The sequence below is a fragment of the Mustela lutreola genome, chromosome 12, assembly GCF_030435805.1.
Source record: "Mustela lutreola isolate mMusLut2 chromosome 12, mMusLut2.pri, whole genome shotgun sequence".
Lineage (NCBI taxonomy): Eukaryota > Metazoa > Chordata > Mammalia > Carnivora > Mustelidae > Mustela > Mustela lutreola.
Genome location: NC_081301.1, coordinates 12,005,629 through 12,149,807, shown reverse-complemented (window position 1 = coordinate 12,149,807; position 144,179 = coordinate 12,005,629). Strand labels below are relative to the sequence as shown.

Sequence of the window (144,179 nt, the reverse complement as noted above, 5' to 3'; positions counted from 1 at the left end):
GTGGTTTGCTCAAGGTCACCAAAGAAGTGAGTAGCAATCAGGATTTGAACCCCATGCTGAATCACTCTGAGGCACATGCTCTTAACCCTTAGGCTACACCTGCTCATGTCTGTGTGTCTACATTTTGGGTCACAATCATATACAGACACTGTTTGCCTCATGGTGGTCATTTCCCACGTGACTGTACCTTCTATCCCCCTTAACTGACAAGTTTTCTTCTTCCATATTCAGAATCTCTCCTTGCAGTGGCTAGGGAGGTGCCCATCTTTCTGTGTTATGCAGCTGGAGGATTTGAAGTTTTGAACATCCATGATTATCTGGCCTAAACCAGCTGGAAAAAAAATTGGCCATGCATGGCTGGGGTATGTCTGTCATGTGGAATTGTGGTCAGTGCTGGGCAGTGTTCTGGATGGGGTTTGATTTGCCCTCTGTCACTTTTTCTTAAGCTGATTTCTGATGTTTTATGAATAGCGGGTGAGATACCATGTCTGCAAAAACAATTTGTCAAACACAGATCAATATTACACAAGGAGCCATTTTTGAAAGGGCTGCCTGTGGAAATCAGAAATTAGTGGAAATTTGGGTTAATTAATGAGGTTGGGTAATCCAGGTCATAGATGTGAGGATCACCTATTCTGATGACTAGGAAAAAGGAAGGTTTTTCCAATCTGAGAATCAGGAAGAAGATTCAGGAAGAATCAAAGCACAAGGTGAGTGGGTGAGGCTGGAAATACACAGCTTTTTTTTCTTTCCCTTTCCTATTTTCTTTCTTTCCTTTCATCCTTCCTTCTTCCCTTCTTTTCTTTTCTTTCTTTCTTTCTTTCTTTCTTTCTTCTTTCTCTCTTTCCCTTTCTTTCTTTCTTTTTCTTTCTTTCTCTCCCTCCTTCTTCTTCTCTTTCTTTCTTTCTTTCTTTCTTTCTTTCTTTCTTTCTTTCTTTCTTTCTCTCTCTCTTTCTCTCCTCTTCTCTCTTCTCCTTTCCTTTCCTTTCCTGATGGTGTTTTCCTTCCACGAAAGCCCACAGTGTAAACTGCCTAAGAGGTCAAAATGGATGGACTGAAAACTAAAAGCCAGATGGAGGTTTCAGTTGGACCCTATGACTGCTTCACCCATGAAATATTTGAAGCTATCAGGAAGGAAAGTCTAGGTGCCAGAGGCTGGGGTAGCCACGCAGGTGGTTAGGTTACTGAAGCTCACCTCCACATCCAGATGCTGTTCTTTCCTTCCCAGTGTTTCCAGAAGCTGGTCTGCACCACACCTGCTAGTCAGCTGCCAGTCTGCTTCTCAGCCAAGCACAGCCACCTCATGTGTCTCCCATGACATTCTGAGCTGGTGAACAAGGAGAGGAATAGGAAAGGCAGGCAAATGGATATGTTACTTGGGAAGGATAACATGTTTCCCTTCACTGGCCTCCAACACGTCATGTCTGGTCCCCAGCATGCTGCTGCTTTCCCAGCTCCCCATCTCAGAAAGCAGAGAAGTCCTGACTCAAGGGACAAGGACCCTCTTGATTGTGAAAGCCCAGGCAGCATCTCCTGAGTCCGAGCTCTGCTCCTGCTGGCCTCCAGAGTCCTTGTTAGGCTGAAGAAGTTGTGGTGCGATAGATCTCTCAAGGGAGCTGCTCCTGTGATTGTTCAAAGCAGAGTAAGCAGACTGGGAATCACACCTAGCAGGGCTGACTCTGGGGGAAAGAGGAACCCTGAGGCTTCCTGTCTCTGTGTGGGAACTCATCCCAGAGCTTCTTAACCTCAGTGCAACATCTCAAGGGTGTGTTTCATTTCCCCGACTCTGGGTTATCAAGAGTGAACAAGTATTTATGTGGGTGAATATTATTATGTTTATGGAGTCAGGTATGGACGTGGTATATTCTAGGACTGGGGAGGTTGCAGTATTCAGGGGATACAGGGAGGGCAGATCAGTGGTGTTTGGTGTGTTCCAGTATGTTGGCATGCATGTGGATTCAAACTTTTTCTATGTGGGATTTCTATATAAACTAGTGTCAGTTTATATATGTTTAAAGTACAGAATAGAGCAACAGTTATTGTCATATTTAGCAAAAGGACTTTGGAAAAATATTTACGTGTTTTCAGAGTTTAGGCTCAGTGTGGTCTTTTAAGGTTATGGTTGAAGAAAGAAGATATTCAATAGAATTCCTATCTTACCAGTAAGTTAGTTGTTTTTAGCATGTTACTTATCGTCTGTTAGTCTGAATTTCTTCATCTGAAAAATGAGGATAGCAACTACTCTTGGCAATGATATCAAAGAACATTTCCTTTTAGGTTTTATGTAGAGAATATTGTGTATCATGAAAAGAATAATCTATAACAATGTATAGGAAATAAAACATATTCTATTATTGCCCTCAGTAAATCACTGTCTCACATAATATATTAGTCTTTTTCCTTAGCTTTTAGATGAATATTTATATTTTAATCTACATTTTAAGAGCAACCGACAACATAATAAAAAGTCACACACACACAAAAATACATGTGTCACCTGGGAGGACAAATATAGATTAGGTTACCCTTAAAAAACAAAAAAGAGTAAATAATACAGAGACAGAAAGTTTTGTGTTAGAGTTCTGCCTATTCATGTGACTAGCTTCTTAAAAAATTTTTATTTTATTATGTTATGATAGACACCATACAGTAACATCATTAGTTTTTGATGTAGTGTCCCATGATTCATAGTTTGAGTATAACATCCAGTGCTCCATGCAATACATGCCCTCCTTAATACCCATTACTTAGTTAATACATCCCTCCATCCCTCCCCCCTCTGAAACCCTCTGTTTACCGGAGTCCATAGTCTCTTATGGTTCATCTCTCTCCTCCGATTCCCCCCCTTTCATTTTCCCCTTCCTTCTCATAGTGTCCTCCATGCTGTTCTTTATGTTCCACAAATAAGTGAAACCATATAATAATTGTTTTTCTCTGCTTGACTTATTTCACTTAGCATAATCCCCTCCAGTTCCACCCATGTCGATGCAAATGGTGGGTATTCAACCCTTCTGATGGCTGAATAATATTCCATTGTATATATGGACCACATCTTCTTTATCCATTTGTTTATCTTGGCTCTTTCCACAGTTTGGTTTTTGTGGACATTGCTGCTATGAACATTGGGGTGCATGTGGCCCTTCTTTTCACTATATCTGTATCTTTGGGGTAAATACCCGGTAGTGCAATTGCAGGATCATAGGGTAGCTCTATTTTTAACTTTTTGAGGAACATTCACACTGTTTTCCAGAGTGGCTGCACCAACCTGCATTCCCACCAACAGTATAAGAGGGTTCCTCTTTCTCCACAACCTTTCCAACATTTGTTGTTTCTTGCCTTTTCAATTTTTGCCATTCTAACTGGTGTAAAGTGTTTTTTTTTTTAAACTTTTTTTTAAATTAATTTCTTTTCAGCGTAACAGAATTCATTGTTTATGCACCACACCCAGTGCTCCAATGTTATCTCAATGTGGTTTTGATTTGAATTTCCCTGATGGCTAAGGATGTTGTTGAACATTTATTCATGTGTCTGTTACCCATTCATATGTCTTCTTTGGAGAAGTGTCTGTTCATGTCCTTTGGCCATTTTTTTGACTTGATTATCTGTTTTTTGGGTGTTGGATTTGAGGAGTTCTTTATAGATCTTGAATATCAACCCTTTGTCTGTAGTGTCTTTTGTAAATATTTTCTCCCGTTCCATGGGTTGCCTCTTTGTTTTGTTGACTCTTTCCTTTGCTGTGCAGAAGCTTTTATCTTGATGAAGTCCTAAAAGTTCATCTTCACTTTTGTTTCCCTTGCCTCTGGAGATGTGTCTTGAAAGAGGTTGCTGTGGCTGATGTCGAAGAGATTATTGCCCATGTTTTCCTCTAGGATTTTGATGGATTCCTATCTCACATTGAAGTTTCATCCATTTAGAGTTTACTTCTGTGCTTTCTATTCATTCATTCAACTTCCTAACTTCCTTCCTTCCTTCCTTCCTCCCATTTTGTTTTTTTTTAGCTTTATTGAGGTATAACCGACACAGAATATTGTATAAGTTTAAAGTGTAGAGTGCAATAATTTTATGTATGTACAGATTACAAAATTATCACAATCATATTAATTGCAACATCCATGACCTCACAAGTTATAACATATTTTGTGCAGTTAGAACTTTTAAAATCTACTCTCTTAGCAACTTTCAAATACACAATACAATCTTATTATCTATAGTCATCGTGCTGTAAATTATATCCCCAGAAATTATTCATCTTATAGCTGGAAGTTTGTACTCTTTGAGTGCTTTCATCCATTTCTCCCACCCTCTCTCCTCACTCCTGGAAACCATCCACCTAGTCTGTGTTTCTCTGAGTTCTGTTTTTGTTTATTTGTTTTTAGATTACACATATAAGTGAGACCACATCGTATTTGTCTTTCTCTAACTGCACTTAGCATAATGTCCTCAAGGTCCATCCATGTTGCAAATGGCAAGATTTCCTTCTTTTTTATGGCTGAATAATATTCCCTTATATTTCCAATTTTCATTGTCCACTCATCCATTGATAAATATTTAGGTGTTTTTTTCCATATCTTGACTGTTTAAATACAGCTGTAATGAACATAGATATGCAGACAGCTCTTCAAGATAGTGATTTTATTTCTTTTGGATGTATATACCCAGCATGGGATTGCTGGATCATATGATAGTTCTATTTTTAATTTTTTAAAAGATTTTATTTATTTATTTGACATAGAGAGAGAGATCACAAGTAGGCAGAGAGGCAGGCATAGAGAGAGGGGGAAGCAGGCTCCCTGCTGAGCAGAGAGCCCGATGTAGGACTTGATCCCAAGACCCTGAGATCATGACCCAAGCCGAAGGCAGAGGCTCAACACATTGAGCCACTCAGGCACCCTATTTTTAATTTTTTGAGGAACCTCCAAGATATTTTCCATAATGACTGCACTGTTTTCCATAGTGACTGCAACAACACTGCACAAAGGTCCCTTTTGTCTATATCTGCTTCAGCATTTGTTGTCTCTTGCTTTCTCGAAAATAACCATCATCACAGATGTGAGGTGATAACTCATTGTGGTTTTAAAATTTTTTTAATTTTTAAATTTTTTCAAGTTTTTAATCTAAATTCCAGTTAGTTAACATGCAATGTATTATTAGTTTCAGGTATAGAATTTAGTGATTCAACACTTACCTAGAATACCCAGTCCTCACCACAACAAGTGCACTCCTTAATACCCATCACCCATTTAACACCCCCCCCACCATCTCCTCCCCTTCAGTAACCCTCTTAACTGTATAGTTAAGAGTCTGTTTCCTGGTTTGTCTCTCTTCCCACCCCATGTTCATCTATTTGTCTCTTAAATTGCACATGTGAGTGAAATCATATGGTTTTTGTCTTTCTCTGACTTATTTTGCTTAGAGACTTAACATTCTCTAGCTCCATCCATGCCTTTGCAAATGGCAAGATTTCATTCTTTTTGATTACTGAGTAATATTTTTCACACACACACACACACACACACACACACACACACTCCATTCATCAGTTGATGGACATTTGGGCTCTTTCTATAATTTGGCTATTTAGGATAATGTTGCTATAAACATCAGAATGCATGTATCCCTTCGAGTCAATACTTTTGTATCTTTTGGGTAAATATCTAGTAGTTCAGTTGCCAGATTGTAGTGCCGTTCTATTTTTAATTTTTTGAAGAAACTTCATATTGTTTTCCAAAGTGGCTGTACCAGTCTGCATTCCCACTAACAGTCTATGAGGGTTCCCCTTTGTATATATCTTTGTCAACAACTTTTGTTTCCTGTGTTGTTAATTTTAGTAATTCTGACCAGTGTGAGGTGGTATCTCTTTGTCGTTTTGATTTTTATTTCCCTGATGATGAGTGATGTGGAGCATCTTTTAATGTGTCTGGCCATCTGTATGTCTTCTTTGGAAAATGTCTATTCATCTCTTCTGCACATTTTTTTGAACTTGATTATTTTGGGGGGAGTGTTGAGTTTTTAAGTTTTTTAAAATGTATTTTGGAGGAAACAGTGAACAAAATCAAAAGACAACTGACAGAATGGGAGAAGATATTTGCAAATGACATATCAGATAAAGGACTAGTGTCCAGAATCTATAAAGAATTTAGCAAACTCAACACCCAAAGAACAAATAATCCAATCAAGAAATGGGCAGAGGACATGAACAGACATTTCTGCAAAGAAGACATCCAGATGGCCAACAGACACGTGAAAAAGTGCTCCATATCACTCAGCATCAGGGAAATATAAATCAAAACCACAATGAGATATCACCTCACACCATTCAGAATGGCTAAAATAAACAAGTCAGGAAATGACAGATGCTGGCGAGGATGCGGAGAAAGGGGAACCCTCCTACACTGTTGGTGGGAATGCAAGCTGGTGCAGCTACTCTGGAAAACAGCATGGAGGTTCCTTAAAATGTTGAAAATAGAACTGCCCTATGACCCAGCAATTGCACTATTGGGTATTTACCCTAAAGATACAAACGTAGTGATCCAAAGGGGCACGTGCACCCGAATGTTTATAGCAGCAATGTCCACAATAGCCAAACTATGGAAAGAACCTAGATGTCCATCAACAGATGAATGGATCAAGAAGATGTGGTATATATACACAATGGAATACTATGCAGCCATCAAAAGAAATGAAATCTTGCCATTTGCAACAACATGGATGGAACTAGAGCGTATCATGCTTAGCGAAATAAGTCAAGCAGAGAAAGAAAACTATCATATGATCTCCCTGATATGAGGAAGTGGTGATGCAACATGGGGGCTTAAGTGGGTAGGAGAAGAATCAATGAAACAAGATGGGATTGGGAGGGAGACAAACCATAAGTGACTCTTAATCTCACAAAACAAACTGAGGGTTGCTGGGGGGAGGGGTTTTGGGAGAAAGGGGTGGGATTATGGACATTGGGGAGGGTATGTGCTTTGGTGAGTGCTGTGAAGTGTGTAAACCTGGTGATTCACAGACCTGTACCCCTGGGGATAAAAATATATGTTTATAAAAAATAAAAAATTTAAAAAAATATATATAAAAATGTATTTTGGATACTAACCCTTTATCAGAATGTCATTTGCAAATATCTTTTCCTCTTAGTTTTGTTGATTGTTTCCTTCACTGGGTAGAAGCTTTTTATTTTGATGAAGTCCCAATAGTTTATTTTTGTTTTTGTTTCCCTTGCCTCAGGAGATGTATCTAGTAGAAGTTGCTCTGGCCATTGTCAAAGAGGTTTCTGCCAATGTACTCCTTTAGGATTTTGATGGTTTCCTGTCTTACATTTGGGTCTTTCTTTCATTTTGAATTTATTCTTTTGTATGGTGTCAGAAAGAGGTCTAGTTTCATTCTTTGGCATGTTGCTGTCCACTTTCCCAACACCATTTGTTGAAGAGACTGTCTTTTTCCCAGTGGATATTCTTTCCTGCTTTGTTGGAGAATAACTGACCATATTGTTGTGGGTTCATTTCTTGGTTTTCTTCATTGTGGTTTTGACTTACATTTCCCTGGTGGTTAGAAATGTTTAGCATCTATTCATGTGCCTTTTGGCCATTTGCATTATTTCCTTGAAAAAATGTATTTTCAGGTACTTTGCCTGTTTTTTAGTTTTGCTATTGAGTTGTATGAGTTCCATGTGTATTTTGGATATTAACCTTTCATCAGATATGTGGTTTGCAAAAACTTTGTCCCATTCTGTAGGTTATCTTCTCATTTTTTAAATTGTTCCTTTGGGGTACAGAAGTATTTTAGTTTTATGTAGTTCCAGTTGTTAACTTTTCTATTTTTTATTGTGCCTTATTTATTTATTTTATTTAAATTCAATTAGCCAATATATAGTAGTACATCATTAGTCTTTGATGTAATGTTCAATGATTCATTAGTTGCATATAACATCCAGTGCTCATCACATCACATGCCCTCTTTAATGCCCATCACCCAGTTACCCCATCTGCCACCCACCTCCCTTTTTGCAAAACTAAGTATATTTCCATTTGACTGTGTCTTCAATTTTTTAAAAATCAATATCTGATGGTTTTCAGCACAGAGTTATTTTACCTCTTTGGTTAAGTTTATTCCTATTTTATTGTCTAGTTATTGTAAGTGGTATTATTTTCTTTATTTCTTTATCAGATAATTTGTTGTTAGTGTATGGAAACACAACAGATTTTTCTGTGTTGATTTTGTCCCTGGCAGCTTTACTGTATTCAGATTTATTATTATAGTTGTTGGTAGAGTTTCAGGATGTTCTAAATATATGATCATATCATCTCTAATACAGACACTTTTACTTCTACCTTTTTAATTCTGATATGTTTTATTTCTTTTTCTTGCCCAATTGCTCTGGATAGGATTTCTGTACAATGCTGAATAGGAGTAATGAGAGAGGGCTTCTTTGTCTTGATCCCAATCTTAGAAGAAAAGCTTTCAACCTCTGACCACTGAGTATGATGTTAGCTTCAGGCTTGTCAAATAGCCTTTATTATGTTGAGAGATGTTCACTCTCTACACAATTTATTGAGGTTTTTATCACAACGGAGTTTGCATTTAATCAATTGATTTTTCTGCACCTACTGAGAGAATCAAATTATTTTTATCTTTTAGTCTATGAATCTGGTGAATCACATATGGATTTACATATGTTGAACTACTCTTGCAGCCCAGGGATAAACCCTACCTTCTCATGGTGGTTCACTAAACCTTAAGAGGATTATTCTGAAATATTTGTCAAACAGTTTATTATGTTATTTCTTTTGGTTAGTTATTAGAGCTTTATTAGTTTCCTTTGGAAGTGTTGGTTTTACCTGATTCTTCATGATCTTAATTCCTTGCCTTGGTATCTGTATATTTGAATAAGCAGGCTCTTCTTCTACACTTCACAGATTTTATTTGGCAAGGACAGTCTTTCACCAGTCAGTTCAGCTTGGGTCTGTGGACAGATCAGTTGGTAGCATACTTGAGCAGGTGAGACTTGCTATTATGGTCTCTGTTGGATGAGGCCACTGCCCACATTGAGGTCCGTGGGCTACAGTGGCTGGATAATGTTTTTTTGGTGTTCTTTTTAATGTGTCTACTGTATTTATGGAAAATTCTAGAAGTGAACAATTCAGACAAAAATATTTTCCTTGCACCCAAAACCATGGCAGAAGCGGCTGTCTGGGCAGCTCCAGACTGCCAGAGAGGTTCCAAGCAGTGATTGCACACTGAGATTTTCCCGCTGGCCCTGGCTGGGAGTGCCTGGTCTTTCCAGGTCTGAGAGCACCGGGCTGGTGCCTGTGTGCCCCTCTCTCAGTGGAGGGCGCAGGGCGCGTCTCAGACTCTGATAGCACGGCAGGGCACTTGCGTGGGGACTGCAAAAAGGTTGTGCTTCTGTTGGCTGGCGAGGCTCCCAGCCCCTCATGGGAGCCAGGTCCCACGCCCTCTCAGGCGCGCTGGTGGCTCAGGGACCAAGACCTGTTTTCTCTGCCACACTCTCTCTGGCTCTGTGCCAGAGGTGGCTGTCCTGGGTCTGGGGACTTAAGCCCCTGTCCCTAATGTCCTGATTCCCACAATTACCCCCCACCCCCCATGATCCTTTGCTCTTTTTGAGTGCTTTCTACCAGACTCCCAAGTTAATGCTGGTCCCCAGACGCAGGGCACTCTCATATTGGGATATTACTTTCCAATGGGTCGTCTCTGCTGGCTCCCTCCCCCTTTTGTTTATCTTCCGATATCAGTCCAACTTTCCCACTCCGCTTTACCTGCCAACATGTGTTGGAGAGGATGTGGAGAAAGGGGAACCCTCCTACACTGTTGGTGGGAATGCAAGTTGGTGCAGCCTCTTTGGAGAAGAGTGTGGAGATTCCTCAAGAAATTAAAAACAGAACTTCCCTATGACCCTGCCATTGCACTACTGGGTATTTACCCCAAAGATAGATGTAGTGAAAAGAAGGGCCATCTGTACCCCAATGTTTATAGCAGCAATGGCCACGGTCACCAAACTGTGGAAAGAACCAAGATGCCCTTCAATGGATGAATGGATAAGGAAGATGTGGTCCATATACACTATGGAGTATTATGCCTCCATCAGAAAGGATGAATACCCAACTTTTGTAGCAACATGGACGGGACTGGAAGAGATTATGCTGAGTGAAATCAGTCAAGCAGAGAGAGTCAATTATCATATGGTTTCACTTATTTTTGGAGCATAACAAATAGCATGGAGGACAAGGGGAGATGGAGAGGAGAAGGGAGTTGAGGGAAATTGGAAGGGGAGGTGAACCATGAGAGACTATGGACTCTGAAAAACAATCTGAGGGTTTTGAAGGGGTGGGGGGTGGGAAGGCACGTATTGCATGGAGCACTGGGTGTGGTGCAAAAACAATGAATACTGTTAAGCTGGAAAAAATAAATTAATTAAAAAAATATTTTCCTTTTGTGGAGCTTATATTCTAGTGGGGAGACAGTGAAAATATACTTAATATGTAAGTAAGTTTCATGGTTTTTAAGTGACATAAAAGGTAGTTTGCAGAGAAATCAGGAATACAGGGTAGAGGCTGTAACTTTAAGTGGTGTTATGATGAATGGTAATAATGGCTGGTCTCACCCAGAAGGTGGTATTTGAACAAAGAATTGAAGGCAGCAGGGAACAGAGCCACTGGGATATTTGCAGGAAAAGTATTTCAGGGAACAGATTTAGCAACTGCAACATTATGAAATTTGACAATGCCAGCTATGTCCAAGCAACAAAAAGATTCTTCCCTGAAGGGCAGTGAGCATGCAGAAGAGCAGGAGGAGATATATTTACATATGTGTGCGGGTTTTTTTTTTTTTAATTTATTTTTGTATTGAGGGGATCATTTTTTTTTTTTTTTTTTTTTTTTTTTTACAAAGTCAATAGGGCCTAGGTCCTTTAGGCTTTGTGATTTGATTTTTACTGTGAATTATTTGTGTAGCCCTTGGAAGTTTTTCACCAAAAGAGTAACATGATTCAGCTTTAAAAAGGATCATTCTGGCTAGAGAAGAGGGCTGTGTGGAAGCAGGGGGACCACCTAGGAGCTACCGCAACAGTGCAGTTAAGAAGTAATAAGCTACCCCAACCTCCCCCCCCCACTTCAAACCCTCAGATTGTTTTTCAGAGTCCATAGTCTCTCATGATTCACCTCCCCTTCCAATTTACCCCAACTCCCTTCTCCTCTCTAACACCCCTTGTCCTCCATGATATTTGTTATTATAGAGGGCACGGATTGCATGGATCACTGGGTGTGGTGAAAAAATAATGAATACTGTTTTTCTGAAAATAAATAAATCAATTTAATAATTAAAAAAAAGTACTTGAATTATAGTTAACCCTATATTTATATACCACTAAGAGAAAGGGGGAAAAACACTTTTTTGGTCTTTTTTTTAATGTTACAGAAAAAAAATACAATCTGGAAGAAGTTAAATTATATATATATATATATATATATATATATATTTATACATTTACATATAAATGTATAAATATTTAAGTCTATTAAATGTGTAAGAATCAAGTCAAAAAAAAAAAAAAAAAAGAAGTAATAAGCTAGGGGGCGCCTGGGTGGCTCAGTGGGTTAAAGCCTCTGCTTTCAGGTCAAGATCTCAGGGTCCTGGGATCTAGCCCTGCATGCCATCAGGCTCTCTGCCCAGCAGGGAGCCTGCTTTCCTTCCTCTCTCTGCCTACCTCTCTGCCTACTTGTGATCTCTCTCTCTCTGTCAAATAAATAAATAAAATATTAAAAAAAAAAGAAGTAATAAGCTAGGATGGTAGCAGGGAAAGTAGTAAAAAATTGGTGAATACTGTTTTTTGTTGTAATTTGGAGCCGGCAAGAGTTGCTGATGAATTGAGAGTGTGAGAGAAAGGTAGGAGTCATCAGCTGTAAAGTGTGGACAAAAATATATTGTCTGCAGAAGTTTTTCTTGAAAACTTACATTAAAAAAAGTTTTTATCTAAATTCCAGTTAGTTCAAATACAGTGTAATATTAGTTTCAGGTGTACAATATAGCGATTCAATGTATCCATACAACATCTGGTTCTCATCACAACAAAGGTGCTCCTTAATCCCCATCACCTACTGAACCTGTCCCCCAACCCAGCTCTCCTCTGATGGCTAACAGGTTCCTACATTTTGGTTTGAACAACATGGAGTTATCAGTAACTAAGATGTTAATGAAAAAAATATGTGTACATATGAGCAGCTGTAGGTAATGAGTTTGTAAACCATGGCAACAAAATAGTCAAAGTTTGTTCAGGACTTACAAAATGCCAGACAATGTTCTAAGTTCACCATGTGTTTTAACTCATTTAATCTTTTAGGGCAGGAATAAACTCTTACTATTAGATTGGAAGAATTAATTAATTAGTTAATTCAATTATTCATTTAATGGCAATCCCGTGGCAATAACAGTGATTCTAGATATCATTTTCTGTTTTGGGAAGATACAAAGATAATGATCACAAGGACTGATATCTGTTGTGCATTTATTATGTGTTTTAGCATGAAACATCTAATTTAATTTCAAGAAAAACTTCTGCAGACAATATATTTTTGTCCACACTTTACAGTTGATGTAACAGATCTTAGGGGATTACCTTTTGTGCTCAGGGCCAAAATTAATGTGTGGTATAGACCAGACTCAATTCTTCTGAGAGCTGAGCCAAAGACTCAATCTTCCCCCTCTACACTCTCTTGGAACAGGCGAACTTCCATGCCCTGAAGTCTCTCCCTAGGGAGAGAGGGGACCGGCAAGATGTGAAGTTAAAGCTAGATTTGAGTGCTCATGGTAGCAAGTGGTGTGGGAGTTCGCAGGAGCCAGACTTACTCTTCTTGGACCATAATGTGCTGTCAGGAGAGGCTGACCCAGTGCACTGGCAACTCTGGTGATGGAGGCTGAATAAGACTTTCCCACTTCCCCTCTGGAACTATGTATGAGCAAGGAGGAGCCAAGAGTGTCCCTGAGATCTGGGTCACCCTCTCAGGTGACTCTAGCAGCTCAGTCCCTCTAGCCCCTAAACATGTTCCTCCCCAAGGTCTGATAGGAATTTGTGGCCATTAGTCTGCTTTGACTCTTTCCTTAACCAGGAGCTTAGGGACTTCCCATGAGTCCTCTCTGAGGTTTGTAAAATGGTTATCTCCTGCCTGTTGCCCTGGAGCTCAAGGACAGTCTCAGAGAGCTCATGAGGTTATGGGCTCACAAAGGCTTTCTTCTTACTTTTTGTTCCTGGTGTTCTAAACAGAAGCTGAGGACTCAAGAAACTGTATTAGAAGGTACCTTAGCTCACTAAGAAGTGGCACAGGTCAGAGAGAGCTGGGAATTCTAGGTGGGCAAAGTATGTCTCTGTGTCTAGAGTTCTACATATGTATGGGTCTGTGTGGTGTTTCCTTGATTGTACAATGCAGATATAGGTATGTTTTGTTCATGAATTGTGTGTGTGTGTGTGTGTGTGTGTGTGTGTGTGTGTGATTGACTGCTGGTCTTATCCTTTTCTTCTCTTAGACAAGGGCATAGAAGTCTAAATAAGTGTTGCCCCTTTAAACAAGTGCAGGGAATCTGTGTCTGTGATCTTGGGTCTCCTCAGTCCCTTTGAGATCAAGTGTTTGCCCCCTCTCTTTTTATAACTCCCATATTTTCATCCTTGGACAGACATCATAGTTAAGTGAGATTGTGTAGTCTGAAGAGAAACGCATGTGCTCCCCAAACTGGGGGGAGAAGTTTCATGAATTTACTCATGACTAGCAATAGGTGAGAGGTCTTAAAATGTCACCTCAGTGTTTGATTATGTGTAATGCCGCATTTTGTTTATAAGTCACATTTTATATGGTTCCAAATGTTTAGAGTATGTTGTTATTGTATGTTTCATGTACTTATCTTAGGTTCCTCTGGTTCTTTTCTTTGAACTCAACTACTTTTTAAACTATGTTTCAACAGTGGTCATATGTATACTACTGCATTAAGTGTGTGGGTTCACATGCATTTCTAGTCCTGGACATGTGTTATATACCAATGGGTATAAGCTCAGTGTCTGCAGTATAGTAGCCTGAGGCCCAAACTTCAGTCTGGCTCTTACATATTTTGTGATCTTAGGAAGTGACTTTATCTTTCTGAGCCTCAGATTCTTCACTGGCAAGGGAAAGGTAACTATTCTTACTTCATTATGCTATTTTAAGGATAAATGAGGCAATGCACACAAATCAGTCAGCACCATGCCTGTAGCATAATAGGCAGAATGGAAGGAATTTTTATTAGCTTTCCCTGAATCTGATGTTTGTGTCACGAAGGTTCCTATTTCACCATTGTCTAGAGTAGGACAGGTAGAATTCTGAGAAAACAGATCCATTTAAAGGTTCCCTCTCATACTTCAAGGTCACAGTCTGACCTCCTTTCCATCGCTATAGGCCCAGCTGTCTCCATCTAAAGGTCCTGCCTGAATCAAAGTTCATGGTTGGTCCTAGCCCTCTTGTTTTCTTCTGATTTCTCAGTAAGGACTGACACAGGTTATGGCAGGGAACAGGCATGCCTCCACATAAAAGTCAAGTCACTTTCCTTCTTGGTAGCCCGAACCAAGATACCTGTGTCCCTGAGCAAGGTTGTGGTCCTTAAGGAGGACTCACTGTCTTGTTCCTACACTTGAGTGAGAATGTCAGTCTTGATTCTTTCTTTGGGGCTATGTGTTTTATCCTAACCTTTAGTCTAATGTCCAAATACATAATAAATCTAGAATCTACCACCAGAGTAGAGTCAAGGTGGGTAAGTCAGTAATCTTTTTGTTTCAGTTGTTATATCTATAAATTGAGGACATGAAGTTTGCCTTGTGTACTAAACAGTCCCTAAATATACACTTGTTGTTTTCAGAGAAGTCAAAGCATATGAAAATCCTTTGTAAATTGTATAAACATGAGTGCTAAATTTTTCTTAGAGGGAGTTAAGGACATTTTGGACAAAGGTAGTTGACACATAACTTCTCTGGACATTCTAATGAGAGTATGATTTCCATGCAGAGTGGTTAAAAGTATGCACTCTGTCAGACATATGTTGTGATTCTATTGCACTTAATTGTGTGTACCTTTGCACATTTAAATAATGTACATATTTGTTGTCTCATAGTTAAAAATGACTATAATGACACCATTTGTAAGGACTATGGTGAGGTTCTGTTTGAAGGTATATGTAAAACACTTGAAATAGTGCTCGGTGCTGTTCTTAATGTTGCTTTGGAAAAACTGGATGGACATTTTTGGTAATAGGGAATTTAAAATAACTTAAAACAGGCAGAGCCCAGCCAATTGTACTGAAAGACTATGATAAAACTTCAGTAATTCTGTTCCAACTTAGGGATCTTTGCATCTGGTTTTTTTTTTTTTTAACTATTTTAATTTTATTATTTTTTAATTTCTTTTCAGTGTACCAGAATTCATTGTCTATGTACCACACCATGCTCCATGCAATGCATGCCCTCCATAATACCCACCAACCTCCCACCCCCCACCCCTTCAAAATCCTCAGTTTGTTTCTCAGAGTCCACATTCTCTCATGGTTCATCTCCCCCTCCAATTTCTCCCAACTCCCTTCTCCTCTCTATCTCCCCATGTCCTCTGTGCTATTTCTTTTGCTCCACAAAAAAGTGAAATCATATGATAATTGACTCTCTCTGCTTAACTTATTTCACTCAGCATAATTTTTTCCAGTCCCATCCATGTTGCTACAAAAGTTGGGTATTCATCCTTTCTGATGGAGGCATAATAATCTGTAGTGTATATGGACCCCATCTTCCTTATCCATTCGTCCATTGAAGTGCATCTTGGTTCTTTCCACAGTTTGGCGACTGTGGCCATTGCTCTTCACATCCTTTTTTTTTTTTTTGTTTCTTTTCAGCGTAGCAGTATTCATTGTTTTTGCACCACACCCAGTGCTCCATGCAATCTGTGCCCTCTCTAATACCCACCACCTGGTTCCCCACCTCCCCACCTCCCTTCCCTTCAAAACTCTCAGATTATTTTTCAGAGTCCATAGTCTCTCATCGTTCGCCTCCCCTTCCAATTTCCCTCAACTCCCTTCTCCTCTTCACATCCCTTTTAAAAGGAAATGACACATACCTGTCTCCTGGTGCCCATTTCACTTTTTTTTTTAATTTTTTATTTTTTATAAACATATATTTTTATCCCCACATTTGATCTTAGTAAATTATTGGGGTTTGAACCTGGCTTGATATAAAGATATAGACTTCTTGAACATAGAGATTTCCTATTTCTTGTTCACTACTGTGTACTCAATATGGGACAAAGATTTTTTTCAATAAATATTTGTTGAGTAAAGAATAGTTGTCCTTTAGCTGTTTTCCGAAAAAAACTGGTAAATGTGCAGTTTCATGTATCATTAGAGCTAGAGATGGACAAATTATCTCATGCACCAACAGTTGTGAAAAATAAACAGAAAGGTAGTTAAAATTAAGAATTTTCATAGAAAGGAACTTACTAAAACGTTATGACATGTTGACTGACGTTCCCTATTTTCCCCACTTGCCAGAAGAGATAAGAACAGCATGAGGAGGGAGAACAAGAGCAGCGTGTCTGAGTTCCTCCTACTGGGGTTCCCCATCCAGCCAGAGCAGCAGGGAGTGTTCTTCACCCTGTTCCTGGGCATGTACCTGACTACAGTGCTGGGGAACCTGCTCATCATCCTGCTCATCAGGCTGGACTCCCGCCTCCACACCCCCATGTACTTCTTCCTCAGCCAGTTGGCCCTCTCTGATATTTCCCTTTCATCTATTATAGTTCCAAAGATGCTCATGAACATGCAGACTCAGCAACAATCCATTCACTATGTGGGGTGCATTTCTCAGATGTATTTTTTCATACTTTTTGGTTGTCTTGACAGCTTCCTTCTTGCAGTGATGGCATACGACAGATATGTGGCCATCTGTCAGCCACTCCACTACACCACTGTCATGAGGCAGGAACTGTGTATCTCATTAATAGCTGGATCCTGGTTCTTCTCTTGCATTCATGCCCTGTTGCACACCCTGCTCTTGGTCCAATTATCTTTCTGTGCTGATAATACCATCCCTCACTTCTTCTGCGACATCACTGTGCTCCTGAAGATGAGCTGCTCAGACATCTCTCTCAATGAGCTGGTCATCTTTACTGAAGGAGGAGTGCTTTTCATCCTGCCCTTGAGTAGTATCTTGGGCTCATATGTCCACATAGGGACAACTGTTCTCAGGATCCCCTCTACCAACGGACTCTTTAAAGCCTTTTCTACCTGTAGCTCCCATCTTTTTGTGGTGTCTTTATATTATGGGACACTTGCAGGTGTTTACTTTTTCTCCACATCATGGGACTTCAGTGACAAAGATATAATTGCTTCAGTCATGTATACAGTAGTTACCCCTATGCTGAACCCCTTTATCTATAGCCTGAGGAACAAAGATATAAAACAGGCCCTAGAAATCTTTGTCAAGAGGGCTAACTTTTAAGTGACAATCACTAAATCTGGTTACTGCAGTCATGCAATGGAGATATATCTCCTCAAACTATAATATGATTGGCAACTCTATGTAACTTAAAACAAATATACATTCTGCTGTCATAGTGTTGTTAATATGTCCACCACGTCAAGTTTGTTACTTGGTTTGTTAAATATCCTTTATACTTGATTTTTTCCTCCTTGTTCATCATCTCTTATATGTGCAAAATCTTATGTGAAACTTGCTGCACAATTGTAATTGTGGACTTATTTTTCCCCTTTTAGATATGCCCTGTTATTGCTTGTGTATTTTATAAGCTGTCATTAGGACATGCAGATTTAACATCATGATCTGCTTCTATGCAGATCTTTAATGCAGTGGTGTGCTGAAGCTGGCTTGCATTGGCTTCAAGCTGAATGTGAACATCTCTTTCAACTCCACATTTAATGACATCACTTTGGTAGATTGAAATCAGCCATACTGGAAATAATTACACTATGGTAATTGTCAAATGCTACAAAGCAAGGCTCCTCTGAGAACTATTTTTATTCATTTAACATCACACTACTGCATTTATAAATAGGAGGGAGATATTTCTCTTTATCTCTAGCAGCAGCTCCTGGCTTAACATCTCATCTACTTCTTCTGATTATCAGTATAGATGTGTCAGCTTTCTTTTGGTTAGCATTTACATGGTATGTCTTTTTCTTATTATGTTCAGTTAGCCATCATATAGTACATCATTAGGTTTTTTTTTTTTTACATCATTAGTTTTTGATATAGTGTTCTACAATTCATTAGTTGTGTATAATACCAAGTGCTCACCACAACATGGCTACTACCTATGTGGTATTTCTTTTCCATCAATTTCCTTTAAACTGTTCTATGTCCTTTTATTTATTTAATTTTTTAAAAAATTATTTATTTATTTTCAGCATAACAGTATTCATTATTTTTTCACCACACCCAGTGCTCCATGCACTCCATGCCCTCTATAATACCCACCACCTGGTAGCCCAACCTCCCACCCCCCGCCACTTCAAACCCCTCAGATTGTTTTTCAGATGTCCTTATATCTATGAGACATTCCTTGTTAGCACTGTGAAGTTTGGTTTCATTTCATTTCATTTCATTTCATTTCATTTCATTTTCTCAGTGTTCCAAGATTCATTGTTTACGCACCACACCCAGTGCTCCATGCAATACATGCCCTCCTTAATACCCACCACCGGACTCACCTAATGCCACACCTCTCCCCTCCAAAACCTTCAGTTTGTTTCTCAGACTCCACAGTAGATCATGGTTCATCTCCCCCTCTGATTTCCCCCAATTCACTTTTCCTTTCCTTCTCCTAATGTCCTCCATGTTATTCCTTATGATCCACAAGTAAGTGAAACCATATGATAATTGACTTTCTCTGCTTGACTTATTGCACTCAGCACAATCTCCTGTAGTCCCATCCATGTTGATACAAAAGTTGGGTATTCATCCTTTCAGATGGAGGCATAATATTCCATTGAATATATGGACCTTATCTTCTTTATCCAGTCATCTGTTGAAGGGCATCTTGGCTCATCTTGGCAATTGTGGCCATTGTGGCTATAAACATTGAGGTACATATGGCCCTTCTTTTCACTACATCTGTATCTTTGGGATAAATACCCAGTAGTGCAATTGCAATTGCAGGGTCATAGGGTAGGTCTTTTATTCATTTTGAGTTCTTTGCCCACTCTCACCACTCTTGTTCAACATAGTATTAGAAGTCCTAGCAACAGCATTCAGACAACAAAGATAAATAAAAGGTATCCAAATTGGCAATGAAGAAGTCAAACTCTCTCTCTTCGCAGATGACATGATCTTTATATGGAAAACCCAAGAGACTCCACCCCCAAACTACTAGAACTCATACAGCAATTCAGTAACGTGGCAGGATACAAAGTCAATGTACAGAAATCAGTAGCTTTCTTATACACTAACAATGAAAATACAGAAAGGGAAATTAGAGAATTGATTCCATTTACTATACCACCAAGAACCATAAGATACCTGGGGATAAACCTAACCAAAGAGGTAAAGGAACTGTACTCGAGGAACTACAGAACACTCATGAAAGAAATTGAAGAAGACACAAAAAGATGGAAGACCATTCCCTGCTCTCGGATTGGAAGAATAAACATTGTTAAAATGTCTATATTGCCTAGAGCAATCTATACTTTTAATGCCATTCTGATCAAAATTCCACCAGTATTCTTCAAAGAGCTGGAGCAAATAATCCAAAAATTTGTATGGAACCAAAAGAGACCCCCGAATCGCTAAGGAAATGTTGAAAAACAAAAATAAAACTGGGGCATCACGTTACTGGGTTTCAAGCTTTATTATAAAGCTGTGATCACCAAGACAGCATGGTACTGGCATAAAAACAGACGCATAAACCAGTGGAACAGAGTAGAGAGCACAGATATGGACCCTCAATTCTATGGGCAAATAATCTTTGACAAAACAGGAAAAAATATACGGTGGAAAAAAGACAGTCTCCTCAATAAATGGTGCTGGGAAAACTGGGCAGCTATATGTAGAAGAATGAAACTCAACCATTCTCTTACACCATAACCAAATATAAGCTCAAAATGGATAAAAGACCTCAACGTAAGACAGGAATCCATCAGAATCCTAGAGGAGAATGTAAACAGTAACCTCTTCGATATCAGCCACAGCAATTTCTTTCAAGATATGTCTCCAAAGGCAAAGGACACAAAAGTGAAGATGAACTTTTGGGACTTCATCAAGATCAAAAGCTTCTGCACAGTAAAAGAAACAGTCAAGAAAACAAAGAGGCCCAGGTGGAGGGTATTAGAGAGGGCATGGATTTCATGGAGCACTGGGTGTGATGCAAAAATAATGAATACTATTATACAGAAAATAAATAAAAAGTAAATTTAAAAAATTTTAAGGTATTAAAAAAGAACAAAGAGGCAACCCATGGATCGGGAGAAGATATTTGCATATGACAGTACAGACAAAAGGTTGATATCCAGGATCTATAAAGAACTCCTCAAACTCAACACACACAAAACAGACAATCATATCAAAAAATGGGCAGAAGATGTGAACAGACACTTTTCCAATGAAGACATACAAATGGCTATCAGACACATGAAAACATCTTCATCGGGGAGATTCAATTAAAACCACATTGAGATACCACCTTACACCAGTTAGAATGGCCAAAATTAGCAAGACAGGAAACAACATGTGTGGGAGGGGATGTGGAGAAAGGGGAACCCTCTTCCACTGTTGGTGGCAATGCAAGTTGGTGCAGCCTCTTTGAAGAACAGTGTGGAGATTCCTTGAGAAATTAAAAATAGAACTTCCCTATGACTCTGCAATTGCACTCCTGGGTATTTACCCCAAAGATACAGATGTAGTGAAAATAAGGGCCATCTGTACCCCAATGTTTATAGCAGCAATGGCCACAGTCGCCAAATTGTGGAAAGAACCAAGATGCCCTTCAATGGATCAATGGATGAGGAAGATGTGGTCCATATACACTATGGAGTATTGTGCTTCCATCAGAAAGGACGAATACCCAACTTTTTTAGCAACATGGACGGGACTGGAAGAGATTATGCTGAGTGAAATAAGTCAAGCAGAGAGAGTCAATTATCATATGGTTTCATTTATTTGTGGAGCATAACAAATAGCATGGAGGACATGGGGAGTTAGAGAGGAGAAGGGAGTTGTGGGAAATTGGAAGAGGAGGTGAACCTTGGGAAGCTATGGACTCTGAAAAACAATCTGAGGGTTTTGAAGGGGCGGGGGTTGGGAGGTTGGGGGAACCAGGTGGTGGGTATTATAGAGGGCATGGATTGCATGGAGCACTGGGTGTGGTGCAAAAACAATGAATACTGTTAAGCTGAAAAGAAATAAAAAATTTAAACAAAAAGAAAGATAAAGAAGAGGTCATACACACACACACACACAGAGAGAGAGAGAGAGAGAGAGAGAGAGAGAAAGAGAGAGAGAGAGAGAGGAATATTATTTAGCCATAAAAAGAATGAAATCTTGCCATTTGCAGTGTCATGGGTGGAGCTAAAAAGTATAATGCTAAGGAAATAAATCAGAGAAAGACAAATACTGTAAGATTTCACTCATATGTGGAATTTAAGAAACAAAATAAATGAGTAGAGAGAGATTGAAACCAAGAAAAAGAATCCTAACTATAGAGAACAAACTGATGGTTATCATAGGGGAGGTGGGTGGGGAATGTGTGAGATGAGGATTAAGGAGCACACTTGTTGTGATGAGCAAAGGTTGATGTATAGAATTGCTGAATCACTATACTGTACACCTGAAACTACTATAATACTGTATTTAACAACACTGAAATTAAAATAAAAAATAAGGACAATACCTTGATGAGCAAAGATGCAAAAATCCTGAACAAAATACTAGCAGACCAAATTCAATAGCTCATTAAAAGGATCATACACCATGACCAAGTAGGATTTATCCCTGGGATGCAAAGATGGTTCAATATATGCAAATCAATTAATGCAATATATCACATTAACAGAATAGAGAAGAAAAACCACAAATTATTTCAATTTTTTAAAAGATGTTATTTATTTATTTGACAGACAGATCACTAGTAGGCAGAGGAGAGGGGGAAGCCGGCTCCCTGCTGAGCAGAAAGCCTGATGTGGGGCTCTATCCTAGGACCCTGGGATCATGACCTGAGCTGAAGGTAGAGGCTTTAACCCACTGAGCCACCCAGGTGCCCCTCAATTTTTTTTTAAATTATGTTACATTAATCACCATACAGTACATCATTAGTTTTTGATGTAGTGTTCCATGATTCATTGCATATAACTCCCAGTGCTTCATGCAATCTGTGCCCTCCTTAATACCCATCACCAGGCTCACCCATCCCCCCATACTCCTCCCTTCTAAAACCCTCAGTTTGTTTCCAAGAGTCCATAGTCCCTCATGATTCATCTGTAATTCTGATTCCACCCCCCCCCTTCATTTTTCCAGGAAAAGGATTTGACAAAATTCAACATCTTTTATGATACAAACTCTCAACAAACTAGGAATAGAAGGAATTCAGTTCAACATAATTGTATGTTGGCTAATTGAACATAAAAAAATTAATTTAATTAAAAAAATGAAGTTTTAAAACATTTAATTAATACATTTATTTGAGAGAGAGAGAGGGAATGAGTTGGGGGGATAGGGGCAGATGGAGAGGGAGAAGCAGACTCCCTGCTGAGCAGGTAGCCCAACATGGGGCTCAATCTCAGGACCCTGGGATCAGGACCCGAGTGGAATGCAGACACTTAACCAACTGAGCCACGCAGGTGCCCCTCAACATAATAAAATTTATATATAAGCCCACAACTAGTGTCATACTTAACAGTGAAAAGCTGAAAGATTTTCTTTTAAGACCAGTAACTAGAGAGCAATGCCCATTCTTGCCACTGCTATTTAACATAATACTGGAATATCTAGTCAGAGCAATTAGAGGTGGTGTTTGTAACTACAGAGGTGTGTTAGGTAACTGAAAGGAGAACAAAGTTGGAGGTATTTCACGCCCTGATTTAAAAACTTACAGTAAAGCTATAATCATCAAGAAAGTGTAGCATTGGCATAATGATAGACATATAGAACAATGCAACAGAATTGAGGGACCAGATAAACCTCATAAGGAACAAACCTTACTTTTGTGATCAACTGGTTTTTGACATAGGTGTGAATGCAGTTCAAGGCAATTCAGTGGGGGAGAGACAATCTTTTCAACAAACGGTGCTAGAGAAATCAGATATTCTAATCCAAAACCTTCAACTTAGACCTTTACTTCATACTATACATTAAGTTAACTAATAAATGGGCCATATACCAAAATATTAAGAGCTATAAGGCATTTTATTTATTTATTTATTTTTATTTTTATTTTTTTTAAGATTCCTCCAATTTTTTTTAATTAAATTTATTCCTGAATGAAATAAGTCAAGCAGAGAGAGTCAATTATCATATGGTTTCACTTACTTGTGGAGCATAACAAATATTTATTTATTTATTTATTTTTTTTAGAGCCTGACCATGGGTAGAAGAATATTTATTTTTAATTTATTAAATTTATTTATTTTTGAGAGAGAGCATGAGGGAGAAAGAGAGCAGGAGAAGGGGGAGGATCAGAGGGAGAAGAAAACTCTCCATTGATCAGGGAGCCTGTGATGCAGGACTCGATCCTGGGACTCTAGGATCATAACCTGAGCTGAAGGCAGAGGCTTAACCCACTGAGCCACCCAGGTGCCCCTTTTTTGTCTCCAAAGGCAAAGGAAACAAAAGCGACTTCATTAAGATCAAAAGCTTCTGCAAAACAAAGGAAACAGTCAAGAAAACAAAGAGGCAACCCACAGAATGGGAGAAGATATTTGCAAATGTCAGTACAGACAAAGGGCTGATATCCAAGATCTATAAAGAACTCCTCAAACACAACACACACAAAACAGATAATCATATTAAAAAAATGGCCAGGTGGTGGGTATTATGGAGGGCATGTATTTCATGGAGCACTGGGCGTGGTGCATAAACAATGAATTCTGTTACACTGAAAATAAATAAATAAATAAATAGATAAATAAATAAATAAATAAAATGGGCAGAGACATGAACAGACACTTCTCAAATGAAGACATACAAATGGCTAACAGACACATGAAAAATGTTCAACATCACTAGGAGAAAGTATTTGAAAATTATTTGTATTTTTTAAAGGGTCTAGTCTCCACTTGGAATAGATAGAAAACTTCATACACAAATATCCTATGCTCTAAGTGCATGTGCTGTCAAGGCAGGGAGAAGAGCAGTGCACACACAGAGAGACTTGCCATCAGATAACAGGTTGTGAGTAAATAAAGAGTTCACATAGCTTCCATTCTTTACTGGGTACCAGACAACTCTAGGCCAACTTCTCCCCTACCTTTTCCTCAAACTCACCCTTCTGTTTGACCCTGGCATCCTGGTACTGTTTGCACTCGGAAACCAGGTCATTCATGCTGCTCTTGGCCTTGGTGAGCTCCATTTCATCCATGCCCTTGCCTGTGTACCAGTGCAGGAAAGCCTTGCACTTGAACATGGCCATGAACTGCTCTGAAACATGCACTTGAACAGCTCTTGGATGGTGCTTCTGCTGCCCATGAAGGTTGCAGACATTTTTGGCTCCTGGTGCTGAATGTCACAGACATCTATTTTCACATTTTTGGGATTCATATTCATTCTGTTGCATATGGATATCCTATTTCTCAACACCATTTACTGAAGACTATCCTTTACTCTTTGTGTATACACTTGGTTCCCTTGTCAAGGCTTAGTTGATGGCCTATGCATGGTTTTATCTCTGGGCTTTGTATTCTGTTCCATGGTCTATATGTTTTCATGCTAATAACATATTGTGTTGATTACTATAGGTCTGTATTATAGTTTGAAGTCAAAAGTGTGATGCCTCAGGGCACCTGGGTGGCTCATTCAGTTAACTGTCTGCCTTCAGCTCAGGTCATGATCTTAGTCCTGAGATAAAGCCCCCTCTTGGGCTCCCTACTGACAGGGAACCTGCTTCTCCCTCTCCTCTCTGCTCATGCTCTTTCTTTCTGTCTCTCTCTCTCAAATAAATAAGTAAATAAATAAAAATCTTTCTTAGAAAAGGTGTGATGCCTCTAACTTTGTTCAATTTTCTCAAGATTACTTTGGCTTTTGTGGATCTGTGGTTCTCTAAGAATGGAAAGAATGGTGGTGGTGTATGTGCTCTAATACATTTGGGGGGTGGAATCAGTGGTGTGGGAGTCTATAAGGGCAGTACTACTCTGTCTGGGCCTTTCTATGATGTATGGAGAGACAGAGTCCATTGCTGTATTCTTCAAGTCAAGGGTGTTCATGGCCTCTCCACCTTCTCATGACCAGGCAGAGGGGAGGCTAATATGTCACTGACATTAGGGACACTTTTCTCCTGGGACTCTTGTGGTTCACCCCCTTTTGGTCCCTGCACAGGATCCATCTCAAGAGGGAGGCAAGAAATTGGGCAATTATTTCTGTTGGCTTCTTCTCTAACCAGAAGCTTGGGGTTGTGTTCCCCTGGGTCTTTGTCTTATTGGTAAATGTGAATCTTCTTGCTCATTGTTCTAGTGCTTGTGAACAGGTATGAAAGGTGCTAAAGACCCTCAGCCCAGGGAGGCATAAGAGAGAAGTATTCAGGTAGCAGCCTGGACCAGCAAGAATTGGCATAGTTTGGAACAAGGTAGGGAAACATCACTAGACCTAGATATGTGCATTTGAGGACTAAGAGACAATGTATTTACATTGCTTGTGTTTTTATTTTTTTTTATTTTTTATTTTTTTTTTTATTTTTTTTTAAAGATTTTATTTATTTATTTGTCAGAGAGAGGAGCGAGAGTGAGCACAAGCAGACAGAAAGGTAGGCAGAGGCAGAGGGAGAAGCAGGCTCCTGGCTGAGCAAGGAGCCTGATGTGGGACTCGATCCCAGGACGCTAGGATCATGACCTGAGCCGAAGGCAGCCGCTTAACCAGCTGAGCCACCCAGGCGTCCCTTGCTTGTGTTTTTAGAGGCTGACTTCCACACTGACCTCTATGATGCTATTAGCCACATGTGGCCATAAAATTAAAATTAACTGAAATTAATTGAAATCAAAATTTTGTTCCTCAGTTGTAGTAGCTCTATTTCAAGTCCTCAGTAGTCACAGGGGGCCAGTGCTGCTATAGTGGACAACATAGATATAGAGCATTTCCATCACTGGAGACTATCCTATTGAATAGTGCTGATAATAGATCATGGAAAGCTGAAAATCTCCTGGCAATGCATGTATGTGTGTTTGTGTGTGCTTGTGTGGTTGTGTATATGTTGTTTTTTTTTTAGGTTAATTGTATGTTGTGTTAGACTACAAGTGATTCTTATTGTATGTAGTGAGGTTCTGTGTATTGTATGTGTGTGGTTTGTGAGTTGCCTGGATGACTGGATGTGCATGATTTTTTAAACATTTCTAGTGAGGTGCAATTGTTAGAAAAACTACAAAATTAACATACACAATTTAATGAGTTTGGACATATGCATATATATTTGAAGCTATCACCACAATCAAGTAACAGACATATCCATCACCTCCAAAAATTTCCTTGCATCCCTGTTTTTTCTGGATTAAAAAAATTTAAAATGAGATCTACTTTTTAAATGAATTTTTAGGTGCGCAATAAAGTACTGTGGACTACAGGCATCATGCCATAGAGCGGGCCTCTAGAACTAATTCTTTCAGGTACTGAAACTTGATATCATTTGAATAACAGCTATACCTTTTCCCCCTCCTCCCCTTAGTAACTACTATTTATTCTGTTTCTATGAGTTTGACTCTTTTAGATACCTCATAAAAGTGAAATCATAGAGTATTTGTCCTTATAGAACTGGCTTATTTCACTTAGCATAATGTCCTCTGGGTTCGTCCATGTTATCACAAATGGAAGGATTTCCTTCTTCTCTAAGGTGGAATAATATGCCATTGTATGTTTATACTACATTTTCTTTACCCACTCTTCTGTTGATGGACATTTGGGTTGTTTCCATAACTTCACTGTTGTGAATAGTACTGCAATGAGCATGGAAGTGCTTTTGAAATTGCTTTGAGATCTTGATTTCAATCCTTTCTAAAGGTATATACCTAGAAGTGGGATGCAAGATCATGTGGTAGTTCTATTTTCAATGTTTTGGGGAAACACCATACTGTCTTCCATGGCAGCTGACCATTTTACATCCCCACCAACAGCATTAGCACGGTTGCCAAACTGTGGAAAGAACCAAGATGCCCTTCAACGGATGAATGGATAAGGAAGATGTGGTCCATATACACTATGGAGTATTATGCCTCCATCAGAAAGGATGAATACCCAACTTTTGTAGCAACATGGATGGGACTGGAAGAGATTATGCTGAGTGAAATAAGTCAAGCAGAGAGAGTCAATTGTCATATGGTTTCACTTATTTGTGGAGCATAACAAATAGCATGGAGGACATGGGGAGTTAGAGAGGAGAAGGGAGTTGGGGTAAATTGGAAGGGGATGTGAATCATGAGAGACTATGGACTCTGAAAAACAATCTGAGGGGTTTGAAGTGGCGGGGGCGTGGGAGGTCGGGGTACCAGGTGGTGGGTATTAGAGAGGGCACGGATTGCATTGGAGCACTGGGTGTGGTGAAAAAATAATGAATACTGTTATGCTGAAAATAAGTTAATTAATTAAAAAAAAGAAGAAGGGTTCCTTCTGTTTTTTTTTTAAGTTTTGTGTGACAAAATGTTTCATTTTAAAAATGAAAATAAGAAAAAAAATGAATATAAGTTCTATACTTTCAACTGGAGATGAGTATAGGTCAGAGACGGCCAAAGCACAGCACCCTGGGTTTATTTCTGTGTTACTCTACGTGTCTGTTTTGTGTGTGTGATGTGTGTGCACTTGGCCTGGGGAAATGGCTCTACAGCCTGACTCCTCTCTTGTCTCAGCTCTAGACACAATGGGAACCTCCAAGGAAATTCCTCTTTAGGCAAAGTTGATGGAAATTTGTCCATGTGGTTTGAAGGCTACTGTGAAATTCTCCAGCGCCCCCCCCCCCAAATTTCTTCATTGACCTTCAGTGATTTCCATATTTCCACTTTGGGTAACATGGTGTAGTTAATACTGGAACCTTGTCTAGTTACTCAGATGACTATGAATTCTGGTATAGCTCCTTACGCCAATGACATCCATAATATATTCTCTGGGGCCACTGGGCAGATTCTCATGTCACTTACATTGCATGTATACTCAGAGCTTAGCCATTATGAAGTGCAGGCATGAAGGGGAGAGAAAGAATGGCAGATATGAAGGAAGTTATTTATTGGCAAATTTGTTAAAAATGTGGTGAGTTAAGTGCTGTGGATGTTCTAATTACCAGGGATCATGGTCTGTGCCTTCACTATTTCCCTGGATATGGGAAAGATCACAGAAGTAAAGACATGTTATCAGGAAGCTGCTTGATCTTCCCTGATGGCCTATATATACCTCTGTTTTCTTTAATTCCTGACCTATGATCTTGGTCATTCATGCTGCCAAAACAGTAAGTTAGTTTATTTATTTATTTATTTATTTATTTATTGTTGTTGTTTTATTTAAATTCAATTAGCAAAGGTATAGTGCAACATTAATTTGTTTGTTTGTTTTTTTAAATAAATTACATGGCCTTTTTACACATTTAAATTGAGGACTTTTGAACATTTATTTATTTTTTTCTTCTGTTTATCTTACACTTCTTTTTAAACTTTTTAATTTTAATTTTTATTTCTTTTTTTTTTAATTTTTAAAATTTATTTTCAGCATAATAGTATTCATTGTTTTTGTACCACACCCAGTGCTCCATGCAATCCATGCCTTCTATAATACCCACCTTTTCAGCATAACAGAATTCATTGTTTTTGCACCACACCTGGTGCTCCATGCAATGCATACCCTCCATAATACCCACCACCTGGCTCCCCCAATCTCCTACCTCCAGCCCTTTTTGATATAATATTCTATGATTCATTAGTTGAATATAACACTCAGTACTCCTCACATCATGTGCCCTATTTAGTCATCTTCCTTTTGAATGTGCCCTTTACTCATTTATTTTTTTAAAGAATTTTTTAGGAGTGCTGAGGTGACTCAGTCATTTAAGCAACTGCCTTTGGCTCAGGTCATGATTCCAGTGTCCTGGGATCCAGTCCTGCATCAGGTTCCCTGCTCAGCGGGAAGCTGGCTTCTCCCTCTCCCTCTGCCTGCCACTCCCACTGCTTGTGTTCTATTTTTCTTTGTGTCAAATAAATAAAAGAAGATATACAAATGGCTAAGAGACACATGAAAAAAATATTCATCATCATTAGCCATCAGTGAAATTAAAATCTAAACCACATTGAGATACCACCTTACAGCAGTTAGAATGGTAAAAACTGACAAAGCAAGAAACAACAAATGTTGGAGAGGATGTGGGGAAAGGTGAACCATCTTCCACAGTTGGTGGGAATGCAAGCTGGTACAGCCACTTTGAAAAACAGTGTGGAGGTTCCTTAAAAAATTAAAACTTGATCTACCCTATGACTCAGCAATTGCACTACTTGGTATTTACCCTGAAGATACAGATGTAGTGAAAAGAAGGGCCATATGCACCCAATGTTCATTGCAGTAAAGGCCACAGTAGCCAAACTGTGGAAAGTGCCAAGATACCCTTTAATGGATGAATGGATAAAGATGCGGTCCATATATACAATGGAATATTACTCAGACATCAGAAAGGATGAATACTCAACATTTGCATCAACATGGATGGGACTGGAGGAGATTATGTTGAGTGAAATAAGTCAAGCAGAGAAAGTCAATTATCATATGGTTTCACTTGTTTGTGGAACATAAGGAATAGCATAGAGGATGTTAGGAGAAGGAAGGGAAAAATGAAGGGGGTGGGGAATCAAAGGGGGAGATGAACTATGAGAAACTACGGACTCTGAGAAACAAATGGAGGGTTTTAGAGGGGAGGAGGTGGGGGAATTGGTTAGCCCAGTGATGGGTTTTAATGAGGGCAAGTATTGCATGGAGCACTGGGTGTTATTATGCAAACAATGAATCATAAAACACTACATCAAAAACTAATGATGCACTGTATGGTGACTAACATAACACAATTTTTAAAAGCAAGAATAAAATTTTAAAAATTTTATTAGGACTTTGAAAAAGATTTATTTATTTATTTTGGAGAGACGGGTGCGGGGGGTGGAGAATACAAGCTGGGAGAAAGACAGAGGGAGAGGGAGAGAGGGAATCCCAAGCATACTCCTTACTGAGCTCAGAGCCTGAATCAGGGCTCTGTCCCAGGACCCTGAGATGATGACTTGAGCTGAAACCAAGAGTCAGATGCTTAACTGAGTGTGCCACCCAGATGCTCCAAAAGATTTTATTTTTAAGTGATGTCTATACCCAGCATAGGGTTTGACTGAGATCAAGAGAGGCATGTTCCACCAACGGAGCCAGCCAGATACCCCTAGAGTCAATAATTTATTAATTCTTATTTATATATCTTCTAACTTAAAACATTTTTATTGTGGTGAAATATATAACATTAAAAATTGCCATTTAAATCATTTTTAAGTATACAGTTCTGTGCCATTAAGTACATTCACACCATCACCACCATCTACTTCCAGAACTTTTATTATTTTCCCAAGCTGAAACTGTATACATTGAACAATAACTTCTCACTTCCCTTCCCTGGGAAGGGAACTGCTGGTCACTGCCATTCTACTTTTTGTCTCTATGAATTTGTCTCTCTTTTTGTCTCTAGGATCTCATGTGTGTGGAGTCATACAGTATTTATAATTTGGTAACTGGCGTATTGTACTCAGCATGTCTTCAAGGTTCATCTACATTGAGGCATGTGCCAGGACTTCCTTCTTTCCATTCCACTGGGTGTATATACCACATTGTGTTTATCCATTCATTTGTCAATGGACACAGGTTGTTTCCATCTTTTGGTTGTTATGAATAATGCTGCTTTGAACATGGGTGTTAACATATCTGTTTAAGAACTGATATCAAGGGCGCCTGGGTGGCTCAGTGGGTTAAGCCTCTGCCTTCGGCTCAGGTCATGATCTCAGGCTCCTGGGATCGAGTCCCATATCGGGCTCTCTCTCTGCTCGGCAGGGAGCCTGCTTCCCTCTCTTTCTCTGCCTGCCTCTCCATCTGCTTGTGATTTCTCTCTGTCAAATAAATAAATAAAATCTTTAAAAAAAAAAAGAACTGATTTCAATTATGCTGGATATATACCCAGAAGTGGAACTTCTGGGTTATATGGTAATTCTATTTTTAATTTTTTTTTTTTTTTAATTTTTTTTTTTTTTTTTTTATTTTTTATAAACATATATTTTTTATATACATATATTTTTATCCCCAGGTCTGTGAATCACCAGGTTTACACACTTCACAGCACTCACCAAATCACATACCCTCCCCAATGTCCATAATCCCACCCCCTTCTCCCCAACCCCCTCCCCCCGGCAACCCTCAGTTTGTTTTGTGAGATTAAGAGTCACTTATGGTTTGTCTCCCTCCCAATCCCATCTTGTTTCATTTATTCTTCTACCCACTTAAGCCTCCATGTTGCATCACCACTTCCTCATATCAGGGAGATCATATGATAGTTGTCTTTCTCTGCTTGACTTATTTCGCTAAGCATGATACGCTCTAGTTCCATCCATGTTGTTGCAAATGGCAAGATTTCATTTCTTTTGATGGCTGCATAGTATTCCATTGTGTATATATACCACATCTTCTTGATCCATTCATCTGTTGATGGACATCTAGGTTCTTTCCATAGTTTGGCTATTGTGGACATTGCTGCTATAAACATTCGGGTGCATGTGTCCCTTTGGATCACTACATTTGTATCTTTAGGGTAAATACCCAATAGTGCAATTGCTGGGTCATAGGGCAGTTCTATTTTCAACATTTTGAGGAACCTCCATGCTGTTTTCCAGAGTGGCTGCACCAGCTTGCATTCCCACCAACAGTGTAGGAGGGTTCCCCTTTCTCCGCATCCTCGCCAGCATCTGTCATTTCCTGACTTGTTGATTTTAGCCATTCTGACTGGTGTGAGGTGATATCTCATTGTGGTTTTGATTTGTATTTCCCTGATGCCGAGTGATATGGAGCACTTTTTCATGTGTCTGTTGGCCATCTGGATGTCTTCTTTGCAGAAATGTCTGTTCATGTCTTCTGCCCATTTCTTGATTGGATTATTTGTTCTTTGGGTGTTGAGTTTGCTAAGTTCTTTATAGATTCTGGACACTAGTCCTTTATCTGATATGTCGTTTGCAAATATCTTCTCCCATTCTGTCAGTTGTCTTTTGATTTTGTTAACTGTTTCCTTTGCTGTGCAAAAGCTTTTGATCTTGATGAAATCCCAGTAGTTCATTTTTTCCCTTGCTTCCCTTGCCTTTTGCGTTGTTCCTAGGAAGATGTTGCAGCGGCAGAGGTCGAAGAGGTTGCTGCCCGTGTTCTCCTCAAGGATTTTGATGGATTCCTTTCGTACATTGAGGTCCTTCATCCATTTTGAGTCTATTTTTGTGTGTGGTGTAAGGAAATGGTCCAATTTCATTTTTCTGCATGTGGCTGTCCAATTTTCCCAGCACCATTTATTGAAAAGGCTGTCTTTTTTCCATTGGACATTCTTTCCTGCTTTGTCGAAGATTAGTTGACCATAGAGTTGAGGGTCTATTTCTGGGCTCTCTATTCTGTTCCATTGATCTATGTGTCTGTTTTTGTGCCAGTACCATGCTGTCTTGATGATGACAGCTTTGTAATAGAGCTTGAAGTCCGGAATTGTGATGCCACCAACGTTGGCTTTCTTTTTCAATATCCCTTTGGCTATTCGAGGTCTTTTCTGGTTCCATATAAATTTTAGAATTATTTGTTCCATTTCTTTGAAAAAGATGGATGGTACTTTGATAGGAATTGCATTAAATGTGTAGATTGCTTTAGGTAGCATAGACATTTTCACAATATTTATTCTTCCAATCCAGGAGCATGGAACATTTTTCCATTTCTTTGTGTCTTCCTCAATTTCTTTCATGAGTACTTTATAGTTTTCTGAGTATAGATTCTGTGTCTCTTTGGTTAGGTTTATTCCTAGGTATCTTATGGTTTTGGATGCAATTGTAAATGGGATTGACTCCTTAATATCTCTTTCTTCTGTCTTGCTGTTGGTGTAGAGAAATGCAACTGATTTCTGTGCATTGATTTTATATCCTGACACTTTACTGAATTCCTGTATAAGTTCTAGCAGTTTTGGAGTGGAGTCTTTTGGGTTTTCCACATATAGTATCATATCATCTGCGAAGAGTGATAATTTGACTTCTTCTTTGCCGATTTGGATGCCTTTAATTTCCTTTTGTTGTCTGATTGCTGAGGCTAGGACCTCTAGTACGATGTTGAATAGCAGTGGTGATAATGGACATCCCTGCCGTGTTCCTGACCTTAGCGGAAAAGCTTTCAGTTTTTCTCCATTGAGAATGATATTTGCGGTGGGTTTTTCATAGATGGCTTTGATGATATTGAGGTATGTGCCCTCTATCCCTACACTTTGAAGAGTTTTGATCAGGAAGGGATGTTGTACTTTGTCAAATGCTTTTTCAGCATCTATTGAGAGTATCATATGGTTCTTGTTCTTACTTTTATTGATGTGTTGTATCACATTGACTGATTTGCGGATGTTGAACCAACCTTGCAGCCCTGGAATAAATCCCACTTGGTCGTGGTGAATAATCTTTTTAATGTACTGTTGAATCCGATTGGCTAGTATTTTGTTGAGTATTTTCGCATCTGTGTTCATCAAGGATATCGGTCTATAGCTCTCTTTTTTGGTGGGATCCTTGTCTGGTTTTGGGATCAAGGTGATGCTGGCCTCATAAAATGAGTTTGGAAGTTTTCCTTCCATTTCTATTTTTTGGAACAGTTTCAGGAGAATAGGAATTAGTTCTTCTTTAAATGTTTGGTAGAATTCCCCCGGGAAGCCGTCTGGCCCTGGGCTTTTGTTTGTTTGGAGATTTTTAATGACTGTTTCAATCTCCTTACTGGTTATGGGTCTGTTCAGGCTTTCTATTTCTTCATGGTTCAGTTGTGGTAGTTTATATGTTTCTAGGAATGCATCCATTTCTTCCAGATTGTCAAATTTATTGCCGTAGAGTTGCTCATAGTATGTTCTTATAATAGTTTGTATTTCCTTGGTGTTAGTTGTGATCTCTCCTCTTTCATTCATGATTTTATTTATTTGGGTCCTTTCTCTTTTCTTTTTGATAAGTCGGGCCAGGGGTTTATCAATTTTATTAATTCTTTCAAAGAACCAGCTCCTAGTTTCGTTGATTTGTTCTATTGTTTTTTTGGTTTCTATTTCATTGATTTCTGCTCTGATCTTTATGATTTCTCTTCTCCTGCTGGGCTTAGGGTTTCTTTCTTGTTCCTTCTCCAGCTCCTTTAGGTGTAGGGTTAGGTTGTGTACCTGAGACCTTTCTTGTTTCTTGAGAAAGGCTTGTACCGCTATATATTTTCCTCTCAGGACTGCCTTTGTTGTGTCCCACAGATTTTGAACCGTTGTATTTTCATTATCATTTGTTTCCATGATTTTTTTCAATTCTTCTTTAATTTCCCGGTTGACCCATTCATTCTTTAGAAGGATACTGTTTAGTCTCCATGTATTTGGGTTCTTTCCAAACTTCCTTTTGTGGTTGAGTTCTAGCTTTAGAGCATTGTGGTCTGAAAATATGCAGGGAATGATCCCAATCTTTTGATACCGGTTGAGTCCTGATTTAGGACCGAGGATGTGATCTATTCTGGAGAATGTACCATGTGCACTAGAGAAGAATGTGTATTCTGTTGCTTTGGGATGAAATATTCTGAATATATCTGTGATGTCCATCTGGTCCAGTGTGTCATTTAAGGCCTTTATTTCCTTGCTGATCTTTTGCTTGGATGACCTGTCCATTTCAGTGAGGGGAATATTAAAGTCCCCTACTATTATTGTATTGTTGTTTATGTGTTTCTTTGATTTTGTTATTAATTGGTTTATATAGTTGGCTGCTCCCACGTTGGGGGCATAGATATTTAAAATTGTTAAATCTTCTTGTTGGACAGACCCTTTGAGTATGATATAGTGTCCTTCCTCATCTCTTATTACAGTCTTTGGCTTAAAATCTAATTGATCTGATATAAGGATTGCCACTCCTGCTTTCTTCTGATGTCCATTAGCATGGTAAATTCTTTTCCACCCCCTCACTTTAAATCTGGAGGTGTCTTCGGGCTTAAAATGTGTTTCTTGGAGGCAACATATAGATGGGTTTTGTTTTTTTATCCATTCTGATACCCTGTGTCTTTTGACAGGGGCATTTAGCCCATTCACATTCAGGGTAACTATTGAGAGATATGAATTTAGTGCCATTGTATTGCCTGTAAGGTGACTGTTACTGTATATGGTCTCTGTTCCTTTCTGATCTACCACTTGTAGGCTCTCTCTTTGCTTAGAGGACCCCTTTCAATATTTCCTGTAGAGCTGGTTTGGTATTTGCAAATTCTTTCAGTTGTTGTTTGTCCTGGAAGATTTTAATCTCTCCTTCTATTTTCAATGATAGCCTAGCTGGATATAGTATTCTTGGCTGCATGTTTTTCTCGTTTAGTGCTCTGAAAATATCATGCCAGCTCTTTCTGGCCTGCCAGGTCTCTGTGGATAAGTCAGCTGCCAATCTAATATTTTTACCATTGTATGTTACAGACTTCTTTTCCCGGGCTGCTTTCAGGATTTTCTCTTTGTCATTGAGACTTGTAAATTTTACTATTATGTGACGGGGTGTGGGCCTATTCTTATTTATTTTGAGGGGCATTCTCTGAACCTCCTGAATTTTGATGCTTGTTCCCTTTGCCATATTGGGGAAATTCTCCCCAATAATTCTCTCCAGTATACCTTCTGCTCCCCTCTCACTTTCTTCTTCTTCTGGAATCCCAATTATTCTAATGTTGTTTCGTCTTATGGTGTCACTTATTTCTCGAATTCTCCCCTCGTGGTCCAGTAGCTGTTTGTCCCTCTTTTGATCAGCTTCTTTATTCTCTGTCATTTGGTCTTCTATATCACTAATTCTTTCTTCTGCCTCATTTATCCTAGCAGTGAGAGCCTCCATTTTTGATTGCACCTCATTAATAGCTTTTTTGATTTCAACTTGGTTAGATTTTAGTTCTTTTATTTCTCCAGAAAGGGCTTTTATATCTCTCGAGAGGGTTTCTCTAATATCTTCCATGCCTTTTTCGAGCCCGGCTAGAACCTTGAGAATTGTCATTCTGAACTCTAGATCTGACATATTACCGATGTCTGTATTGATTAGGTCCCTAGCCTTCGGTACTGCCTCTTGTTCTTTTTTTTGTGGTGAATTTTTACGTCTTGTCATTTTGTCCAGATAAGAGTAAATGAAGGGGCAAGTAAAATACTAAAAGGGTGGCAACAACCCCAGGAAAATATGCTTTAGCCAAATTAGAAGAGATCCAAAATCGTGAGTGGGGAGAAAGGGGATAAAAAGAGGTTCAAAAAGGAAGAAAGAAAAAAGAAAAAAAAAGAAAAAAAAAAAAAAAAAAAGAAAAGAATTTTTTTTTAAAAAAGAAAACACCTAAGAAAAATGTAAAAAAATATATATATATATTAGATAAACTAGTAAAAAATCGTTAAAAAAGAAAAAGGTAACAGTTAAAAAAAAAAAAAATTTTACCCGAAGGCGAGAAAAAAAAAAAATGAAAAAGAAAAAATTAAATTAACTGCAAGACTAAAAAAAATCACAGGAAAAAAGCCATGAGTTCCGTGCTTGGCTTTCTCCTCCTCTGGAATTCTGCTGCTCTCCTTGGTATTGAAACCGCACTCCTTGGTAGGTGAGCTTGGTCTCGGCTGGATTTCTTGTTGATCTTCTGGGGGAGGGGCCTGTTGTAGTGATTTTCAAGTGTCTTTGCCCCAGGCGGAATTACACCGCCCTTACCCGGGGCCGGGGTGAGTAATCCGCTCGGGTTTGCTTTCAGGAGCTTTTGTTCCCTGAGCGCTTTCCGTAGAGTTCCAGAGGACGGGAATACAAATGGCGGCCTCCTGGTCTCCGGCCCGGAGGAGCCGAGAGCCCAGGGCCCCACTCCTCAGTGCGCCCTCAGAGAACAGCGCCCAGTTACTCCCGTCTGCCTGACCTCCGGCTGCGCTCCGAGCTCACCGAGCCTGCGACCGGTTCAAGGTAACACGGAGCTGCGAGCTTACTGTCGGCTCTGTCTCTGTAGCCGGCTTTCCCGTTCCAATACCCGCAAGCTCTGCGACACTCAGACACCCCCGATCCTTCTGTGACCCTGCGGGACCTGAGGCCACGCTGACCCCGCGTGGGCTTCGCTCCGGTTTAGCCTCTGGAGCGATGTCCCTCCGCGTAACAGACTTTTAAAAGTCCTGATTTTGTGCACGGTTGCTCCGCCGCTTGCCGGGAGCCGGCCCCTCCCCCCGGGGTCTATCTTCCCGTCGCTTTGGATTCACTTCTCCGCCGGTCCTACCTTTCAGAAAGTGGTTGTTTTTCTGTTTCCAGAATTGCTGTTCTTCTTCTCTTCGATCTGCCGATGGATTTTCAGGTGTTTGCAATCTTTAGATAAGCTATCTAGCTGATCTCCGGCTAGCTGAAGCAGTCTCAGCTTGCTACTTCTCCGCCATCTTGACTCCTCTCCTATTTTTAATTTTTTAAGGAACTGCCATAGTGTTTTTCATTGTGACTGCACCATTTTACATTCCCACCAGCAAGTGTTCCAATTTCTTCACATCCTCATCAACACTTGTTTTCTTCCTTCCTTCCCACTTTCCCTCCCCTTTCCTCTCCTTTCCTATCCTTTTCTTTTTTCTTTTTCTTTATTTTTTTTGATAATAATTATCCTAATGGTGTGAAGTGAGTTTATGTATTGAAGACTTATTTTGTACATGTAACATTTCTTTAATCTTCTCAGTGCTGTAAGTAGCAAGCATGCATATGTGTGAGAGAAAGACAGACAGATGGATCCGGTGAGCAGCAATCAGGAGAAGCAAGAACAAGACACAAGCTCACAAGCAGTCTGGCTGCAGAGCCAGGCTCTTCATCAGGGCTGTGAGGCTGTCCCTGGAATGTGGACTCCCCAGAGGGAGGGACTGTGTCTTACCTATGACTCTCCCTGGTGTCTACCACAGTGTCTCTATGTGTGTAAAAAAACAACAGCAAAAAAGAATGATCTGCTTATACCCATTGAAGAGTCTGATGTTGCATTCTTTCCCCAAGTGATTATGTCAGGATACAGACAAATCTCTTTGTATCCCTCCCTCCAGACTGGATGAGTGTGAGGCGATACTTGTCTGAACGCTGACAGTCACTTGGAGAAATGTGACCACACAGTAATTGCTATGCTTAGTATTTCTAAGTGCCTGACATTTCCCATTTCTTTTTATTCCCCCAGGAGAGAAAAGCAGCATGAGTAGGGAGAACCAGAGCAGCGTGTCCGAGTTCCTCCTCCTGGGACTCCCCATCCGGCCAGAGCAGCAGGAAGTGTTCTTTGCCCTGTTCCTGGGCATGTACCTGACCACGGTGCTGGGGAACCTGCTCATCATCCTGCTCATCAGGCTGGACTCTCACCTCCACACCCCCATGTACTTCTTCCTCAGCAACTTGGCTTTCACTGACATCTCTTTCTCATCTGTCACTGTCCCAAAGATGCTGAGAAATATGCAGACTCAGCACTTGTCCATTTCCTATCCTGGATGTATTTCACAGATGTATTTTTATCTACTCTTTGGTTGTGTTGATAATATCCTTCTTGCAGTGATGGCATATGACAGGTATGTGGCCATTTGTCACCCTCTACACTACACCACCATCATGAAGGAGGACCTGTGTGTGCTGCTGGTGGCTGGCTCCTGGATTCTCTCCTGTGGCAGTGCCCTCTTGCACACCCTCCTCCTGACTCAGGTGTCTTTCTGTGCTGACAACATCATTCCCCACTTTTTCTGTAGCCTCCGCATCCTACTCAAGTTGTCCTGCTCCAACACCTCTCTTAATGAGCTGGCCATATTTACTGCAGGGGCTGTGGTTGTCATTTTTCCATTGAGTGGTATCTTGGTCTCTTATGGCCACATTGGGGCCTCTATTCTGAAGGTCCCCTCTACCAAAGGTATCTGCAAAGCCTTGTCCACCTGTGGCTCCCACCTCTCTGTGGTATCTCTATTCTATGGAACAATTATGGCACTATACTTTTCCACCTCATCAGGTAGCTCTAATGACAAAGACATGATTGCCTCACTGATGTATACAGTGGTCACTCCCATGTTGAATCCCTTCATCTACAGCCTAAGGAACAAAGACATGAAATTGGCTCTGGGGATTCTTTTCAGAAACAAAATCCTTTTCACCTAGTGAGAATCACCTAATTGTGTTATTTCACCCACTGACCTTGTCAGAGATCTTGAAAAATTGTGTGTTGACTATCCATGTCTCCTGTATTCTCCCAACTGCCCTTTAAATTAGCAGTTATGTTATAGGACCCAACCCATTTCAGTTTCGTCATGTTTAGCTTTTAATTATAACCCACAGTTTCTATCTACTGAAGTAAATGAGATATAAATCAGCTCCTTATTTCCTGTTTCTTGTCTATTATTTTCCAAAACTACAAATACTCCATAAAGTTTCTAATGTTTAGTATTGGAAAGTCCAGAATGCCTACCTTCTTAATGCAGTAGCTAGAATAAAGTGTTTTTGATGGTTTGCTAAAGCTTAAATAAACTTACATTTGATTTTGCCTATGACAAGAAATTAATAGGGGAGCCCAGTGGAGACCATCAAGTTACCTCATTTCTCCATTCTAGGAAGATTTTAATTTTCCACTGTAAGTTGGATTTTTGTGGAGAGAATAGCCACAATCTGCCTGATTAGTTTTAATTTGGGAAAATGAGTGTTGTCTTGTTCCTAAACTGAAAGCTTCCACTTCTAAGAAGGAAAAAGATAAATACATGAATTCATATCTCATGCTCACAAAATTATTTACCATGACTACTATAAGCTAGGTAATTTTCTAAGCTCTGTGCATGCAACTTAAAAAAGGAAAAGACCCCCAAGTTTATCCCCAGGTAGTCATGGGGATGATTAACTTTTTAAAAAGATGATTTATTTAATTTTTTGAGAGAGAGGAGAGAGAAAGAGCGTGTGAGTAGTGTGGAGGGGCAAAGTGAGAGGGAGAGGAACGATCAGACTCCCTGCTGAGCAGGGAGCCCTAGGCAGGGCTCAATCCTAAGACCCTGAAATCAGGATCTGAAGGCAGACACTTAAACTGACTGAGTCACCCAGGTGCCCCACATTCTGGCATTCCTGACCCCACTCCTCACGCTCCTTTTTTTATAGCAGTTTTCTTTCTTTCTTTTTTTCTTTTTTCTTTCTTTCTTTCTTTCTTTCTTTTTTTGGTTGCTGATGTCACCACTCTGTCTCTAGAGCATATATCAGAGTCTTCCTTTTTTAAGAGCCTTAATGATTTATTTGTTAAGCGATTGAGTGAATGAGTAAATGAAGTCATTCAGCAGTTACCAATTACCTATTGTGTGCTGTGGCTGATCTCTAGTGATACAAGGACAGTGACAATAAACCCTAACATTTATTAAGCTTCCACAATGTGCTCTTTTAACTATCCCTCAAACTCACACAAAAAGTACTATTATTATTTCCACTTTGAAGAACCTGAGTCACAGATATTTTTGGTAATTTGCTCAGGTATGCCCTATTAGTAAGAAAAAGAGCCCAGAATCTTTTTTTTTTTCCCCCTGAATACATAGACTCAATCCCCCTACTCTTGAACGAGGGACAGACCTTACCCTGGACAGACCCTACCCTACAGAAACTCACAGAGCGGTGGGGAGACCTGTACGTTTTAAGAGCCTTTGTGCTCTAATAGAGGCCTCTGTAGGTGCTGTGGAGCCTGCAGAAGCCTGCTGAGATCCCAATACTGCCTGGGCCATGTACTACTGTCCAGAGAATCTGAACTCATGAGGCACAGGCCATGGACAACTGAGGAAGCTTGTGCCTCCCATCTGGAGACCTGCTCTGCCCCAAATATCACTGACATTACGGAGACTTTCTCCTGTGACTTCACTTGTATGTATCTCAGCCCCCTGGAACCTATATGTGCTCCTTCCCAAGGGGCCAGGAGGAAGTTGAACAATTAGTCCAAGATGATGGCTTCTCTAGTCAGGAAGTTGGGCCTGTTTCCTCGGGGTTCCTTTGTTTTCTTTTCTTCTTTCTTTCTTCTTTTTTTAACTTTCTGATGTATAAAAGGAGATCTTCTTGCACATCATTTTGAGGCTGGTAAACAGATACGAATGCCTGTAAAAGTCTGTGGGCCACCAAGGTTTGCTGTTTTTCCTTGGATCCTGGGTCTTTAGGACAGAAAGTAAGGATTCAGGTTAACAGTACAAAGCAGAGAGTATCTGAACTCATAGCACTGGCATAGATCAGAAGGGGCCCCGAAATCTCCACAGTTCTCTGTGTGTGTATTGTATGACTTTATGTGTGTATAACTGACTTTCACAGGAATGTCTTCACCTAGGATATATATAAGTCAGAGAATGCGGGAAATTTACTCTTAGCCACATGAATGCCTATTTTATTTGCATTTATGTTACTTGTATGTAAGACCTTGTATATTGCTTATAATTTGAATATATGTGACTGCTTGTGACTACAACGGGTGGGCTATTGGGTGCTTGATAGTCCTGTGTGTGCAGTTGTTCATACATGTAAGGGTGTATTTTGTTTGTGAATTGTGCATAGATGTGTATGGAGCTGACTCACACCCTGACTGTATTTACCTAGTTTGAGTATAAGCTGGAAAAGGCTATAAATCTCCCTTCGGCAAGTATGTGTCTGTGATAGTGTGTGAGTGCTTTTGTGTACAACACACTCACCCCATAACTTCCTTTACATAGAAGATGTGTAGAATAGCGACTTAAAACCAAGATACAAACATTTATGTGTCTGTGTTTAACATTCTCATATTCTGACTCTTCACTTGCCTGCGGCCAGAACCAACCTAGGAAACCCACTTTGAATAACTGGTAGGGGCCAGTTATTTCCATACAGTAGGATTTCCATAGAGTAGGTGGGCCCCTGCAAGTGCAATATTTTTGACACTCTTCTTCAATTTTGGTAACACAGTTCAGAAACTAAATGCTCATTTCTGGTATCACAAAAATTCACACCCAAATCTTTGTCTTTTTCCCACTTAATAGTTTTGTGGTCTTGGGTGTGGCCTCTCTGATGCTGTCAAATGGGAATGATGTTCATTGCTGTAAGGTACTGTCTGTAAGCTGCTCAACAAGTACTAGGCACATCATAAACACTTAGTAAATTATAGGCTCATGGGGGCTGAGACACCTGACTCTGTACTTCCTGACTGTTCAGGAGACACCATGTGGTAAGAAGACAGGAAAGTTACGCCCTCTCCCAAGGCTCTCTCCCAAGTTCCAGGCAGAAGCTTCCCCTCTTCAATACTGAGCATTTCCCATCCACCTCTTTCATGCATTGTGCTGATTAAGCCAAAGCACCTCATCTTATCCTATCTTATCTGTTCCCTTCTTCCCTATCTTATCTGTTCCCTTCCCTTCCAATTGTAGCTCTGTGGTTTCTTTAGATGCGCTGGGTCTCCTGCAGGAGAGGTTTGAGATCCTGGGTTAAGTCTGACCTGGAAGCTTTCAGTGAGAAGCCAGACCTCGGTAGAAGGGTGAAGTTCCTGTCCCCTCCTCATAGCCCCTGAACCAGGCCAGCCAGGGGCACCCAGCAACTTCCTGGTCTGGAACAAGCATTTACTGTCAGACATACAACAATGTGAATGTTAAGTTCCTCTACCAACCATATGGGTATTTTAACATTTGACTGTGGTTTCACTCCTGTTTTGTACCAGTTTCAGCCTATCAATACCCAAATGTTGTGGTTGGACTGGCCCTTGTGGGTTTTGTTTTGCTTGAAAGATGGTTTTTAGCAGGAACCATCAGGAATATTTTGAAAATTGGGCTTTATTATTTACAAGACCTGGAAATTGCACAGCACATGTGAGGCTACACAGTGAGGTCATAGTAGAGAGAAAGAGCGCAGGCCTGGGGTTCTACTTTTATTGTGGCTGAGAGTGGGGGTCTAGAGTTTTGACGGCCTGTGCGTTATTGGTGAATTTAAAGCACAAGAGTGTAACAAACTATAGAAATGATCTCTGAAAGTATGGGAGATTGAGGTACCAGGTGGTGGGTATTATAGAGGGCACGGATTGCATGGAGCACTGGGTGTAGTGAAAAAAAATAATGAATACTGTTATGCTGAAAGTAAATAAATTTAATTAAAAAAAAATTACCCTGAGATATAGGGCTGGAGTCCTGCTGACAGCTAAGGCTCGGGTTTACAAATGTAAATTGACTTCAAAAGATGCATGATGATATCAATGACGATGACAACAACAGCATGATTTTCTAATAAAGCAGATAATTGATTAAGTAAAAAAAAATTAAATATAAGGGCACTTGGGTGGCTCAGTTGGTTAAACGTTTGCCTTCAGCTCAGGTCATGAGCCCAGGGTCCTGGGATCAAGACCTGTATCAGGCACCCTGCTCCACAGAGAGCATGCTTTTTTCTCTTCCTCTGCTGTTCCCCTTGCTTATGTACTGTCTTTAGCAAATAAATAAATAAAATATTTTTAAAAGAATTAAATACAAAAAAAAATAAAAAATAAGAGGGTAAATATGAAGTACAGGGAAGAGAAGAGACAAGTTGTCCAAATGGTCCATTATAGAAATCAAGCAAGATGTTGAAATCAAAGAAACCTCCGTGGGGAGAAGTGGCTTAGCTATTTATCTGATCATGTATTGGCCAAGTACTTATTCAAGGTAGCCTATGCCTCTGAGATGGATGCTTCAACAAAGCTTAAGCCAGGCACTTGTGTTACAACAAACAAAACACAGAAAACAAACAACTGCCAGGGCTTATATTTCAGCCCCTCCAGTAAATTCTCTCTCTAGCAAAAAGATTTTGTGAAAATCTACTCTTAAGAGCAGTCTTTACTATGGAATATCTATGTGACATTGTGCAAGCGATTTCTCTACTCCTGTTAATAAAATGAAAGGGAAAAAACCCTCACTGTCTTCTCTATTTCTTAGACACAAAATAAACACTGATGGATTGAGAGAAATTGAAGAAACATGAAAGTATTTTACAAACTAATGGGCTTTTGGAATCATTGGCCACAGTTATCTGAGCAGGACTCCTTCAAATCCTGAAGTAATATTTTTTAAGATCTTGACTCTTTTGTCTAATTAAAGAGAGAAAGGAAGAGTATGGTTATAGGAACAGAGATTCCAATAAATTTTTAAAAAACACATGAGAGAGAATTGTGACTATAGCAGTTACTATGTGATCATGCTGGTTTCTCACTCCTCCTGAGTATGTGTGTGGTAAAGTTATGATAACACCTACCTTGTAGGACTGTGAAAAAATATTTAGCAAGGCAATAGTGCAAAAACATATTTGTCTGACACAGTGTTCTTTAAGTGTCAATTATTCTAAGTGTGAAGATCTAGGAAGATACTAGGAAACGGTGATAGTAAATCACATAACTGTGAAATCTGACAGACACCTCCAGTCCTTCAGTATTTCTCACATCCAGATCCTGGGTCTCGTGTCTCAGGTATCTTCCTGCCCATAAAAACTGAGACCTGAATCAGCTTCAAGCACCAGACACAGATGGAAAGAGATGGAGAACTAAAGTAAGATTTATTTTTCACAAAAAAATTGAACATGCATTAAGTCAAGTTCCACCAGGGAATTTACCCCCAGTGATAGGATATGAACTCAGGGACCCCTCTGAGGGTATGTGCACTCAGACAAGTTAACACAGGTTTTAGATCAGCTACTTGGTTCTTCGTGTTGACCATCTCATAATGTTATTTCATGAAATCCTTGAATTTGATCCTGGTTTTTTTGGGATACTTATCTTGTAATAAGAATAATCTATAAAACTCCATGTGTTTATTTTATATAGGACTGTACTTGGAGGCTAATATGTACAGAATTAGAGTTCTCTTATTAACCTTTATGAATGTGTAATATTGGTATCTTTACATTACAGAAGCATCACATGTGGCCAAGAGAGGTGTAGCTCCATAAGTCATACAGCCAGCAAGTGGTGGAGCTGGGTTCTCAACATGAACCATCTGGCTATAAACCCATACCTTCAGTCTGGCCTCTGTCAGGTGTTCTGTTGAGGATCAGCATCCTGGGGAAAGATGGCCTGTGTGACCTATTTATTTTTGTATCTCCAGCTGGTAGCACAATGCCAGGAACATGGTTGGTTAAAAACAAATTAGAATGATTTTACCCTTGGTGGGCCTGGGTAGCTCTGTCAGTTAAGCATCTGATTGTTGATTTCAGCTCAGGTCATGATCTCAGGGTTGTGGGATGGAGCCCTGTGTCAGATTCCTTTCTTGACATGAAGCCTGCTTGAGATTCTGTCTCCCTCTTTCTCTGCTCCTCTCCTCCCTCCCTCTCTAAAAAAAAATAATAATAGGGACGCCTGGATGGCTCAGTTGGTTGAGCAGCTGCCTTCGGCTCAGGTCATGATCCCATCGTCCTGGGATTGAGTCCCACATAGGGTTCCTTGCTCTGCAGGGAGCCTGCTTCTCCCTCTGACTCTGCCTGCCACTCTGTCTGCCTGTGCTCACTCTCTCTCTCTCTGACAAAAAAAAAAATAATAATAATAATAATAATACTTAAAAAATCTAAGGAAACCACCACATCATGATAACATGAAATAACTTAAAAGCCTTTCTTCCAAGATTTTTATGAGGTAAGAATTAATATTTTTCACAACCAATGCCTTTATATTAGTATGAGAAAACTGGGGGTGTCAGCATTTAATTCATATTTTAACATGACAATCCTTTACAATGTGCTTTTGGCCTGATTCTCAACCACAGCCACCCTGAGAAAGGTTTCTATTTATGGTGATCTAGATGCCCTCTGATGCTTGTCCTTATTTAAAACCTTAGGTTTTTTGATTGTTTGGTCACACTGTTTGGACAGAAGAATCGGCTATCCCACTCCATAAACACTAACACTGTGATGATTGTTATTGTCTTAGTGTCTTTATGCCATGGTCACTTGATCTTCTGATGCTTTGCCTTCCATCTCTTTTTTCCATTTCTAGCCACAACCAGTGAGAATTTGAAGATATGGAATGTTATTATATCCCGAAGATTAGCAGTCTTCAATTGTCCCTCTTATCATGAAAGTGATATAATGTTTTTCAAAGATATGAGCAACTCCATCCCAGGATTCTATTTTGAGAGTCTGTATTAAGGGCAATGCCTGGTATCAATTATTTTATTACTTAGAGTTCTGAGTGCTTATAGAACTTACAGAGTTCTGAATGTTGAGATGGTGAGAAACAGTTACTAACCACAGTTCTGAACAAAACTATGAAGAAGCAAAAGCACTGTTAGACATGCCATGAGTGTTCTAGCTGTGAGCAAGAGGCCACTTGAATGAACTAGTCATACAGAGAAGAATGTAGGCAAATCAAGCCCTAACCTGAGGGAGGAGAGAATCATGATCTCAGGTTTCACATGGCTTAACCTAACAAGAAACCAGAATCCAGAAGTCTTAGAAACAAAAAAACTTAAGGCTGAAATAATGCTGAGAAAGAGGTGAAAGGACTCTAAAGTTTCTTATTTTGAAAAAAAAATTATAGAAAATAGCCTTTAAAAATACATCCAAAAAATTCAGAGAAAAGGAAAACGAGATAAGTCATCTTGGTAGCAGTATTACCTAGTTTAACATGAAATGGGAAACCATTCAAAACAACTGAAATAATGTGAAATGCTCAGAAGAAATTGTTCTAATCTGCTGCTTCATAAATATATGCTATAGACTGAATGTGTCCTCCAAAATTGATATGTTGAAACCTAGTCACCAATGTGATGGTATTTGGGGATGGAGCCTTTGGGAGGTGATCAGGTCATGATGTTGGTTTCCTCATGAGTGGGATTATAAAAGTGATCCCAGAGAGTACCCTTGCTTCCATCACGTAAGGACATAACCAGAAGATGGTTGTCTCTGAAATAGGGAACAGGTCCAAACTACACACCCAATCTGCCAGCGACCTAAGTGTGACAAATAAATTTCTGTTGTTCATAAGTCACTCAGTCTGTGGTATTCTGTTATAACAACCAGGAAAGACCAAGTTAGGCACTCTGTGAATCTCCATCCAGATGCCCCAAGGCATTCATTCACCTGCTGAACGGCATCTTGTTTGCTTCCAAGTTTGGGCAATTATGAATAAAATTACTATACACATCTGTTCAGGGTTTTGTGTGGATATAAGTTTTTAATTCACTTGGGTAAATACCAAGGAGTGTAACTGCTGGACCACACAAGAGTGTATTTTTTAAAAGAAAGAGCCAAACTGTCTTCCTAAATGACCATACCATTTTGCATTCTCACCAGCCATGAATGAGACTTCCTATTGCTCCACAATCTCGCCAGCATTTGGTGTTGCCAGCGTTGGATTCTGGCTTAATGTTTTTCCCCTCTTTTCTGTAGGAAGGGAGCTGATCTACTGATTTCAATGATTATTGAGTCTCTTCTTTGTGTCCGGATCTATGCCAGACAATTGGGCAAAGAGAAAAGTCAACTTTTGGGGGTAGAGTGAATGAGCCTTATCATATCTGGGGGCAGATGTATGTGTTTAAAGATTGATGATTTAGGAAGCTTCTGGACTGAGAGTCTTGAGTGGGACCTAGAAAATTGTGCATTTTGAGAGAAAGAGAATATCTGAGGCAGCCATCTTAGCAGTTACAGTGTTGGCAAATTTATAAATGTGAGTTGACATTGAGAATAGTAGGGCAAAATGTGGATTTTGCATTATTAGTCAATTTTCTATAGAATTAATAAATTCTTTGCTGATGTGTAAGGTTTCTTCATCAGATAATGGAAGGTTAATGGAAACATTACCATTCTAATCAACTATTTTTAAAATCATATTTCACCTTCCCTGGACACCCACTTTGACACACTATGTAAATCTGAGCTAGTATACCTGGCTGGTTCAGTCAGAGTGCAGGTGACTCTTAATCTTGGGGTTGTGAGTTTGAGCCCCACTTGGGTTTAGAGATTACTAAAATACATAGATAGATAGATAGATAGATGATAGATAGATAAATCCAAACTGCTCCATGCCCCTTCTTTGCTTTGTTGTACTCCATGACACTTTCTATCAATTACCATCTCATGGATTTTACCATTTTGATTTTTGTTTTGTTGTGCACCAATTTGTTTTGGGTTTTGTTTGCTTCCTGTCCTTAAAATGTAAGCCCTGCTAGATGATGTATTCCTATTTTATTTATTGCTGTGTTCCATAGACTAGATTGTCACCTTTATGAAGTCTTTAATAAATATTTTTTTAAAAGAACAAATGAATGAATGAATGTATTGATTTAATAATCTGATGCTCAAGTGCTCTGAAATTTAAAAAGTTATGGACTCTGAAAAACAATCTGAGGGTTTTGAAGGGGCGGGGGGTGGGAGGTTGGGGGGGCCAGGTGGTGGGTATTGGAGAGGACACGAATTGCATGGGGCACTGGGTGTGGTGCAAAAATAATGAATACTGTTACGCTGGGGGAAAAAAAAGGCACATACAAAAAAAAAAAGTTATTGGTGACAAACCCTCACATATATTGAACATTTTCATGTATCAACAAGTGATAAGAACTCTAAGCAGATTGCCTCATTTCATCCTCACAACAACCTCATGAGGAAGGTACTATTCCAATCCCACTATTCCCACTTTACACTTACAGACTGAATGTTGTAGAACAGAATTGTTCAGGAGCTCACAAGTAATTGGTAGAGTCCAAACTCGTTTCTAGGATTCTTTGTCAAGATCCCATGGGGTCCATCTTTCCATTCCACCTTCTGAGCAAGGCACGGCCATTGCCCGACAGAGCTTCTCCAGGTAGTGGGGGGATCTGTGAGCTTCAGAGGAGGCTTGCATGAGAGCCTTGCTCTGTGATATAGGGACAGACTTCCCCTATCTCTGTTTATACTTAAGAGACATTGTTCCCAGTGCTCCAGGGGCTCAGCCCCTCTGGCCCCTGCGCAGGCTTCTCCCCAGGAGGCCAGCAAGAATTTTTTCAATTAGCTCATGATGACGGTTTGTTTATTGAAGATACTGAGCGTCTTTCCCCCTGTGTTTTCTTTCTGTTCTAAAATCATAACCTTCTGCCCATGGTTCTGTTGCTGGTAAATAGACAGTCTGTAAAGGTCCTCAGGCCTGGGAGGCAATATCTCATCCTTTGGCTCCTGGATCTCTTGGACAGAAAGCAAGGACTAACCTAATAGCCCAGAAGAGAAGGTATTTGAGCTTAGGGAGGGCTGGCATTAGGACAGAAAGGGCCAGGATTCTGCCCCTGTGTGTGTGTGTGTGTGTGTGTGTGTGTGTGTAATATAAGACTAGGTGCATGTGTTCTGTATATTTCTATTCCTGTGTGTCACTAACATGCACAGAAAATTTCTACCTGGATGTGCATCAATCAGGCAAGACTAGAAATCTTTGAGCAATGTGTGTGCTTTAGGGATTACATCTATATTGTCTGTGTATTTTTTGTGTGATTCTGTGTGTTCTTATTTGAATATCTGTGACTGTCTGAAAGTACCTGTATGTCTGCATTTCTATTATATGTTGTTTGTCAGTGCTTTGAATGATTCTGTGCACTGTAAGTGCTTTGTATATATGACAGTGTGTTTATTTGAGAACTTTGTGTGACATAGATTTGCATCGTGACAATCTACATCTAGGGCATGTAAGAGAGAAGAGCAAATCATCCAACAATACGTGTGTAGGAGTGTGTGTGTGTGTGTGTGTGTGTGCATGTGCGCACACACATGTGCACACCTTTGAATGAACAGTCTCGCTTTCTGATGTTCCTCTTGACTCAGACCAGAACCCAGTCACTCGCTTTAAGTTTGAGCTTCCTTAAGTGCCACGGGGGCCACTGGACTAGGTGAGCTGAGCGTTCTGATAATGCACCCAGAGCCCTAAATATTTCTCTCTCCGGCCTTCCACATTGTCCATCTTTACACTTTGGGAGCAGGGTGGTCTGGTTAAGTGTTCAGGTGCAGGTGTCCTTAGAAGCTGGTGGTTGCCACGCGAGAGTTCCGCAGCCTTACATTTGATCTGAGGCCAGCAGCCTTAAATGTGAAAGAGGGTAATAATAGCATTTGTAAGACACTGTTTACAGCTTTATCTGTTTCAGGCACATAGTAAGAACCCAGTAAACAGCAGCCTGCTGTGTAATTATCCCCCAGTGGACGCTGACTTAAACTGACTCTCCATTCAGGTAACTCTAAATGGGAGGGTATGTTGTGTCAGCAGTAACAGCAAGCCCAGGCATGGATTCGGTCTCAAACCTTAGGTTAAAGCTTCACTGTTGGGTAAAGGTTACAGTGCCACTTAAACACAAGGTGTAGGTACTCGTCCTGGTGGCTTGTCCCTGACCCCGCAGCACTGCGCCCACATCATTCCCCCTTCAGCTCACCCCAGGGAAGCCAGAGGTCTTGGCTGAATTCCCACTCAGCAACTGTCAATGATCAGCAGGCCTCAGTAGGGGAGTGAGGTCACCTCCATCCCCCCAATGTCCTGGTGTCCCTGAGAAACCCCCTGGTCTTGAATAAGAATCTACTCCTGGATATGCAGCCCTGTATGTTAATATAGTTTCCTCCTCCAGGTGTGTAGAACTCTGAACTCTGTTAGCCGCTTTCCCCCACAGCAATGGGGAGCATGGGGTCTGTGACAAGAGCATCTGAAGACTTGGTCTGAGATCAAGTTCCCCCACCACATACTCGGCTGAAGTGACTTCACTTCTCATATTAGGACAATGAAAGGAAAAAGTCTTCTCTCCTTTTTAGGTACAGTAATATTGGTTGCCTATAATTGAAAGTATGGGATGGTCATCTGCAAAGTGTAGGCTGTAGGAAGGAGTGATGGCGGATAGCTGAGCTGATAGCTAAGGAGATACTGAGCACAGATCCTCTTTCAAACACTGAAACATGTCTCGAAGAACTGACTCTTCTGCTCAGTTACAGAAGGGGAGGAAGAGTGTTCAATAGGAGCAGAGAATTAAAGAAATGAGCAAAGAATGGTGGCTCCGGCAGTTACTGGCTGTTTTACCCTGGGCTGGTTTTTTAACATCTCTTAGCCTCAGCACACACGCTCATGCACACACACACACTGGATGCAGTGTATGCAATGTATATGTGCAAAAATCCCTTCATTTTGTGTGTACCTATTAGGATGCTTGTTCAATAATCTCAATTATATTAAGACCACAATTGGAATATAGTCATATCAACCAGGTAAATATTATTTCTAATAGGCATCACCAATCTTACATCATCTACCAGTTTTCAGATCCCAGGGCAAATGCTCAGGTGCTTTGCTGCCAGTTTGATTCACTAAAGAGAAAAGCAGAGAAATGAACAAAACTAGAGATGAGTGAAGTGTAATTTATTTTTTCCAAAATAAATAACATATGTCAAGCTACGTTTCATCAGGAAGTTGATCCCAGGCTCTGGGGTGTGTGTCTCTGTACTTCCCTTGAGAACATGAAAGCCCACACAGTTAACACAACTTTCAGAGCAGCTATCTGCTTCTTGCTAATGCCAACCTCACATTTCTGGTATACTGGATTTCTAAAGATTAACCCAGGGTTTATCTGGACACTTACACTGGCTTGAAGACATCAGATGACAGATCTGTGTGTTTACTATATGAAGAACTCTGTTCTAATATCTCCCACTGAATCGCTTAATTCCGCAGACTGGATGGGCAGGCATTGCTATGCTTACCCTGCAGAAGAACAAAACAAGGCTAAGACAGAGTATGCTGTGGGGACTAGTTAGAAAGTGGGGTCAGAACCTAGTCACGGATACACTGCTCTGAACCAGTGTTTGAATGGGCTACTCCTTAATATGTGAGCTCCCTGAAGGAAAGGCCCATATTTCTTGTTTCTCCAGGAAAGAATATGGTGTCCAACACATTGTTCAGTAAATAAAGAGATTTCGTCTGCTTTACATTGTAGGGGATTTTCCTGGTCATTGGAGCTTTGGTGCGGGGTGAGGATTCAGGCTACAGCAGGCGAGGATACCCTGAGGAATTCCTCAGTAGGAAGTAGATAACCATACAGTGATTGCCACTCTTCCTATTTATCATCTGGAACATTCCCAATATTCCTTCAATCTAAGCAGAGAGAAAAGCAGCATGAGAAGGGAGAACCAGAGCAGCATGTCCGAGTTCCTCCTCCTGGGGCTCCCCATCCGGCCAGAGCAGCAGGGTGTGTTCTTTTTTCTATTCCTGGGCATGTACCTGACCACGGTGCTGGGGAACCTGCTCATCATCCTGCTCATCAGGCTGGACTCTCACCTCCACACCCCCATGTACTTCTTCCTCAGCCAGTTGGCCTTCACTGACATCTGTTTCTCATCTGTCACTGTCCCTAAGATGCTGATAAACATGCATACTCAGGATCAATCCATTCCCTATGCAGGGTGTGTAACGCAGATGTATTTTTTCATATTTTTTGGCTGCATTGATAACCTGCTTCTCACAGTGATGGCATATGACAGGTATGTGGCCATTTGTCACCCTTTACATTACACCACCACTATGAGGGAGGAGCTGTGCATATTTCTTTTGGCTGGATCCTGGTTCCTCTCTTGTGCAAGTGCCCTGTCCCACACCATCCTCCTGGCTCAACTGTTCTTCTGTGCTAACAATACCATCCCCCACTTCTTCTGTGACCTTGCTGCCCTGCTTAAACTCTCCTGCTCAGACACCTCCCTCAATGAGATTTTTATCTTCATTGTTGGGGGATTAATCATTATCCTTTCATTTATTGGGGTTCTAGTCTCTTATGGCTGCATTGGGGCCACCATCCTGAGGTTTCCCTCAATCAAGGGGATATATAAAGCCTTGTCCACCTGTGGCTCCCACCTCTCTGTGGTATTTCTCTTCTATGGGACAATCATGGATCTGTACTTTTTCCCATCATCGAGCAACTCTAATGACAAAGACATAATTGCTTCAGTGATGTACACAGTGGTCACCCCCATGCTGAACCCCTTCATCTATAGCCTGAGGAACAGAGATATGAAAGGGGCCATGGGGAAACTTCTCAGAAGGGAGATCCTGTTCTCCAAGTGACAGTCCCCTACTCTTTTGTTTTGTTTTAAGATTTTATTTATTTATTTGACAAAGACATAGCAAGAGAGGGAACACAAGCAGGGGCAGTGGGAGAGGGAGAAGCAGACCTCCCGCTGAGTGGGGAGCCTGATGCAGGGCTCAATCCCAGGACCCCGGGACCATGACCTGAGCCAAAGGCAGATGCCTAAAGGACAGTCCCCTACTCTTGATCTTATCCAACCTACTGACCTATTGACCCAGAGATCTTCTCAAAAACTGTACTCAGGTGACCGACCTCACTTTTTGCTCCATACACTCTCTTTTGAATAGTTCCTCTGTTTGTGATCCCTATACTCCCAGGCCTTAAAAGTGTGCAATATAATTTCAAAAGGTTCTCCTCATTCTTTAAACTCTTAACTCCCAAGTTGAACACTGAAACTGTCAAATGTGTTGTGAGACGATACTTTTTAAACCAAGAGTGAAATGTGCATTTAAGCTCTTACTTGAGTTAGTTTCAATGTTTATAAAATTGAGTTGCTTTAGAAACTAAGGTGTCATGGGGTATGTGGATGGCATAGTCGGTTAACCGTCCAACTCTTCGTTTTGTCTCAGGTCATGATCTCAGGTTCGTGAGATCAAGTCACACTTAATGTGGAGTCTGCCCCAGAGTCTCTCTCTCCCTCTTACTCTGCCCCTCCCCCTTCTCTCTCTCTGAAATAAATAAAATTTTGAAAGAAGAAATTAAGGTGCCATAAAATAGTTGTATACAAATTAATAATTTATATTTTAATTTATTTTTCCCCCAGAGCTATAAAAACATAGTGTAATTTCTAGTTTTCAGAGAAAGGACATTTAAATGTTTGTCTTCTGAATGAGGTAACTGATTAATAAAGTATTTTATTACAGATTCCTAAAGCCTCAGTAAAATGCAAAACTTTTGACCTCTCTAGTTAATTTTATTGTACTCATGGTAGAAAGAACCCAACAGAGATGCATAGGGCAATCATTGATCTTAACACATTTCTTCATTCTAAGTTTTTTCCCTCTACAGAACTTTTCTTATTGGGATTGTCTTTATTCCTCTTCCTTCTTGTTTGGAAAAATGTGTATTGTCTCTACCCAGACTGAGACAACCCATTTCTAGTTGAAGCACAGATAAATGTATGCATGGGATATCATTCATTAAATAAATTTGTGTTCTATAACTACTATGTGCCAGGTACTTTTATATACAAATGAGTCAAACATTCTCCCTTTGAGGAGTGGACATTATAGAAGGGAGACACTGTCATTAAAAAAATAAATATGTAAAGCATATAGTACATTATAAGATAATTAGTTTTATATTATTTAATTATATTAAATTATACATAAATATCTATTTATATTATAAGCAAGGTGATGGGAACAAAGGGTGCTGAGGATTGCATGCAATTACAAGTGGTCTCGTGGTCAGAGTAGGCTTCAGTAAAAAGGAATAATTTACATAAACAGCTTAAGGGGGATAGGAAAAGAAGTTTTTATCTGAGGGGAAGAACATTTCATACAGAAGGTGTAGAAACTGCCAAGGGTCTGAGATGGGAGAGTGGTTGGCATGTTGGAGAAACTGAAAGGAAGCTAAACTGACTATCAGGGAGTGAGCAGTATGGTGGGGACTGGTAGGAGATAAAGGTTAGAAGTAACAAAGGATCTCTTTGGGTAAGGCCTTATAGGCAAGTATGACCTTTGATTTGACTGTACGTGATCTGAGAAGCCAACAGAAGGTCATCAACAGAGAAGTGATTTGATCTGTTTCAATTTCAAGATCATGTCTTGAGTTTGAAAAGCATCCTTCTAGCTCTTTTGTTGAGACTAGCCTGGAAGAAGACAAGTGTAAAAGTAGGGAAGTTATAAGGTAATTGGAATAATATAGACAAGAGATTTAGTCCTTTCATGTCAGCATGGTAGCATTAGAGGCCATGATGAATGGACTCTGAGCAACCTAACAAGTCTCAATGAATTTAGATAGATTTAAATCACACAAAGAGTTCTCTGACCACAATGTAGTTAAATTAAAAATCAATAACAAAAAGATGTCTGGAAATTCTCCATATATTTGGATACTCAGTAACACAGTTAAAAATAATACATAAATTGAAGAGGAAATAAAAAGTGAAACTATATTAGAATGGCCAAAATTAGCAAGACAGGAAACAACATGTGTTGGAGAGGATGTGGAGAAAGGGGAACCCTCTTCCACTGTTGGTGGGAATGCAAGTTGGTGCAGCCTCTTTGGAGAACAGTGTGGAGATTCCTCAAGAAATTAAAAACAGAACTTCCCTATGACCCTGCCATTGCACTACTGGGTATTTACCCCAAAGATACAGATGTAGTGAAAAGAAGGGCCATCTGTACCCCAATATTTATAGCAGCAATGGCCACGGTCACCAAACTGTGGAAAGAACCAAGATGCCCTTCAATGGATGAATGGATAAGGAAGATGTGGTCCATATACACTATGGAGTATTATGCCTCCATCAGAAAGGATGAATACCCAACTTTTGTAGCAACATGGATGGGACTGGAAGAGATTATGCTGAGTGAAATAAGTCAAGCAGAGAGAGTCAATTATCATATGGTTTCACTTATTTGTGGAGCATAACAAATAGCATGGAGGACATGGGGAATTAGAGAGGAGAAGGGAGTTGGGGTAAATTGGAAGGGGAGGTGAATCATGAGAGACTACGGACTCTGAAAAACAATATGAGGGGTTTGAAGTGGCGGGGGTGTGGGAGGTTGGGGGAACCAGGTGGTGGGTATTATAAGGGCACGGATTGCATGGAGCACTGGGTGTGGTGAAAAAATAATGATACTGTTATGCTGAAAATAAATAAATGAAAAAAAATAAATAAAATCTTTTTTAAAAACACCAAAGATACAGATTTAGTGAAAAGGGTGGGGCACACGCACTTCAATGTTAATAGCAGCGATGTCCACAAAAGCCAAACTGTGGAAAGAGCCAAGATGCCCTTCAACAGATGAACAGATAAAGAAGATGTGGTTCTTCTTTATAGTATAGTTTATACTTTATAGTATAGTTCCACTATACAGTGGAATATTATTCATCCATCATAAAGGATGAATACCCATCATTTGCACCAGCATAGATGGAACTGGAGGGGATTATGCTCAGTGAAATAAGTCAATCAGAGAAAGACAATTATCATATGGTTTCACTAAGATGTGGGACATAAGCAATAGCATGGAGAACATTAGGGGAAGGAAGGGAAAACTGAAGGGGAAGAAATCAGAGAGGGAGACAAACCATGAGAGACTATGGACTCCAAGAAATAAACTGAGGGTGAGGGGAAGGGTTGGCCCAGTGACGGGTATTAAGGAGGGCACATGTTGTAAGGAGCACTGGGTGTTATACACAACTAATGAATCACTGAACACTACATCAAAAAGTAATGATGACCACATTGAGATATCACCTTACACCAGTTAGAATGGCCAAAATTAGCAAGACAGGAAACAACATGTGTTGGAGGGGATGTGGAGAAAGGGGAACCCTCTTCCACTGTTGGTGGGAATGCAAGTTGGTGCAGTCTCTTTGGAGAATGGTGTGGAGATTCCTCAAGAAACTAAAAATAGAACTTCCCTATGACCCTGTCATTGCACTACCAGGTATTTAGCCCAAATATACAGATGTAGTGAAAAGAAGGGCCATCTGTACCCCAATGTTTATAGCAGCAATGGCCATGGTCACCAAACTGTGGAAAGAACCAAGATGCCCTTCAATGGATGAATGGATAAGGAAGATGTGGTCCATATACACTATGGAGTATTATGCCTCCATCAGAAAGGATGAATACCCAAATTTTGTAGCACTGTTCTCCAAAGTGGCTGCACCAACCTGCATTCCCACCAACAGTATAAGAGGGTTCCCCTTTCTCCACATCCCCTCCAACACATGTTGTTTCCTGTCTTGTTAATTTTGGCCATTCTAACTGTTCTAAGGTGATATCTCAATGTGGTTTTAATTTGAATCTCCCTGAGGGCTAGTGATGATGAACATTTTTTCATGTGTCTGATAGCCATTTGTATGTCTTCATTGGAGAAGTCTCTGTTCATATCTTCTGCCCATTTTTAAATATGATTGTCTGTCTTGTGTGTGTTGAGTTTGAGGAGTTCATTATAGATCCTGGATATCAACCTTTTGTCTGTACTGTCATTTGCAAATATCTTCTCCCATTCCATGGGTTGCCTCTTTGTTTTTTTGACTGTTTCCTTTGCTGTGCAGAGGCTTTTGATTTTGGTGAAGTCCCAAAAGTTTATTTTCACTTTTGTTTCCTTTGCCTTTGGAGACATATCTTGAAAGAAGTTGCTGTGGCTGATATAGAAGAGATTACTGCCTATGTTCTCCTCTAGGAGTCTGATGGATTCCTGTCTCACGTTGAGGTCTTTTATCCATTTTGAGTTTATCTTTGTGTACGACGTTAAGAGAATGGTCGAGTTTCATTCTTGTTCAACATAGTATTAGAAGTCCTAGCAACAGCAATCAGACAACAAAGAGAAATAAAAGGTATCCAAATTGGCAAGGAAGAAGTCAAACTCTCTCTCTTTGCAGATAACATGATTCTTTATGTGGAAAACCCAAAAGACTCCACCCCCAAACTACTAGAACTCATACAGCAATTCAGCAATGTGGCAGGATACAAAGTCAATGTGCAGAAATCAGTGGCTTTCTTATACACTAACAATGAAAATACAGAAAGGGAAATTAGAGAATCGATTCCATTCACTATAGCACCAAGAACCATAAGATACTTGGGAATAAACTTAACCAAAGATGTAAAGGATCTGTACTTGCAGAACTACAGAACACTCATGAAGGAAATTGAAGAAGACACAAAAAGATGGAAGACGATATTGAGGTATGTGCCCTCTATCCCTACACTTTGAAGAGTTTTGATCAGGAAGGGATGTTGTACTTTGTCAAATGCTTTTTCAGCATCTATTGAGAGTATCATATGGTTCTTGTTCTTACTTTTATTGATGTGTTGTATCACATTGACTGATTTGCGGATGTTGAACCAACCTTGCAGCCCTGGAATAAATCCCACTTGGTCGTGGTGAATAATCTTTTTAATGTACTGTTGAATCCTATTGGCTAGTATTTTGTTGAGTATTTTCGCATCTGTGTTCATCAAGGATATCGGTCTATAGCTCTCTTTTTTGGTGGGATCCTTGTCTGGTTTTGGGATCAAGGTGATGCTGGCCTCATAAAATGAGTTTGGAAGTTTTCCTTCCATTTCTATTTTTTGGAACAGTTTCAGGAGAATAGGAATTAGTTCTTCTTTAAATGTTTGGTAGAATTCCCCCGGGAAGCCGTCTGGCCCTGGGATTTTGTTTGTTTGGAGATTTTTAATGACTGTTTCAATCTCCTTACTGGTTATGGGTCTGTTCAGGCTTTCTATTTCTTCCTGGTTCAGTTGTGGTAGTTTATATGTTTCTAGGAATGCATCCATTTCTTCCAGATTGTCAAATTTATTGCCGTAGAGTTGCTCATAGTATGTTCTTATAATAGTTTGTATTTCTTTGGTGTTAGTTGTGATCTCTCCTCTTTCATTCATGATTTTATTTATTTGGGTCCTTTCTCTTTTCTTTTTGGTAAGTCGGGCCAGGGGTTTATCAATTTTATTAATTCTTTCAAAGAACCAGCTCCTAGTTTCGTTGATTTGTTCTATTGTTTTTTTGGTTTCTATTTCATTGATTTCTGCTCTGATCTTTATGATTTCTCTTCTCCTGCTGGGCTTAGGGTTTCTTTCTTGTTCTTTCTCCAGCTCCTTTAGGTGTAGGGTTAGGTTGTGTACCTGAGACCTTTCTTGTTTCTTGAGAAAGGCTTGTACCGCTATATATTTTCCTCTCAGGACTGCCTTTGTTGTGTCCCACAGATTTTGAACCGTTGTGTTTTCATTATCATTTGTTTCCATGATTTTTTTCAATTCTTCTTTAATTTCCCGGTTGACCCATTCATTCTTTAGAAGGATACTGTTTAGTCTCCATGTATTTGGGTTCTTTCCAAACTTCCTTTTGTGGTTGAGTTCTAGCTTTAGAGCATTGTGGTCTGAAAATATGCAGGGAATGATCCCAATCTTTTGATACCGGTTGAGTCCTGATTTAGGACCGAGGATGTGATCTATTCTGGAGAATGTTCCATGTGCACTAGAGAAGAATGTGTATTCTGTTGCTTTGGGATGAAATATTCTGAATATATCTGTGATGTCCATCTGGTCCAGTGTGTCGTTTAAGGCCTTTATTTCCTTGCTGATCTTTTGCTTGGATGACCTGTCCATTTCAGTGAGGGGAGTGTTAAAGTCCCCTACTATTATTGTATTATTGTTGATGTGTTTCTTTGATTTTGTTATTAATTGGTTTATATAGTTGGCTGCTCCCACATTGGGGGCATAGATATTTAAAATTGTTAAATCTTCTTGTTGGACAGACCCTTTGAGTATGATATAGTGTCCTTCCTCATCTCTTATTATAGTCTTTGGCTTAAAATCTAATTGATCTGATATAAGGATTGCCACTCCTGCTTTCTTCTGATGTCCATTAGCATGGTAAATTCTTTTCCACCCCCTCACTTTAAATCTGGAGGTGTCTTCGGGCTTAAAATGTGTTTCTTGGAGGCAACATATAGATGGGTTTTGTTTTTTTATCCATTCTGATACCCTGTGTCTTTTGACAGGGGCATTTAGCCCATTCACATTCAGGGTAACTATTGAGAGATATGAATTTAGTGCCATTGTATTGCCTGTAAGGTGACTGTTACTGTATATGGTCTCTGTTCCTTTCTGATCTACCACTTGTAGGCTCTCTCTTTGCTTAGAGGACCCCTTTCAAGATTTCCTGTAGAGCTGGTTTAGTATTTGCAAATTCTTTCAGTTGTTGTTTGTCCTGGAAGCTTTTAATCTCTCCTTCTATTTTCAATGATAGCCTAGCTGGATATAGTATTCTTGGCTGCATGTTTTTCTCATTTAGTGCTCTGAAAATATCATGCCAGCTCTTTCTGGCCTGCCAGGTCTCTGTGGATAAGTCAGCTGCCAATCTAATATTTTTACCATTGTATGTTACAGACTTCTTTTCCCGGGCTGCTTTCAGGATTTTCTCTTTGTCATTGAGACTTGTAAATTTTACTATTAGGTGACGGGGTGTGGGCCTATTCTTATTGATTTTGAGGGGCATTCTCTGAACCTCCTGAATTTTGATGCTCGTTCCCTTTGCCATATTGGGGAAATTCTCCCCAATAATTCTCTCCAGTATACCTTCTGCTCCCCTCTCACTTTCTTCTTCTTCTGGAATCCCAATTATTCTAATGTTGTTTCGTCTTATGGTGTCACTTATCTCTCGAATTCTCCCCTCGTGGTCCAGTAGCTGTTTGTCCCTCTTTTGATCAGCTTCTTTATTCTCTGTCATTTGGTCTTCTATGAAAAACCCACCGCAAATATCATTCTCAATGGAGAAAAACTGAAAGCTTTTCCGCTAAGGTCAGGAACACGGCAGGGATGTCCATTATCACCACTGCTATTCAACATCGTACTAGAGGTCCTAGCCTCAGCAATCAGACAACAAAAGGAAATTAAAGGCATCCAAATCGGCAAAGAAGAAGTCAAATTATCACTCTTCGCAGATGATATGATACTATATGTGGAAAAACCAAAAGACTGCACTCCAAAACTGCTAGAACTTATACAGGAATTCAGTAAGGTGTCAGGATATAAAATCAATGCACAGAAATCAGTTGCATTTCTCTACACCAACAGCAAGACAGAAGAAAGAGATATTAAGGAGTCAATCCCATTTACAATTGCATCCAAAACCATAAGATACCTAGGAATAAACCTAACCAAAGAGACACAGAATCTATACTCAGAAAACTATAAAGTACTCATGAAAGAAATTGAGGAAGACACAAAGAAATGGATAAATGTTCCATGCTCCTGGATTGGAAGAATAAATATTGTGAAAATGTCTATGCTACCTAAAGCAATCTACACATTTAATGCAATTCCTATCAAAGTACCATCCATCTTTTTCAAAGAAATGGAACAAATAATTCTAAAATTTATATGGAACCAGAAAAGACCTCGAATAACCAAAGGGATATTGAAAAAGAAAGCCAACGTTGGTGGCATCACAATTCCGGACTTCAAGCTCTATTACAAAGCTGTCATCATCAAGACAGCATGGTACTGGCACAAAAACAGACACATAGATCAATGGAACAGAATAGAGAGCCCAGAAATAGACCCTCAACTCTATGGTCAACTAATCTTCGACAAAGCAGGAAAGAATGTCCAATGGAAAAAAGACAGCCTTTTCAATAAATGGTGCTGGGAAAATTGGACAGCCACATGCAGAAAAATGAAATTGGACCATTTCCTTACACCACACACAAAAATAGACTCAAAATGGATGAAGGACCTCAATGTACGAAAGGAATCCATCAAAATCCTTGAGGAGAACACGGGCAGCAACCTCTTCGACCTCTGCCGCAGCAACATCTTCCTAGGAACAACGCAAAAGGCAAGGGAAGCAAAGGAAAAAATGAACTACTGGGATTTCATCAAGATCAAAAGCTTTTGCACAGCAAAGGAAACAGTTAACAAAATCAAAAGACAACTGACAGAATGGGAGAAGATATTTGCAAACGACATATCAGATAAAGGACTAGTGTCCAGAATCTATAAAGAACTTAGCAAACTCAACACCCAAAGAACAAATAATCCAATCAAGAAATGGGCAGAAGACATGAACAGACATTTCTGCAAAGAAGACATCCAGATGGCCAACAGACACATGAAAAAGTGCTCCATATCACTCGGCATCAGGGAAATACAAATCAAAACCACAATGAGATATCACCTCACACCAGTCAGAATGGCTAAAATCAACAAGTCAGGAAATGACAGATGCTGGCGAGGATGCGGAGAAAGGGGAACCCTCCTACACTGTTGGTGGGAATGCAAGCTGGTGCAGCCACTCTGGAAAACAGCATGGAGGTTCCTCAAAATGTTGAAAATAGAACTGCCCTATGACCCAGCAATTGCACTATTGGGTATTTACCCTAAAGATACAAATGTAGTGATCCAAAGGGACACATGCACCCGAATGTTTATAGCAGCAATGTCCACAATAGCCAAACTATGGAAAGAACCTAGATGTCCATCAACAGATGAATGGATCAAGAAGATGTGGTATATATACACAATGGAATACTATGCAGCCATCAAAAGAAATGAAATCTTGCCATTTGCAACAACATGGATGGAACTAGAGCATATCATGCTTAGCGAAATAAGTCAAGCAGAGAAAGACAACTATCATATGATCTCCCTGATATGAGGAAGTGGTGATGCAACATGGAGGCTTAAGTGGGTAGAAGAATAAATGAAACAAGATGGGATTGGGAGGGAGACAAACCATAAGTGACTCTTAATCTCACAAAACAAACTGAGGGTTGCCGGGGGGAGGGGGTTTGGGAGAAGGGGGTGGGATTATGGACATTGGGGAGGGTATGTGATTTGGTGAGTGCTATGAAGTGTGTAAACCTGGTGATTCACAGACCTGTACCCCTGGGGATAAAAATATATGTTTATAAAAAATAAAAAATTAAAAAAAAAAAAAAAAGATGGAAGACCATTCCATGCTCTTGGATCAGAAGAATAAACATTCTTAAAACGTCTATGCTCTAGGCAGTACTTTTAATGCCATTCTGATCAAAATTCCACCAGTATTTTAATCTATACTTTTAATGACATTCTGATCAAAATTCCACCAGTATTCTTCAAAGATCTGGAGCAAATAATCCAGAAATTTGTATGGAATCAGAAGAGACCCCGAATCGCTAAGGAAATGTTGAAAAACAAAAATAAAACGGGGGCATCACGTTACCTGATTTTAAGCTTTATTACAAAGCTGTGTTCACCAAGACAGCATGGTACTGGCATAAAAACAGACACATAGACCAGTGGAACAGAGTAGAGAACCCAGATGTGGACCCTCAACTCTATGGTCAATTAATCTTCGACAAAACAGGAAAAAATATACAGTGGAAAAAAGACAGTCTCTTCAATAAATGGTGCTGGGAAAAGTGGACAGCTATATGTAGAAGAATGAAGCAGAGTCATTGATTTTATTTTTAACTCCATGCACATAAGGAAACAAGGAGGTGCCCATGCAATATTATCAACCATGATCTATAGGACCTAGAAACCATTCTGAAGTTTAACAAGACTTCTTCATTCAAATAGCTATCCCAAGTACAGATTGATTTTTAATGCAAAACAGAACAAATAATAACACTTAAAATTACTCACATATCTTCACCTCAGATAACAAGCATATGATATTCATTTTCTTTTTTTTAGTTTATTTTTTATTTTCAGCATAACAGTATTCATTATTTTTGCACCACTCCCAGTGCTCCATGCAATCCATGCCCTCTATAATACTCACCACCTGGTACCCTGACCTCCCACCCCCCGCCCCTTCAAAACCCTCAGATTGTTTTTCAGAGTCCATAGTCTCTCATGGTTCACCTCCTATCTGGCTTCAAATAAGCGGGGTTAGAGATGTGTGAAATACAATTGGAATCAGTTTTGTAAGAGAGTTAATGGAAACCATTTCTTGAATGATTTATTCTATGATACTATAAGAAACTTGCACCAAGAGAAGGCTGACTCCACAGCTTTTGGTCACATCAAGATTTATAGAAACTGCATTCCATTCCTCAGGGTCCAGTTTTGGCAATAGGATACAAAGTCCCTTGATCTTTTGTTCCGAGAGTGAAAGTATTAATGTTTCCAGTGTTCTTAGAATAACATGGAAATCAGAAACAAGAGACTTTGATTAATACACTCAAGCACCAGTTTGGCTTGTTATGGACTTGGAATTACATTTTTCCCAATATAACTGGAGAAGGCAAAAAGCTTTGTGAGTCACCAAGTTCCTAGTAGCTGCTTTGTGTTTATTATCATCATTCCTCCAATGTGAACTCTCCTATTCCCTGCTAGCAACAGTTCTTCCCTCCTGGGAATCAAAGGCAATGAAGCAATTATATCCTGTTTGTCTCTAACTTGGAGCTGGGAGTGGGGAGTTACCCCCTCCCATACTCCCTGGGTCCTCTCTGTGATTTGTAAAGCTATAACCCATTCCCATTGCTCAGAGATTGTGAACAAGTGTATATCACTATATATATTTGATTTGGTTTTGAACTGATAATTCTTCTCCACATTGCAATGCATCTTTGAGACCCTCAGAGACTCCACCTGCTTCATTGTATTCGGTGTCTTATGAGAGAAAAGAAAGAACCTTCCCAGACCTTCTGACTGAAGGTATATGTGCTCACCAATTAAGGGGCAATGTCAGAGCAGGAGTATAATTTATATTCAGTTGCACAATTGTGTGTGTGTGTGTGTGTTCAGTGTGTGCTACTGATCCCCAACATGGCCCTACCCCCTCACACCAGAGTGTAACAGACAGCCCATGTATAATAATTTATCTCTGATGATCCTCTACCCAATTTTGAGAGGATAGTGAAATACATACCTCCTCCTGCTTATACTTTATTTCCCCATTAAGTCTTATTGGGTTTTCCTCCAAATTTTATCCCAATTAACTTCATCTCCTCTGCCATGATTCAGGTGTAAGTAGGTGTTATTTTGTACCTGAACTATGCCAATAGCCTCCTGTTAAATTTTTGCTGACAATACTGCCTTGCCATAATCTGTTCTCTATGTAATAGCCAGCATACTATTTTAAATTTTTCTTTCACTTCCTTACTTTAACTTTTCCATGGGTGTTCTGTTGCTCTGAGGAAAGAATCAAAACTTTCCATTATACAAAAAAGGAAATACAGAAATATACAGAAATAATTCTCCTACCTCTTCATTTTCCCATGCTGACCATGCTCCTGAATTTTCTCTGTTCCTCAAATACCATAGCCCTGTCCTCTCCAAATATTTAAAGATGGTTTATTTATTTATTTGCCAAATATTTAAACAGAATGTCCATTTTGGTAATGTCCCCATGGCAAGCTCTTATAATTCAGGGATCCCTTCAAAGAACCCATGAAAACAGGCTTCCTCACCAATTTAGCCTCTTGTAACTCAATGGCATCTATCAAAATGGTGAAAAAACGAATGATGTACTATAGTTGGCTAACTGAACAAAATAATTAAAAAATGGTGAAAAATATATGTCCTCCAAATCCATTTCTGTTTTAGATATGTATGTGAAATGTGAAAATAATGTGAAAAATGACATATGAACAATGTTATTATTAAAACATTGATGGAAATAGAAAAATGTTAGAAACAACCAAAATGCCCAGCAGACAACTAGTTAGCCCTTTCATTGTGATAAACTGATTTATTATTAACATGGTAATGACTATACTGAATGTGTGCTTCATCTCAGGTAACATATTAAATTAACAGAACTTTTAATGTAGTGGACTGAAGAATGTAGAAGTTTTTGAGATAATTTCAGTCACACTGGGAGAATTGGTACATAATGTAAACTTAAGTTAAGCCCTAGGATGAATGTGGGTCCTATATTGAGACACTTTCTTAGCTCTCAGAAAAAAAGAACTTTAAATTGAATAAGTCTTTATGTAGTATGTGAGTTCTATTTTAGTAGACAGACCATCATTTTCCCTTCCCCTTTCATTTTGTGAATGTTCACATGGGCAGGTCTAAGACTGGCCTGAAGAAAAAAGAGGGAGAAATGACAGTGTTAGCAAAGGGTAAGAAGTGCTAGAACACTTGTCATGCTAGAACATGACAAGAAAAAATTGGTAAGGAATCACTGGCCTAAAACCTAGGTTAGGAACTGTGAAAAAGAAGGTTATTTGGTAACCTCTGTTGGACAAACACTTAAAGAAACCTCTGTTGGACAAACACTTACAAAAAGCTTATTCTTTGGCAGATCCAGGATATGATTGGAAAAGCCAAAGTATTTCCTGGCATTCTGAGAACTGGCATAAAAGCGATCTGGTTAGAACTCAGGTAATAGGTGAGACTTTGGAAGAGAAATGGACTCCTAACCCTTCACATTGCATGAAAAAAAATTTTTTTTGTTAATTTTTTTAATTATGTTCAGTTAGCCACTGTATATATCATTCGTTTTTGATTTAGTGTTTCATGATTTATTAGTTAGGTGTAACACCCAGTGCATATCACAACACGAGCCCTCCTTAATACCCATCACCCTTTTACCCCCTCCCCTCATGCCTCTCTTTACAAGACCCTCAGTTCATTTCCCATACATAGCCTCTCATGGTTCATCTCACTCTCTGATTTCTCCCCCTTTAGATTTCCCTCCCTTCCCTTATGGTCCTCTGTGTTATTGCTTATGTTCCACATACGAGTAAAACCATATGATAATTGTCTTTCTCTGCTTTATTTATTTCAATTAGTCTAATCCCATCCAGTTCCATCCATGTCGATGCAAATAGTGGGTATTCACCCATTCTGATGGCTGAGTAATATTCCATTGTGTAAGTGGACCACATCTTCTTTACCCATTCATCTGCTGAAAGCTCCTTCCACAGTTTGGCTATTGTGGACATTGCTGCATGAACATTTCTTTAGCAAAAGAGATGGTAGACAGAAAATGTTGAGGAACAAGAAGGAATATTTTTTTAAAGAAAGGACTAATGGCTATATTATAAGATATGTTATAGATCTTCTATGTTATTGACAAATATTCTTGTCCTTAATGTCCTTGCCTTGAAGAGGTTATGTTTCCACCAAGCCTCCAGATCTTGGTATCAGGAGATCCAGAGCAGCCCATAGGGTTGTCTTGTCTTGATCCAATCCATGGAGATAAAATATTAGCCAAAGCACATATGAGAGGCATGGGGATGGTTAAGAAAGGCCAAGAGACCAGTAGAAGAGCCTCTACTTGCCTTTCCAATAACTGGCTACTGACCTAGACTTGCACCCTAATTTCTTTTTTTTAAATTTAATTTCTTTTCAGTGTAACAGAATTCATTGTTTATGCACCACACCCAGTGCTCCATGCAATACATGCCTTCCCTAATACCCACCACCAGGCTCCCCCAAACTCCTACCCACCGTCCCTTCAAAACCCTCAGATTGTTTTTCAGAGTCCATAGTCTCTCGTGGTTCACCTCCCCTTCCAATTTCCCTCAACTCCCTTCACCCTAATTTCTTAATCTCAAATTTCTATCATGAACTGGAATCCTCAAGTTTGAGCCTGTTCTGGTCTGATTACCATTTGGATGTTGAAGTTTCCTCCAAAAGAAACTGTGTTGGTTTCTTGGTGGACATATAATAGCCTGAAGTCAGACCATCACTAGCCCATTAGTGAGGCGAAAAGCAGGAACTATTCAGGTTAAAATTCATGTACTGGTTAATTCAAAACCATGTTTCCATAATGTGACAATCACAATGATTTCTTATTCTTTCACATATCCATCTCCCCACCTCCATTTCCAGCAAATGAGAAGAGCATGAAGATGGATAATCAGAGCAGTGTGTCTGAGTTTCTCCTCCTGGGGCTCCCCATCCAGCCAGAGCAGCAGGGCATATACTACACTCTTTTCCTGATCATATACATGACCACGGTGCTGGGGAACCTGCTCATCATCCTGCTCATCAGGCTGGACCCTCGCCTCCACACCCCCATGTACTTCTTCCTCAGCCACTTGGCCTTCACCGACATCTCTTTCTCATCAGTCACAGCTCCAAAGATGCTCATAAACATGCAGACACAGACTCAATCCATCTCATATGGTGGATGCATTTCCCAGGTGTATTTCTTCTTATTTTGGGGGGATCTTGACAGCTTCCTTCTCACATCAATGGCCTATGACAGGTACGTGGCCATCTGTCACCCCCTCCTCTATACCGCCATCATGAGTCAGAGCCTGTGTTTCCGGCTAGTAATTGTGTCCTGGGTCCTATCTTGTGCTAGTGCCCTTTTGCATACCCTCCTCCTGGCTCGTCTCTCTTTCTGTGGAGACAACACTCTCCCGCACTTCTTCTGTGACCTTTCTGCCTTGCTTAAGCTCTCCAGCTCAGATACCACAGTCAATGATCTGGTTATCATCACTGTAGGGGGGGTGGTCATTACCCTGCCATTCATATGCATCCTGGTCTCTTATGGCCGCATTGGGGCCACTATCCTGAGGGTTCCCTCAACCAAAGGAATCTGCAAAGCTTTGTCTACTTGTGGCTCTCACCTCTCTGTTGTGTCTCTGTACTATGGGGCAATTATTGGACTGTACTTCTTCCCCTCATCCAAAAACTCCAATGACAAGGATGTCATTGTGGCCGTATTGTACACTCTGGTCACCCCCATGCTAAATCCCTTTATCTACAGTCTGAGGAATCGGGATATGAAAGGAGCTCTGGGACACCTACTCAGAAGAGGAATATTTTCACCATATTGAACACTGTTTTCCCTACTAATTAGATACAAGACCTGTTCCATTCTGCACATGCAATGTGAGCATCGTTTCCTCTTTGAATAGCTCCTTTTTAATAAATTTGATGTGGTGTTCTTCAGTCTCTGTTTTAGCTTGGGCTTAGGTTTCTTCTCTATTTAGTTTCCTTGTTAATTTTAGAGTCATAGGGAAAAAACATACTTGTACGATCACCTTTTCTTGAAGGAAGAACATCAGGAAGAACCTAGACCTGAAGTGAACTTAGGCAGCACTTCAGTCTAGTTTAATCCAAATATATCTGATTAAAAAAAAAACACAACTATAATTCTAGGAACACTATTATTAAATTGTTTCTTTTGTCTTAAAAAATAAAATATTCATTAATTCTAAAAAAAGCACATCCCTGTCCCACGTACATAAATAGAGTGTCCTATTTTTCATCTGAAAGGCTCATTTTGCTTTCAGTCCTTGAGAAACTACCTCTACTCAAGGCAGATATAACTAAGAAATTTCACTGCTATAAACTGATAACTGTGACAAATATTTCCATATTCATTATTTAATTTAATCCTAGTAATCGATACAAAGGAGGAAATTCATATTAAGAGACGCTTAGTAGGTAGCCCAGTGACACAAACTAGGAGTGTTTAGTAGAGTTGGTAATGCTGTATGTATGAGGTCAAATCTCGAGTTCTTTAAATCACTTGAATATTTTTCAATCTGGAATAGTATTTTTACCCATTTTACTGAAAATTTTATTTAAACTTAAAAAATATTGAAGTAGCATACATAAAAGCATATATGGCATACATATGTCTTAAATTTATGTGTATATGTACATGGTATGTTGTACATGTGAATATGTGTGTATGTGTTTTACACATGTGACATACATAATCACATTTTAGAGAATAATATTAAAAGAAATATTCATTTAACAATCTCTAGGCTTAAGTAGTAGAAAACTAACAATATTGATGAACCCTTGGTACTTAGAGATTTCTTAATTTTTGTGACTCTGGTGAGTAGAAAATGACATCTCATTGTGGTTTTACTTCCAGGTTCTCTATTTATGAGGTAGAGCATCTTAACCTACTTATTGGACATTTGTGACAGAGATGGCTGGCTATCCACCAAAAATTCATGACCTTCTTCTTAAGTGTGAAGTTTTCAGTGGGAGAGAGCTGCCACATTTCCTAGTAATCTAAGTGTTGCTATGTGGCACATTCTCCCCAGAAGAAGAAAATGTCTATACTTTCCTCGCCAAAATTTTAGAGAAATGTCTGTACTTTCTCCTCTATTGTCTGAGAAAAAAATAATTGCTGCCCTGATAGATAACTGAACCTGATTCTCAAATTACTGCATAGTGAAATGTCATCAACCCTTTAGAAGACCCGCATTGGACCATTAGAGCAGCCATGATTATCCTTATTGGTACAACATTTCTTTTATGAAATACATAATTATGTATTTTCCCTGCTTTTCTATTTGATTTTTTCTCTTCTATTTATTGCATTGTCTGGAATAATCTGGAAATTAACCCTTTTTCAGTTGTATATCTTGCAAATGTCTTCCATTATTGGAAGCTTGTTAGCTTTTTAAATGACCTATCAATGTCTTAATTTTAATGTGATTAAAGTCATTAATGCCTTATTTTATTATTTATGTCCTTGACTTTAAGTATTTCCTGGAAAAAATCACCTTGAAAATGGCAATCAATCTGTTTTATAGACAATTAGAAAGGGATTTGGCATCAGGAAAAGTTCAGAGGCTGTGGAATGGTAGATTCAGATTTCTTGTCAAAGGGAACATCTTGAATTTACATAAATAGTAAGAATACCCCAGTGTACGAATCCCCTCTAGAACCATTTACTGCAGATAATTCAGTGTTAGGTGGGTTGACCCTTACTCTTGTTCAAAGGATAGATAGAGCTGTTTAACAAAATAAACTACAAGACTGATAGTGGTTCTATAGTATCGGTGTCAGAGTAAAAGTCCTTCAAACTCAAATAGATTATCATCATTACACACACACAACTTTATGACTGACAGCTAATATGTAAGGCATTGTTCAAAGTATGAGGGAGGTTTGTGACCTTGGAGGGGGGGAAGCCAGTTGAGTTTCTAGAGGGAAACCCATACCCTTGACCTAATTAATTTAATACACAATTAATATTGTGTAAAAAGAAGCTGAGCTAAATGTCATCAGAACAGAAAAGCAGAATATCTATAGTATCTGCTTTGATAACAGTTCAGCAGGATCCAGTTTTTACAGCACTTTGGAGATTTCTATCGCCCATTGGGGCTTTATACTGGCACTGGCTAGTAAATCATGTGATTTTGGGGTGGTTTAAATGAAATATGTTTGGATTTTAAAAAAAAAAAAAAAACTTCCCTGTCTTAGAGACTCCCAGATTGCCTTCCCCCACATCCTCTGGGATATAACTAAAGTATATTTTTTCCTGGGATTGCTTCTCCCCAGAGTCCCTGGTTTTGTGGTGGTGCATTCCCCACAGATATTCTCTCTCTGAGTTCCCTAGACTTCCTCATGGTCTTATTGGGGAGAAGTAAACATGGCTTCCCACCAGGTCTCTTTCTGACATAACCCACCTATAATCTATAGGAAACTATTTTTTTTTTAAACTGAAATGTTGTTAACACATTATGTTACATTAGTTTCAGGTGTACAGCATAGTGATTCCACACATAGGAAACATTTTTGCTTTTATTGCCCCACCATGAAAAGAAGTGAAGGAATTTCTCAAACATAGTTCTATTCCCTAATTCCAATTCCCCCTCTCCCCGCCCTCCCCATGCCATCTTTCCTATTGTTTTTGCTCTCATCAAAGTAAAAGATACATATCAAATTCTCTAAATGGTTTTTTGAAGTTTCTCCCACTAAGCTTGAAGTGAGGAAGAAAGCATCTCCTTGTCCATTGAGAGGATTTGGGGTTCACTGTGCAGCTTTCTCAAAAAAACTCCCCCACTACTTTATGAGAACCTCTCATATTTAGCTCTTAGCATTTTTTTAGACCCATGTCTATGTTGAGAGGCTCATGAGTTATGATTGAGCATTGGGCATTTCCTATAAACATCTACATTTTAAATCTTACAACTCACTTTGGTATCTTGTGTCTATCAAATCTCGGTACCTCAGTTGAAACTTCCAGTTTAATATCCTGAGCATGCTGTTCCTTCTTCCTGTGATCACCAGGACAAGATAGAACTTCATGTGTCTGATTAATTCTGATTTGTTAAGTTTAAGATAAAGCAACATCTTCTCTGGGAAGTCTTTCATGTACTCTGCCACTAGGCCGAGCTAATTATTCCTCTCCTGGACACAGTGTTTCATATAAACAATTATAGTTTGTGCCATGCTCAATCACTCTGGAGTCAGACAGCTAAGATTCAAATCTTCCTTCACTAACTCTGATGTTAAGACTTTTTTTTGAGCATGAGTTTTGCCAAAATATTTTTTTGAGCATGAGTTTTCTCAAAATATCTCTTAGGGTTGTTGTCAGAATTAAATTAGGTGATTTTTAAAAAATTTTTATTATTTTTAATTTTTTATTTATTTTAATTTTTATTTATTTTTAAAATTTCTTTTCAGTGTTCCAGAATTCATTGTTTATACACCACACTCAGTGCTCCATGCAATACATGCCCTCCATAATAGCTACCACCAGGTTCACCCAACCTCCCACCCCCCGCCCCTCCAAAACCCTCAGATTGTTTTTCAGAGTCCACAGTCTCTCATGGTTCATCTCCCCCTACAATTTCCCTCAACTCCTTCTCCTCTTCATCTCCCCATCTCCTCTGTGTTATTCCTTATGCTCCACAAGTAAGTGAAACCATATGATAATTTACTCTATTTTAATGTATCTTAGGCTCTTAGACCAGTACCTGAGACAACTGAGGTGGCATTTATTTTGTTGCTGAATATCTGTGTGTGTTTGGGAAGAAAGGACATGTAGGTTGTATTCCTGAAGAACAAGAAAGTAGTGTGTTAATTATTATGTAAGGAAAGTAAGTTTTACTATGTTCTTCTTGGAAGTTCTAGAAGGGCTCAAAGTCCCTGATGTCTGAGTGAAGGAGACTTATCATCACCAAAATGTAAAATTCCTTAGTTATATGCAACTAATGAATTGTTGAACACTACAACAAAACATGATGTACATGAAATAAGTCAAGCAGAGAGAGTCAATTATTATATGGTTTCACTTTTTGTGGAGCATAACAAATAGCATGGTAGACATGGGGAGTTAGGAGAAGGGAGTTGGGGGAAATTGGAAGGGGAGGTGAACCATGAGAGACTATGGACTCTGAAAAACAATATGAGGGGTTTTAAGTGGTGGGGGGGGTGGGAGATTGGGGGAACCAGGTGGTGGGTATTAGAGAGGGCACGGATTACATGAAGCACTGGGTGTGGTACAAAAACAATGAATACTGTTATACTGAAAATAAATAAAAAATAAATTAAATCAGCAAACTCAACACCCAAAGAACAAATAATCCAATCAAGAAATGGGCAGAAGACATGAACAGACATTTCTGCAAAGAAGATATCCAGATGGCGAACAGACACATGAAAAAGTGCTCCATATCACTCGGCATCAGGGAAATACAAATCAAAACCACAATGAGATATCACCTCACACCAGTCAGAATGGCTAAAATCAACAAGTCAGGAAATGACAGATGCTGGCGAGGATGCGGAGAAAGGGGAACCCTCCTACACTGTTGGTGGGAATGCAAGCTGGTGCAGCCACTCTGGAAAACAGCATGGAGGTTCCTCAAAATGTTGAAAATAGAACTGCCCTATGACCCAGCAATTGCACTATTGGGTATTTACCCTAAAGATACAAATGTAGTGATCCAAAGGGACACATGCACCCGAATGTTTATAGCAGCAATGTCCACAATAGCCAAACTATGGAAAGAACCTAGATGTCCATCAACAGATGAATGGATCAAGAAGATGTGGTATATATACACAATGGAATACTATGCAGCCATCAAAAGAAATGAAATCTTGCCATTTGCAACAACATGGATGGAACTAGAGCGTATCATGCTTAGCGAAATAAGTCAAGCAGAGAAAGACAACTATCATATGATCTCCCTGATATGAGGAAGTGGTGATGCAACATGGAGGCTTAAGTGGGTAGAAGAAGAATAAATGAAACAAGATGGGATTGGGAGGGAGACAAACCATAAGTGACTCCTAATCTCACGAAACAAACTGAGGGTTGCCGGGGGGAGGGGGTTTGGGAGAAGGGGGTGGGATTATGGACATTGGGGAGGGTATGTGATTTGGTGAGTGCTATGAAGTGTGTAAACCTGGTGATTCACAGACCTGTACCCCTGGGGATAAAAATATATGTTTATAAAAAATAAAAAATAAAAAATAATTAAAAAAAATAAATTAAATCAGTATTCTTCAAAGAGCTGGAGCAAATAATCCCGAAATTTGTATGGAATCAGAAGAGACCCCGAATCGCTAAGGAAATGTTGAAAAACAAAAATAAAACTGGGGGCATCATGTTACCTGATTTCAAGCTTTATTACAAAGCTGTGGTCATCAAGACAGCATGGTACTGGCATAAAAACAGACACATAGACCAGTGGAACAGAGTAGAGAGCCCACATATGGACCCTGAACTCTATGGTCAATTAATCTTCAACAAAACAGGCAAAAATATACAGTGGAAAAAAAACAGTCTCCTCAATAAATGGTGCTGGGAAAACTGGACAGCTATATGTAGAAGAATGAAACTCGACCATTCTTTTACACCGTACACAAAGATAAACTCAAAATGGATAAAAGACCTCAATGTGAGACAGGAATCCATCAGAATCCTAGAGAAGAACATAGGCAGTAATCTCTTCGATATCAGCCACAGCAACTTCTTTCAAGAAATGTCTCCAAAGGCAAAGGAAACAAAAGTGAAAATAAACTTTTGGGACTTCACCAAAATCAAAAGCTTCTGCACAGCCAAGGAAACAGTCAAGAAAACAAAGAGGCAACCCACGGAATGGGAGAAGATATTTGCAAGTGACAGTACAGACAAAAGGTTGATATCCAGGATCGATAATGAACTCCTCAAACTCAACACACATGAAACAGGCAAACATATCAAAAAATGGGCAGAAGATGTGAACAGACACTTCTCCAATGAAGACATACAAATGGCTATCAGACACATGAAAAAATATTCATCATCACTAGCCCTCAGGGAGATTCAAATTAAAACTACATTGAGATATCACCTTAGAACAGTTAGAATGGCCCAAATTAACAAGACAGGAAACAACATGTGTTGGAGGGGATGTGGAGAAAGGGGAACCCTCTTATACTGTTGGTGGGAATGCAGGTTGGTGCAGCCTCTTTGGAGAACAGTGTGGAGATTCCTCAATAAATTAAAAATAGAGCTTCCTTATGACCCTGCAATTGCACTCCTGGGTATTTACCCCAAAGATACAGATGTAGTGAAAAGAAGGGCCATTTGTACCCCAATGTTTATAGCAGCAATGACCACAGTCGCCAAACTATGGAAAGAACCAAGATGCTCTTCAATGGACGAATGGATAAGGAAAATGTGGTCCATATACACTATGGAGTATTATGCCTCCATCAGAAAGGATGAATACCCAACTTTTGTAGCAACATGGACGGGACTGGAAGAGATTATACTGAGTGAAATAAGTCAAGCAGAGAGAGTCAATTATCATATGGTTTCACTTATTTGTGGAGCATAACAAATAGCATGGAGGACATGGGGAGTTAGAGAGGAGAAGGGAGTTGGGGGAAATTGGAAGGGAGGTGAATCATGAGAGACTATGGACTCTTAAAAACAATCTGAAGGGTTTGAAGTGGGGGGGGGGTGGGAGGTTGGGGTGCCAGGTGGTGGGTATTATAGAGGGCATGGATTGCATGAAGCACAGGGTGTGGTGAAAAAATTAATGAATACTGTTATGCTGAAAATAAATAAATTTAATTAAAAAAATAAAGTATCTTATAGACCATTTCTTATGATCAATATAATTTTAAAAATTTTCTAAATTTGAATTCATTTTAATTAACATAGAGTGTGTTACAAGTTTCAGAGGTAGAATTTAGAGATTCCAAATATATATGTATGTTTGAAAGACCAAATATATTTTGTAACAAACTGGGACTCCAAAGTCCAAGATTGGGACTCCAGAGTTTGTTCTCTGGAAACAGAATAAATTACTTGACATCAATGGCTTCCATTTGATGATACCAGCCAAAGTGATACAGCATCTTCAAAGTATTTTGTGATCCCATCATCCAAGAAAAGAGCAAATTAAGTCCTATAAACCACGTTCCATTTTACTATTCTCCCTAACAGGTGAAAGGATAATGTCTGCAAAGTTTTTCTGAGTGACATTCTGGAAGGAAGACAAGTGAGCTATTTTTACGATAATTTGTATTTACATGTAATTGAGGAAATAAGATCATATGGATGTTTTAAAATAGAAATATCAGTTGAAAGAATATGTTTTCTTACTCAAGAGTTTTCTCAAGGCCCCTTTCATGTCTTTATTTCTCAGGCTATAAATGAAGGGGTTCAACATGGGAGTGACCACTGTGTACATCAATGAAGCAATTGTGTTCTTGTTGTTGGTGTTGTTGGATGAGGGAAGAAAATAGAGACCAATAATTGCCCCATAATAGAGAGTCACCACTGAGAGATGTGATCCACAAGTGGACAAGGCTTTGCAGATGCCCTTGGTAGAAGGAACCTTGAGGATGGTGGCCCCAATATGGCCATAAGAAACCATAATGCATAAAAATGGTAGCATAATAGCTGTCAATCCTGCAGTAAAGATTACCAGTTGGTTGAGGGAGGTGTCTGAGCAGGACATTTCGAGCAGGACAGCAAGGTCACAGAAGAAGTGGGGGATGGTGTGGTCAGCACAGAAGGACAGCCGAGCTAGGAGGAGAGTATGCAAAAGAGCACAAGCACAAGCAATGACCCAGGACCCAGCCACCAGCATGACACAAATGCTCTGACTCATGATGATGGTATAATGCAGAGGGTGACAGATGGCCACATACCTGTCATAGGCCATTGAAGTGATTAGGAAACTGTCTAAATCAGCAAAGAATATAAAAAAATATGTCTGTGAAATGCACCCTGCATAAGGAATGGATTTGTACTTCGTATGCATGTTCATCAACATCTTTGGGACAGTGACAGATGAGAATGCAATATCAGTGAAAGCCAAGTGGCTGAGGAAGAAGTACATGGGGGTGTGGAGGCGAGAGTCCAGCCTGATGAGCAGGATGATGAGCAGGTTCCCCAGCACCGTGGTCAGGTACATGCCCAGGAACAGGACAAAGAACACTCCCTGCTGCTCTGGCCGGATGGGGAGCCCCAGGAGGAGGAACTCGGACACGTTGCTCTGGTTCTCCAGTCTCATGCTGGTATATCAGCTGAAGGGGACCAGTAGGTAAGTTGAAAGGAAAAGGTGGAATGTTTCTGGATAAAAAAGTGATCACTGTGGAGAGCATAACAGACAGGACTTTTTGATTTAGAAAAGTCTTCATTCATATTTTCTTATATTTGAGGCATATTTTGCCAGATAAATATAGAAAACATGTACATTTAGGATATGTAATCACTTTCTTTCTCAATCGGTGCCAGGCTCTGCAAATGACAATACTAACAGTTAACATTTATTGAATGTGGCCCTCATGCACTGTTCAAATAGCTCATGTACAGTATCTGCTTCTACCATTTAAGTATATAAATGAGGGAGGTACCTTGTTATTTCCACTTTTCAGATGGGCTGGCAGAGGAAGACAGTCTCAGAGTCACTGAGGTAAGAAAAGGATTGGCTAGAATTGGGACTCCAGAGTTTGTTCTCTGGAAGCAGAATAAATTACTTGACATCAAAAATCTCATTGCCCATGGGGCACCTGGGCAGCTCAGCTCAGTTAAACATCTGACTCTTGATTCTGACTCAGATCATGATCTCAGGGTAGTGAGTTGAGCCATAGTCAGTGTGGAGTCTCCTTGAGGTTCTCTCTCTCCTCCACTCCCCCTCTCCCCACTCAAGCTCTCTATTCCCTCTAAAATAAGTAAATAAAATCTTAAAAAAAAGAAATCTCACTGCCCTTCTTTATTTTGTGTGTAGTGATCTGTTTAATTCTTCATCCTCTGTTTCTTGACACATTCCATGATTATTGCTGATTTGTTCATTGGCTGTAGATCCAGAATCTATCATAGACAATTAATGAATACACAATATAAATTTGTTTTTCTACCAAAAGGTAGAAAATGTGTTGAATTTACAGGGAGTGAGCTGGCTCCCTTTGCCATTGATATTTATCTCTCAACATGAATTTTCAGTTAAATTCAGCTAAATTCAACATGGCAGCCTCTTAAGAAACTTACCTCAGGCCTGTTCAAGACCTAGGTTTTACCCTAATAATCCTGAGTCCCAAGCATGGTGTAATATTCAAAGAACTGTGATTTAAAAGCCAAATGTAGTTTTTAAAAGGAATTCTAATCTTTCCAGTGTGTCTAAAGCAGTCTACAAGAGATATATTTCCTAACCCAAATCAATATCAAAATATCTATGTTCTTTTTTTTTTAAAGAGAAGGCAGGCATTCATTATAACATATCAAAGCTTATTGTAAAGGCATATTGAGTACAACAAAAAATGTATTTTTACAAAGATAAACTAATAAAACAGTAGAGGAAAATAGAGAACCTAGAAACAGATGTGTTTATGATGAGGACTTAATCTCACCATCACTTTGTCAACTGAATTTAGAAGGCACCCATGTACCATCAGTCCTGGTTCCCCTATCCACCAACAAGTGAAAGGAATTGTGTAATCATGAACCATTTTAATTTAGTAGGTGAAAATTCATGTTGAGAGATAAATATCAATGGCAAAGGGAGCCAGCTCACTCCCTGTAATGACTGGAACCAGATATCAAATCAGAATATTTATGAATGATTTTCTATTAGGTCTCCCAGAAATAGGTGAAAGGTTGTTTGCCACTTAGTCCTAGAGGCAAAAGCCTCTAGGCTTTCTGCACGGATTCCAGTACTTTGGACCCAACATTGACCCCAATGTCTTCATGGATTGTGGAAAATTAATGACAGAACACTCCCTCTAACTTATTTGAGATTCTTCTAATTTTCTGGGTCAGTTTTCTTGGGGGGACACACAGAACGATACCTTTGTAGTATGATTTCCAGAACAATATCGAATCTTCCATATCTCCTCCCCAAATACCACACTCAATAGACTGTTGGTACTTGAAATTCATTCAGCAAGAGAAAAAAGGTTTTAAGTTCCCAACTAAAGTAAATATTCCTGGATGAGGATTTCCTATGGCCAATCCCTTCACTGATGGGATGACTGGGAGCCATTTATAATATTTGGGGACCAGGTTTGGATGGTAGAACAAGAGCACTGACCTCCTCAGACAAACTGAGGAAAGGAGAGGATTGGGGATTACACACAGAATGAAAGTAGAAATTGAAGATAAAGAACAAATTCACCATTTTTGCAACTGGGCTACTCTAAGGCTAAAAGTAGTCACACTGTTAATGAGATCTGACTTAACACCTAATTTGTGCCAGGTGCTTTTCAAGTACTGTTCATTTCCTTCCCCAGCTATTTTTTTTTTTAAAGATTTTATTTATTTGAGAAAGAGAGAGACAGACAGCAAGAGAGGGAATACAAACAGGGGGAGTGGGAGAGGGAGCAGGAGAAGCAGGCTTCCTGCTGAGCAGGGAGCCCAATGTGGGGCTTGATCCCAGCACCCTGGGATCATGACCTGAGCCAAAGGCAGGTGCTTAACAACTGAGCCACCAAGATGCCCTTTCTTCCCCAACCTTTTGACATAAACATCCAGATCCTCATTTAAGAGAGAAGAATGCTGGAACTCAGTGATGAAACTTGCCCATTGTTAGATAGCACTAGTATCTGATATATTTGGGATTTGATCCCAGGTCTATCTGTCCTCAAAGACTATTTTGACTCCACTATATTACATGACTTATTAATGATACCCTCAAGTAAGATAGAACTTGTTGCATGAGAGCACTCAAGAAATTTAAGAAGTATACTATGTGTAGGCTAATCAAATTTAAATTAGAAAAAATAAAAGAATTTTAGGAAGTAAATCAGGAAGTCAAGATATGCCTAGATGGTAATATTAATAATCATGATAACAGTAACATTATAATAATAATAATTCATTAATCACATATTTATCATGTGAGTAATATAGGCTAGCTGCTGTGACATGTACTTTATATTATCTCAACCTAACAGAACAACAAAAAAGTCATTTTTTTCATTTAACCTGTTGGAAACTAGGGCTTGGAGAGTATGAGTAGTTTGCCTAAAATCATTCAGCAAGAAAATTAAGGACAAGTCACTCAATCCAGATATCCATGATTTCAAATCCATGTTCCTAACCATCATCCTATATTGTCTCTAGGAGAGCACGGTTTGATGGAGAAGAGACCTCTGGGTATATGCTCCTCATTAAGGAGAAGAAGAAGGGACCTGTAATTTCCCCCAAGCCTTTGGGTGGATGTATGGCCTCAGTCCTTATTCAGATGATCAAAAATAAATAGAGAGACTAGGACACAAGCTACAGGATCTACAAAGATAGCTGCTCATAGAGTGAATTTTTCAGAGCTCCAGGACAAAAGCAGGTCAGATATTGGTCAATATTTTTTGATAGACTACCTAATTTCTATCAATAAGTGAAAAAAGTGAAGGTAACTATGGTATGTATCCAGTGGAAACAATGCCACATAGCTAATAAAATGAGTTTCTAAAAAGCTTATGATACAATTTTTGAAGGAACATAACAGCAAATTGTAGGTAGGTAGGCATATTTACAACCATTTGCAAAACAAGGCAGATTATATTGTTTTTTAACCTGGGAAGTTTTTCTCATGGTTTGAATGCATGCCATATATTCAGCAGAACTGTAAAAGAGACATTTTTCTACAAGGAAAGTACCAACCTTCAAGGAATTATAATCATTATGTTCACCTAAGTTATTTGAAGTGATATGATGAAATTATAAAAATGTTTGGTAAAAGTATAATAATCTGCAATAATTCTGTAGCTGATCATTCTCTCTCTCTCTCTCTCTCTCTCTCTGACACACACACACACACACACACACACATTGCTGAGTGAAGTCTATAAGCACTGCCCTTACCGAACTCAGTAAACTCAAAGATAAACTCAAGGACTGTCAGCTCCAGGATGGTAAATAATTTTTCATTTCAAAAAAGTCACAAGCTCAACCCTCAAATGAGGAGGAAGTACACTCTCTTTTTTTCCAGGTCCAAGGCAACAACAAAGGTATCAATTTTTATCAGCTATCTTGGGGACCAGGGGACCAGGGCTACAAATTTCTGGTGTAGGACAATTTAGAAATAATTACTGAGTTTCCCTTAACCATTCCCGGTGGAGATGTGCCTTTACCAGATATGAAAGATAGTCAATTCCTTTGGGAATATAAATGAGGACTAGTTTGGAGATTCATTTATTCGTAAAGAGCTTTCACATCATTAAGCTCACTTAACCCTCCCAATAATTCTTGAGGTAGATAGCATTTTTCCCATTTTATTGCCTTTGAGAGTGCTTAAAAAAAAAAAAAGCCCAATGAGGATTGTAACCCAAACATGGTAACTTCAAACCTAAAGCCTAATTCCATGGCACCATGATGCCTCTCTCATAATGGCAGGCTCTATATCATATGGACTTCTTCCTTTTCATAATTAATCTGAAACTGGGAAGAGAGTTGTTAATAGTCCCTGGGAAATAAATACATTTTTCAAGGAATAGTTGAACTTCTGTTTCTCAAAAATAGAAGGGTTCTTTCTCTTCCTTTAGAAACACCTGAATGGGGCGCCTGGGTGGCTCAGTGGGTTAAGCCGCTGCCTTCGGCTCAGGTCATGATCTCAGGTTCCTGGGATCGAGTCCCGCATCGGGCTCTCTGCTCAGCAGGGGGCCTGCTTCCCTTCCTCTCTATCTGACTGCCTCTGTCTACTTGTGTTCTCTGTCTGTCAAATAAATAAATAAAATCTTTAAAAAAAAAAAAACAAGAATGCACATTCTTTCAAGTACACAAGAAATATTTAAAAAAAAAAAAAAAAGAAACACCTGAATGCACCCAGGATTTTTATTTATTTATCTATTTATTTATTTGGTCAGTCATGACACAATGATAGTTGGCACACACTCAGGGCTCAAAATATATTCTTTAACTATGAGTATGAGAAGACTTCAGAAACCTACTCCATTCAGATTGGAAAAATTAGAGAAGAAACACAGAATCAAGTGGAGGAGATAGAATTTTCATTCATTATTTTCTTCAATAATTTATTAATTTACTCATCCATTTACTCAAAATGTTGTGTAACTTCTGTGTGGCAAAATTTTATGAGGTATGGTGAGTAAAGATTTGTGAAAACACAGTTGTTGTTGTTTCTCTGAAATAGCTCACAATTTAGGAGGCAGGCCAGAGCAAACAGTGTGTGTTAAATGCTGTAGTTAGGGTGGGTGGCTTTGACACATAACAATTTCTACTCTTTGCCCAATACTTTTTCAAGTACTTTGAAAAATCTTTCTTTAGAATTAGATTAGAAAGATATCTAATCACAGCATAATATAAAAAGATAAGTAGTTACAGCCCAGTTTCCTAAAGGAAAGGGTTAAGGCAATTATGATACACACTCACTGGAAGTAATATTATATAGATACTCCAATGATGTTTATGAAAAACTTATAATATGATCTTTCAAAGAACATAATGGAAAACTGTATATAAGCATGTTTACAACTCTATATGAAAATCCAAGTTTTTAATTTTATTTTTTTGAGAAAGAGAGCCCACACACACACACAAGCAGAAGGGCAGAGAGAGGAGGACAGAGAATCTGAAGCAGGCTCCTTCCTGAGCATGGAGACATTTGTGCTGCTCGATTTCATGACCCTGAGATCATGACCTGAGCCAAAATCAAGTCAGATGCTTAGCTGACTAAACCACCCAGGTGCCCCCAGATTACCATATTTTTAAAACCTGGAAGGATGTGCTCTGAAATGTTAACAGAAGCTACATTTTATAGGAAATAGAGGCATTTATATATTTTAAAAATATTTCTCTGCCATAATATTTATATACTCATACATTTATTTTATAAGCAATGAAAATATTAGAGTCTTATAAACCGTTGTTGAATTTCATGTTCCAGGAAGAAAGGCATAAGAAGAGGAAGGCAGAGTCCATAGTCTCTCATGGTTCACCTCCCCTTCCAATTTCCCAGACTATGGACTTTGAAAAACAATCTAAGGGTTTTGAAGGGGCCGGGGGTGGGAGGTTGGGGGAACCAGGTGATGGGTATTAGAGAGGGCACGGATTACATGGAGCACTGGGTGTGGTGCAAAAACAATGAATACTGTTATTCATTGAAATAAAATTTTTTAAAAAAATTTAAATTTTATTTTATTCATAGAAATAAAAAATTAAAAAAAAAAAAAAAGAGGAAGGCAGTTGCCCCTAATAGGCATCATTGCTCTGTCTGATTGCTCTTTTCCCCACTCCCATTCATTACACAGGATCCTGAAAATCAAGGCATAAAACCTTCAAAGGACAAGTTCCTGCAGCCTCAGGGAATAGTCCCTCTCCTAAAAATAACCTGCAGCCAGCAAGCAAATATTTACTGCCACTGCCAAATAGTCTATATCCCAATACTTTATGGGCCTTCCACCTTTCTAAATACATGTGCAGAGAGAGAAGAAAGCATGATCTTTGTTGAATTTATCCCTGACTTTTTATTCCTTAGTACTGGGAACACAGAGATCCACTTTAAAAATGCTTCCTAAGGGTGCCATTATCTACCATAGATAGCTCCAACAAGGGCTAAGTTGGCAGGTTCTGCCAACTTAGATGATTCAGTTAGTAGGGTGCCTTGTACATAGCCTGAATCAGCTGCAGAGCCCTCTGTTGAGATTCCATTCAAAACTGGCAGTCTATCAAGTCATTTGACAAATTAATTAAAACAGTCTTCTAGGTGTGGTATGTGCTCTCTCCAAACGAGTCCTACAAAGTGCTGTGAAACATGCAATAATTTGCCCTTTGCTTTCCAACTAGAATTTCGTCTTTCATCCGCCCAAGTATGAGCTCCTCTGTTGCCTTCTATGCCATGCTACTTGCCACAGGTCTTTCTTCTGTCTGTAGCATATCAGACTTCAGTCTAAGGGGTCTCCATTTTGACTCACTGCATTTCAGTCTTCCCAGACCCACCTTACATAGCTTTGCCTGTGCATTGCTGTCTGCTCCTGTTGATACCGATGCCTATATACGTTCCTGTATCAGTGTTTGAGCTCCTTACATTCTGTATCCAAGTATTGCTATCTGGTCCATCTACTGACTTGCCTCACCATAGATTTTCCCTCCTCACTGCACCAAGTGTCTGCTGTGTCCCTTCCAACGAGTCTGGTGTTTATAGCCATGCTAGCTTGCAAAGCCCACTTTGAGTTTGCTAAGCTGCTACTTGCTAATATTCCAATCATTTTTTTCTCTGGCTTTTGCCTAGAATGCTGTTGGTCTTCAACGATTCTGAGCTCACAGTATCCTGAGTCCCTTTGTTCTGGGGTACATGAAGTTGTGGCATCAATACAGGGTCATCAGAGCTAGAGAACAGCTTGCTCAGCTATAAGCTTTGCTTGTACCTCCCACCCCCTAAATCCAGATATCAAAAAGGCCAAAATAAACTTTCAAAGATTATTAACTCAAGGTATAAATACTTCTTTCTTTATCATATATGTCTCATTCCAGAGAATGACTAATGCCACAGTAAATGAGCATTTTCTTCAAAGGTCAGTTTCAAAGAACTTAAAGCTTTTAAACTTTGAGTCAGTTTTTCTGGATTGTGTGTGTGTCAACATTTTTTCCTTTTTGCAAGTTTGTCTTCTTTGTGGGTTATTTTTTACCTCCTTCCCTCCCTTCTTTTCTTTCTTCCTTGAAAATTATTTTTATTTGATATAACCAAACCTAAGTTTGTCAAGAAAATACTAAAACTTCCCCCCCAAAAGGTGGTTTATTCCTATCTCTTCCCATGTTGCATTTCATAATCATCACCAGAGAGAAGAAAGTCATTTCCTTTGGGCTACCTGGTGGGTAGAGCCCAACAAGAACCCTTTGTATAGGAGATAGTTCTACCTAAATTCTCAGAGGCCATCTAGTCATTTGGCTTTCTGTTTGGATCTGGTTGGGTCCAGTAATTTCTCTCCTTTTTTTTTTTAACCTCTCTGAAGTTCACTTTATGTCAAAATGTGATTAAAGTAGAGCCTAGAACAGAAAGGAAACTGAAGATACCTTGAGATCCTTTCCCTGTGGGCTCATTCTCCAAGTTTCTCAGCACTTACGTACCTACCACAGGATATCTTTCCTATGGGAATTAAGGGGAAAATCAGGCCTGTAACCTAAGTCTCAAGGATGTTTAGAACTGGAAATTATAACATCTGCTTCCTACCCCCTAGGGGGTCTCTCCTTGGCTAGTTAAACTCCTCACTTCATAGATCTGGAGCTGGTTCATAGGGGTGAGAGTCTGAATGTTTAACTTTTCTTGTTGATGTCCAAGAAATATCTAGGACCTTGGAGGCTGATATTTAGGTCCCCTAAAGAGAATCTCAGGACATATTTACTTACCAAACACTGGACCATAAATTCAGGCAAGGTCAGTATTTGGGATGGAATGGGTCTGTCTCCTCAGCGCATATGGGTTTATACACGGGGATGGAAGAGAAAGAATGAGAAAGCTGATTCTGACATGGAGGAGAAGAGAGAATAAAAAAGAGGCTCCCTGGTCTGCAGGGAGTCTGCTTCTCCTGCTGACCTCTCTCCTCTCATGCTCTCTCTCTCTCTCTCTCTCTCTGTCTCTCAAATAAATAAATAAATAAATCTTAAAAAAAAAAAAACAAAAGGTGGGGGAGGCACCTAGGTGGCTCAGTTGGTTAAGCAACTGCCTTAGGCTTGGGACATGATCCTGGAGTCCCCGAATCTGAGTCCCACATCCGGCTCCCTGCTCAGCGGGGAGTCTGCTTCCCCTGCTGACCTCTCTCCTCTCATGCTTTCTTTCTCTCGTCCTCTCTTTCTCTCTCAAATAAATAAATAAAATCTTTAAAAAAAAAACAGAATAACAAAGAGAGAATGAGAGAGGGCAGAGAGGAAGGGAGAAGGAGTAGAGACATGGAGGGACAGAAAAACAGAGACAGAGGCAGAGAGAACGAGAATGAGGGAGAAGGAAGGAGAAAACGACAAAGATAAACTGAAAGGACGGACAAGAAGAGAAAGAAAATAAAAAAGACAAAAGTGAGCCGAGAGATAATGAGATACTGGGAAGTGGTCCTCAGAGGCGTTTCCACTTGCTTTAGCTCCGACATAGTACAGTTGCTGAATGTGGGCGAGGGTGTTTTATTTTTTAAAAATAATTATATCTTTAGATTCTCAATAATATTTTCTTCTTCTTAAAATATTTTTTTAAAAATTATTTAAATTCACTGTAAACCTATACTGTATCATTTAGTTTCAGAGGTAGAACTTAGTGATTCCTTAGTGGCATAGAACACCCAGTGCTCCCTACATCAAGGGCCCTCCTTAAAGTCTGTCTCCCAGTTACCCCATCCCCCCACCTCCCTTCCAGCAAACCTCGGTTTGTTTCCTAGAGTGGGAGAGGGTGTGTTATAGTCACCGTTGTGACTAGTGGCAAATGTCTCTAATGAGACAGTAACCTCATGGCCTTAACATTTTAGGTAGGAATTAGCTTTACAAAGCAATTGTTTCGTTTTGTTGAATACCACATGGACGTTGGGAAGGACACATGAGTTTTGTTGTACACTGGTACCCAGATAACCAGAGTCTCTGGATATTCCTGAGATCTTTCCAATAGAGGTGTATTCATTTCCCATTAATGCTCTAACAAGTTACCACGATGATAGTGGCTTCAAAAACCAAAGCATTTATTATCCTATAGTTCTTGAGGTCAGAATTCTGAAATGTCAGCACTCCTCAGTGAAGGCTCTAAGGGAGAATTTGGTTTTTTATGTATGTATGTATGTATGTATTATGTTATGTTATGTTAGTCACCATGCAGTTTTTAGAGGCCACTTGAATTCCTTGGCTCATGGCCCTTTCCCCATTTTCTACACCAGCAGTAAAACATTTTAAAGTCTCTCCCTGACTGATTCTTCTGCTTCCCTCTTTTACATTTAAGGATACTTGTGATTATATTGGGCTCTCCCAGATAATCCAAGCTAATCTCATTTTAAAGGCAGCCGATTAGCAACCTTAATTCCATGTGCACCTTAATTCTCCCTTATCATATGCCATACCAGATCCCTAGGTTCTGGGCATTAGGATGGGGACATCTTTGAGGGTTATTATTTCTGCTTATCTCAACTGACTAGCAGGTGTTGTAAGATGAGAAGAACAGCAAAGAGAGCGATGAAAATTTGGGATACAAGCTAAAAACTCACTTCTATTGGCATCTTTTGATTGTACTCCTAATTTTTCATTATGAGATGCTATTATGTTGCATAGGGAGGAAAGGAAACGTATTCCAAAAGACATACTTGGTATGTAATTTGAAATGCTGCTGCATCATCACAACCTTCTAAATGTTGTCAGTAGAAAATAAACTACAAATAAATCTGCATGAAATACTTGCTGGAAATCGGCCTGATCTTTGCTTTCTCAACATGAGATCCAGGAAACCCAAAACCACCAAAGGGAAGGAGTCTAAGTGATGTCAAATGAAAATGTGTGTTTCTAAGAAGTTGGAACAGAGAAGTCAGCCAAGAGTGAGAGAGGTGGAGGTAAGGGAGAAGAGTTGGAAATGCAGGAGAGACAGATTTTTCAGGGTCTTTAAGCCATATTAAGGTTGTTACACTTCATCTTAAGATCAATAGGAAAACTTTGAGGGTTTTCAAACAGGGAAAGTTTTTTTTTTTAAATTTAGATTTTTAGAAAGAAATATAGGTTTTAAAGAAAAAAATCTCTTTGGCTGCTGTAGGGAGAATGGATAACATAATTCAGTGTTTCGTTAAAAACCCTCTACTGAATTGGGAGAACCCTCTACTGAATTAAAAAAAAAATGTTTGTATATTGATGAGTGCTCTTCAGCCAATAAATACTATTTGTATCCTTTTATTTGAAAAATCCACCTCCCATCTGAAATTGAACAACTGAATTCAAATTGCTGAAGTCAAAGCTTCTTGAGGTTGCTGTGCTGTGGTTGATGATTTAGAATACTCAGCACAGAGCATTCTTGGGGTAGTAACATGGCTGAGACATCATATTCCACAGTCTGGTCATCAGTGTCAGAATTCTGGTTTGTCACTAACCCAGGAAAAGCTGGCTCTCATTAACAGTCCTTCATCAACAATTTTTCTAATTCTGTTATGTGCCAACATATAAAAAAATATGAGAAATAGGTTGTTTCCCACTTTCTAAAATAAAACATATATTTTTCATATGACTACTAAAAATGATTATTTTAGAGTCCTTAATATTTTCAACTATTCTTCATTCCCAGCAGAGGAAAGAGTCTCATGAGGAAGGAGAACCAGAGCAGCGTGTCCGAGTTCCTCCTCCTGGGGCTCCCCATCTGGCCAGAGCAGCAGGGAGTGTTCCTCGCCCTATTCCTGGGCATGTACCTGACCACGGTGCTGGGGAACCTGCTCATCATCCTGCTCATCAGACTGGACCCTCGCCTCCACACCCCCATGTACTTCTTCCTCAGCCACTTGGCCTTCACAGATGTCTCTTTCTCATCTGTCACTGTCCCCAAAATGTTGATGGACATGCATGCTAAGTACAAATACATTCCCTATGCAGGGTGCATTTCACAAATGTATTTTTTAATATTTTTTACTGACCTGGACAGCTTCCTTATTACATCAATGGCATATGACCGCTATGTGGCTATATGTCACCCTCTTCATTATACCACCATCATGAAGGAAGAGCTATGTGCCTTACTAGTGGCTATATCTTGGATCCTGTCTTTTGCCAGCTCCCTTTCCCATACCCTTCTCCTCACCCAATTATCCTTCTGTGCTGCTAACACCATCTCCCATTTTTTCTGTGACCTTGGTGCTCTGCTCAAACTGTCCTGCTCAGATATCTTCCTCAATGAGTTGGTCATGTTCACAGTAGGAGTGGTGGTCATTACCCTGCCATTCATATGTATTCTGGTATCTTATGGCTACATTGGGGCCACCATCTTGAAAGTTCCTTCCACCAAAGGGATCTGCAAAGCATTATCCACATGTGGCTCCCACCTGTCTGTAGTGTCTCTGTATTATGGGGCAATATTTGGGCAATATCTTTTCCCCAAATTAAGCAATTTAGTTAACAAGGACATCATTGTGGCTCTCATGTACACTGTGGTCACACCCATGTTGAACCCTTTTATCTACAGCCTTAGGAACAGGGACATGAAAGAGGCCCTGGGGAAACTCCTCAGTGGAGCAACTTTTTCCTCACGGTGATATAACGTTTATTTAAATCAAAACCTCATTTTGGTTGATGCGTGTATTTGATTTTCCATTTGAATATTTTTAAAACTTTAATGTTCCCACTCTAAGGCAAATGGTGGCATGTTGGATGTGCATGGTAAGTATTTGTTGTCCAGAATTTCATTCCCATATTAACAATGCTCTCTTTTATAAATACCTTTTGATCAGCAAATGCTAACTTAACTTTATTACTTATTTCTGCAACTTGGGGGCATGAATAATACAATGATTTGGTTTTGGTTATCCCTTATTTGAGATTTTTGGAAACCCTTATATTTTGGGCCCATAATCTCAGGCTTTAACATGCCCCAGACTCTAAAGAATTAGCTATTTCATTTCATTACACTCTCTTATGTATTTTTTTTGTAAATCCTACAATTTTTAATAAAAGCTCCCAATTGGCTTTTTATGTGAGCTTCCCAGTTTTAAAATACTATATGGACCAAACAAATGTGTATAGTCAGGGTAAGGTCTGCAAAGGTCACCAGCATTTGTACCCCACTGTAATGGGATAACTCGATGATGAGCATTAAGGAAGGTGCATGACACGATGAGCACTGGGTGCTATATGCAAACAATGAACCACTGAACATCACATCAAAACAATGCACTATACCCTGGGTAATTTGTTTTAAATAAATAAATAAACCCCACTGTCACATCTCTTGACTTGTATGACCTGCCCAGGAAGATAGAAACTACCATAGGCAGATGGTGGGAGGATGAGGAAGGGGGAAGCTAACAGCTGAGTGTCCCCACTGTACACGTAAGGGAATTAAGGCCCAGGAGAGGGGTGCCTGTTCATGGAGCAGTGGTCTCTGGGTGTCCCCTGGAGAGCACAGGTTCTTTCCACTGTTTCCTGTTTCCCTAGAACCACACTAATGGTGGTAATTGTTCGGTCTCCAAGACCGCAGGGGCTTTCTGTGAAATGCCTATATGCTTGCCAGGGGAAAAAATGTGCAAGGTAAGGGTCAAAGAAACTTAAAAGCCTCATTTTTGTAAATCTTATGTATCTTAAACAGATTTTCTTTCCATCTTTATGGATATTTTGCTGTCAGGGAAATACAAATCAAAACCACAATGAGATGCCACTTTACATCTGTTAGATCTTTTGAAATCAAAGTATCCAAACTGCTGGTCACCTGAATAAGAGGAAATGTATTACCCTCTGCCCATGATATAAAATGTTACAACAGCAGCTCTGAAGACACAGGGCCCAGTAGGAAATCAAGACTCACCAACCCTCTTTTGCCAACACTGTGTGGTTGTTGCTGCTTAGCCCCCATATGCAATCACAAGTGAAAGCATGCTTCATGCTGGCCTTCTTTGTAAATATAACCAAATTATAGTGCATCTCTCTGAAAACATCACTACTTTCCTACAAATGCCACTCCAGGTTCAGCACTGACTATCCACAGATACCCCACCTTCCCAAGTGAAGAATAAAAGCGAAGCTTCTCAAACTTCAGTGTGCATTTCTGTCACAGGAATAAAAGGCACAGCATAGGGAATATAGTTAACAAGAATGTTGTAAGTTTTCCTTCCATTTCTATTTTTTGGAACAGTTTCAGGAGAATAGGAATTAGTTCTTCTTTAAATGTTTGGTAGAATTCCCCCGGGAAGCCGTCTGGCCCTGGGCTTTTGTTTGTTTGGAGATTTTTAATGACTGTTTCAATCTCCTTACTGGTTATGGGTCTGTTCAGGCTTTCTATTTCTTCCTGGTTCAGTTGTGGTAGTTTATATGTTTCTAGGAATGCATCCATTTCTTCCAGATTGTCAAATTTATTGCCGTAGAGTTGCTCATAGTATGTTCTTATAATAGTTTGTATTTCTTTGGTGTTAGTTGTGATCTCTCCTCTTTCATTCATGATTTTATTTATTTGGGTCCTTTCTCTTTTCTTTTTGATAAGTCGGGCCAGGGGTTTATCAATTTTATTAATTCTTTCAAAGAACCAGCTCCTAGTTTCGTTGATTTGTTCTATTGTTTTTTTGGTTTCTATTTCATTGATTTCTGCTCTGATCTTTATGATTTCTCTTCTCCTGCTGGGCTTAGGGTTTCTTTCTTGTTCTTTCTCCAGCTCCTTTAGGTGTAGGGTTAGGTTGTGTACCTGAGACCTTTCTTGTTTCTTGAGAAAGGCTTGTACCGCTATATATTTTCCTCTCAGGACTGCCTTTGTTGTGTCCCACAGATTTTGAACCGTTGTATTTTCATTATCATTTGTTTCCATGATTTTTTTCAGTTCTTCTTTAATTTCCCGGTTGACCCATTCATTCTTTAGAAGGATACTGTTTAGTCTCCATGTATTTGGGTTCTTTCCAAACTTCCTTTTGTGGTTGAGTTCTAGCTTTAGAGCATTGTGGTCTGAAAATATGCAGGGAATGATCCCAATCTTTTGATACCGGTTGAGTCCTGATTTAGGACCGAGGATGTGATCTATTCTGGAGAATGTTCCATGTGCACTAGAGAAGAATGTGTATTCTGTTGCTTTGGGATGAAATATTCTGAATATATCTGTGATGTCCATCTGGTCCAGTGTGTCGTTTAAGGCCTTTATTTCCTTGCTGATCTTTTGCTTGGATGACCTGTCCATTTCAGTGAGGGGAGTGTTAAAGTCCCCTACTATTATTGTATTATTGTTGATGTGTTTCTTTGATTTTGTTATTAATTGGTTTATATAGTTGGCTGCTCCCACATTGGGGGCATAGATATTTAAAATTGTTAAATCTTCTTGTTGGACAGACCCTTTGAGTATGATATAGTGTCCTTCCTCATCTCTTATTATAGTCTTTGGCTTAAAATCTAATTGATCTGATATAAGGATTGCCACTCCTGCTTTCTTCTGATGTCCATTAGCATGGTAAATTCTTTTCCACCCCCTCACTTTAAATCTGGAGGTGTCTTCGGGCTTAAAATGTGTTTCTTGGAGGCAACATATAGATGGGTTTTGTTTTTTTATCCATTCTGATACCCTGTGTCTTTTGACAGGGGCATTTAGCCCATTCACATTCAGGGTAACTATTGAGAGATATGAATTTAGTGCCATTGTATTGCCTGTAAGGTGACTGTTACTGTATATGGAGACAAACCATAAGTGACTCTTAATCTCACAAAACAAACTGAGGGTTGCCGGGGGGAGGGGGTTTGGGAGAAGGGGGTGGGATTATGGACATTGGGGAGGGTATGTGATTTAGTGAGTGCTGTGAAGTGTGTAAACCTGGTGATTCACAGACCTGTACCCCTGGGGATAAAAATATATGTTTATAAAAAATAAAAAATTAAAAAAAAAAAGACTTATCAAAACCAGGGAGGCCAGAAGAGGTGGCATAATAACATTTTGCATGTGCTGAGAGAACTCATTCTAGAAGCGCATTTCCAGTGAAAATAATACTACATTTCACAAAGTTTTGTATTACTGAATCATATGGTATTTCTATTTTTAATCTTTTAGAGAATCTCCTTACTGTTTTCCACAGGGGCTGTACCAATTTATGTTACCACAGAAAGCTCCTGAGAAATCTCTTTTCTTCATATCCTTGTCAATACTTGCCTTTTTGGGGGATGCCTGGGTGGCTCAGTTGGTTAAGCAGCTGCCTTCAGCTTGGGTCATGATCCCAGCGTCTTGGGATCAAGTCCCACATTGGGTTCCTTGCTTGGTAGGGAGCCTGCTTCTCCCTCTGCCTCTATCTCTCCCTCTCTAACAAATAAATAAAATCTTAAAAAAAAAAAAAAACAAGAATGTTGTATGGTGACAGGTGGTAGCTATGCTTGTGGTGAACATGGCATAATGTATAGGGAAGTTGAATCGCTGTTGTACACTTGGAACTAATTTAACATCGTTTGTCGACTTAAATTACTCAAATTAAAAAAAAAAAAATCCTGGAGAGGTTATTTAAACACAGGCTCCTGGAATCTACTACCACGAGCTCTGATTCAGTAGTTCTGGGATGGGACCCCCAATTTTGCATTTCTAACAAGTTTCCACATGACGTTGATGCTGCAGATCTGTGAACTACAATTTGAAGAGCACTGTTGTGAAGACTTAAATCATGGAAGCTGTAGGATCCCATGATATCCTAAGCTATTACCTAACTAGGAGAAACAGAAATCTGGCAAGCAAGGGCCAGTAAAGGGACCTTTCAGCATCTCATTTTGGCCTCACACTCTAATATTCTTCCTAAGGATGGTGTTTCTCAAAGTCTTCCCTTAGAACCACCTGCCTCGAAATTAGCTGTCTCCAGATCTCATGCATGAGTATCTCTGGAGGTGGGGCTGGGATGTGCATCTTTAACGAACTCCCAGGAGGTTCTGCTGAACATTGAAGTTTAGGGACATTGCCCTAGGGCATCTGTACTGGAGGGAGAGAGAAGAGAACTGAGCAATTAATCCTAGTTCAATGCAGGTCTCTAACCTAGAGCTTGGTGTCCTGTCTCCTGGGGCTCTTTCCCTGGTGGGTCAATGGAGTCTTCCCATCTCCATTTCTGAAGCAGGTGATTTAAGAAGGATAAGAAGTCATAAGCTCCAGGCTCATGACTTTTCTCTGTGTCAGTGAGAGGTTTAGGATCACAGAAGTTGTAGGCTGAATCTGGCCCCTGGGTGTGCTGACAAGAAGCTGAGAAACCAAATCCATACTCCCAGGAGCTAGATGACTTGTACATGAAGTTCAGAGCAGGACTGAGTATCCTTCATTAGGAGCAGGCGTGTGTGTGTGTGTGTGTGTGTGCACGTTCATCACTTCTCTATGCTCTCCCTGAAGTCACTTCTTATTACTAGTTCATAAACAGAAGGATACCACACTCACCACTGGCCACTGACTCTCAGACCTTAAACGCTAAACCTTGGGGAGATGAGGAAGAGAGCCAGCTGGCGGCATACAATTAGTAGGCATATCACCAGATCCAGGCTGGGGGCCGCATCTCATTATTCAAGTCTTAGATGTCAAAATCCTAGTTCTCAGTTGGTTAGTGTTAGTGTGGCTTGGTTCCTAGCTGCTCTTACTGCAGGCACTGTCAACCAGACCTTTCCAATGCTCCTCTTCAAAGTCCCTGATCACTCCCTCCCCTTTAGACAGCATCGTTGATTCCACCTGAAAGTATATTTGAAAGACAACTTCTACTTAGAGAGCTTTGGTTCCTTTTTTTGCTTTACATAGTACCTATATTACAGGTCTTTTAGATTCTGTTTTATGATTTCCTGCCTGAATTCCCTAATATAGTCTCATACCTTCATAGAAAGCATCAAGCCTTGGGCCCAGGGAAGATTATTCTTTCTTTTATTTTTATCTTGAAGGTATTTTTTAAAAGATTTTATTTATTTATTTGACAGACAGAGATCACAAGTAGGCAGAGAGAGAGGAGGAAGCAGGCTCCCCACTGAGCAGAGAGCCCGATGTAGGGCCGGATCCCAGGACCCTGAAATCATGACCTGAGCCAAAGGTGGAGGCTTTAACCCACTGAGCCATCCAGGTGCCCCGAAGGTATATTTTTTCTACTTTAAATTCAATTGCCAACCAATAGTACATCATTAGTTTCAGAGGTAGTGTTCAATAATCTATCAGTTGCGTATAACACCCAGTGCTCATCACATCATGTGCCCCCCTTAATGCTCATCACCCAATTACCCCATCCTCCCACCTACTGCCCCTCCGGCAACCTTCAGTTTGTTCACTATACTTAAGAGTTTCTCATGATTTTTCTCCCTCTCTGACAACTTGCCATTCTGTTTTCCCCTCCTTTCCCTATGGTCCTTTGCAGACCCTGTTCTCTATTCCACATGAGTGAAAACATTATGATAATTGTCTTTCTCTGATTGACTTATTTTGCTCAGCATAATAACCTCCAGTTCCATCCACATCGATGTAAATGGTAAGTATTCATCCTTTCTGATGGCTGAGTGATAGTCTAGTGTGTGGAATATTATTACCACAGACACAATATCTTCTTTATCCATTCATCCAGTGAGGGACTTCTTAGCTCTTTGCACAATTTGGCTATTGTGGAGATTGTTGTTATAAACACTGGGGTGTAGGTGACCCTTCTTTGCACTACATTTTTATCTTTGGGGTAAATACCTAGTAATGCAGTTTCTGGGTCATAGGGTAGCTCTATTTTTAACTTCTTGAGGAAACTCCATACTGTTTTCCAGAGTGGCCATACCAGCTTGCATTCCCACCAACAGTGAGGGTTCCCCTTTCTCTGCATCCATACAACATTTCTTGTTTCCTGTCTTGTTAATTTTAGCCATTCTAACTGGTATATGGTGGTATCTCAATATGGTTTTGATTTGAATTTCCCTGATGCCAAGTGATGTGGAGCATTTTTTTCATGTGTCTGTTGGCCATTTACAATGGCCATTTACATGTCTTCTTTGGAGAAATGTCTGTTCATGTCTTCTGCCTATTACTTGACTGGATTACTAGTTTTTTGGGTGTTGAGTTTGAGAAGTTCTTTATAGATCTTGGATACTAGCCCCAGTTACATTTTTCTGGGTTCCACTGAAGATAAGACCCTGAGTTTTTTCACTAGAGTTCTTTGCATTTTATACTTAATAGGAGCAATATCACTTCTTGTAGGATGCCTCCTAGGAGTGAGGTGTTTTACATGCATTACCTTATTTAACTCTTTTTGATTCAGGGACTAGTATCCTTGTTTTAGAGAGGAAAACTTGAGGCTCCAAGAGGTGCAATGCCTTGCCCAAAGACATGATCTGACAAATAGCAGAAAGGTGATTTTAACCCATTCTGTCTGATTACAAAGCCCATGCTTTGCCCTCTACAGCACACAGCCTGAGTGTCAAAGAAATATCAGTTATTGGTAAGCTGTGGTTGAAGTACTATTGGCCAGAAGGCTGGATGTTGTGGAGTGAGAGTTCATATGTGATCTTTATAAAAGGTTTATGCAGAGAGAGAGAGGGAGAGAGAGAGAGGAAGAGAGAGGGAGATAGATACATGACCAAATTTTATCCATGGGATTTTTATTAAAATCTCAAATCCCATAGACTAGGTTAGTTTACTAGTTTAGGAAGAAGTAATCCTAATTATAAAGCATGAGGGAAACCAGGCAGAATGGAGAGAAAATGGGAGAAGTCCAAAACAGTGGGCTATTAGAGGTGTCATTCTTTACCAGGCAGGATGTGGTTGGACTTCATCTGTATTCCCAACTTCATCATTGATGTATATGACCTTTGCCTATATCAGATCTTAATCCCACAAGGAAGTGGCTTTGTGGCACCTGAACCCTACTCAGTATTGACCTGTTGAGGGGAGTGAGCAGCCCAAAGGGAGAAATAAAGGAGTCTCATGAAATAGAGGGCAGGAAACTGACACTGATTTGAGCCAACTATCTGCAGGTGGTGCTTCACTAATGTTATCTTCTTGATATTCGCTATTTTCTCATGACTGAGGCTCATAGTCATGTCTCAGATTTGGAGATAAGAAAATTGAGACTCAAAGTGGGTCACTTACCCAGAACTCACAAACATGAGGTGGTATTGTCAGAATGTGAATCTATTTCTAATTGGATTATTTTTCTAATATACCACATGGCACTCAGACATGAAGCTCCACCCTTAACAAGAGAAGCATGAGGCTGGAGAATCAGAGCAGCGTGTCCGAGTTCTTCCTCCTGGGACTCCCCATCCGTCCAGAGCAGCAGGGTGTGTTCTTCACCCTGTTCCTGGGAATGTATCTGACCACGGTGCTGGGGAACCTGCTCATCATCCTGCTCATCAGGCTGGACTCTCGCCTCCACACGCCCATGTACTACTTCCTCAGCCACTTGGCCTTCACGGATGTATCTTTCTCATCTGTCACTGTCCCTAAGATGTTGATAAACATGCATACCCAGGATCAATCCATCCTCTATGCAGGGTGTGTAACACAGATGTATTTTTTCATATTTTTTACTGATCTGGACAATTTCCTTCTCACCTCAATGGCGTATGATCGGTATGTGGCTATCTGTCACCCCCTCCATTATGCCACCATCATGAGAGGAGGGGTATGTATCTTGCTAGTAGCTGTATCCTGGATCCTCTCCTGTGCCAGTGCCCTGTCTCACACCCTTCTCTTAGCCCAACTGTCCTTTTGTGCTGACAACAGCATCCCCCATTTCTTCTGTGACCTTGGTGTCCTGCTCAAGCTCTCCTGCTCAGACACATCACTTAATGAGCTGGTCATTTTCACAGTGGGAGTGGCAGTCATTACCCTCCCACTAATATGCATTTTGATCTCTTATGGCCACATTGGAGCCACCATTCTGAAGGTTCCATCTGCCAGAGGGGTCTTCAAAGCCTTGTCCACATGTGGCTCCCACCTCTCTGTGGTATCTTTATATTATGGGACAATTATTGGGCTTTATTTTTTCCCCTCATCCAGCAGTTCCAGTGAAAAGAACATAATTGCCTCTGTAATGTACACAGTGGTAACTCCATTGCTTAATCCTTTCATTTATAGCCTAAGGAACAGAGACATGAAGGGGGCCCTGGTGAAACTCTTCAACAGGGCAAAAGTCTTATGTCAGTGATATCTCCTCATCTTTATAACAGACGTATGTATTCATGTATCTTCAGATGTTAGACTCCTAATCCTGAGGCCAGTATAGAATAAGTGCTCAGTAAATATTTGATAACTTCAATTACATTCTGTTACAGTTATTGTCTCTTTTCCTACCAGTCCTTTAGTATGAACTGTGAATCCTGAGTTGACAGTACTGATTATTGTTCTTTTCTATTAGATTGTGATATCACATAGCTAATAGAATTTATGTCTCTCCTCTCCTCTGGGAATTTACTAGTTCTTTTCTTAAATGGCTTTTTTTCAAAAATGGCTTTTTGTAAAGATTTTATTTATTTATTTGACAGAGATCACAAGTAGACAGAGGCAGGCAGAGATAGAGGAGGAAGCAGGCTCCCCGCTGAGCAGAGAGCCTGATGTGGGGCTCGATCCCAGGACCCTGAGATCATGACCTGAGCTGAAGGCAGAGGTTTAACCCATTGAGCCACCCAGGCACCCGCTTAAATGGCTTTATTTAAGTATAGTTTATGTATAAATGTTATATGTATTTAAAGTATACAACTTGATGTTTTGATATGTACATGTTGTGAAATGATCACTGCAATCAAGCTAATTAATATATCTAACACATCTACATAGTTATCATTTTATTTTATCATTGTGTGTGTGGTGAGGAGATATAAGACCTATTCTCATAGCAAACATCAAGTACACAACACAGTATTGTTATCTATAGTCATCTTTTTTTTAAATTTATTTTCAGCGTAACAGTATTCATTGTTTTTGCACACACCCAGTGCTCCATGCAATCCGTGCCCTCTCCAATACCCACCACCTGGTTCCCCCAAACTCCCACCCTCCGCCCCTTCAAAACCCCCAGATTCTTTTTCAGAGTGCATAGTCTCTCATGGTTCACCTCCCCTACCAATTTCCCTCAACTCCCTTCTCCTCTGTAACTCCCCTTGTCCTCCGTGCTATTTGTTATGCTCCACAAATAAGTGGATGTGTTGGAGGGGATGTGGAGAAAGGGGAACCCTCTTACACTGTTGGTGGGAATGCAAGTTGGTGCAGTCACTTTGGAGAACAGTGTGGAGATTCCTCAAGAAATTAAAAATAGAGCAATCTATATTTTTAAAGCCATTCCAATCAAAATTCCACTGGTATTCTTCAAAGAGCTGGAGCAAATAATCCAAAAATTTGTATGGAATCAGAAGAGACCCCAAATCACTAAGGAAATGTTGAAAAACAAAAATAAAACTGGCGGCATCACGTTACCGGATTTCAAGCTTTACTACAAAGCTGTGATATAGTGCCCTTCTTCCTCTCTTGTTACATCAGTTGATTTAAAATCTAGTTTGTCTGATATAAGGATGGATACTTCAGCTTTCTTTTGATGTCCAATAGCACAATAAATGATTCCTACCCTCTTGCTTTTAATCTGGAGGTATTTTGGGGTCTAAAATGAGTCTCTTGTAAGCAGCATATTGATGGCTCTTGGTGTTTTTATTTTTTTTAACAATATAGTTTTATATATTTTTATAGTATACATATTAATGCATGTATATATTATTATGTTCAATTAGCCACTGTATAGTACATTATTAGTTTTAGATGTAGTGTTCAGTGATTTATTAGTTGCATATAACACCCAGTGCTCATAACAGCACATACCCTTCTTAATACCCATCATGTGGTTACTCCATCCTTCCCAACCTTCCCTTCTGTAACCCTATTTGTTTCCCAGAGTCCAGAGTCTCTCATGGTTTGTCTCCCTCTCTGATATCTTCCCATTCAGTTCTCCCTCCCTTCCCCTATCATCCTCCACACTATTTCTTATGTTCCAAATATGAGTGAAACTATGATAATTGTCCTTCTCTGTTTGACTTATTTTACTCAGCGTAATCTCCTCCAGTTCCATCCATGTTGATGCAAATGGTAGGTGTTCATCCATTCTGATGGCTGAGTAATGGATTGCATTGTATATATGAACCACATCTTCTTTATCCATTCATCTATTGAAAGACATCTTGGCTCCTTCCACAGTTTGACTATTGTGGACATTGCTGCTATAAACATTAGGGTGCAGGTGCCCTTTCTTTTCACTACATCTGTATCTTTGGGGCAAATACCTAGTAGTGCAATTGTTAGGTTGTAGGGCAGCTCTATTCCTTATGTATTGAGGAAACTCCATACTGTTTTCCAGAGTGGCTGTACCAGTATGAATTCCCACCAACAGTGTAGGAGGGTTCCCCTTTCTCCACATGCTCACCAACATTTGTTGTTTCCTGCCTTGTTAATTTTTGCCACCTAACTGGTATAAGGTGGTATCTCATTGTGGTTTTGATTTGTATTTTCCTGGTGGCTAGTGATGTTGAATAATTCTTCATGTGTCTGTTAGCCATTTGTATGTCTTCTTTGGAGAAGTGTCAGTTCATGTCTTCTGCCCATTTCTTTCTCTCTTTTTTTGAATTATGTTATGTTAGTCACCATACAGAATGTCATTAATTTTTGATGTAGTGTTCCAAGATTCATTGTTTGTGTATAAAACCCAATTCTCTATGCAATCTGTGCCCTCCTTAATACCCATCACCAGCCTAACTCAGCCCCCCACTCTCCTCCTTTCTAAAACCCTCGGTTTGTTTCTTGGAGTCCACAGTCTCTCATGATTCATCATTGCCCTCCTACTTCATTTTTCCCTTCCTTCTCTTAATGTCCTCCATGCTCTTCCTTATGTTCCAAAAATAGGTGAAACCATTTCTCAACAGGATTATTTGTTTTTTGGGGTGTTGAGTTTGAGAAATTCTTTCTAGATCTTGGATACCAGTCCTTCATCTGTAATGTCATTTGCAAATATCTTCTTCCATTCTGTGGGTTGCCTCTTAGTTTTGCTGACTGTTTTCTTTGTTGTGCAGAAGATTTTTATCTTGATATCTGTTGATTTTTACTGCAAAAATAATTTTTAAAAAGTTGTATACATGTTGGAATGGTAAGCAAAGAAAAAAACACCCAGAATAAAATGTTTTCATTTGTTTGGTCTTTAACATTCATTTCAAAAAGCACAAGCATCCAAGTAGATGAAAGGACATATAATATAATATGTCCTTTAATATAATATATCCTATAATAGCAGGATAATTTGAGGAATAATTGCCATGGTTAAAAATCAGAGAAACAAATATTCAATCTCACTAGTAACCAAAGACATGCAAGTAGAACAACATTATTTTATACATAAGAAATTGTTAGTGATTAAAACCAGCAATGACACTAAGATAATGTGTGGTGGTTAAGAGCATAGACTCTAGGGGTCATGCAAATCTAGGGTGGAATTCTGTCCCCTGCATTTAGTAGTTGTATGACCTTGGTCAAGTCATTGTTCTCCCTGGACCTCAGTTTTCTCACCTATAAAATGGGAATAAGAATAGTTTCTGTGTCCTAAGCTTGCTGTGAGTATCACTGAGATTGTGTAATGAAAGTGTTCAATAATATTAATAACAGGATTAATTCAATAGTATTCATAAAAATCCAGCAGATGTAACATTTTTAGCAGTTGCTCTGTATCAGGCATTATGGCTGTCTTGCTCTATATAGGCTGCCTCATTTCACTGAGAGTTTAGGACTTAAGGGGTTTGTTTCATGCTAGGATTACTCTGTTTAGGAAAATCACCAGCAGAAATAGTCACATTATAATTTATACTCCTGACATCTCCCTCAATCCAGTTCTACCTAGGGTATGGAACAGGCATTAAACTGTCTAGTACATAAGCATGAGTTCCTAGGAGGCCTGCCGCTCAGGCTGAAGTGCACTGTATCCCAGAAAGAGGTCTCAGAATCACTCTCCTGAGATCCACATATGAGCTTAACCCCTGGGAAAGAGATGCCCTCTTTCTGTTCCCCCAAGACCTAGCCAGAGTTGGCTGGAGGACAGGCTGCACGATGACACTGAAGTTGGCTCTAATAAGCACTTTGGGAAATGGTGTTCCAGGAGCCTTTAAAACCCTGACAAAGATTCTTGTCTTTTCAGGCCTAGGGGAGTCAAAATTTATCATACACTCCGTGTTCCTAGTGAACCCCAGACTCAACAGAACCCATCTTCACTGACTGAGTCTGAAAGGTCCCAGCACTTCCTCATTGTGAATTATCAAACCAAGAGAGAGAAATGGAAAATCTGAAGATGCCTGACACTGACTCAAGGTCTCACAGGTGAGAATCTGGAAGGGACCACACACACACACACACACACACACACACCACCCTCTGTTCATAACCCAACAGCTAAGCACAAGTTTCCTGGGTAGATATGAGCTAAGTCTCTGCCTAGGATCACAAGCTTTTCTATGAACCAAAGAACAGAGGATTAAATGTTCACAGAAGCTTCTAAGGTCCCAGTTTCGACAAGGCCACTATCAAATGCCCTCTCACACCAGCTCCCTCCAAACCCTAGGAGAGCAGAAGAACAGAGTAGCTACTTTCAAACCCAAGGAACCAGAGCCTCGCTCCTTTCACCTTCCTTCCCCTGAGGAAATATCAGGGAGATGTGGTGCAATTGCAGGGGTGAAGGCACAGGATCTAGAGACACACCTGTGTTTGAATATCATTTACTAGTTATCTGAGCACACCAAATATCTCTGAAGCTCAGTTTTACCATTTACAAGGTTGTCAAGGATACCTACTTTGTAGCCTCGTGAAGAGTAAAGACAAAACCATGAAGGTGTCTGGTATTTAACCAGTCTCGACAAATAGGGGTCATGACAAGAGGCCAGGACAACTGAAGTATAAGCTCCTAGAGCAAATAAGCAGAAGGGGTGATGAGGACAAAGGAGAGAGAGTGATGGAGGCAGATGCAGCCTCCTCCCTGTTTAGGGAGGGGAAGGTCCTAGTGATGGATGGGGAGGATGGGATATCACAGACGCTCACTGCCCCCAGCTTATATACCCCGTGCCGCCATTTAAGGAAGGGCACAGGGATGGGAGCTGAATGGTGTGGTCAATTTCTAGAGATTGGGGAAGGCAAGTAGAGAGGAGGCTGTTTTGTCTATGTGTGTGTGTGTGTGTGTGTGTGTGTGTGTGTGTGTGTGTGTGTGTGTTTTGGGGGAGAGGCAGCAAGGGAAATCATCTATTTCCTTTCCAACTGGTAAACATAAATGACTTTTCCAATCTTGCCTTCAAGATTATGCTCAATTCTTACCTCCTGCTATAGCCCATACTGACTTCTCTGGCCAAACTAATCTCTTCTCTGGACCCTACTGTAACACAAAAAGCAAAATTTGCATTTGTATGGGTATGGGTATTGTCTTGCCTTCCAGTGTTCCATGGGTGTTTTCTTTCATCCCAATTCTCATTGGCAAGGTCCATGTATTTCCCCCCCCCCCCTTCCCATATAGTTCTGGCTACACAGATACACATCTGTGACTGATCTAGTAATTAAATACTAACATATGGAAGGGCTTTATCTGAACAGATAAGAAGAACTACAAAGGATGGGAAAACCAAGCCAAGTGAACCAAACAGCTGTTTCAGACTTCCTCCTTCTGGGACTCTCTGAGAAGCCAGAGGAGCAACGACTCCTATTTGGCATCTTCCTGGGCATGTACCTGGTCACCATGACAGGGAACCTGCTTATCATCCTGGCCATAAGCTCTAGCCCACACCTTCATACTCCCATGTACTTTTTCCTAGCCAATCTATCATTAACTGATGCCTGTTTCACTTCTGCTTCAGTCCCCAAAATGCTGGCCAACATTCATACCCAGAGTCGGACCATCTCTTATTCTGGGTGCCTTGCACAGCTGTATTTCCTCCTTATGTTTGGTGGCCTTGACAACTGCCTGCTGGCTGTGATGGCATACGACCGCTATGTGGCCATCTGCCAGCCACTCCATTACAGCACAGCTATGAGTCCCCAACTCTGTGTACTAATGCTGGTCATGTGCTGGATGCTAACCAACTGCCCTGCACTGATGCACACACTGCTGCTGACCCGTGTGGCCTTCTGTGCCCACAAGGCCATCCCTCACTTTTACTGTGATCCCAGTGCTCTGCTGAAGCTTGCCTGCTCAGACACTCGCATTAATGAGCTGATGATCATCACCATGGGCCTAATGTTCCTCACTGCTCCCCTCATGTTGATTGTCCTCTCCTATGGCCGCATTTCCTGGGCTGTGTTTGGCATCTCAACTCCTGGAGGGCGATGGAAAGCCTTCTCTACCTGTGGTTCCCACCTCACAGTGGTCCTGCTCTTCTATGGGTCTCTGATGGGTGTTTATTTACTTCCTCCATCAACTCACTCGGCAGAGAGTGAAAGTAGGGCTGCCATTCTCTACATGGTGATTATCCCCATGTTAAACCCATTCATCTACAGCTTGAGGAACAGAGACATGAAGGAGGCCTTGGGTAAACTATTTGGTAATGGAAAAATGTTCCTCTTACCATGACAGGGATGCCTGATCCTGGTATTCCAATCAATCCCTGCCCTTCATTATTTCAGTGATTCCACCATTCTGACTGATTTTTAGAGGAAGATTATCACTAACTCAGGGTTAGGAATGTAATGAAAAGGAGAGTTCCACTCCTTTACTTGACTCTAGAATGAGAACTTCTGTCTCACTCTCTCTCTCTTGATCCCAGTGAAGCATCCATCACTAAGGGCAGGACACCATTCCCCCTTCCTCACCTCTAAAACCAGATTATTAGCCAGAGTGGACTAAGGGATATGATTCATGTTCTAGAGCCAAGTAACCCTCCCCTTGTGTTCTATGGCACAAGGTAAAGGGATAAGAATACAAACATGTACTGAGTATCTATCAGGTTCCTTACTGTTCTTCATAACAGTTCTTTGAAGTAGGATTGTGAAAAGTGTGAGTCAGAATGTAAACAGCTTCCCCAAACCAGGTAAGCTTGATTCCAATACCCATCCTCTTTTTACCACACCACATTGTGGAGATCATGACAAATACTGAATGATCATGATAAGAAGTAAAGAATTAAATTAATATATAATTTCCATAATATTTTATTTCTTTAACTTAAGAACACTCCTTTCTCTTATTCTAGAGGAAACAGAGTCGATATTTATGTGTGCCTACTGTGTGCCAATTTTCTACTAAGTACATGATTTATCCTCTGAATTTTTTCATAAAAAAATCAAAATACAAATACAAAACCATAAATCAAGTGTGCTGGAAATTTTAGAGCAATAATTTGAAGAAAGTTAGTCTGGTAGAAATGGGTGTTCCAAGAAGTCACAAGCTTAACAAAGATTATTTTTTTGCAGTCGGATTACAGGTTACTATTTTATTATTTATTTATTTATTTATTTATTTTTCATCATAACAGTATTCATTATTTTTGCACCACATCGAGTGCTCCATGCAAACCATACCCTCTATAATACCCACCACCTGGTTCCCCCAACCTCCCAACCCCCGCCCCTTCAAAACCCTCAGATTGTTTTTCAGAGTCCATAGTCTCTCATGGTTCACCTCCCCTTCCAATTTCCCTCAACTCCCTTCTCCTCTCCATCAGTTTACTATTTTTTAAATATTTAAATGTTTTGAAAATTCTAGATAAAAATGTTCCCAATATAGATGTTTTTGGAGGCAGGAAATGAAATTTGAGGGCTGGCACAAAAATATTCTAATGACTAGCAAGTCACTCCAGAGAGATAAAGAAGTACCCCCAAACAGAGCTCTCCAAAGTTTCAAGGTCAAGTTCATCCTGGATCAAGTTTTTATTTTTATTTTTTTTCCAAAAGACTTATTTATTTATTTTAAGAAGAGAGAGTGAGGTGGGGGAGGGGCAGAGGGTGAGATAGAATCTCAAGCAAACTCCCCACTGAGCCTGGGGCCCAATGCTGCCTGGATCAAGCTTGCTTTTTTTTTTTTTTTTTTTTTTTTTTTTGTTAAAAAAGGAGGGTGTATGAATTGCCTGAGTAGCCCAGTCTTTTGAGCATCCAATTCTTGGTTTTGGCTGGGGTGATGATCTCAGGGTCATGAGTTTGAGCCCCATGTCAGGTTCCATGCTCTCCCTCTCCCTCTGCCCCTCCACCCCACTTTCTCTCTCTAAAATAAATAAATAATTCTTTTTAAAAAGGGAGGGTGTGACTTTTTGATGTCTCGTACAATAGATCTTGCTTTGAAAGGAAGATCATGAAGGAAGAAGACTGCACCTGTGTATGTTTCCCTTTGACCATCATCCCTTCTCCCCTCTGTCCTTTCTTCTTGGATAGAAGAGGTAGGAAGAACATGACAGCCAGGCAAACCAGACTAGAGCCTCCTGGCCTTGAAGTAGGTTACTTGGCTCTGACTACAGCAATCTACTACCGCAATTTCCAGTAAGAAAGCAAAGCTTAAAAGAGCAAGTTTTGTGTTTGTCAGTAAGCCCCCTTTTTCTGGACCAATTTCCTCCCTGGAATATTCCCACCTCTGTCCTCCTGTCATCCAGGTTCACCATGCTGTTCACCATCTATTCAGTCTGCTTCCTGCCCTGCATTAATAGACTACCCCAGATCAAACTCCCATTCCTGAAGCACTGAGCCAAACATGATTATATCCCTTAAAAGACAGGCACTCAATTTGTAAGTAAGGTTCATTCTTTCAGAGGACCATTCACATTTTGGAAGGTGATCTTTTTAAAACAAATGGATCTCAAATGGATAGGATATTTCTGAAGGTATTTCTGAGTCCAGAAATTTTAGATGCAGGAGCATAGCTAAATATAGGGTGGGTACACCCTACCGGCTTCTCCTTTCCCCATTTTCAAATACAACTGACTCAGAAGATAAAGAGGGATACTGTTCAGGCAAAGTGAATGAATTGGAAAGGAAGCCTGCATACATACTGTAAATCGAGACCCCATAAATTTAAATAGTCACTGGTGCTTTACTTTTTTCCTAGAAGTTACATATGTGTCACCTGTCATTTTAATCAAACTTTAATATGTGTTAACTAGTAAAAGTGTTTCTTTTGTATACAAAAATTTAGAGACTTTAATGACATATCCAAGAATTCCACTATATCTTCTGGGATATAGATAGCTAATTACAACTAATAAAATTCTAAGAATGGAAATAGTCCTTCATATAGTACAGAATAATAATGGAAAGACTTTTGGAAATAACACCATGCCACATTTATACTTTAAAATACTGGGTTTAAAATAATTGGGTTTTTAAATGACAATAATTGATGGTGTATAAAAGCAGATAAAGGAGATATTCTCAAGTGCTACTGAAAGTATAAATTGGCATAGATTTCCAGGAAATAAGTTCATAATAAATATTATGAGCACAAAAATATTTGTACCTTATGACCTACTCTTTTCAAGGAAATAGTACAACAGTATTGTTAAGAATTTATAAATAATGATGTTAGTCATAAGAGAAACAGAAACCACCCAAATTTCAACAACTGCAGCTTGGTTAATTAAATTATACTATATCAGTACAATGGATAGTGTGTGGACTTTCCAGTTATTTGATAACACATTTTTAACATAGAATAATGTAAACAGGTTTTCCATGACATACACTGGGGCTGTGTCCTGATAAGACCGTTGTAAGTTGAAAATATCCTAAGTGGAAAATTCATTTAATACACCTCACCTCACCTACTGAGCATCATAGCTCAGCCCAGCCTACCTTAAACATGCTCAGAACACTTAGCTTAGTCTACAGTTGGGCAAATCATCTAACACAAAGTTTATTTATGACAAAGTGTTAAATATCTTATGTACTTTATTGAATAGTATACTGAAAATGAAAAGGAGGATGGTGCTATGGGATGGAATGGTTCCAAGTGTATGGGCTGTTTCCCCTGTTGATCACATGGCTGACTGGGAGATGCTGCTGCTGGCATCCCAAGAGAGCATCATGATATGTGCCACATATTGCTAGCCCAGGAAAAGATCAAAATTCAAAGTACTGTTTGTACTGAATGCATATCACTTTTGCACCATGTACTGTGAAAAAATCATGAAGTTGAACCACCAACCATCTGTATTCTGCTACAAGGGAAAGTAGGGTGCTTTTTAAAGAAAATGAAGTACTTAAAAAAATAAAAGTAATTATTCCATCTGTATTAGAAATCAGTTGTGATGTTTTCATTTGGCACTGAAAAGTTTCCTGTCTAACTACACAAGCATAAGGGGCCTGACATCATAATTATTCCAGCATTAAGTCTACATTTCATTATCTATTTTATTAATCAAGGTTCAGGGTAGCAATAAGAAACCACTTTGGTATTTTAAGCAGAAATTAAGTTAATTTAGGAAATTGGGTCCTTACAAAGTCATTCAGTTTTATAGAATGTCTCTAGGATGTCTTCAGGAATAATCTTAAGAACAGTAATTAGGGGCGCCTGGGCGGCTCAGTGGGTTAAAGCTTCTGCCTTTGGATCAGGTCATGACCCCGTGGTCCTGGGATTGAGCCCCACATCGTGCTCTCTGCTCAGCAGGGAGTCTGCTTCCCCTTCCCTCTCTACCTGCCTCTCTGCCTACTTGTGATCTCTGTCCATCAAATAAATAAATAAAATCTTTAAAAAAAAAGAACTAATAATGTGACCAATGTGAAGTACTACCATCTCTTATGTAATCAAGAAGGTGGGGAATTAGAAGGTTGCCACTGGAACTATTGAATTCAAGAGAATATCAGTGCAGCTGTGACCCAAATAATGGGAATCAACATCAAAACTACCTCTTGATATCAACTAACTTGATGGCTGGACCCAGAAAAGTGGGATCCAGTTAATATTCTCAATGTAACTGCCTCTCAGCATTATGTAACTACTGATTGGACACTGAAATTCTGCTATTGAAAAAATGCTCCATTAATGCATCTGTCAGTAGAAAAGGCAAAAACAAAAACAAACAACAACAACAAACAAATGCCCTTCATCTCATTTCAATATTCCAAATTTCACATAAGTGCATCTATTCAATAGAACTAAATTCATATCTAGGAACTGACCTGCAAAGGAGTCTGGGAAAAGTATTCCTTTCTTCTTTCCAGCTTTTGAAATATAGGAAGGTAGAGCAGAACAAGGTCAGATTGGATGGAGAGTGCCAGCTGATTATTTCTCAAATATTTATTAATAAAAAAATGGACTCTGAAAAACAATCTGAGGGGTTTGAAGTGGCAGGGGGGTGGGAGGTTGGGGGAACCAGGTGGTGGGTATTAGAGAGGGCACAGATTGCATGGAGCACTGGGTGTGGTGCAAAAATAATGAATACTGTTATGCTGAAAATAAATAAAAAATAAATTTAAAAAGAAAAGAAAAAAATAAAAATATTGAAGAACAACTTTTCTCTTCCCCTAAATTGATATGTCTGATCTGCAGTAATTTACATTCTTCTATTGTCAAGGCAGAGGAACAAAGTTCTGAGATATTTAGTACTGAGTACTGATATTTAGTACCGAGATATTTAATATTTAGATATTAGAGTTTTCAGGGCATATGGATTGGTGCTAAAGACCATAACATGCCAAGAGCACTCACAAAAAATATGGAAAAGGAATTCCCAGGAAAAGGGTAAATATTTCAATAGTCAAACTAAAGATCATGCTCTAAGTCTGCATTTCCATCAACAATGTAAGAGGGTTCCCCTTTCTCTGCATCCTCACCAACATCTGTCATTTCTTGACTCGTTTTAGCCAATTTTCAGCCATTCTGACTGGTGTGAGATGGTATCCTATTGTGGTTTTGATTTGTATTTCCCTGATGCCAAGTGATGCTGAGCACTTTTTCATGTGTCTGTTGGGCATCTGGATATCTTCTTTGCAGAAATATCTGTTCATGTCTTCTGCTGAATGCTTGATTGGATTATTTGTTCTTTGGGTGTTGAGTTTGATAAGTTCTTTATAGAATTTGTATTTCTTATAAAGACTAGAATCCAGAATATATACAGAGGACAAGCAACCTAATTATTTATAAAAGTACATGTAAAAGAATTAAACAGGTATTTCATGAAAGAAGATACATAGCAAATCAGCATGTGTAAAGACACTCCACATCATTGGTCATTAGACAAATGGAAATGAAAGCCACTAGAACATATGGTGATGAACCCACTAGAATGCCTTAAGTTCCAACAACAGCTGGTGAGGACGTTAGAGAGTGGAATTCTCATACATGCTGGTAGTAATGCAACTGTTGAGCCATTCTGGGCAACAGTTTGGCAGTTTATCATAAAGTTAAAGATACACTTGACCCAACAATTCCACTCCTAAGTACTTAGCCAAGACAAACAAAAATGTCACACAAAGACTTGTATGTGTGGCTATTCATATACACACACAGAGGGAGCAAAGGTGACCTTACAGTGAGTGAAAGTGATATGCAGTGAAGAAAGGATGGCCTTTCCAACAAATGACACTAAAGGAACTGTGTGTCTTTATGGAAGAAAGATGAATTATAACTCTCAGTATTAAAAAAATTACTTCCAGAGGGATAATAATAGATCTAACTATATATAAGGTAAAAGACAAGAGCATTTTGGAAATAACATAGAATATTTTTATATATTTGGCCAGATTAACACAAAATACAAAGATTACTCATCATCAAGGAACAAACAGATAGCTAAAGTATATTACATTTATGATTTGTTATTCATCAAAATATATCATTTATTCCATTTAGACAGTGGAAGGGCAACACACAGAGTAGAAGATTCTCTCTCTCACTCCCTCCTTCTTGCTTTTCCTCTCTCCTTATCTATCCATCTATCTTTAACAAATAAATCAAATTCAGAATACAGGAAAGATCCTTCAAATCAACAAGAGAAAAGAAAGAAAATGCAATAGAAAAATAAGCACGTGATTTGAATAGCTACTTCACACAAGAAGATTTCCAAATGAAAAATGTACATATTAAATGGTGTTCAAATTCAGATGATATAAAAGAAACCCAAATTGAAAACCACAATAAGATACTATTACACACCCACCAGCATTGTGAACATTTAAAAGATTAACAATCTGAGTCTTACAGAAGATGTAGAACTAAAACCTCCTTAGGCTACAAATGGGGGTATGCATTGCTATAAACCCTCTGGAGTGCCACTGGGCAGTACCCTCAAATATACTCCCCATGCCACAGCATTTGCATTCCTTGTCATGTAATCAAGAGAACTACATATATATGCCTCTCAAACGATATTTACAAGAATATGCACATCAGCCTTATTCATAATAGTCCCAAATTGGAAAAAACCTAAATGCTCATCCCCATTATAATGGGCTAGAAATCGAGGTATAATCACATAATGGAATTCTAAACAGAACCAAAATAAAATAAACCAAATATATATTAAATGTTTGGTGAATGTCACAAATAAATCACCCAAAACTGATAAATTGGTTTACATTAAAATTCAGAATTTCTGTTTGATAAGACTCTCGTTACATTTTTTTTTAAGATTTTATTTATTTTATTTGACACAGAGAGAGAGAGATCACAAGTAGGCAGAGAAGCAGGGAGAGAGAGAGAGAAGCAGGCTCCCTGCCAAGCAGAGAGCCCAATGCGGAGCTCAATCCCAGGACCCTGAGATCATGACCTAGACTGAAGGCAGAGGCTTAACCCACTGAGCCACCCAGGTGCCCCTCGCTCATTACATTTTATTGTAAGGGCCTGATTAGCCAGAGGGAGCCATTTGTAGTGAACTTGGATTGACCCTGCCCCTCCCAGAGGAACTTACTTGCAAAGCCCTGATACAAGGGTGGGCCAGGCTGGGTGGAGACATCCAATCAGTAGGGCACGCATATATTTACTATGGTAAATTGAAATTCAATTGGCCACCCGTATTGCCGACCTAGCATGACTGTGCAGTTTTCCCTGTGTATTGAAATTTCATTGACCACCTGTGTATAGCCAAGCTCAACCACCTCTATAATTAGTCTGTGATGCTGGGAAGGGTCATTGCCTCTTTGTAAGAGGTGGCCCCAGCCGGTCGGTTTGATTCTTGATGCTTGGCATGAAATAAAGCTTTGCTTGACCTTCGCTTTGTATCAGCCTAGTTCCTTTGTTCACGGACCCATTATTGAGGGACCCTAACAATGGGGGCTCATCCGGGATCAAACAACAAGAACTGAGCTAGCATCAGAATTTCTAGGGAAAAGCCTCTGGAGGTAAGATCACGGGATCCTATCTGTCTGGTTACGGAGCTCCAGGGTATGTCCCACTGGGGAGAAGCTGGACGCAGCCATGTTCCCCAGCTGGAGTGGATGCAGGGATGCCCCTTCCCTCTACTGGTAGATCAACAGGGGTTTCGAGTCCCCCTTGATGGTCAGGGGGTTTGAGTCCCCCTAGGTGGTCACTGGGGGTTCGAATCCCCCTGGGCAGTCAGGGACCTGCTGGGGGGTTCGAGTCCCCCTAGGCAGCCAGAGGATTGCCAGGGGGTTGGGGTCCCCCTGGGCAGTCAGGGGCCTACCAGGGGGTTTGAGTCCCCCTGGGCAGTCAGGGGCCTGCCAGGGGGTTCGAGTCCCCCTAGGCAGTCTCTGGGGGTTTGAGTCCCCCTAGTGGTCTCTGGGGGTTCGAGTCCCCCTGGGCGGTCTCCAGGGGTTTGAGTCCCCCTGGGTGGTGGGGGCATTTGAGTCCCCCTAGGGACTCAGTCTAGGTCTCCGGGGGTTCGAGTCCCCCTAGGCAGTCGGGAGGTTTGAGTCCCCCTAGGCGGTCACCAGAAAGTCCCCAATGGTGGCAGGTTCTGGGTAAGGACTGCTAGGTCTGTGGTTGTCTTTGTGTTGTCTTTTTGTTGTCTGTTGTGTTGTTTGTTGTGTTTGAAGGAAAGGGGCAAGCAGAGAGTAAGGGGACTCTGACTTTCATCTCTCTGCTCCTCATAATATATGTGGAGCTTCTCCCTCACTCATTTCCTGTGTTAAGGGCTATAACTGGAGCCAACTGGGGTTAGTCTAACTTGAGACAGAGATTTTAAGGAATATTCCCAAGCAGCTGCTGAAACTCCCTTTGTTTCGGGGAATTCCTTGCCTTCTGTGGCATGATGTGGACTGCCTAACCCCTCCCCCTTGCTGGTGGGAAAGCATGGCATCTGAAGTGGAGTGGGCCCAGGTGGAACGTGAAATCTCTTAGCAAAGAGATGACTGAACTGATGGTTGATTGTCTGTCTCAGGGATTTAGTGGGTAATTGTTAAAGTGGCTTTCAGAGTCTTTGGTAACATGAAGCTTTGAAGTTTTGCTTGAATGACAAATGGGATAAAATGCTAGGGCGCTGGTTGCTGGAACTGGCTTTGTGCTTTTGAAATCTGTTGATAAACATGTTTTGTGCTTAATTGCTATTGCAACAGTTCACAATTGGTTAATATTTAGTCTTCACTAGAGATTGAGATGTTTCTAAGAAAATGTAAATGGTTTTCTCTTTGCCCACCTAGAATTGTAAATGAGATCTCTTTGACTCATAAGACTTTTCCTTGATATGCTAAGTTACTCAGGAAGTACTGCTAAATCAATGATTTGGGTTACATTTGGGTAAATGCTGTAACTACTCCAGAGGTTCTATACATTTCCTAAAGTTTTAATGTTTTGATAGGGGTCATCACTTGATATTTAACCATATCTATTCTGAGTTTTTGTCATTTGTAATTGTTTTAATTCTCTTGTAAGAAGAATTCCGCCTTAAAGGAAATACATATGGGAGACTTTCAGAACAAATACAGGTCTTTGATATGTTGAAATCCTGGAACTGAAATGGGTAAGAATTTCCAGAAGTAAAAGCTGCACTCAGACTAAACCAGAATTAGTACGGTGACTCAAGGTAAGAATGAATCTCCAGGAGCTTTCCTAGAAAGGCCTATTGAAACCTATAAAATGTATAGCCTGATCAACCCTGAGGCACCCAAAAATCAGAGGGCAGTGAATCTTGCTTTTGCCAGTCAGTCAGCCCCAGATATAAGGAGGAAAGTTCAGAAAATTGAAGGATTTGAAGGGAAGAATCTGACTGAGTTAGTGGGAATAGCAGAAAAGGTGTTTACCAGCTGCTTCATTTGGGAACAAATTCCTTTTCTGCTATCCCATCTACGACAGGGATGAACAGGAGGACCCTAACATTATGAGGACCATAACACACAGAAGGGTTAGAATATGGGACAACATACTTGGGCCAAGACAATCTCAAGTTCAGATGAAAAAACAGATGCCTGGACATTTTACCCAGGAAGTTATATTTAACTTCCTTCTGAGTTACTGACTGCCGTGACTAGAGTGACAGTATCAAGGCCAGATGAAATGCCAATTGAATATTACCCCTCACCTTAAAAGACCACCAGAGACGTGAGTCAAAGCCAATCAGCAAGGGTCGTTTATTGCAGGTTCGAACCTGGACCTCTGCGCCGCTCGTTGCCGATAACGCCGAGAGATCCAGAGCTGGGTTGGTGCAGGGTTTTTATAGACAGGTACAAACAAGTTTCGGGTGGGGCTGAGCTGATTGATTGACAGTTTGAACAGGCATACTTGGCGTCAGTGAATTGGGTCAGGGGACCCCGCGCAAAAGCAGACAAAGCAATCTTACAGAAGCAGAACTGGCCGGTTAGCCCACGCATGCGGAAAAAAGCACTATCAGGATATTGAAGGCCTGGTTACTATCAAGTAAAGACAATTGGGAGTCTCCTGGTGGAATGTTACACTCCTGCTATCAAGCATCCTTGTTAATGAGATTTAGGTTTAAAAGAAATTTAACTTTATTTACTTTTCCTTCTACCTCCGCCTCCTTCCGTTTTTCATGGAGGGGAGGGTGACATTAGGGCTTGAGGAACTGAGTTCTGTGTCCCTGGAAATTGGGCTATTGATAAGGTAACTTCTTTGTTTGTAAATCTCAAGGACATTTGCAAACCAAGGGAGACTCCTGTCTTGCAGGATTGTGATCTCAGCAAGTTAACCATTTATCATTTTATGGCAGTCAGGGGTGCCTGAGGAATGCCACACATATGGAGGGGAGCGGGTGAAGGGGGGGTGCAAGGCGCCAGCCTTTGCTTTGTCCTCAGTCAGCCTCCTGCTCCTTCACAGAGAAGTAACCCCCAAGGTGAAGGACAAAGGGAACACTCTCTGGAGTGTGCATGTAGAACAGGGCCACACTGGAAAACAGTGGTGCCCTCCTCTCCTTAGGGATTCAGAGACAATTAGTTCTCTGTTCCCACTAAGGAGAACACTGCAGCTTTCTGGTAAGTATTCCCAGCGTGGGTCCCCATAGGCCCTCTCAGTTCCATTTACTATGACTCCAAAAATCCACCCCACAGTTGCCTACCACACTCGATTTCATTTCCATCACATAAGGGGCACAGCCTGAGCCTCCAGATGGAGCTGTGATGGGAATTTGCATTGCCCAAGGACAAAGTGTTTGGGCCACAGAAGCCCACTGCTCAAAAACATGTGAGATTGGTTGAGAACGGTTGAGACAGTGCTGAATCAGAGTTCACATCAGAGTTCAAGTCTGGACTTCACTACTTACCAGCTGCTTCATTTGGGACAAATTCCTTCACCTCAGTTTCCTTATCTGAAAAACAGAGAGTTCACCTAATAAGACAGTGAAAATACAACCAGGTAAGTAAAGCCATTGCAGCACAGTGCACCTGGCAGGTAACAGTCAATACTCATTCACACTCCATGTTGTGATCACTGAGTCATTTCGTAATAAACCCACAGCTAATAGCTGGCCTTCAACACCCACGTCCGTACTGCTGAGGACTAAGTCATTCCTGTCCCCTGTTCTGGGGGGAACAGACTAGAAAATGAGATTATGCTGGAAAATCAGGAGGCACCTACTCTGCATCTTTCTGCAATGCCACGCCCCCGACTGCTCTTTTCTCCGAGTCTCTTTCAATGTCCCCACTGTAGATGCGTCTCAGTTTCTGTCCATCTGTAACAAAGGTTCACATGAGGCCTGGTGGGCTGGGATGCTGCTACTTTTCTTTATTCTACAGGAACTTCAATTTCTACTGTACTTAGGTCTTCAGGTCCCAAAACTAACTGACTAAGCTCTCTGTATCACTAACTCCAAGTTTCGAAAAGACAACCCCACTGACTCAGGTTGATTCAGTAGACCCCATGGTTCAGTCACCTGTGGCCAGAGATCCTAGCTCCTAAATTATGCAACTCTTCTTGCTCACTGTTCTCTGGGCCCATGGTCCTCCCCTGCCTGCCAGGCCCTTTACCACCTGACGACTGTCGCAGGTGCTGGGTAGTTTACCATCCTACTGTCAGAGATAATTAGTACCTCAGACCCTCAGTTTGATCTAAGTTTCTCAAAGAATTGTCCCCTGGCCTCTGATCTAAATTAGGTCCTCCAATTATACTTTCTTGGTGATACTACCATACCTCTGCTTTTCGGTACTAATCAGAGTTTCTGACTATATGTTCACTTGTTAAGTTGTTCATTGTCAGTCCCTTCAATTAGCCTGAAAGCCCAGGGACTGTGCCTGTTCTGATTAGTCTTAAATATCCAGTGCGCACAGGCATTTCTGCCATAAGGTAGGCGAGCAGCAGATATTGGCATAGATGAAAAATTGCAAACACAGCTCCCTAGACCCTGTAGACACTGTAGAGGCATTCTAAAGAATGGATCAACTCCACATGGTTACATTCCCAAAGTATTGAGAAATACCAGAAGTACGCCCAAAGTTGACAAGTATCTATAGTATCCATGAGAAAACAAAGATCTGCCTGTCTTAGGAAGTAGAATTGCATAGTAGACTGACTTCCGGATTTGGCAGAAAAGAGATCTTATTAGCTGTGTGATCTCAGGCTGGTCGGTTAGCCTCTCTGAGCCCTGTTTCTTGATCTGAAAAGTGTGAGGGAAATACTTAGCACAGGGGTGGTGTGGATTAAATGACACTAGTCATTGGAATACTGTAGACACATCATAAATGGCTTTTATTTATACCTTTTAGCAAATGGGCCCTAAACACCTTTTCCCCTACATTCTCTCCCCTGCTGGGGATAACAAGAGTTATTCATGTCTCTGGCACTTCTCCTCCTGGTCTTTTTACATTTCCAGGACATTCCACGGCTTCTGCCAATTAAGAAATAATCTAGAGATCATTTCTGTGCTTCTTGTAGCTGTACAGTTTTTAAACAACCCCTGTGGATAAAAGAAATCACCTTAATTCTTTCCTGTTCACTTCACACAGCTTTACTATTTGTACCTCAAAGGTGCAGGTACAGCTGGGGAAGTCAAAGGCCATTTACTAGGGCCCAGATCCACCACTTGTGTTTCCTTGGGTAAGGCCCCTAAACTCTCTGAAACCAAGCCCAAATCCATCCATTTCACTCTATCTCCCCAGCGGCGTTGCTGGGGCCCACATGTTCTTTCTTATTATCCTGTCTGCTTTCTGGTCCCTACAGCACTTCTCTTCACAGCAGCAGGATGCTCTTTCCATACCTGAGGTCAGATCATGGCTGTCTGCCGCTTAAACAGCCCCCACGGCCAGGCCTCTCTGATGGTTCTGAGAATCTGCACTCCATGCCATTCTCTAACCTGCCCGCCTCCTCACCCACACGTCTGCTGCTCCTGGCCTATACCCACCACACTTGACCCCACTTCCCTTCTTCTTGCTTCTCCAAATGTATGTGCTCCTTCCTATGTTTGCACTTATGGCTCCTTGCAACTAAAATTCTTCTATGAAATTCTTTACTTGGCTGGCCCCATCCTACCCATTCCTCCATAGTCCTTTGCTGACCACAACATTTAGACTAATCTGCTAGTCACTGCTACATTTTGTTTTCAGTTGAGCAACCCATTATTGTTTATTTAAGTGTTTGTTTGCTCCTCCAGCTAGAATACTATCTACATGAGGGCAGGGGCCCTGCTGTATTTGTTACCATTGTCTCTCTGGTCCTTGAGAGCAGAGACTGACACACAGTAAGTACTGGTTGAATGTGGAATGAATAAATGAATTAGTTCTGGGTGCCTGATCAGAGGCAGATCGATAAAGAGGTTATGATCACAGACTCTAAAGTCAGAATTGCCAGATGTAAACTTTACCTCCACCACTTTCTAGGTGACTCAGTTCTTTCATCAATAATATCAGCATAGCAAAGACTACCTCATAGCGTTCTTTCAGATAGATGCCAAGGAGACAATCCATCTTTATTTTATGTATTCGTTTCCATCTAGGCAATACCAGGGCTGGAAACATTTTTGAAGTGTCATCCTCCATTTTGTTCCTTAGTTACACCCGCGACATGAAACCAGGAAACCACACAATGAATGTCTCTGAATTCTTCCACCTGGGCCTGTCTGAGCAGCAGGAACAGCAACCCCTCCTATTCAGCATCTTCCTGAGCATGTACCTGATCATGTGCTAGGGATCATTGTCATCATCCTGGCCATTGTCTCTGATTCACACCTCCACACCCCCCCCATGTTCTTCTTCCTGGCAAACTTCTCCCTTACTTATTTGTGTTTCGCATCTACCACAGTCCCCGGGATGCTGGCGAACATCCAGGCTGATAGGAAAACCATCACTTACAGTGGATGCCTGTCTCAGATCTACTTCTTCCTATGGTTCATTGGTCTAGATGTCTTCCTCCTGGCAGTGATGGCATATGACTGGCTTGTGGCTATCTGCCATCCCCTTCACTATGCCTTGGTCTTAACTCCCAGAAGCTGTACTCTGCTGTTGGTCATGTCCCTAATACTCACTGAGTCATACTCTCTGACCCACACCATTCTCCTGGCTCAGTTATCCTTCTGCACTGACAACATTATCCCCCACTTCTCTTGTGAACTTTTCCCCCTGTTGAAGCTCTCTTGTTCCAATACTTATGTCAACCAGTGTGTGTTAATATACTGGGGAGAGGCCTTAATCATCTTGATCCCCTTGCTAATTATCATTTCCTATGTCCGCATAATGGCTGCCATTATGAGAGTCCCATCAACGAGTGGGAAGTGGAAGGCCTTCTCCACCTGCAGCTCCCACCTCTCAGCTGTTTGCTTGTTCTACGTGTCTGCTATTGGGGTCTACTTCATTCCCTCCTCTGCTGATTCAGCCAGCAAGGACAGGATTGTAGCAGTGATGTATGCGTGGTGACTCCCATGCTGAATCCGTTCATCTATAGCCTGAGAAACAAAGACATGAAGAATGCCTTGGGGAGACTCTTGAGTGGAAGGGCACTGTGATCTCCATGAGGCCAACGACATCATTCTGAGAATTCAGGGGATATCAACTAATAGAGTTATCTTGGTGCCTATCTAAATCTGCATCTGCTTCTTACCAGCTTTCCAACTACACTAAATTAAATAACCTCAGTGAGCCACAATTTCCCTACTCATAAAAGGAGGTAATAAAATACTCTCTATCCTGTCAACTATATTAAAATTAAAAAATTTAAAAATGTATTCTCTATCATGCAGTGTTTCTGAAAGAATCAGGAGAAAAAATGTTCAAATTTTCTCCTTCTGGGCATTATGCTTAGATCTTCATTCTCTTGAGCAATGTTCAACATATTTCTTTGAGGCAAATATTTGCATTGTACAGAAGAGAAAACAATGACTCAAAAAAGGTTAAATTACTTATAGGAAGTAACACAGTTATTAAGTGGCAGAGCCAGAATTTGAACCCAGGTATCTGGTTCCAAAATGCACACCTGTAATGGTTACACTATGCCTAAATGGATATGAAATCACAAATTTCTCTCAATTTTTAAAAGATTTTATTTATTTATTTGACAGGGAGAGAGGGAGAGAGAGAGACAGCGAGAGAGAAATAGAGCACAAGCAGGGGGAGTGGGAGAGGGAGAAGCAGACTCTCCACTGAGCAGGGAGCCTGATGTGGGGCTCGATCCCAGGACTCTGGGATCATGACCCAAGCCAAAGGCAGGTGCTTAATGACTGAGCCTCCCAGGAACCTCACAAATTTCTCTCAGTTACTAGTTTGTTTTCTTTTCTTGCTTTTGTCACATTGTTCACATACACATTTCCAATCATCAACTTCTCTCTCAATACTACCACATGACTTAAGGATGGGGCAAGGGAAATCAGAAGCTAGGACAAAAGTGTAAACAGCCTCAGATCCTCATACTTCCCCAAGAGAACAGGCCCTCTGCTTGAGCATAAATCTGTAGCTAGCTTTTCTGAAATGACTTTTGAATCAAGCCACATGACCTGGATTCTCACCATGTCTCTTTAATGAGGCCATCATTCTTCAGTGAGTACAATTCCAACAACCAATGTTCAGATACATTTTTAAATACATCGATTTCATTACTGCATCCCCCCCTGAGGGGTCTAACCTAACAACCTGCAGAGGATTTTTCAATAACCCACAGGAGAAACTTTGGAAACTTCACTACGCTCCATCAATTTCTTCCCTGCATAATTATGACACTGAAATCTCACTCACTGACCAACTCAGATTTTTTCAATAATTTTTTAAGGGAAACTAAGGCTTACACTGGAATCACAAATACCCAGTTTATGTATCAGTTTCAGTATTCACTTCCTGAATGACTTCTAGCACCAATGGGCACCAATGCCCCTTTTCCAAATATAAACAAGTGAATAGTATTAGTAACTACAGTAACTACCATCTAAGGCTGTTGTGAGAAATCAAAAAGATAACACATCTGAAGGGCTTAGCCTGTCTTTAACACATACGCTGCAATCTTCAAGTTCTGCTTAAAATACAAATCACATGTAATTTTCTCTTGTCCTCCTGGATTCATCTATCCAGGAGGACTTCACCAAGGAGGTAACATTTGTGATGGGTTTTGAAGTATGGGTATGTTATTGCAAAACAGAAAAGAGAAGTTTTTCAAGGCAGGAGGAAAAGAATACAGAAAAGCACAAATTTATGTCAAGACAGGAAATGAGAAGTTACTGGTCTGTAGGTGTGTTGACATGGGGATGTAATGTTCCTGATCTTGGAGTGTCCAATCATTTCCTGATGTAGTCAGTTTTTACAATGTGCACAGACTGGGTACTGCCATCTAAAATGGTCCCTGGCCATTAACTCACTGATCAGTGCATGCTTATGATTCACCTGATCTTCAAACACTAGAAAGCAAGAAGGGTGATGAAATCAGCATCTGGCTAGACTTCAGGCAGCAAGAAAAGTCAGGGATTTGTTAACGCTGTTGTAACCCTGGTTGGCATCACCAGAAAGCACGGGCAGGAGCAGAGAATTGCAGTTGCAGGCACCATTCAAGAAGGAGGTGGTCCAGAGCCACTGAGTGCTGAGACACACCCCCGATATCATTTGAAAGCTGGAGGGTAAAGTTCTGGTATCAGAGATTCATTCACTAGAACAAGCCACCCATTTCCTGAAGTTGTTGCCTCACCCAGTTGATGGGCCGCAGACCACAGAGCAGGAGTGAGCCTACCCAAAACCCAGGAGCCAGCTGACCCAAATCTGTAATGTTAACCCAAAGAAATGTAAACTAAGTAAAAGGTGGTGGTTGTTGTCTAAACTCTAAGTTTGGGGGTGGTTTGTTATGCAGCACTAGACAATTGATAAGATCTTCTCTGAGAGCTGGAGACAGCAGTGCCTTCCTCAAAATGCCTGCGTCACCCGTTTTCTCTAGACTAGTAACTTGCAACAGATGTCAGCGCAGCCCCGGCCTGAAATAACAGGAATATTTACCTGATTCATCCAAAGGGGAGCAGCACTTAGCTAATACATTTCACTAGTCAATGAAGGAATGTAAATGGCTGGAGAAAGAAATCATGAAATATTAGGCTACACAGGGTAAAACTGGTTGACATGGGAGGACTCTCCTGTGAGTCAGGAGACAGGAACACCCGGAACAAGGGCTCCTGCACCGCTGGGACCGTTGCTGGGCTCGGACATGATGGCACTCACAGTCAGTGGAATGCAGATGCTGCAACCCCTTGCAAAGTATAGAGGAAGAAGTGAGAATCTCAGGGATTCTGGGGCCATGTTGGAATGGATTCATCATCCGAGACCGGAAATCATCTGAGATACTTTCCCTAAAGCAATAAGGAATACATTAGTGAGGAGAAATACTGAATCATTGAGAAGTTGACTATGATAAAGTTTTAGAATATAAGTGAGGGCCAGAGCGGATGGCCAAGAAAGAATTCTTAAGACCTCCCTGGTGAAAAAGGTGGTTCTATTAAATCACCGGGACAGAACCCACGGGCAGAAAGAGTTGCTGCCCCTGGGGTTGTGAGGGATGGCGAATTGGGAAATGTAAAGAAAAGGGAGGTTTCAAAACAATTTTTCATATGCTAAAGAGGATCTAGGAGATACCTGAGGCCTTGCCATGGTCAGGTTAAAGCTGTTTTTCCCCTCTAGCAAGGTACTAACATTAAGACAGGAAGAATGTCACCATGCCCTACCCTGGAGTTGGGGGGTATGGAGAGGTTGCAGTGGGTCAGCTTCTGCCCTGTCCTCAGCGAGCCTTCTGCTCCCTCATCAACCAGGGGCTCCCTGTAGATCCATGTTCCCCATGTGGGACTGGATATCTTCCAGGAACTGTGCAGTCAGCATGGTCGAAAAGCTGTCTGTCCTGAGAGCTGAAGGAGATGGCAGGGCGAGCACTAAGTAGGAAACCTGCGCTTATCATCAACCACAGTCATTTCCTCCTGCCTTTCGGCATTCCATTTCCCAGCGTTTTTTGTCTCATCTGTATCTTCAAACTGCTAGGATCAAACAGAAATGAGAAGAAAGCGGTCTTCCTATGGTAATACCTCAACACCAAGTACTTAGTGTGAAGAAATGAGAGTGAATTTCATAGACTAGTCACTAAGTGTCCACTTTCCTCAACTCACTATCCAGGAAGACTTTTTTTAAAAAAATTATTTATTTATTTGACAGAGATCACAAGTAGACAGAGAGGCAGGCAGAGAGAGGGGGGAAGCAGGCTCCCTGCAGAGCAGAGAGCCCGACGTGGGGGCGTGATCCCAGGACCCTGGGATCATGACCTGAGGCCAAAGCAGAGGTTTTAACCCACTGAGCCACCCAGGCACCCTGGGACTTTTTTTTCTTAGTCCCCATACAGTACATCATTAGTTTTTGATGTAGTATTCCATGATTCATTGTTTGCGAATAACACCCAGGGCTCCATGCAATCTGGGCCCTCCTAATACCCACCACCAGGCTCACCCATCCCTCCACCCCACCTCTAAAACCCTCAGTTTGTTTCCCAGAGTCCACAGCCTCTCATGCTTTGTCTCCCACTCTGATTTCTCATTTCCCCCTTCCTTCTCCTGAAGTCCTCCATGCTCTTCCTTACGTTGCACAAATAAGTGAAACCATCTGTTAACTGACTTTCTCTGCTTGACTTACTTCACTCAGCATAATCTCCAGTTCCATCCATGTTGGCAGTAACCTCTTCAACATCGGCCACAGCAACTTCTCTCAAGACACATCTCCAAAGGCAAGGGAAACAAAAGAAAAAATATCCAGAAGGTCTTCTGTGGAGAAGTCCAAACCTCTGTCATCTAAATACTCCCGGTAGGGGCGGAGATAGGCGAGAGCAGGCTTGATTCACTTTTTCCCAGTTTCCTCTCACAGGGAAGGGATAGATCTCTTCCCCATGGCGAGTCTCTACCCAGACTTCTGTCCCCACACCACATTCGGCTCAGAGCCATCTTCCTTAGTCCCACGGGACTCTCACTTTTTAATATTCTTGTGATTGTCTGGATTTTTTGCTCACCTCAGTTTGTCTAGGATTATTTTGGTGGGTGGAGCTGGCAGTCTAATAAGTTAATTACCCTCTTAGCAGGAACTTGAAACCTGAAGGCTCATAGAATTCAAACAACCCACCTCAGGATAGCAAGGCCAGGACACCTTCTGTCCAGGTTGGAATCAAAGTTTGTTGTTTTCCACCTCCTGTTTGGAGCCCCTTCTGCCCCAGTTACCAGCTTTCCCAGCAGATTTCTCAGAGCAGCCACCACACTAAGAATGGAGATGCACACAGATCCCCGGGGACAAAATTTATCAAATGAAACCCAGCGATGTGCCATGCGTTCCCTCCACACATGCTCCTCGGTGAGTGCTGGCATAGGAAGCCAAACCTTGAAGCTGCAGCAATTACTTCAGATTTGTCTCTGAGGACCAGCTTGGGGAATCACACTCCTGGGGCACAGAACCTAGAAATACTTCTGTGACAATGTGGGAAGCACATCCAACCTCCTCCTCTGTAGTCTGGGCTGCTGCTCCCTGGCTGGCCTGGTGTAGCCCATGGACCTGGGGCCTCTGCTCTCTCATTTGCTGTAGGCTAAGAAGAACCTGCAGGTCCAAAGCAAGGTCCTGTGAGACCAAACCGAGAACAGGTGCAGGGAGGTTGACTTTGATGGTGGATGCTACCTGGGCCAGACACCCATGGTGAGTGCTCCAAGAAAAAGACAGGGTTAGGTGTTCCCTCTGATACCCACAAAAGATACCAGTCAGAGTCTCTGCCTCCTGTCTCTCAGCCCATCCTGGGATGGGCAGTGGAAACTACTTCCTTAGAGAGAAAGTCACCTACGTCTGCCCCAGCAGAGGATGGGGTTAAGCAGAGTTGGCCTTGATTCAGGGTGTTGAGGGGCCTGAGAAATGACTTCAGACCCCCCCATGCTATATTCACGTCTTCTTTGTAATACTATGCAAATGACTTAATTTCACTGAATTTCAGTAACCCATTAGTGAAGTGTATGTAATAAAATGTGTAGGTTTTCAATTAGATGCTGCACTGTGTAGTGCTTAGAACTCAGTGTTGGCTCTTGCTGTTCGCACTTTAGATGGGCTCATGACCTGGAAGTCAGGGATGTGGATCTCAGTGAACATACAGAAGTGACGGAGGTGTCCTGACTTACTTCTCCAACAGCTACCTATCACCTTGCTTTTGCATTTTAGAGGTTTTTGTTTTGTTTTGTTTTCATTTGAGACAGAGAGAGAGAGAGAGAGCATGAACAGGGGAGAGAGGCAGAGGGAGGGGGAGAAGCAGACTCCCCGCTGAGCCCGGAACCCCATGTGGGACTCCATCCAAGGACCTTGAGATCATGACTTGAGCAGATGGCAGGTGCTTAACCAACTGAACCACCCAGGCCCCCCTAATTCTGCATTTTAACCTCTCAGCCAGCTTGATCTCCTTTCTTGGGTGGATGAAAAGTAGGGAGCAATGCAGACCTTGGAGGAAAGGTCCAGGAACTTGGAATAGAGACATATGTGAATTGGGTGGGGGATGTTTCTTTTAGAGAAGGCTAGAAGTACCAACTTTTTTTTTTTTTTACACTATTTAACTTGTTTTTTCTCTCCTTCCAGAAGGAGTAGTGGCATGGACAGAATCAACCAGTCCAGTGTCACTGAATTCCTCCTCTTGGGTCTTTCTGAGAGGCCAGAGCAGCAGCCTCTCCTATTTGCTATCTTTGTGGGCATGTACCTGGTCACTGTCATGGGGAACCTGCTCATCATCCTGGCCATTGGCTTTGACCCACACCTCCACACGCCCATGTACTTCTTCCTGGCCAACCTCTCTTTTGCTGATGCCTGCTTTTCTTCCACCACCGTCCCCAAGATGCTGGTGAACATCCAGAGACAAAGTCAGACCATCCCATATGGAGGGTGTTTGGCCCAGATGTACTTCTTCATGACATTTGGAGCATTAGATGACTTCCTCTTGGGGGTGATGGCCTATGACCGCTATGTGGCCATCTGCAGGCCTCTTCACTACTCCACGCTCATGAGGCCCCTGGTGTGCATGCTCCTTCTGGTGGCATGCTGGCTTCTCACCAACCTTGCTGCTCTCCTGCACACTCTGCTTATGGCTAGGCTTTCTTTCTGTGCAGGCAACAGCATCCATCACTTCTTCTGTGATGTGGTCCCTCTGCTGCAACTGTCTTGCTCAGACACCAGCACCAACCAGGTAGCCCTATTCACTGTGAGCTGCATGATCCTCACTGGTCCTCTCTCTCTGATCATTTTGTCATATGCACACATCATCTCCACCATCCTCAGGGTCCCATCTGCCTCTGGGAGGCAGAAGCCCTTCTCTACCTGTGGGTCCCATCTCACTGTTGTCTTCCTGTTTTATGGGACAGCAATTGGTGTCTATCTGTTTCCCCCTTCATCTCACTCTGGGGGTAAAGACAGGGTTGCAGCTGTATTTTACACCGTCGTGACTCCTATGCTGAACCCCTTCATTTATAGCCTCAGGAACAGCGATATGAAGGCTGCACTAAGAAACCTTTTTGGAATTCATACATTGTCTTCTCAGGAACTTTGATCCTACATGTGTATTTTGATATTGTGCTCCGGAGAACCCATGTGTTTGTGAAGCAACACCATCACCTATCACATTTGCTTAGGTTTCAAAAGAAGTGATGCAGAATCTTCTTTTAAACTTCAAACCTAGCAGTGTATGGTGGGTGTATTTCATAAAGGACTTGTGCCTTGTTATAAATGTGTTATTTCCCTGGTGTTGTGTAGGGTGATCTAAGCTACATGGGGCTAAGGTCAATTAGAACTTTCTGTTTGCTGTTATCCTAATGCATGTATATTTTTTAACCTATGATTCAACCAGAACTAATTAGTCTCCAGATACTATATCTGGTGGAGGAGGCACTGATTCCATGCCTTTATGGAATTCCCTGATAGAATTAAAAATGGCATGCAGCTGCACATACATTCAATTAACTAAATACGAGTCCAATAATCATGACTTCTCCATAAAGCTTATTATCACTTTTATTCCATATTCTTAACTCTCTACATGTATTATGCCATTTATTTTTCCAATTATAATGATCTTGGGTTAAATGCTATGATTATTATATTTTACAGATGGATACCAAAGCTTGTAAGTGGGGAAAGAAGTATTAAATTTAGTCTTAGTCTGGGCGCCTGGGTGGCTCAGTGGGTTAAGCCGCTGCCTTCGGCTCAGGTCATGATCTCAGGGTCCTGGGATCGAGTCCCGCATCGGGCTCTCTGCTCAGCAGGGAGCCTGCTTCTCTCTCTCTCTGCCTGCCTCTCCATCTACTTGTGATTTCTGTCAAATAAATAAATAAAATCTTAAATTTAGTCTTAGTCTGACTCTGGTATTCAAACTTCTGCTTTACTGTCCTGCTTCTTGGTGCTAATGTTTGTGGAAAGAGACATATTCATTTTAAGCTAGTATGTACACTGACGCCGACCATATATCAGACACTGTGCTATGCATTATTGGTAAAATGTAAAAATGGGGCGCCTGGGTGGCTCAGTGGGTTAAAGCCTCTGCCTTCGGCTCAGGTCATGGTCCCAGAGTCCTGGGATCAAGCCCTACATCAGGCTCTCTGCTCAGCGGGAAGCCTTCTTTCTCCTCTCTCTCTCTGCCTGCCTCTCTGCTTACTTGTAATCTCTGCCTGTCAAATAAATAAATAAAATCTTTTAAAAAAATGTAAAAATGGCACTTCTCCAATGAGGACATACAAATGGCTATCAGACACATGAAAAAATGTTCACCATCGCTAGCCATCAGGGAGATTCAAATTAAAACTACATTGAGATATCACCTTACACCAGTTAGAATGGCCAAAATTAGCTAGAAGGAAACAACATGTGTTGGAGAGGATGTGGAGAAAGGGGAACCCTCTTACACTGTTGGTGGGAATGCATGTTGGTGCAGCCTCCTTGGAGAACAGTGTGGAGATTCCTCAAGAAATTAAAAATAGAACTTCCCTATGACCTTGCCATTGCACTCCTGGGTATTTACCCCAAAGATACAGATAGAGTGAAAAGAAGGGCCATCTGTACCCCAATGTTTATAGCAGCAATGGCCACGGTTGTCAAACTGTGTAAAGAACCAACAGACGAATGGATAAGGAAGATGTGGTCCATATACACTATGGAGTATTATGCCTCCATCCGAAAGGATGAATACCCAACTTTTGTAGCAACATGGATGGGACTGGAAGAGATTATGCTGAGTGAAATAAGTCAAGCAGAGAGAGTCAATTATCATACGGTTTCACTTATTTGTGGAGCATAACAAATAGCATGGAGGACATGGGGAGATAGAGAGGAGAAGGGAGTTGGGGGAAATTGGAAGGGGAGGTAAACCATGAGATACTACTGACTCTGAAAAACAATCTGAGGGTTTTGAAGGGGCAGAGGGTGGGAGGTCGGGGTACCCGTGGTGGGTATTATAGAGGGCACAGATTGCATGGAGCACTGGGTGTGGTGAAAAAATAATGAATACTGTTATGCTGAAAATAAATTAAAAATAAATTTAAAAAATGAATGAGATATTGTTGATACCTATACATGGTAGAGACAGACATGTGTCCAATTTAATCAGATGGTGACCAGTCAAGTCAGATGGTGATAGTTGTCATGACAAAAAGGAACCTGTGTAACCGTGGTCAGGCATAGTTTTACCCATGATGTGACATTTTGTCAGCTCACTGGAACTTGTGAGGAAAGAAAAGTGAGGATTCCACAGTGACAGGCTGTTTACAGTGGGGGGCATGCGGGTTGTTGGAGCCATGTCAGCCCAACCTTGGAAGTGTTTTGTAGTGGTCTCTCTAAATACAGGTCTCAGGTTTTCGTTCCCAGTTCTGTTGGCCAATTCTGTTCCTTGTAGCTATCTGTCATTGTCAGTGCTTTTGAATTCTAGCTTTAGATTAGTGTTTTCTGGAGCTTTAGAACTCTCTAGAGAAGAGATCCTAGTATTTTTTATAAAGTGTGGTCCACTTCCTCAGCCACACTTACAGTGTCCATCTCCAGTGGACACATTCTTCTGGGTTTGTAGAAATCATGTGTTGTGGTTTTTATGTGCATTTGTCTGAGAACTCTACATGTAGTTTATCTCTTGTGCCTGTGCTTATTGGTTTTGCCTATTTTCTCTTGTAACAAACCTGTTCCCATTCTTTTGCTACTGTTTAATTAGGTATTCTGCTTTTTAAACATTAATTTGTAAAAATTATTTATATATTGTAGATAGGAGTCCTTTGCTAAATATATGTATTGAGGATTTTTTATTATGTAGCTTGCTTTTTATGGTCTATATAGAGTTAATTTTGAACACACAAAAAAAGATTCAACTTCATTCTTGGCATGTAGGTATTCAGTGTTCCCAGGGCCATTTATTTAAAAAAATATTTCTTTCCCCTACTGATTTGTCGTGGCACCTTTTAAAATTCCTGCTGGATATAAATATGAGGGATTACTTCTGGATTTTCAACTCTGTTCCATTGGTCTAAGTCTATTTTAATGCCTATATCATACTATCCTGATTACTCTACTTTTGTATTAAGATTTGAAATCAGGACATATGGATCCTGACACTTTGTTCTATTTCTCTGAGATTGTTTTTGTTAGTTGGGATCCCTTTAATTTCCATATATAGTTTAAAATCAGCTTGTCAATTTCTATAAAGAAGACAACTGAGATTTTGGTAATTATGTTGACTATATAGATCATTTTGGAAAATATTATCATCTTGACAATATGAAGTGTCCCAAGCCATGAACATGGGATGTATTTCCATTCATTTACATGTTTAATTTCTTTCAACAATATATTTTGTTGTATTTAGATCATGCACTTTCCACTTATTTTGATGAATTTATTCTTAAATATGCTATTCTTTTTTATCCTATTGTAAGTAGAATTGTTTCTTTTCTTGTTGTTATGTTAGTCACTATACAGTACATCATTAGTTTTAGATGTAGTATTTCAAGATTCATTGTTTACGTATAACACCCAGTGCTCCATGCGATACATGCCCTCCTTAATACCCATCACTGGGCCAACCCATCCCCCCACCCCTCTCTCCTTCACAGCAGGAGTGGAAATCATTACCCTCCCACTAATATGCATTTTGATCTCCTTTGGACACATTGGAGCCACCATTCTGAAGGTTCCATCTGCCAGAGGGATCTTCAAAGCCATGTCCACATGTGGCTCCCACCTCTCTGTGGTATCTTTGTATTATGGGACAATTATTGGGCTTTATTTTTTCCCCTCATCCAGCAGTTCCAGTGAAAAGAACATAATTGCCTCTGTGATGTACACAGTGGTCACTCCATTGCTTAACCCTTTCATTTATAGCCTAAGGAACAGAGACATGAAGGGGGCCCTGGAGAAACTCTTCAACAGGGCAACAGTCTTATGTCAGTGATAGCTGCTCATCTTTATAACAGACGTATGTATTCATGTATCTTCAGATGTTAGACCCCTAATCTTGAGGCTAGTATGGAATAAGTGCTCAGTAAATATTTGGTAACTTCAATTACATTCTGTTACAGCTATTGTCTCTTTTCCAAACTGTGAATTCTGAGTTGAAAGTACTGATTATTCTCTTTTCTATTAGATTGTGATATCACATAGTTAATAGAACTTATGTCTCTCCTCTTATTTCCTTGGAATTTATTAGTTCTTTTCTTAAATGGCTTTACTGAAGTATAATTGACATATAAATGTTATATGTATTTAAAGTATACAACTTGATGTTTTGATATGTACATGTTGTGAAATGATCACCACAATCAAGCTAATTAATATATCTAACACCTCTACATAGCTATCATATCATTTTATCATTGTGTGTGTGGTGAGGAGATACAAGACCCAATACACAACATAGTATTGTTATCTATAGTCATCTTGGTATACATTAGATCTCAAAAACTTGTTCGTCTTGAGTAGCTAAAACTCAATACAATATGCTAGGTGAAATAAGCCAGATTCAGAAAGACAAATCCTGCATGATCTCACTTCTATGTTGAACATAAAAATAGTCAAATTCATAGAAGTAGATAATAGGATGGTGGCTGCCAGGAGCTAGGGGGAGGGTGAAATGAGGTGATATTGGGAAGTTATCAGTTTTTAAGAACCTTAGAAGATACAGGGCTCTTTTGGCAAGAAAGTGTGCAGAATTGGGAATGTGAAAAGTATCTCTTTTCCTTTCCTCACCTCCTATTCTGTGCTCTTCTATTTGTTGTTGGTGGTGGTGCTGCTGGTGGACTAGAAGAAGAAAGTGCTGCCCTATATAATTCCAGGAAACTATCCATTGTTATCAGTTCAGGTGCTCCACTTAGGAACTTGAGGCTTCTGGATTTTAAGAATACTGATCACTCTTTTTTTTAAATTTAATTTAACTTTTTTTCGGTGTTTCAAAGTTCACTTTTTATTCACTATACCCAGTGCTCCCTCTTAACAGACTACAGTGACCTTCAGTCAGCAGTTCACTCTCAGACCAGTTATCTATGAAGCTTTCTGAATGCATGTGTGATTTTCAATCAACAGACAACCTCAATCCAGATGGAGAATGAGTAGACAAGAAGGCATCCATAGCCCAGAGCCTTCTGTTGCCCCCACTGAATTTTGTGACTTTCTCATTCAAGTTCTTATTTATCTCCCTGGAAGTCATTTCTACTCAGTTCAGTGACTCCAGGTTTGTATTATGAGCCCAAGTGATCAAATTTCTTCAGCATACAGTGAAGAACCACAGGGTTCTCTTTCTTCAGTCTATACTTAGTTAAGGATAAACAGGATTACAAATTCTTGTGAGATTCAGCACCATGCAATTAAAAGAGAAGAGTATTTGGGAAAGACAGAACTCAGTTGTAGCTACCAAAGTGTGTGGCCTCAGGCAATTGACTTATTTCCTCTGAACCTCAATTTCTTCTTCTGTGTAAATGTAAAAATTGTAAAACACCTAACATTTTTTTTTTTGGCTTCACTGGATTATTTTATTAAATACTTAAAAGATTAATGCCCATCCTTCTCAAACTCTAAAAAAACAGGAGAGAATATCTCCAATCTTATTTTATAAGGCCAGCATTACCTTCATATCAAAACGAAACAAGGACTTTAGGAGAAAATTACACACCAATATACCGATGAACACAAATGCAAAAATCCTCCAAGTATTAGCAAACCAAATTCAACAATCCATAAAAGTATCATATATCCATGACTGAGGGAGATTTATCCCATAAAGACAAGAATGGTTCTGTGTTGTATAACATAATAAGAAAATTAAGAATAAAAAAACAAAACTGATTACTACAGCTTTCTAACACCTAACATTTTTTATTTGAAATAAATGAAACTAGAAATTTGGCTTAGCCAATAAAAAATGATGAATATTAGTTTTCCCTACTTGTGCATCAGAGATGAGTTTTGGAGCAGAACTTGCACAGATACTCCTGAATTATGGTGATTATGAGAGTACAGCATATAGATTATATCCCCTATTCAAAGGCAGTGAGCTGTCCTAGGATGCAGCAGCACATCTGTGGCTTGGGCTAGAATCAAATGACTAAGGAGCAATGGGTGAGTTTGTGGGTGGGTAGATGAAGAAAGACAGATCAGCAGAGTTATCTTACTTTCTACTTATTCAATATTCACTTCAAGAGTGGCCCTTGACCTGGGAGATGATGAAGCTGCTGTTTAACATCCCAGCTTTCCTTGTAGAAGGACAGGGAGTGCCCCACCCTGCCTGATTGAACTACAGCCATGGAGTCACCCTGTCTGCAGACTCACACTCAAGCAGGGCCAAAACAAAACCTGAAGAAGAACTATTCTTGCTGGTCTAGAGAAAGTTTGCCTTCCTTGGCCAAGACACACCCTTGATTACTTGATTCAGTTTTTCTGTTTACACTGCAGTTCTTTGTTTGGATCTCTGACCATCTGCCTTGCCCTGTCAGGCCCATCTTCCAAAAAGTAATGCTATCGTTCATATTTTTAGCCATGGCTGGTGACATTGCTCTAAACAGACTTTTCTCAAGAAATGTCAAGTCCACTTGCCTGCTGGGAAGTGTTCTAGCAATACCTGTCCTGCTAGATTGGTTTTCCTTGGTTGTGGACAGCCCAAAGCAAACTGGTATGTGCCATATTGATTTGGTTATGTATACAGAACTCCTGGAAATCACTTTTGAGGTATGTCCTTTCCCCTCAGCCATATCTGGGCTGTCTCATGATTTTCCCCAATAAAGCATCCCCTTAGGTTTAGAACAAAGTTTAGAGCAAAGGTTTGCTACATTTTTTTTTAAATGTGAGTGTGTGAAGTAATCACAGGTTTACAAATACTTCTAGAAGTTAGTAATTATTGACATTTCAATTGGCTGATTTATGTCCTTCTCAAAACTTAAAGTTACCATTAATTCTTTTTTAAATTGAAATGTAATTAACATGTAGTATATTCTTAGCTTCAGAGGTAAAGTTCAGTGATTCATCAGTTGCATATGACACCTGGTGCTCCTCATACCAAATGCCCTCCTTAATGCCTATCACCTGATTACCCCATCCCTCCACCCACCTCCCCTCCAGCGACAACCCTGTTTGTTCCCTATAGTTAAGAGTCTCTTATGGTTTGCCTCCATCTCTGTTTTCATCTTATTTTATTTTTTCCTTCCCTTCTCCATGTTCATCATCACACACACACACGTATTTTATATATACACACACACATATATATATCGATATATATGCTATATATAATATACAAATACATTGATATATATGATGTGGGTATCATATATATTGATATCATATATATGTCAAAATAGGATTTTCCTCTTAAAATTTACATATCTGAGTTGAAATTGTATGTATATAATTTATTTTTATGTGTACATTATACATATATGACTTACATGTATTTTGTTATAGATGGAAATTGTATGAGAAGATCTACTACAGAACTAGAACAGGGGTGCCTGTGTGATTCAGTTGGTTAAGTGTCTGCCTTTAGCAGGGAGCTTGCTTCTCCCTCTCCCACCTCCCCTGGTTATGTTCTCAGTCTGTCAAATAAAAAAATAAAAATTTTATAAAAGACTTAGAATCACTTAGCTTTCAAAGGAAAAAAACACAAGAGCTGCATTGATTATTGTCTTTGAATCCAAGAAAGTTTCTTTGAGAAAGAAGTTATAAATGAAATCAGGAGGGGACTCAGATATATATGAATTTTAATTTCTTTGTCATTAAGAATAATTAGAGTAAAAAGTAGAAAAATAGTGAGACTTTCCTTATCACATAGATTCTGTCATTCATTAGCTATTTAGAAAGTTACCTTTTCTAAGTCAGTTTTGTGTCTAGACCTGGTCATATAGAGGTGGATAAAGACACAGTCTCCATATGAAAGAAGGGAACTTTTTAATAGCATCGAGATAGGTAAACTAAAAATATACAGGAGTATTAAAAAGTGCTTTAATATAATACTACTACTAATAATTGTGCTTATTGTTCATGATTACTGTGCTGGGCATTATAAAAAACGTTACCTTTTTTAACGCTCATAATAATCCTATGAAGCATGTGCATTATTATCTGCATTTTCCAATTGAGGGAAATGGGCTTAGAGAAAATGACCTAAATGTAATAAATGGCAGTAACACAGGGAGGATATTGTTAATGCTGACTGGATATCACCAAAAGCTTTACAGTGTAGGCAGTTCTGTAGCTGGTTATTGAAGGATTATGAGAGAAATAGCATAATGAGAGAAATAGCAGTTGTTGTTCTGTTTTTTTTTTTTTAGAGTGGGGAGGAGGGGTAAAGGGAGAGGGAGAATCTTGGGAGCCCAACCCCACAACCCCAAAATCATGACCTGAGCTAAATCAAGAGTCAGATGCTTAACTGACAGAGCGCCAAGAAATGGCAGTCTTGGCAGAGGGAACAGAGTGAATGAGGCATTGAAATAGCATAGTAAGTTCTGTTTATGTAAAAATGTAGGTGTTGCTGAAGCATATGTATGTATGAGTTGAGGGGGTATTCAACAGATGAGTTTAGACAGGCAGACAAGGACTATATGGTGAAGGGGTTAGGAGGTCCTGTTGGGGCATCTAGACATTGCCTTGCAAGTGATCAGGTGCCATTGGCTGGTGCAACCAAAAGGGATGCAGTAGGGATTAAATCGGAGGAAAGTTATGTTTGTATCTTAGAAAGATTATTCAGGTAACCAATGTGCCAGATGAGTTGGCAATGAATTGGAGAGCCTAGAGACAGAGAGCTCAATTAGCAGGTCATTGTACATCCAGGTCACAGATGATGTGTGCCTGAATGAAGACTATGGCATGGGAACAGACAAAAGAATATCTTCAAAGGTAGACTAGACTGGTCTTTGTAATTAATGGCAAGTAGATGGTAGAATAGATTGTTCTGGATTTCTGGTCTTGTGAACTGATATTTAAGAACATACTGGAAGGTTAGACACTGAATAATTTTGATTAGGTTTTAAAGTGCTATGCACACAATAAATGAAATTTAATCTTCTCAAAAAAAGTAAAGTCTTTTAAAAATGAGGAAACACGTTTCTAATCACCTGCTTTTTTGAAGTGGCGGGGGGTGGGAGGTTGGGGTACCAGGTGGTAGGTATTATAGAGGGCATGGATTGCATGGAGCACTGGGTGTGGTGCAAAAATAATGAATACTGTTATGCTGAAAATAAATTTAAAAAAAAAAGTTTCCAAGCAAGAGGAAGGTAAATGCCATACATGGGCAAATTAGAATGCTCTTCACCATCACCCCCAACTCTATCCCAATTAAAAGTACATCCTACTCACATTATACTAGATAAATGCAAAGATTTATAAATAATTTGTATTTCAGTGTGGAATTATTTTATTGCCAACATCATATTAACTCTATTTAAATAGGTGACCTTATAGGAATAGAAGTTTGAACATAGGAATTGGGGTGAGTGTACGAGGATGTATCAAGAGAATAAATTTGGAACTTCGAATACAGGGCAAACTATTCTGGCTGGGTAGGATATAAGAATGTTAGACTACTGAACAGTGATAGGTAACAGACTCTCCTGGTAGATCTTTGTACACTCTATGCTAACCTAATTGCTAACTGCCACAAAAGATATTGGGGAAACCAAAACGGACACATGGTCTCATCTCCTAGTTTGCTTGGGCCCTGTGGGAAAGCCCAAAACAGGGTTCAAACATGTCCACACTGTCAGGGGATTAAGATTCCCTAAGGGTCAGTTGAGGGAAATTGGAGGGAGAGATGAACCATGAGAGACTATGGACTCTGAAAAACAATCTGAGGGTTTTGAAGGGGCAGTGGGTGGGAGGTTGGGGGGGGAGCCTGGTGGTGGGTATTATGGAGGGCATGTATTGCATGGCACACTGGGTGTGGTGTATAAACAATGAATTCTGTTACACTGAAAAAAAGTTAAATTTAAAAAAAATAATTAAAAAAAAAAAAAAGATTCCCTAAGGGTCAGAATAGAGAAAGAAACTAGAAGGCCATCTAGGAAAAGCACCGTCTAGAGAAACCAGGAGGTGGGGCTATTTGGGCCAGTTTGTGCAGCAGTTTCAGGATACTCAAGGGACATAGATGGCAGCATAGTGTGGATCTGCACCCAGTAATTTCAAACCTCAACCTCCCTCATGTCCACAAGTTGTGTCATCAGAGGCCTTAGAACTCTGCCAAGGGAGCCTCTCTTGAAAGAACTGATCATGAGAAGTTAGAGAATATTTTCTTGCCAGTTCAAAGGACAGAAGAAAGCTAGGCCTTCAGTGGGCCATAGTCTATACAACAATACATCTCAATAGAATGAAAGGAGAGATTCAGACTAATAAAACCAGAACAGAAGGACTTCAAGGTGGCTACCTGCTCCAGTCCTGATTATGTTAGAATGCCCTCCTGCCTCCAGTCCACCAAGGACTTCTGCAGAAGTCCCAGTTCAAGTCCTGAAACAAATGGAATCTTCAAGTACTAAGATATGGCAGGCTGCTGACACGATTCACATCTGTGCTCACCAACCATGAAAGCCCGGGACAATGGGATTGTGTGAAAGATGCTCAAAAATTATTCATTGAAAAATACAGAGGAATTGTGAAACTTTTTTTAAATTAATTTATTTATTTTCAGAAAAAACAGTATTCATTATTTTTTCACCACACCCAGTGCTCCATGCAATCCATGCCCTCTATAATACCCACCACCTGGTAACCCAACCTCCCACCCCCCCATCACTTCAAACCCCTCAGATTGTTTTTCAGAGTCCATAGTCTCTCATGATTCACCTCCCCTTCCAATTTACCCCAACTCCCTTCTCCTAACACCCCTTGTCCTCCATGATAATTGTTATGCTCCACAAATAAGTGAAACCATATGATAATTGACTCTCTCTGCTTGACTTATTTCACTCAGCATAATCTCTTCCAGTCCTGTCCATGTTGCTACAAAAGTTGGGTATCCATCCTTTCTGATGGAGGCATAATACTCCATAGTGTATATGGACCATATCTTCCTTATCCATTCGTCCGTTGAAGGGCATCTTGGTTCTTTACATAGTTTGGTGACTGTGGTCATTGCTGCTATAAACATTGGGGTACAGATGGCCATTCTTTTCACGACATCTGTATCTTTGGGGTAAATACCCAGGAGTGCAATTGCAAGGTCATAGGGAAGCTCTATTTTTAATTTCTTGAGGAATCTCCACACTGCTCTCCAAAGAGGCTGCACCAACTTGCATTCCCACCAACAGTGGAAGAGGGTTCCCCTTTCTCCACATCCCCTCCAACACATGTTGTTTCCTGTCTTGTTAATTTTGGCCATTCTAACTGGTGTAAGGTGATATCTCAATGTGGTTTTAATTTGAATCTCCCTGAGGGCTAGTGATGATGAACATTTTTTCATGTGTCTGATAGCCATTTGTATGTCTTGATTTAAGATAAGCTGAGTCTGAGAAACAAACTGCAGTGGGGAGGGGTGTATGGCAGCCATACCAGAGAGATATAAAGAATTTAACTGATATGCCCCTTATAAAAAAAAGAACATATTTTAAATATTTCTAAGATTCTTGGAGCCAGAAGAAAACTTATATGCCTATAAACATAATTTTTTCCATCTCTGCAACTAATTTACATGGCGGGTGCCTCTTTCAGATCTAAAGTCAAACCTGGAGCCAAATACAGAAAAGACGGTTACTGTGTTCATGCTTATTAGTCACAGAAATGATGCTGGCATTGGACATCTCTGACCAGCAAGGGGAATAGGCAGCACAATGAACTCATCCTTCCTGGTAAAATGGCAAACCAAAGGGAGTGGGGCAACCAGCACAGAAATCTCAAGTTTGAGCTTCAATCTTCTGATGGGGAAGCCCCTTGTCTATTCTACCTCTCCCAGAATGTAACCACCATTCTGACTTACTTTGTTTTAATCACCCCTTAGAGCTACAAACCAGACAACCCTCCGATATTATAAGAGTGGCAAATTAATAATCTAGAATGAAAGTGTTCTGAAAGCAGGGTTTGTTTCTTGTCCCACACTATACCTCTCATGCTGCTAACAGCTCCCAACACACAGCAAGTGTCTGGAACTGATGAAGAATGACATTAGTCATTTTAAGTTTTCATATATTGAAAATCTACTGTTATGTCGTGAAAAGAAGGGCCATCCTTATCCCAATGTTTATAGCAGCAATGGCCACAGTCGCCAAACTATGGAAAGAACCAAGATGTCCTTCAATGGACGAATGGATAAGGAAGATATGGTCCATATACACTATGGAGTATTATGTCCCCATCAGAAAGGATGAATACCTAACTTTTGTAGCAACATGGACGGGACTGGAAGAGATTATGCTGAGTAAAATAAGTCAAGTAGAGAGAGTCAATTATCATATGGTTTCACTTATTTGTGGAGCATAACAAATAGCATGGGGACAAGGGGTGTTAGAGAGGAGAAGGGAGTTGGGGTAAATTGGAAGGGGAGGTGAATCATGAGAGACTATGGACTCTGAAAAACAACCTGAGTGGTTTGAAGTGGCAGGGGTGTGGGAGGTTGGAGTACCAGGTGGTGGGTATTATAGAGGGCACAGATTGCATGGAGCACTGGGTGTGGTGAAAAAATAATGAATACTGTTATGCTGAAAATAAAGAATGAAAGGAAGAAAGAAAGAAAGAAAGAAAGAAAGAAAGAAAGAAAGAAAGAAAACCTACTGTTATTAGTCACTATATGGAATGTACTTCATAGTTTATCTCAATTCATAGAATCTTCCAGTCACCTTATTAGGGAAGGTTACTATCTCCTTTTTAGAGATGAGAAAACTAAGACTCAGTGAGGTTAGATAATGGGACTGCAATCCAATGGCTAGTATGGGGCAGACCCAAAACTGAAGCCAAGTTTGTCTGGCACCAAACCTATGACTTGTCATTAAAAGTTATGATCACTTTACACTGAAAATAAATTTTAAAAAAAAGTTGTGATCACTATATGTAAGAAGAATAAATTCTCTTGCGACTGAGGAGCTTCTTAAGGGCCCCTTTCATGTCCTTGTTCCTTAGGCTATAGATAAAAGGGTTCAACATGGGGGTCACCACAGTGTACACTGCAGCTGCTGCAATGTCCTTCTCCTCAGAGGCAACAGAGGCAGGGCACAGGTAAGCACTGAACAGCGTCCCATAGAACACACAGACAACACAGAGATGGGAACTACAGGTGGAAAAGGCCTTGCTCCCCACGCCAGAAGTTCGAAGCCTCAGGATGGCTGATACAATGTGGATGTAGGAGATGACAATGCAGATAAAGGGGATGATGAGTACTGTGCCTCCTAAGGCAAAAACCATCAACTCGTTGATGTGAGTATCAGAACATGACAACTTCAGGACAGGAGTTATGTCACAGAAAAAGTGAGCTACTTCCCCAGCAACACAGAAGGAGAGCTGAGCCATGAGGAGGGTATGGGTCAGGGCAACAGTGTGGGTGAGGACCCAACATAATGCAAGCAGCAGGCCACAGAGTCGGGGGCTCATGACTGTGGAGTACTGGAGAGGGCGGCAAATGGCTACATAACGGTCATATGCCATTACAGCCAGGAAGAAGCTGTCCAGATCACCAAACATCAGAAAGAAATACATTTGGGTGAGGCAACCTGCATAGGAGATGGTGTGATGCTGACTCTGAACATTTGCCAGCATCTTGACAACTGTGGAAGATGTTAAACCTATGTCAACAAAAGACAGGTTGGCCAGAAAGAAGTACATGGGAGTGTGGAGGTGTGGGTCTGAGCTGATGGCCAGGATGATGAGCGCATTCCCAGCCAGGGTGACAAGATACATACACAGGAAAATTCCAAACAGTAACTGCTCTTGCTCTGGTGACTCAGATATTCCTCGGAGGAAAAATTCAGAGATACTGGATTGGTTTTCCATGACTCTGCAGCATCTGAAAGCTAGGGAGGACAGTTAGATGTTAGATTTCTTCTAGAATTCTGCATGTAAGGACTCCCAAATCTTTGAACTTCCAAATCTCTCTTTAACTTCATTATCTTCCCCAATCTGACTTCACCTCTAATCTGACCCTACTTCCTTCCTCTTCCTTAGGAATCTCATAGATTCTTCCCTTCTTTTCTCTTTCCCTCTGGTCAATCTTTTACTCAGCAGGTACTGTCCCAAGGAGGCTCTAGGCACGTTCAACCCTGGCATGACCAAGCCTTGGACCAGGTCTACCACCGCCTTTCAGTTTCATCATTGCATTGCACAGTACATGAGTAGTTGAGGTGAGCTGAATTTTACATTCTCTTCAGACAAAATTCATAAAAAAAATTTTCTAAATTCTCACAATACCTCATTTTAGAGTGAAGGGCATATAAAGAACTTATGTTGTTTTATTTCCTTATCATTTCTTCCAAAATAGGAAAGATGGAGTTCTGTATTTTTCCTCCAGTGTTTTGAGTTATTTGTCATCAGCACCAATAGCATCCCATAGTTAACAATTACCAGCCACTCATTATACTTATGAGTCACTTATCACTGTAGTCACTGTACTAAGCATTTTATACAGATCATATCCTTTAATCCTTAAACAACACTAAAAAGCAGAGATTATTATGCTTACAATTGTATAGAGAAGAAAACTGAATAATTTTCAGAGGTACCCACAAATATTTGAGATAGAATTCCAACTCATAGCACTGGACAGCAGAAACTGTTCATTAATCAAAATGTATAGACAATAATTTTCTGTCATCAAACATTAATCTCTCAAAATTTCTAGTTTCATAGCTTTAGCCTCACTTGCCTTTCCTAGCTTGGATTCTTGTCTTTTATGGAGCAGCAATGAAGTTCAGGAACTAGAATGAGCTCCAGCATCATCTGGCTGAGAGGTCCCCAGACTACTTAGCCTGTGAGATGCTTGCTAGAAGTACAGAATCCTCAGACCTACTGAGTTGAATTCCCTATGATATATTCTGTGTGTCTGTGTTTAAAAAACTAGAACTAAAACTAAACCCTCCTCAGGGATTCTGATGCTCCATAAAGATCTTCGTTTAGTTTAACTAACTTTTTTTTTTTTTTTTTTTTTTTTTTTTTTTTTTTTAATTTTTATTTATTTGTTTGACAGACCACAAGTAGGCAGAGAGGCAGGCAGATAGAGAGAGAGGAGGAAGCAGGCTCCCCGCCGAGCAGGAAGTCCGATGCGGGGCTCGATCCCAGGACCCCGGGACCATGACCTGAGCCGAAGGCAGCGGCTTCAACCCACTGAGCCACCCAGGTGCCCCATAGTTTAACTAACTTGTCCTATCTGATTCACAAATGAACAAGCAAAGTTTTAGAAAAACAAAGTGATTAGAAAGTTAATGCTGCTCCTTATAGAGAGAACTAGATTGTCCAAGCTCTTAGACTAGTGTTCTTTTTGTTCAGTTGGCTGCCTTCCCATTTTTCATTACTTTTTGTTAGTAGTATCTTATAGATATAAGTACGTTCCTAAGTACATTCTAATCTCTATTCAGAGTCCACACATAAAGAAAAATTAACCTCCAGATCAATAGAGGATATAGCATTGTTTCTATTTTGAAGTTAATAGTTCAAACTTTAGCAAGAGCAATAACTGAGAACCATCACATATTTATCTAATCCTGAACCTTACACTAATTGAGGAACACATCTAAGAGCTATGCAAATTACTCTGAAAGATCAGAAGGCCACAGCTATGTTCTCCCTTATTCTATCTCTCAATAGGAACGTGATGCCTCATAAAGGTTAAGCTCTCTGACTGGATACACTTTAATTACCATGTCCTGAAGGCAGGCGACTCTCTTAAGACCCAGCTGACTGTGTATCTTGTCAAGAGGAGGGTGATGCAGACCAGCAGACAACCCCATGCTTTCCTGACATTCAGATCCTGCTTTAGGGAGTTCACTCATTTGGGGATCTTAAAGAGGCTGTGCTCTATTTTAGAGAAGAGCTGCACCAGTTTCATGATCCCTGTTGGCATATAATGCCTTGATCAGACTATTCCTGTAGAGGTCCCTTAGTCTATACCACCAACCAGTTAACATCAAATATCCTCTAAAATGTGTCCAAGCTCTACCCAAGGGCCTTGTATTAATACCTCTTGTTCTATCCTTTGGTTCTTCCTTTCCCTAAAACGGTTTCTCATCCTTCATCCTGTCTAAAGCCTCAGAAAATTCTATAGATCATAGAGACAACAATGAGATGTTTCGTGAACCTTTGGGCAACTCCTGTCTCTGTCATCCTAGAGTGCTGAGATCCCTTTACTTACCTCTACTGCTTATTCATCTACTGTGTCTGCCAACAAGTAAGACCTGGCCTGGACATGATGGAGAGAATATTCCAAAGGCAGTAACTGCTAGCCTGCAACTGTTTGTCTCCAGTTTCTCTTCTTACTACTACCCTCATTACTGAGAAGAAGGCACTGTAGATGTCCTTAATTTGGGAGGAGGACAGGAAGAGTTCAGATTCTTCTTTACAAACGTTGTGAAGGTGCTAACTAGAAACAGAGTTTAGGGTCAAGAATAATAAATACAGAAACAAAAATCAGCTTGCTAAACTGAGGTTAAAAATAAATTTTGTTGGGTGGGAGGGGAGTGAGAGCAAGAGCAAGAGTAAGAGCAAGAGCAAGAGAGTGAGAGAGAAGGATTCCAGATCAGGAGCCCAGGAGATCAACAAAGGATTGCAAATCCAAGCCAAAGACAAATCTGAAGGGAAGTCTAGAGTTATCTAAGCTGGAACATTCATCAGCTGGAACAAAGAAGACTAGAAAGAAGAGGGTCCTTCCTCAATATTTCAGGTGCTCTGGGACAAATGGTACTCAGATCTCACTCAAACCATGTCCTTAGGAATTTTGAAGCATTTTATATTTGTATTTTGAAATGTGAACTAAGAAACTCAGAAATGAGGAGCTGGCTCATCAGGCTGATATCAGGAGGAAGCTGAAGAGAGCTCTACTTTGGGCATCTACATTCAGGGAGTTATGGGACAAAGTTCCCTAGAGCATTGTTAGAGCTAATATACATAATTGCCCAATTTCCTCTCTGTATCTCTCATAATAGACCAAATTAGTTTAGTACTGACTTCATTAAAACATTTTAGAAGTTTGACTTTTTCTCTGTTTAGTTGTGGTATTAAGGAGTTAGACTATTTGTATTGATTTGTAATCACAGTCCATGACAAAAATGTACTATGTAAATAAATATTCTAGCTTTCCCATTTGCAACAAGATTTCTGTTCCTAAACTCCTCCAATAGAGAAATCTGGTTTGCCTCTCTTTTTTGTTCCCTATAGAAAACAAACTGAGAGTTACTGGAGAGGAGGCGGGTGGAGGGATGAGTTAATGGGTGATGGGCATTAAGGACGGCACTTGTAATGAGCACTGGGTGTTGTATGTAAGATGAATCACTACATTCTACACCTGAAAGTAATATGACACTACATTAACTAAATGGAATTGAAATAAAAACTTGAAAAAGAAGAAAGATATCTGGAAGTACCCACATCTACAAATATTCTAATGACATATGACATATCTTTCTTTTTTTTAAATTTTTTCAATTTATTTATTTTCAGAAAAACAGTATTCATTATTTTTTCACCACACCCAGTGCTCCATGCAATCCGTGCCCTCTATAATACCCACCACCTGGTACCCCAACCTCCCACCCCCCTGCCACTTCAAACCCCTCAGATTGTTTTTCAGAGTCCTTCTATTTAAAAATATTATGTTAAAGTCATGTATGTAATTTCACTTTCTCCTAAAACCCTATAAAAGTTGGTATTATAGAGGGCACGGATTGCATGGAGCACTGGGTGGGGTGCAAAAATAATGAATACTGTGGACATTGCTGCTATAAACATTCGGGTGCATGTGCCCCTTTGGATCACGACATTTGTATCTTTAGGGTAAATACCCAATAGTGCAATTGCTGGGTCATAGGGCAGTTCTATTTTCAACATTTTGAGGAACCTCCATGCTGTTTTCCAGAGTGGCTGCACCAGCTTGCATTCCCACCAACAGTGTAGGAGGGTTCCCCTTTCTCCGCATCCTCGCCAGCATCTGTCATTTCCTGACTTGTTGATTTTAGCCATTCTGACTGGTGT

General features: G+C 40.2%; 8 protein-coding genes and 1 pseudogene across 9 annotated transcripts; 7 read left to right on the top strand and 2 right to left on the bottom strand.

Moving 5' to 3' along the window:
- Nucleotides 1-16,576: 16,576 nt before the first annotated feature.
- Nucleotides 16,577-17,509, top strand: LOC131813011 (olfactory receptor 1J4-like). The gene has a single exon (XM_059143093.1). The coding sequence runs from the start codon at nucleotides 16,577-16,579 to the stop codon at nucleotides 17,507-17,509; it is 933 nt and encodes a 310-aa protein (XP_058999076.1).
- Nucleotides 17,510-38,601: 21,092 nt separating this feature from the next.
- Nucleotides 38,602-53,404, top strand: LOC131812726 (olfactory receptor 1J4-like). Of its 2 annotated transcripts, none has more exons than XM_059142583.1 (2): nucleotides 38,602-39,098; nucleotides 52,462-53,404. In XM_059142583.1, exons 1-2 carry the CDS (start codon nucleotides 38,602-38,604, stop codon nucleotides 53,402-53,404), a joined length of 1,440 nt encoding a protein of 479 aa, XP_058998566.1. The 2 variants fall into 2 exon arrangements, with proteins under 2 accessions (XP_058998566.1, XP_058998567.1); XM_059142584.1 differs by lacking the exon at nucleotides 38,602-39,098 and adding an exon at nucleotides 50,838-50,845.
- Nucleotides 53,405-67,907: 14,503 nt separating this feature from the next.
- On the top strand, nucleotides 67,908-89,418 carry LOC131812725 (olfactory receptor 1J2-like). The gene is made up of 2 exons (XM_059142582.1): nucleotides 67,908-68,400; nucleotides 88,466-89,418. Exons 1-2 carry the CDS (start codon nucleotides 67,908-67,910, stop codon nucleotides 89,416-89,418), a joined length of 1,446 nt encoding a protein of 481 aa, XP_058998565.1.
- Nucleotides 76,350-77,291, bottom strand: LOC131812368 (olfactory receptor 1J1-like). The gene has a single exon (XM_059141777.1). It carries the CDS (start codon nucleotides 77,289-77,291, stop codon nucleotides 76,350-76,352), a length of 942 nt encoding a protein of 313 aa, XP_058997760.1.
- Nucleotides 89,419-97,023: 7,605 nt separating the features above from the next.
- On the top strand, nucleotides 97,024-97,965 carry LOC131812727 (olfactory receptor 1J4). The gene has a single exon (XM_059142585.1). It carries the CDS (start codon nucleotides 97,024-97,026, stop codon nucleotides 97,963-97,965), a length of 942 nt encoding a protein of 313 aa, XP_058998568.1.
- A 5,427-nt stretch (nucleotides 97,966-103,392) lies between these two features.
- LOC131813010 (olfactory receptor 1N2) lies at nucleotides 103,393-104,388 on the top strand. The gene has a single exon (XM_059143092.1). The coding sequence runs from the start codon at nucleotides 103,435-103,437 to the stop codon at nucleotides 104,386-104,388; it is 954 nt and encodes a 317-aa protein (XP_058999075.1). The 5' UTR covers nucleotides 103,393-103,434.
- A 13,749-nt stretch (nucleotides 104,389-118,137) lies between these two features.
- LOC131813008 (olfactory receptor 1G1-like) lies at nucleotides 118,138-119,074 on the top strand (annotated as a pseudogene).
- Nucleotides 119,075-125,175: 6,101 nt separating this feature from the next.
- LOC131812729 (olfactory receptor 1J4-like) lies at nucleotides 125,176-129,996 on the top strand. Its single transcript, XM_059142586.1, has 2 exons — nucleotides 125,176-125,856; nucleotides 129,736-129,996. The coding sequence occupies exons 1-2, from the start codon at nucleotides 125,176-125,178 to the stop codon at nucleotides 129,994-129,996; spliced, it is 942 nt and encodes a 313-aa protein (XP_058998569.1).
- A 9,056-nt stretch (nucleotides 129,997-139,052) lies between these two features.
- On the bottom strand, nucleotides 139,053-139,994 carry LOC131813006 (olfactory receptor 1N1). Its single transcript, XM_059143091.1, has one exon. It carries the CDS (start codon nucleotides 139,992-139,994, stop codon nucleotides 139,053-139,055), a length of 942 nt encoding a protein of 313 aa, XP_058999074.1.
- Nucleotides 139,995-144,179: the final 4,185 nt, after the last annotated feature.

Coding starts and splice junctions, on each gene's coding strand:
- LOC131813010 (XM_059143092.1), top strand. CDS start 103,435: ATGGGAAAACCAAGCCAAGTGAACCAAACAGCTGTTTCAGACTTCCTC.
- LOC131813006 (XM_059143091.1), bottom strand. CDS start 139,994: ATGGAAAACCAATCCAGTATCTCTGAATTTTTCCTCCGAGGAATATCT.
- LOC131812726 (XM_059142583.1), top strand. CDS start 38,602: ATGAGTAGGGAGAACCAGAGCAGCGTGTCCGAGTTCCTCCTCCTGGGA. Junction 39,099..52,461: donor ACCCTCCTCCTGACTCAGGT/GTCTTTCTGTGC, acceptor AGAGAAAAGCAG/CATGAGAAGGGAGAACCAGA.
- LOC131813011 (XM_059143093.1), top strand. CDS start 16,577: ATGAGGAGGGAGAACAAGAGCAGCGTGTCTGAGTTCCTCCTACTGGGG.
- LOC131812729 (XM_059142586.1), top strand. CDS start 125,176: ATGGACAGAATCAACCAGTCCAGTGTCACTGAATTCCTCCTCTTGGGT. Junction 125,857..129,735: donor TCATCTCCACCATCCTCAGG/GTCCCATCTGCC, acceptor ACCATTCTGAAG/GTTCCATCTGCCAGAGGGAT.
- LOC131812727 (XM_059142585.1), top strand. CDS start 97,024: ATGAGGCTGGAGAATCAGAGCAGCGTGTCCGAGTTCTTCCTCCTGGGA.
- LOC131812368 (XM_059141777.1), bottom strand. CDS start 77,291: ATGAGACTGGAGAACCAGAGCAACGTGTCCGAGTTCCTCCTCCTGGGG.
- LOC131812725 (XM_059142582.1), top strand. CDS start 67,908: ATGAAGATGGATAATCAGAGCAGTGTGTCTGAGTTTCTCCTCCTGGGG. Junction 68,401..88,465: donor GCATACCCTCCTCCTGGCTC/GTCTCTCTTTCT, acceptor TTCCCAGCAGAG/GAAAGAGTCTCATGAGGAAG.